The 144179-nt window shown below is 47.3% G+C and overlaps 5 protein-coding genes across 30 annotated transcripts in view; 2 read left to right on the forward strand and 3 right to left on the reverse strand.

The window, feature by feature from the left end:
* Positions 1-325: 325 nt before the first annotated feature.
* On the forward strand, positions 326-25412 carry LOC107307001 (NAD-dependent malic enzyme, mitochondrial). 13 transcript variants are annotated; one of them, XM_085535293.1, is made up of 14 exons: positions 326-445; positions 1599-1760; positions 3109-3212; positions 4232-4341; positions 5093-5190; positions 6431-6544; positions 7664-7778; positions 8827-8969; positions 10022-10124; positions 11752-11822; positions 12414-12512; positions 21430-21655; positions 22286-24004; positions 24290-25412. In XM_085535293.1, exons 1-12 carry the CDS (start codon positions 326-328, stop codon positions 21577-21579), a joined length of 1389 nt encoding a protein of 462 aa, XP_085391419.1. In that variant the 3' UTR covers positions 21580-21655; positions 22286-24004; positions 24290-25412. The 13 variants fall into 13 exon arrangements, with proteins under 13 accessions (XP_085391419.1, XP_085391418.1, XP_085391420.1 ...); XM_085535292.1 differs by having other exon boundaries at positions 22286-23574; positions 23606-25412; XM_085535294.1 differs by having other exon boundaries at positions 22286-23553; positions 23606-25412.
* LOC146751191 (uncharacterized) lies at positions 5153-26035 on the reverse strand. The gene is made up of 2 exons (XM_085535304.1): positions 25700-26035; positions 5153-6273 (listed from the first exon to the last, which is right to left on the reverse strand). Exon 2 carries the CDS (start codon positions 5876-5878, stop codon positions 5153-5155), a length of 726 nt encoding a protein of 241 aa, XP_085391430.1. The 5' UTR covers positions 5879-6273; positions 25700-26035.
* A 2025-nt stretch (positions 26036-28060) lies between these two features.
* LOC107306999 (SMAD family member 4) lies at positions 28061-69105 on the forward strand. Of its 10 annotated transcripts, none has more exons than XM_085535305.1 (11): positions 28061-28544; positions 37047-37076; positions 39980-40174; positions 41438-41518; positions 42476-42601; positions 47900-47986; positions 50765-50815; positions 51488-51671; positions 58142-58310; positions 61657-61795; positions 68779-69105. In XM_085535305.1, exons 1-11 carry the CDS (start codon positions 28130-28132, stop codon positions 68988-68990), a joined length of 1689 nt encoding a protein of 562 aa, XP_085391431.1. In that variant the 5' UTR covers positions 28061-28129; the 3' UTR covers positions 68991-69105. The 10 variants fall into 10 exon arrangements, 9 of the variants coding, with proteins under 9 accessions (XP_085391431.1, XP_085391437.1, XP_085391436.1 ...); XM_085535311.1 differs by lacking the exon at positions 68779-69105 and adding an exon at positions 66497-66597; XM_085535310.1 differs by lacking the exon at positions 68779-69105 and adding an exon at positions 64085-64219.
* A 15675-nt stretch (positions 69106-84780) lies between these two features.
* On the reverse strand, positions 84781-114690 carry LOC107307002 (methyl-CpG-binding domain protein 2-like). Of its 5 annotated transcripts, XM_085535316.1 has the most exons (6): positions 114461-114690; positions 99218-99377; positions 96500-96637; positions 92945-93035; positions 87250-87427; positions 84781-84979 (listed from the first exon to the last, which is right to left on the reverse strand). In XM_085535316.1, the coding sequence occupies exons 1-6, from the start codon at positions 114571-114573 to the stop codon at positions 84880-84882; spliced, it is 780 nt and encodes a 259-aa protein (XP_085391442.1). In that variant the 5' UTR covers positions 114574-114690; the 3' UTR covers positions 84781-84879. The 5 variants fall into 5 exon arrangements, 4 of the variants coding, with proteins under 4 accessions (XP_085391442.1, XP_085391443.1, XP_085391444.1 ...); XR_014941800.1 differs by lacking the exon at positions 92945-93035; XM_085535317.1 differs by lacking the exon at positions 96500-96637.
* Positions 114691-136469: 21779 nt separating this feature from the next.
* The window catches only part of LOC146751192 (transcription factor 4-like), a gene marked incomplete at both ends in the record, with an annotated part of 89733 nt that continues 82023 nt past the window's right edge, over positions 136470-144179 (reverse strand). Inside the window, 3 exons of the mRNA XM_085535290.1 lie at positions 136470-136546; positions 139423-139652; positions 143711-143912. Of these exons, the coding sequence (XP_085391416.1) occupies positions 136470-136546; positions 139423-139652; positions 143711-143912 (509 nt within the window). The remainder of the gene's footprint in view (positions 136547-139422; positions 139653-143710; positions 143913-144179) is intronic.

Here is a 144179-nt window from a genome sequence, read left to right on the forward strand (position 1 = left end):
AATACCATTAGTGGCCACTAGGTGGCGCTACATAATGGAATCCAATGGGAGTCTATGGGGCTCCATTGAATCCTATGGAGCTCTATGGGATCCTATGGGGTCTTATAGGGTTTTTATGGGGTTTAATGGGGTCTTATAGGGTCCTATGGGGTCTTATGGGGTCTATGGGGTTCTATGGGGCTCTATGGGGTCTTATTAGGGTCCTATGGGGTTCTATGGGGTCCTATTGTGGTCTATGGGGCTCTGTGGGGGTGTCTATGGGGTGTATGGGGTCCTATGGGGTCTTATGGGGTCCTATAGGGTCCTATGGGGTCTATGGGGTCCTATGGGGTCTTATGGGGTCTTATGGGGCCCTATTGTTTCCTATAGGGGCCTGTTCATTTCCATCTCGGATCGGGGTCACATCAGATCCATCGTGGACAACTGGCCCGAGAACGACGTCAAGGTGACCCCATAAACCCCATAGAACCCCATAGAGACCCCATAAGACCCTATAAGACCCTATAGAACCCCATAGGACCCCATAAGACCCTATAGAACCCCATAAGACCCCATAGGACCCCATAAGACCCCATAGACCCCCATAGAGACCCATAGAGCCCTATAGAACTCCATAAGACCCTATAGGATTCTATTGGACCCCATAGGACCCCATAGACCCCCATTAAACCCTATTAAACCCTATAAGACCCCATAAGACCCCATAGAACCCCATAAGACCCCATAGAGACCCTATAAAACCCCATAAGACCCCATAGAACCCCATTAAACCCTATAAGACCCTATAAAACCCCATAAGACCCCATAGGATCCCATAGAGCCCCATAGACTCCCATTATAACCTGCTATAGCGCCACCTAGTGGCCGCTAATGGTATTGCAGCCCCCATAGGAATCAATAGGACCCTATAAGACCCCATAGAGACCCCATAAGGCTCTATAGGACCCTATAAGAACCCATAAGACCCCATAGAACCCCATAGGATCCTATTGACCCTATTAAACCCCATAAGTCCCTATAAGACCCCATAGGACCCCATAAGACCCCATTGACCCCATAAGACCCCATAAGACCCCATAGGACCCCATAGAACCCTATAGGATCCCATAGACCTTATAGGACCCCATAGACCCCATAGGACCCTATAGAACCCTATAGGACCCCACAGAACCCCATAGGACCCCATAGAACCCCATAAGACCCCATAGGATCCCATAGAGCTCCATAGGATCCAATGGAGCCCCATAGACTCCCATTGGATTCCATTATATAGCGCCCCCTAGTGGCCGCTAATGGTATTGCAGCCCCCATAGGAATCAATAGAGCCCCATAGGAATCAATGGCTCCCATAGACTCCCATTATAATCTGCTATAGCGCCACCTAGTGGCCGCTAATGGTATTGCAGCCCCCATAGGAATCAATAGGACCCTATAAGACCCCATAAGACCCTATAGGACTCTATAAGACCCCATAAGACCCCATAAGGCCCTATAAGGCTCTATAGGACCCTATAAGACCCTATAAGACCCCATAAGACCCCATAGGACCCCATAGGACCCCATAGGACCCCATTGACCCTATTAATCCCCTATTGCAGGCCGTGGTGGTGACAGACGGCGAGCGGATCCTGGGTTTGGGGGATTTGGGGGTTTATGGGATGGGGATCCCTGTAGGGAAACTGTGCCTCTATACGGCCTGCGCCGGGATCCAGCCCCATAAGTGCCTGCCCGTGTGCATCGATGTGGGGACGGATAATACGGTAAGACCCTATAAGACCCCATAGACCCCATAAGACCCCATAAGACCCTATAGGACCCCATAGAACCCCATAGGACCCTATAGGATCCCATAGAACCCAATAGGACCCCATAAGACCCTATAGACCCTATAGGACCCCATAGACCCCATAGAACCCTATAGGACACTATAGACCCCATAAGACCCTATACGATCCCATAAGACCCTATAGACCCTATAGAATCCCATAGACCCCGTAGAACCCCATAAGACCCTATAAGACCCGATAGACCCCATAAAACCCTATAGGACCCCATAAGACCCTATAGACCCTATAAGACCCTATAAGACCCTATAGACCCTATAAGACCCCATAGACCCCATAGAACCCAATAGGACCCTATAAGATCCCATAGACCCTATAAGACCCCATAAGACCCATAAGACCCCATAGAACCCCATAAGACCCCATAGAATCCTATAGGACCCTATAAGATCCCATACGACCCCATAAGACCCCATAGAATCCTATAGGACCCTATAAGACCCCGTAGAACCCATAGAACCCCATAAGATCCTATAGAACCCCATAGACCCCATAAGACCCCATAGAACCCTATATGACCCCATAAGACCCTATAAGACCCGTAGAACCACATAGACCCCCATAGGACCCTATAAGACCCTATAAGACCCCATAGACCCCATAAGACCCCATAGAGCCCCATAGACTCCCATTATAACCTGCTATAGCGCCACCTAGTGGCAGCTGATGGTATTGCAGCCCCCATAGGACCCCATAGAGCCCTATAAGACCCTATAGACCCCATAAGACCCCATAGAACCCCATAGAGACCCCATAGGACCCTATAAGACCCTATAAGACCCCATAGACCCCATAAGACCCCATAGGACTCTATAGGACCCCATAAGACCCCATAGACCCCATAGGACCCCATATAAACCCTATATCTCACCCCATAGACCCTATAGGACCCCATAAGACCCCATTAAACCCCATAGAGCCCCATAGACTCCCATTATAACCTGTTATAGCGCCACCTAGTGGCCACTAATGGTATTGCAGCCCCCATAGGACCCAATAGAGCCCTATAGGATCCCATAGAACCCTATAGGACCCCATAGACCCCATAGAGACCCCATAAGACCCTATAAAACCCCATAAGACCCCATAGACCCCATAGGACTCCATAGACCCCATAGAGACCCCATAGGACCCCATAAGACCCCATAGAGACCCCATAAGACCCCATAGAGACCCCATTAAACCCCATAGGACCCCATAGAAACCCCATAGAGCCCCATAGAGACCCCATAGGACCCTATAAACCCTATATCTCGCCCCATAGACCCTATTAAAGGACCCCTTCTATATGGGGCTGTACCAGCGTCGGGATCGAACGGCGGCCTACGACGAACTGATCGACGAGTTCATGGAGGCCATCACCGACAGGTAAAACCCCATAGAAACCCCATAGAAACCCCATAAAAACCCCATAAAATCCCATAAAAACCCTATAAGACCCTATAGGATCCCATAGGATTCAATGGAGCCCCATAGACTCCCATTGCATTCCATTATATAGCGCCACCTAGTGGCCACTAATGGTATTGCAGCCCCATAGGATATAATGGGACCCCATAGGAATCAATGGAGCCCTATAGGACCCCATAGACTCCCATTATAACCCTATAGGACCCTATAGGACCCCATAGACCCTATAGAGACCCCATAAGACCCCATAGAGACCCTATAGGACCCCATAGACCCCATAGGACCCCATAGACCCCCATAGAGACCCCATTAAACCCTATAGAGACCCCATAGATCCCCATAGGATCCCATAGGATCCCATAGAGACCCCATAGGACCCCATAAGACCCCATAAGACTCCATTAAATTCCATAGGATCCCATAGATCCCCCATGAAACCCCATAGGACACCCATAGAGACCCCATTAAACCCTATAGAGACCCCATAGAGCCCCATAGGATCCCATAGGATCCCATAAGACCCCATTAAACCCTATAGAGACCCCATAAAACCCCATAGGACCCCATAAGACCCTATAGGACCCCGTAGAACCCCATAGAGACCCCATAGGACCCCATAAGACCCTATAGGACCCCATAGGACCCAATAGGATCCCATAAAACCCCATCAAAACCCATAAAACCCCATAAAACCCCATAAAACCCCATAAAAACCCTATAAAAACCCCATAAAAACCCTATAAGACCCCATAGGATTCTATAGGATCCCATAGGATTCAATGGAGCCCCATAGGAATCAATGGCTCCCATAGACTCCCATTATAACCTGTTATAGTGCCACCTAGTGGCCGCTAATGGTATTGCAGCCCCCATAGACCCCAATAGAACCCTATAGGACCCCATAAGACCCTATAGGACCCCATAAAACCCCATAAAACCCCCCAGCCCCACATCTATGGGTCCTGCCCCATATCTAGGTACGGCCAGAACACCCTGATCCAATTCGAGGACTTTGGGAACCACAACGCCTTCCGCTTCCTAAGGAAATATAGGGAGAGATACTGCATCTTCAATGACGACATCCAAGGTGGGTCCTCCTGTGGGGCTGGGGTCCTCCAATGGGGCTCTATGGGTCTTCCTATGGGGTTTAATGGGGGTCAATGGGGTTCTATTGGGCTCTATGGGGCTCTATGGAGTCCTATGGGGTTCTATGGGGTCTATGGGGTCCTATGGGGGGCTGGGGTCCTTCAAGGTGGGGCTGGGGTCCTCCAGTGGGGCTGGGGTCCTCCAATGGGGCTCTATGGGTCTTCCTATGAGGGTTAATGGGGGTCAATGGGGTTCTATTGGGCTCTATGGGGCTCTATGGGGTCCTATGGGGTTCTATGGGGATCTATGGGGCTCTATGGGGTCCTATTGGGTTCTGTTGGGGTCTATGGGGTCCTATGGGGCCCTATGAGGGGTCTATGGGTCCATAGGCCCCCATAGACCCTCACAGAACCACATACAGCCCCATAGAACCCCATAGAGCCCCATAGACCCCCATAGAGCCCCATAGACTCCCATAGGACCCCATAGACCCCAATAGAACCCAATAGGACCCCATAGAGCCCCATAGACCCCAATAGACACCCCATAGAGCCCCCCATAGAGCCCCATAGAGCCTCATAGACCCCTATAGACCCCCATAGGACCCCATAGATCCTCCATAGACCCATATAGACCCCCATAGACACCCCATAGACCCTATATAACCCCATAGACCCCATAGGACCCCCTAGACCTCCAAGTTACCATAGAGTCCTGCGAGCGTCCGCCATCTTGGAACTCTATGATCCCAGGTACGGCGGCCGTGGCCTTGGCCGGTCTCTTGGCGGCCCAGAAGACGACGGGGAAACCCATCACGGACCATAGAGTTCTCTTCTTAGGGGCCGGAGAGGTAAGTCCTCCAACATGGCCGCCGGGTCCTCCAATATGGCCGCCGGTCCTCCAATATGGCTGCCGGTCCTACAATATGGCCGCCGGTAATCCAAGATGGCCGCCATGTCCTCCAATATGGCCGCCGGGGATCCAAGATGGCCGTCAGGGATCCAAGATGGCCGCCGGAGATCCAAGATGGCTGCCGGGGATCCAATATGGCCGCCAGGGATCCAAGATGGCTGCCGGGGATCCAATATGGCCGCCGGTCCTCCAACATGGTCTCCGGTCCTCCAATATGGCCGCCAGGGATCCAATATGGCTGCCGGGAATCCAACATGGCTGCCAGGAATCCAAGATGGCCGCCAGTGATCCAATATGGCCGCCATGGCATCCAAGATGGCCGCCAGGAATCCAAGATGGCCGCCGGTCCTCCAACATGGCCGCCGGTCCTCCAATATGGCCGCCGGGGATCCAAGATGGCTGCCAGGAATCCAAGATGGCGGCTCTTGGCATCCAATATGGCCATCATGGCATCCAAGATGGCTGCCAGGAATCCAAGATGGCCGCCAGGAATCCAAGATGGCTGCCAGGGATCCAATATGGCTGCCATGGCATCCAATATGGCCGCTGGGGTTCCAATATGGCTGCCGGGGATCCAAGATGGCCGCCAGGAATCCAAGATGGCCACCGGTCCTCCAGGGCACCATAGAGTCCTCCTAGAGGGGGCTAGAGTGTCTCTATGGGCCTCTATAGGCCTCCAAGATGGCCACCGGGAATCCAACATGGCTGCCAGTGATCCAAGATGGCCGCCGGGAATCCAAGATGGCCGCCGGTCCTCCAGGGCACCATAGAGTCCTCTTGGAGGGGGACAGAATGTCTCAATGGGGGTCTATAGGCCTCCAAGATGGCCGCCGGGGATCCAAGATGGCCGCCGGGGATCCAAGATGGCTGCCGGGGATCCAAGATGGCCGCCGGTCCTCCAGGGCACCATAGAGTCCTCCTAGAGGGGGATAGAGTGTCTCTATAGGCCTTTATAGGCCTCAAAGATGGCTGCCGGGAATCCAAGATGGCCACCGGTCCTCCAGGGCACCATAGAGTCCTCCTAGAGGGGGATAAAGTGTCTCTATTAGAATCCAAGATGGCCGCCGGGCAACCAAGATGGCCGCCGGGGATCCAAGATGGCCGCCGGGGATCCAAGATGGCCGCCGGTCCTCCAGGGCACCATAGAGTTGGTGCTAGAGTGTCTCTCTCTCTTCTAGGCCGCTCTAGGCATCGCCAACCTGATAGTGATGGCCATGGAGGAGAATGGGATGACCATAGAGACGGCCAGGAAGAGGATCTGGATGTACGACAAGCACGGCCTGGTCTTCCAGGTCAGTCCTCCAGTGGGGCTGGGGGCCTCCTATGGGGCTCTATGGGGTTCTATGGGGTCCTATTGGGCTCTATGGGGCTCTATGGGGTCTTATTGGGTTCTATGTGGCTCTATGGGGCTCCAATGGGGGTCAATGGGGTTCTATGGGGCTCTATAGGGTTCTATGGGGCTCTATGCGGGTCTATTGGGGTCTATGGGGTCCTATTGGGCTCTATGGGGCTTTATGGGGTCGTATTGGGTTCTATGGGGCTCTATGGGGCACTATGGGGTCCTATTGGGTTCTATGGGGCTCTATGGGGGTCTATGGGGCTCTATGGGGGTCTATGGGGTCCTATGGGGCTCTATGGGGTCCTATTGGACTCTATGGGGCACTATGGGGCTCTATGGGGTCCTATTGGGCTCTATGGGGGTCTATGGGGTTCTATGGGGCTCTATGGGGTCCTATTGGGTTCTATTGGGGTCTATGGTGTTCTATTGGGTACTATGGGGCTCTATGGGGTTCTATGGGGCTCCTATGGGGCTCTATGGGGTTCTATGGGGTCCTATTGGGGTCTATTGGGGTCTATGGGGTCCTATGGGGGTCTATGGGGCTTTATGGGGGTCTATGGGGTTCTATTGGGTCCTATGGGGCTCTATGGGGTTCTATGGGATCCTATTGGGTTCTATGGGGTCCTATGGGGGTCTATGGGGTCCTATTGGGGTCTATGGGGCTCTATGGGGTCCTATGGGGCTCTATGGGGGTCTATGGGGTCCTATGGGGCTCTATGGGGTCCTATTGGGGTCTATGGGGTTCTGTGGGGTCCTATGGGGTTCTATTGGGTTCTATTGGGGTCTATGGGGTCCTATTGGGCTCTATGGGGCTCTATGGGGTCTTATTGGGTTCTATGGGGCTCTATGGGGTTCTATGGGGTCCTATTGGGTTCTATTGGGGTCTATGGGGCTCTATGGGGCCTCCAATGACCATAGAGTCCTCCCAACAACCATAGAGTCCTCCAACAACCATAGAGTCCTCATCCAGGCCTCAAGTCCTCCACTAGGCCTCGAGTCCTCCAACCAGGCCTCAAGTCCTCCAAGCAGGCCTCGAGTCCTCCCGGCTACCATAGAGTCTCCCCGTTTGCAGGGTAGAGAGGCCCAAGTGGACATCAACCAAGAGCCCTTCGCCCACCAGGCCCCGGCCTCCATCCCCCAGAGCTTCGAAGAGGCCGTCGCCATGTTGAAGCCGACGGCCATTATAGGTCAGTGGGGCTGGGCTGGTTATGGGGCTGGTTATGGGGCTGGAGGATCCTATAGGGCCTATGAGGCCTAGTTAGGCTCTATGAGGCCTAGCTGGGGCCTAGTTAGGGCCTATGAGGCCTAGTGAGGCCTAGTTGGGGCCTATGGGGCCTAGTTGAGGCCTATGAGGCCTAGTTGGGGCCTAGTTGGGGCCTAGTGAGGCCTGTGAGGCCTAGTTGAGGCCTATGAGGCCTAGTTGGGGCCTATGAGGCCTAGTTGAGGCCTAGTTAGGCATTATGAGGTTATAGGCCTGGCTATGGGGCTGGTTATGGGGCTGGTTATGGGGCTGGGGGTCTTTATTAGGGTCCTATAGGGCTCTATGGGGCTTAGTTGGGGCCTAGTTGAGGCCTATGAGGCCTAGTTGGGGCCTATGAGGCCTAGTTGGGGCCTAGTTGGGGCCTAGTGAGGCCTGTGAGGCCTAGTTGAGGCCTATGGGGCCTAGTTGGGGCCTAGTTAGGCATTATGAGGTTATGGGGCTGGCTATGGGGCTGGTTATGGGGCTGGTTATGGGGCTGGGGGTCTTTATTAGGGTCCTATAGGGCTCTATGGGGCCTAGTTAAGGCCTATGGGGCCTAGTTGAGGCCTATGGGGCCTAGTTGGGGCCTATGGGGCCTAGTTGGAGCCTAGTTAGGGCCTATGAGACCTAGTTGGGGTCTATGGGGCCTAGTTAGGTCTTATGAGGTTATGGGGCTGGCTATGGGGCTGGTTATGGGGCTGGGGGTCTTTATTAGGGTCCTATAGGGCTCTATGGGGCCTAGTTGGGGCCTAATTAGGGCCTATAGGACTCTATGGGGCCTAGTTAGGCCCTATGAGGCCTAGTTGGGGCCTATGAGGCCTAGTTGAGGCCTATGGGGCCTAGTTGAGGCCTAGTTGAGGCCTAGTTAGGCCTATGAAGCCTAACTAGGCCCTATGCCTCCTTTCCTCCTCCCCCATTGGCTAACGAACCCTCCTTCCTCCTCCCCCATTGGCTGCCCGTCCTCCTTCCTCCCCTCTCATTGGTGGATCCTCCAGGCGTGGCGGGAGCCGGCCGTCTCTTCAACCAATCGGTGCTGCGCAAGATGGCCGCCATCAACGAGCGACCAATCATCTTCGCCCTCAGCAACCCCACAGCCAAGGCCGAGTGTACGGCCCAGGAGGCCTACACTATAACTGAGGTATATAGGGGACCCTATAAGGACCCTATAGGCCCTATAGGGGGCCCTATAGGGGGCCCTATAGACCCTATAGGGGTCCTATAGACCCTATAGGGTCCCTATGTGGCCCTATAGACCCTATAGGGTCTCTATATGGCCCTATATCCCCTATATCCCCTATAGGATCCCTATACGGCCCTATAGACCCTATAGGATCCCCTATATCCCCTATAGACCCTATAGGATCCCATATATCCCCTATAGGATCCCATATATCCCCTATAGGACCCCTATACCGCCCTATAGACCCTATAGGGTCCCATATATGGCCCTATAGACCCTATACGACCCTATATCCCCTATAGGATCCCCTATATCCCTTATAGGGTCCCATACATGGCCCTATAGACCCTATACGACCCTATAGACCCTATAGGATCCCATATGTCCCCTATAGGACCCCTATATCCCCTATATCCCCTATAGGATCCCATATATCCCCTATAGACCCTATAGGATCCCCTATATCCCCTATACGGCCCTATAGACCCCATAGGATCCCCTATATCCCCTATAGGACCCCCATACGGCCCTATATCCCCTATAGGGTCTCATATATGGCCCTATAGACCCTATACGACCATATATCCCTTATAGGATCCCCTATATCCCCTATAGGATCCCCTATATCCCCTATAGAACCCCTATACGGCCCTATAGACCCTATAGGACCCCCATACGACCCTACAGACCCTATAGGATCCCATATATGGCCCTATATCCCCTATATCCCCTATAGAATCCCATATATCCCCTATAGGATCTCCTATATCCGCTATAGACCCTATAGAACCCCCATACGGCCCTATAGACCCCATAGGATCCCCTATATCCCCTATAGGATCCCATATACGACCCTATAGGACCCCTATATCCCCTATAGAACCCCTATACGGCCCTATAGACCCTATAGAACCCCCATACGGCCCTATAGACCCTATAGGACCCCCATACGACCCCATAGACCCTATACGACCCTATAGACCCTATAGGATCCCCTATATCCCTTATAGGGTCGCTGCCTGTTCGCCAGCGGGAGCCCGTTCGATCCCGTGACCCTAAAAGACGGTCGGACCTATAGGGCCGGGCAAGGGAACAACGCCTATATCTTCCCAGGTAACCCTATAGGGCCCTATAGGGTCTTATGGGGTCTTATGGGGTCTTATGGGGTCTTATGGGGTCTAATAGGATCCCATGGGGTCCTATGAAGTCCTATGGGGTCTTATGGGATCTATGGGGTCCTATGGCGTCTTATGGGGTCTTACGGGGTCTCTATGGGGTCCTATGGGGTCTCTATGGGGTCTTATGGGATCCTATGGGGTCTTATCGGGTCTTATAGGGTCTCTATGGCGTCTTATGGGGTTTAATGGGGTTTTATGGGGTCTTATGGGGTCCTATAGGGTCTCTATAGGGTCTTATGGGGTCTTATGGGGTCTTATGGGATCCTATGGGGTCCTATGATGTCCTATGGGGTCTTATGGAATCTATGGGGTCTTATGGGGTCCTACGGGGTCTTATGGGATCTATGGGCTCTTATGGGGTCTATTGGGGTCTCTATGGGGTCTTATGGGGTTTTATGGGGTCCTATGGGGTTCTATGGGGTCTTATGGGGTCTCTATGGGGTTCTATGGGGTCCTATGGGGTTTAATGGGGTTGTATGGGGTCTCTATGGGGTCTTATGGGGTCCTATGGGGTCTCTATGGGGTCTATGGGGTCTCTATGGGGTTCTATGCGGTCTATGGGGTCTATGGGGTCTTATGGGGTCCTATGGGGTCTTATGGGGTCTTATGGGGTCTATGGGGTCCTCTGATGTCCTATGGGATCCTATAGGGTCCTATGGGGGTCTATGGGGTCTCTATGGGGTTCTATGGCGTCCTATGGGGTCTTATGGGGTTTAATGGGGTTTAATGGGGTCTTATGGGGTTCTATGGGGTCTCTATGGGGTTTAATGGGGTCTTATGGGGTCTTATGGGGTCTCTATAGGGTCCTATGGCGTCTTATGGGGTCTCTATGGGTCTTATGGGGTCTTATGGGGTTCTATGGAATCAATAGGGCCCTATAGGGTTTTATGGGGTCTCTATGGGGTCTCTATGGGGTCTTATGGGGTCCTATGAAGTCCTATGGGGTCTTACTGGGTCTTATGGGGTCTCTATGGGGTCTATGGGGTCTTATGGGGTCGCTATGGGGTCTTATGGGGTCTCTATGGGGTCTTATGGGGTCTCTATGGGGTCTTATGGGGTCCTATGGGGTCTTATGGGGTCTCTATGGGGTTTAATGGGGTCCTATGGGGTCTTATGGGGTTCTATGGGATCCTATGGGGTCTTATGGGATCTTACGGCGTCTCTATGGGGTCTTATGGGGTCCTATGGGGTCTTATGGGGTCCTATGGGGTCTTATGGGGTCTCTATGGGGTTTTATGGGGTCTTATGGGGTCTTATGGGGTCCTATGGGGTCTTATAGGGTCTTATGGGGTCTTATGGGGTTCTATGGCATCTATGGGGTCTTATGGGGTCTATGGGGTCCTATGATGTCCTATGGGATCCTATGGGGTCTCTATGGGATCCTATAGGGTCTTATAGGGTCTCTATGGGGTCTTATGGGGTCCTATGGGGTCTTATGGGGTCTATGGGGTCTTATGGGGTTCTATGGGGTCCTATGGGGTCTTATGGGATCCTATAGGGTCCTATGGGGTCCTATGGGGCTCTATGGGGTTCTATGGGGTCTCTATGGGGTCCCGTTATAGGGGTGGCGCTGGCCGTCATCTTGAGCAGCGTCAGACACATCAGCGACCGGGTCTTCCTTGAGGCCGCCAAGGTGAGATCTATGGGGCTCTATGGGGTCCTATGGGTCTCTATGGGGTGTCTATGGGGTCTATGGGGCTCTATGGGGTTCTATGGGGCTCTATGGGGTGTCTATGGGGTCTATGGGGCTCTATGGGATCCTATGGGGTTCTATGGGGTTCTATGGGGTCCTATGGGGTCTCTATGGGGTCTATGGGGCTCTATGGGGCGCTATGGGGTCCTATGGGGTCCTATAGGGATCTATCCGTCTCTATGCTTCCCTATGGGTCTCTATGGGGTGTCTATGGGATCCTATGGGGTCTATGGGGTCTATGGGGTCTTACGGGGTGTCTATGGGGTGTCTATGGGGTCTATGGGGTGTCTATGGGGTCCTATGGGGCGCTATGGGATCCTATGGGGTTTAATGGGGTCTTATGGGGTCCTATGGGGTCTATGGGGTCTCTATGGGGTCTATGGGGTCCTATGGAGTCCTATGGGGGTCTATGGGGTTTTATGGGGTCCTATGGGGTTTCTATGGGGTCTATGGGGTTTCTATGGGGCTCTATGGGGTCCTATGGGTTCCTATGGGGTCTCTATGGGGTTTAATGGCGCTCTCACCCCATAGGCTCTGTCGGATCAGCTCAGCCAATCGGATTTGGAGCAGGGCCGCCTCTATCCGCCATTGGCCAACATCCGCGAGGTCTCCATCTCCATCGCCGTCAAGGTGCGACCCAATAGAAACCCCATAGACCCCTATAGAACCCTATAGAACCATATAGGATCCTATATAACCCTATAGACCCTATAGAACCCCATTGGACCCTATAGACCCTATAGAACCCTATAGAACCCTATAGAGCCCCATTGGGCCCTATAGAACCCTATATAACCCTGTAGGCCCTATAGAAACCCCATTGGACCCTATAGACCCTATAGAACCCCAGTGACCCCTATAGAACCCTATAGAACCCCATTGGATCCTATAGAACCCTATTAAGTCCTATAGACCCCTATAGACCCCTATATAATCCTATAGACCCTATAGAACCCTATAGACCCTATAGGATTCCATAGAACCCTATATAACCCTATAGAACCCCATTGGGCCCTATAGACCCTATAGAACCCTGTAGGCCCTATAGAACCCCATTGGGCCCTATAGAACCCCAGTGACCCCTATAGAACCCTATAGAACCCCATTGGATCCTATAGAACCCTATTAAGTCCTATAGACCCCCATTGACCCCTATGTAACTCTATAGACCCCTATAGACCCCTATGTAATCCTATAGACCCCCATTGGGCCCTATAGAACCCAATAGGATCCTATAGAACCCTATAGAACCCCATTGGACTCTATAGAACCCTGTAGGCCCTATAGAACCCTATAGACCCTATAGAACCCCATTGGGCCCTATAGAACCCTATAGACCCTATAGAACCCTATAGGATCCTATAGAACCCCACTGGACCCTATAGACACTAATAGACCCTATAGAACCCTATAGAACCCTATAGGATCCTATATAACCCTATAGACCCCTATATAACCCTATAGATCCTATAGAACTCTATAGACCCCTATATAATCCTATAGACCCCTATATAACCCTATGGACCCTATAGAACCCCATTGGACCCTATAGAACCCTATTGAGCCCTATAGAACCCTATAGAACCTATAGAACCCCATTGGACCCTATAGACCCTATAGAACCCTATAGACCCAATAGAACCCTATAGAACCCTATAGAACCTATAGAAACCCATTGGGCCCTATATAACCCTATTGGGTCCTATAGACCCTATAGACCCTATAGAACCCTATAGACCCCATAAAACCCTATAGAACCCTATAGAACCCTATAGGATCCTATATAACCCTATAAACCCTATAGAACCCTATAGAACCCCATTGGATCCTATAGAACCCTATTGAGCCCTATAGAACCCTATAGACCCTATAGACCCCATAGACCCCCATTGATCCCTATGTAACCCTATATAACCCTATAGACCCCCATTGGGCCCTATAGAACCCTATAGACCCTATATAACCCTATAGACCCCATAAAACCCTATAGACCCCTATAGACCCCTATATAACCCTATAGACCCCTATGTAATCCTATAGACCCCCATTGACCCCCATAGAACCCTATAGACCCTATATAACCTCAAAGACCCCATAGGCCCCCATATCCCCCCACAGAAACCCTATAGACCCCCATATACCCCATATAACCCTATACGACCCCATATAACCCCATATAACCCTATACGACCCCATATCCCCCCTATACCTTCCTATATCCCCCCATATACCCCCATATAACCCCATATACCCCCCATATAACCCTATTATCCCCTATAAAACCCCATAATCCTATAAATCCCCTATAAAACCCCATATAACCCTATAAATCCCCTATCCATCCCCCTATATCCTCCCATAGACCCCATATAACCCCATGGAAACCCAATATACTCCCTATATAACCCCATATCCCCCCATAGAACCCCATAGAAACCCCATAGGACCCCATAAGACCCCATAGAGCCCCATAGGATCCCATAGACTCCCATTATAACCTGCTATAGCGCCCCCTAGTGGCCGCTAATGGTATTGCAGCCCCCATAGGAATCAATAGGACCCTATAAGACACCATAAGACCCCATAAGACCCTATAGAAACCCCATAGAACCCCATAGAACCCCATAAGACCCCATAGGACCCCATAAGACCCCATAGAAACCCTATTGACCCTATAAATCCCCTATATAGGTAATGGAGTTCCTATACGCCCACAAGATGGCCTTCCATTACCCCGAACCCATAGACCCCATAGAACCCCATATAACCCCATAGGACCCCATAGAACCCCATATAACCCCATAGAACCCTATAGGACCCCATAGACCCGATAGGACCCCATAAGACCCCATAGGATCCCATAGAGCCCCATAGACTCCCATTATAACCTGCTATAGCGCCACCTAGTGGCCGCTAATGGTATTGCAGCCCCCATAGGACCCCATAGGACCCTATAAAACCCCATAAGACCCCATAGAACTCCATAGAACCCCATAGGACCCCATAGAGACCCCATAAGACCCTATAGACCCCATAAAAACCCCATATAACCCTATAAATCCCCTATATAGGTAATGGAGTTCCTATACGCCCACAAGATGGCCTTCCATTACCCCATATACCCCATAGACCCCATAGAACCCCATAGGACCCCATAAGACCCCATAGAACCCCATAGGACCCCATAAGACCCCATAAGACCCTATAGGACCCCATAGAACCCCATAAGACCCCATAGAACCCCATAAGACCCCATAGACTCCCATTATAACCCTATAGGATCCCATAGGACCCCATAAGACCCCATAGAACCACATAGGACCCCATAGAGCCCCATAGACCCTATAGACACCCCATAAGACCCTATAGAAACCCCATAGAACCCCATAGAACCCCCATAAGACCCCATAAAACCCCATAAAACCCTATAGGACCCCATAGAACCCCATAAGACCCCATAAAACCCCATAAGACCCTATAGGACCCCATAGAACCCCATAGGACCCCATAGGACCCCATAGGGCCCCATAAGACCCTATAGGATCCTATAGGACCCCATAGAGCCTCATAAGACCCCATAAGACCCCATAAGACCCCATAGGATCCCATAGACCCCATAAGACCCTATAGGACCCCATAAGACCCTATAAGACCCCAAAGACCCTATAAGACCCTATAGGACCCCATATATCCCCCCATATCTCCCCATAGACACACCATAGAACCCCATAGGACCCTATAGGATCCCATAGACCCCATATAACCCCATAGAAACCCCATATCCCCCCATATAACCCCATAGAAACCCCATATACACCCCATATAACCCCATAGCCCCCTATCTAACCCCATAGACCCCATATAACCACATAGAAACCTCATATTCCCCCATATACCCCCCATATAACCCCATATACCCCCCATAGAAACCCTATATAACCCTATGTACCCCTATATCCCCCATATAACCCCATATAGCCCCTATCTAACCCCATAGAAACCCTATAACCCCATAGAAACCCCATATCCCCTATATCTCCTAATAGACCCCATATACCTCCCATATAACCCCATATAACCCCCATATAACCCCATAGATCCCATATAACCCCATATACCCCATAAGAACCCTATAGAAACCCTATTAATCCTATAGACCCTATAAATCCCCTATAAATCCCCTATCTAGGTAATGGAGTTCCTGTACGCCCACAAGATGGCCTTCCATTACCCCGAACCCATACACCCCCATAGAACCCCATATAACCCCATAAGACCCCATAGAACCCCATAAGACCCCATAGAACCCCATAAGACCCCATAGGACCCCATAGGACCCCATAAGACCCCATAGAGCCCCATAAGACCCCATAGGACCCCATAAGACCCCATTAAACCTCATAGGATCCAATGGAGCCCCATAGACTCCCCTTGGATTCCATTATATAGCGCCCCCTAGTGGCCGCTAATGGTATTGCAGCCCCCATAGGAATCAATAGAGCCCCCATAAGACCCCATAAGACCCTATAGGACCCCATAGAAACCCATAGCCACCCCATAGAGCCCCATAACCACCCCATAGGACCCCATAGGACCCCATAGGACCCTATATAACCCCATATAATCCTATTGACCCTATATAGGTGATGGAGTTCCTATACGCCCACAAGATGGCCTTCCATTACCCCGAACCCATAGACCCCATAGAACCCCATATAACCCCATAGAACCCCATAGGACCCCATAAGACCCTATAAGACCCCATAGGACCCCATAAGATCCCATAGAGCCCCATAGACTCCCATTATAACCTGTTATAGCGCCACCTAGTGGCCGCTAATGGTATTGCAGCCCCCATAGGACCCAATAGAGCCCTATAGAACCCCATAAGACCCCATAAGACCCCATAGAGACCCCATAGAGCCCCATAGGACCCCATAAGACCCTATAGACCCTATAAATCCCCTATAAATCCCCTATATAGGTAATGGAGTTCCTGTACGCCCACAAGATGGCCTTCCATTACCCCATATATCCCCCTATACCACCCCATAGACCCCATAGAGCCCCATAGAAACCCCATAGGACCCCATAAGACCTTATAGAAACCACATAAGACCCTATAGGACCCCATAAGACCCCATAGGACCCCATAGAACCCCATAAGACCCCATAGGATCCCATAGACTCCCATTATAATCTGCTATAGCGCCACCTAGTGGCCACTAATGGTATTGCAGCCCCCATAGGAATCAATGGCTCCCATAGACTCCCATTATAGCGCCCCCTAGTGGCCACTAATGGTATTGCAGCCCCCATAGGAATGAATAGGACCCTATAAGACCCCATAAGACCCCATAGAAACCCTATAGACCCTATAAATCCCCTCCAAATCCCCTATATAGGTAATGGAGTTCCTATACGCCCACAAGATGGCCTTCCATTACCCCGAACCCATAGACCCCATATAACCCCATAGAAACCCCATAGAACCCCATAGGACCCTATAGGACCCCATAAGACCCCATAGAACCCCATAGGACCCCATAAGACCCCATAGAACCCCATATAACCCCATAAGACCCCATAGGATCCCATAGAGCCCCATAGACTCCCATTATAATCTGCTATAGCGCCCCCTAGTGGCCGCTAATGGTATTGCAGCCCCCATAGAACCCCATAGGACCCCATAAGACCCTATAGAAACCCCATAGGACCCCATAGGACCCTATAGAACCCCATAAGACCCCATAAGACCCCATAGAAACCCTATAGACCCTATAAATTCCCTATAAATCCCCTATCTAGGTAATGGAGTTCCTATACGCCCACAAGATGGCCTTCCATTACCCCGAACCCATAGACACCCATAAGACCCCATAAGACCCCATAAGACCTCATAGAGCCCCATAGGATCCCATAGAACCCCATAGAACCCCATAAGACCCCATAGACTCCCATTATAACCCTATAGGATCCCATAGGACCCCGTAAGACCCCATAGAACCACATAGGACCCCATAGAGCCCCATAGACCCTATAGACACCCCATAGACCCCCATAGAACCCCATAAGACCCTATAGGACCCCATAAGACCCCATAGACCCCATAGACTCCCATTATAACCCTATAGGACCCCATAGAACCCCATAAGACCCCATATGACCCCATAAGACCCTATAGGACCGCATAAGACCCCATAGGACCCTATAGGATCACATAAGACCCCATAGACACCCCATAAGACCCTATAGAACCCCATTAAACCCTATAGGATCCCATAAGACCCCATAGGACCCTATAGGATCATATAAGACCCCATAAGACCCCATAAGACCCTATAGGACCTCATAGACCCCATAGAGGCCCATAGAAACCCCATAAGACCCTATAGGATCCCATAGACCCCATATAACCCTATAGAAACCCCACACGCCCCTATAGGATCCCGTAGGACCACATAAGACCCCATAGAACCCCATAGAACCCCATAGACTCCCATTATAACCCTATAGGACCCCATAGACCCTATAAGACCCTATAGGATCCCATATAACCCTATATAACCCCATATAATCCTATTGACCCTATATAGGTAATGGAGTTCCTATACGCCCACAAGATGGCCTTCCATTACCCCGAACCCATAGACCCCATATAACCCCATAGAAACCCCATAGAAACCCCATAGGACCCCATTAGACCCTATAGGACCCCATAAGACCCCATAAGACCCCATAGGACCCCATAGAGCCCCATAGACTCCCATTATAATCTGCTATAGCGCCACCTAGTGGCAGCTGAGGGTATTGCAGCCCCCATAGGAATCAATGGCTCCCATAGACTCCCATTATAGCGCCCCCTAGTGGTCGTTAATGGTACTGCAGCCCCCATAGGAATCAATAGGACCCTATAAGACCCCATAAGACCCCATAGAAACCCTATAGACCCTATAAATCCCCTATAAATCCCCTATAAATCCCCTATCTAGGTAATGGAGTTCCTATACGCCCACAAGATGGCCTTCCATTACCCCATATACCCCATAGACCCCCATAGAAACCCCATAGGACCCCATATAACCCCATTAAACCCCATAAGACCCCATAGGACCCCATAGAACCCCACAGACCCCATTAAATTCTATAGGACGCCATAAGACCCCATAAGACCCTATAGGATCCCATAGAGCCCCATAGACTCCCATTATAATCTGCTCTAGCGCCCCCTAGTGGCCGCTAATGGTATTGCAGCCCCCATAGGAATCAATGGCTCCCATAGGAATCAATGGCTCCCATAGGAATCAATGGCTCCCATAGACTCCCATTATAGCGCCCCCTAGTGGCCACTAATGGTATTGCAGCCCCCATAGGAATCAATAGGACCCTATAAGACCCCATAAGACCCCATAAGACCCCATAGAGACCCCATAGACCCTATAAATCCCCTATAAATCCCCTATATAGGTAATGGAGTTCCTATACGCCCACAAGATGGCCTTCCATTACCCCATATACCCCATATACCCCATAGAAACCCCATAAGACCCCATAGACCCCATATAACCCCATAAGACCCTATAAGACCCCATAGACTCCCATTATAACCCTATAGGATCCCATAGAACCCCATAAGACCCCATAGACTCCCATTATAACCCTATAGGATCCCATAGGACCCCATAGAGCCCCATAGGACCCCATAAGACCCCATAGGAACCCATAGACCCCATATATCCCCCCATAGAACCCCATAGAACCCCATAGGACCCCATAGGACCCCATAAGATCCCATAAGACCCCATAGGATCCAATAGAGCCCCATAGACTCCCATTATAATCTGCTATAGCGCCACCTAGTGGCCGCTAATGGTATTGCAGCCCCCATAGGAATGAATAGGACCCTATAAGACCCTATAAGACCCCATAAGACCCCATAAGACCCAATAGGACCCCATAAGACCCCATAGAAACCCTATTGACCCTATAAATCCCCTATGTAGGTACTGGAGTTCCTATACGCCCACAAGATGGCCTTCCATTACCCCATAGGACCCCATAGACCCCCATAAGACCCCATAAGACCCCATAGACCCCCATAGAACCCCATAAGACCCTATAGGAATCTATAGGATCCCATAGACCCCATAGAGCCCCATAAAACCCCATAAACCCCATAGGACCCCATAAGACCCCATAGGACCCCATAGAGCCCCATAGACACCCATTATAACCTGCTATAGCGCCACCTAGTGGCCGCTAATGGTATTGCAGCCCCCATAGGAATCAATGGCTCCCATAGACTCCCATTATAGCGCCCCCTAGTGGCCACTAATGGTATTGCAGCCCCCATAGGACCCCATAGAGACCCCATAGGACCCCATAGAACCCCATAGAACCCCATAAGACCCTATAGGATCCCATAAGACCCCATAGAACCCTATAAGACCCCATAAGACCCCATAAAAACCCCATATGACCCTATAAATCCCCTATCTAGGTAATGGAGTTCCTCTACGCCCACAAGATGGCCTTCCATTACCCCGAACCCATAGACACCATAGAACCCCATAAGACCCCATAAGACCCCATAGACCCCCATAGAACCCCAAAAGACCCCATAGGATCCCATAGGACCCCATAAGACCCCATAGAACCCCATAAGACCCTATAGGACCCCATAAGACCCCATATAGCCCCATAGGATCCCATAGAGCCCCATAGACTCCAATTATAACCTGCTATAGCGCCCCCTAGTGGCCGCTAATGGTATTGCAGCCCCCATAGGACCCAATAGAGCCCCATAGGAATCAATGGCTCCCATAGACTCCCATTATAGCGCCCCCTAGTGGCAGTTAATGGTATTGCAGCCCCCATAGGAATGAATAGGACCCTATAAGACCCCATAAGACCCTATAAGACCCCATAAGACCCCATAAAAACCCTATAAATCCCCTATAAATCCCCTATAAATCCCCTATGTAGGTAATGGAGTTCCTATACGCCCACAAGATGGCCTTCCATTACCCCATATACCCCCATATAACCCCATAGAACCCCATAGACCCCATAGGACCCCATAGGACCCCATAAGACCCCATAAGACCCCATAAGACACCATAGGAGCCCATAAGACCCCATAAGACCCCATAACACCCCATAGACCTCATAGACTCCCATTATAACCCTATAGGATCCCATAGGACCCCATAAGACCCCATAGGAATCTATAGGACCCCATAAGACCCCATAGAACCCCATAAGACCCTATAGGACCCCATAAGACCCTATAAGACCCCATAGGATCCCATAGAGCTCCATAGGATCCAATGGAGCCCCATAGACTCCCATTGGATTCCATTATATCAATGGAATCAATGGCTCCCATAGGAATCAATGGCTCCCATAGACTCCCATTATAATCTGCTATAGCGCCCCCTAGTGGCCACTAATGGTATTGCAGCCCCCATAGGAATCAATAGGACCCTATAAGACCCTATAAGACCCCATAAAAACCCTATAAATCCCCTATAAATCCCCTATGTAGGTAATGGAGTTCCTCTACGCCCACAAGATGGCCTTCCATTACCCCGAACCCATAGACAAGGAATCCTATGTGAGATCCAAGGTGTGGAGCAGCCAATACGAGTCCTTCATCCCCGACGTCTACGATTGGCCGAGCCCAAAACCCCATTAACGGCCCTATAGAATCTATAGGGTCAATACCCGCTTATAGGGTCGGGCCTGGTTATAGGGTCGGGTTATAGGGTCTGGTTATAGGGTCGGGTTATAGGGTCGGGTTATAGGGTCGGGTTATAGGGTCGGGTCTGGTTATAGGGTCGGGTTATAGGGTCTGGTTATAGGGTCAATACCCGCTTATAGGGTCGGGTCTGGTTATAGGGTCTGGTTATAGGGTCGGGTTATAGGGTCGGGTCTGGTTATAGGGTCTGGTTATAGGGTCTGGTTATAGGGTCGGGTTATAGGGTCGGGTTATAGGGTCGGGTCTGGTTATAGGGTCGGGTCGGGTTATAGGGTCGGGTTATAGGGTCGGGTCTGGTTATAGGGTCTGGTTATAGGGTCGGGTCTGGTTATAGGGTCTGGTTATAGGGTCTGGTTATAGGGTCGGGTTATAGGGTCTGGTTATAGGGTCTGGTTATAGGGTCGGGTTATAGGGTCTGGTTATAGGGTCTGGTTATAGGGTCGGGTCTGGTTATAGGGTCAATGCTGGTTATAGGGTCGGGTCGGGTTATAGGGTCGGGTCTGGTTATAGGGTCGGGTTATAGGGTCGGGTTATGGGGTCGGGTTATAGGGTCTGGTTATAGGGTCGGGTTATAGGGTCGGGTCTGGTTATAGGGTCTGGTTATAGGGTCGGGTTATAGGGTCGGGTCTGGTTATAGGGTCAGGTTATAGGGTCGGGTCTGGTTATAGGGTCGGGTTATAGGGTCGGGTTATAGGGTCGGGTTATAGGGTCGGGTTATAGGGTCGGGTTATAGGGTCGGGTCTGGTTATAGGGTCGGGTTATAGGGTCGGGTTATAGGGTCTGGTTATAGGGTCTGGTTATAGGGTCGGGTTATAGGGTCGGGTTATAGGGTCGGGTTATAGGGTCGGGTTATAGGGTCGGGTTATAGGGTCGGGTCTGGTTATAGGGTCTGGTTATAGGGTCTGGTTATAGGGTCGGGTTATAGGGTCAATAGGGTCAATACCCGCTTATAGGGTCGGGTCTGGTTATAGGGTCGGGTTATAGGGTCGGGTTATAGGGTCAATAGGGTCAATACCCGCTTATAGGGTCGGGTCTGGTTATAGGGTCTGGTTATAGGGTCAATAGGGTCAATACCCGCTTATAGGGTCGGGTCTGGTTATAGGGTCGGGTTATAGGGTCGGGTTATAGGGTCTGGTTATAGGGTCTGGTTATAGGGTCGGGTTATAGGGTCTGGTTATAGGGTCGGGTTATAGGGTCAATAGGGTCAATACCCGCTTATAGGGTCGGGTCTGGTTATAGGGTCGGGTTATAGGGTCGGGTTATAGGGTCAATAGGGTCAATACCCGCTTATAGGGTCGGGTCTGGTTATAGGGTCTGGTTATAGGGTCGGGTTATAGGGTCAATAGGGTCAATACCCGCTTATAGGGTCGGGTCTGGTTATAGGGTCGGGTTATAGGGTCAATAGGGTCAATAGGGTCAATACCCGCTTATAGGGTCGGGTCTGGTTATAGGGTCGGGTTATAGGGTCGGGTTATAGGGTCTGGTTATAGGGTCTGGTTATAGGGTCGGGTTATAGGGTCGGGTTATAGGGTCTGGTTATAGGGTCTGGTTATAGGGTCTGGTTATAGGGTCGGGTTATAGGGTCTGGTTATAGGGTCGGGTTATAGGGTCGGGTTATAGGGTCGGGTCTGGTTATAGGGTCGGGTTATAGGGTCGGGTCTGGTTATAGGGTCGGGTTATAGGGTCTGGTTATAGGGTCTGGTTATAGGGTCTGGTTATAGGGTCTGGTTATAGGGTCGGGTTATGGGGTCGGGTCTGGTTATAGGGTCGGGTCTGGTTATAGGGTCGGGTTATAGGGTCTGGTTATAGGGTCGGGTTATAGGGTCGGGTTATAGGGTCGGGTTATAGGGTCGGGTTATAGGGTCTGGTTATAGGGTCGGGTCTGGTTATAGGGTCTGGTTATAGGGTCTGGTTATAGGGTCTGGTTATAGGGTCGGGTTATAGGGTCGGGTTATAGGGTCAGGTCTGGTTATAGGGTCGGGTTATAGGGTCTGGTTATAGGGTCGGGTTATAGGGTCGGGTTATAGGGTCTGGTTATAGGGTCTGGTTATAGGGTCGGGTTATAGGGTCGGGTTATAGGGTCGGGTCTGGTTATAGGGTCGGGTTATAGGGTCGGGTTATAGGGTCGGGTCTGGTTATAGGGTCTGGTTATAGGGTCGGGTTATAGGGTCGGGTTATAGGGTCTGGTTATAGGGTCGGGTTATAGGGTCTGGTTATAGGGTCGGGTCTGGTTATAGGGTCGGGTTATAGGGTCGGGTCTGGTTATAGGGTCGGGTCTGGTTATAGGGCCGGGTCTGGTTATAGGGTCGGGTCTGGTTATAGGGTCTGGTTATAGGGTCTGGTTATAGGGTCTGGTTATAGGGTCGGGTTATAGGGTCGGGTCTGGTTATAGGGTCTGGTTATAGGGTCGGGTTATAGGGTCGGGTTATAGGGTCGGGTTATAGGGTCAGGTTATAGGGTCGGGTTATAGGGTCGGGTTATAGGGTCGGGTTATAGGGTCGGGTTATAGGGTCGGGTTATAGGGTCGGGTCTGGTTATAGGGTCGGGTTATAGGGTCAGGTCTGGTTATAGGGTCTGGTTATAGGGTCGGGTTATAGGGTCGGGTTATAGGGTCGGGTCTGGTTATAGGGTCGGGTTATAGGGTCAGGTCTGGTTATAGGGTCTGGTTATAGGGTCTGGTTATAGGGTCAGGTTATAGGGTCGGGTTATAGGGTCTGGTTATAGGGTCGGGTTATAGGGTCTGGTTATAGGGTCGGGTTATAGGGTCGGGTTATAGGGTCTGGTTATAGGGTCGGGTTATAGGGTCGGGTTATAGGGTCGGGTTATAGGGTCGGGTCTGGTTATAGGGTCGGGTTATAGGGTCGGGTTATAGGGTCTGGTTATAGGGTCGGGTTATAGGGTCGGGTTATAGGGTCGGGTCGGGTTATAGGGTCGGGTCTGGTTATAGGGTCTGGTTATAGGGTCGGGTTATAGGGTCGGGCCTAGTTATAGGGTCAGGCCTGGTTTGGGGCCTACTTCCGGGTTTTTAGGCCTCACTTCCGGTTTTAGGCCTCACTTCCTGTTTTAGGCCTCACTTCCTGTTTTAGGCCTCACTTCCGGTTTTAGGCCTCACTTCCTGTTTTAGGCCTCACTTCCGGGTTTTTAGGCCTCACTTCCTGTTTTAGGCCTCACTTCCGGGTTTTTAGGCCTCACTTCCTGTTTTAGGCCCCACATCCGGTTTTCCCCACTTCCGGTTGTCCCCACTTCCTGTTTCCCCCCACATCCGGGTTTTTTTGCCCTACTTCCGGGTTTTTGGCCCTATTTCCGGGTTTTTTGGCCCACTTCCGGGTTTTTCTCCTACTTCCGGGTATTTACACTCCACTTCCGGGTTTATTACCCCACTTCCGGGTTTTTTGCCACTATTTCCGGTATTTCTGCCCCACTTCCGGGTTTCTCCCCCTACTTCCGGGTTTAATTGCACTACTTCCGGCTTCTTTGGGCCTACTTCCGGCTTTAAACCCCCCCACTTCCGGGTTTCACTCCACTTCCGGTTCCTCTAGCAACACTCCGTCCTCACTTCCGGGTTTTAACCCCACTTCCGGTTCGATTTGCACTACTTCCGCCCTTCCTCAACCACTTCCGGGTTCTCAACCCCACTTCCGGTCAGTTTGACCTTACTTCCGGGTTTATACCCCACTTCCGGTCTTATTAACCCCCCTTTTAATTCCCGTGCGGGCGGCGACGACAACCAAAAAAATAAACCAATAAAAAAAAAATAACGAAAAAAAAAACCCGCCCGCCCGACTCGTTTTTTTCACCCCGAACCACATTGACGCCCCAAATCCCCGGATGTTCCCCCAACCCGGAAGTGACAGCAACAAAATGGCGGCGCCGCGAAGACCCGGATGTTCCCTCAACCCGGAAGTGACAAGAAACAAAATGGCGGCGCCGCGAAGAGCCGCATGTCGCGCATGCGCACTAGTTATTTCGCATTATTCCGTCGTTTTAAGGCCTAGAAACACCGGACAAAGCCCGTCCGCCATCTTGGCCCTTCCCGGTTGATGACGTCACGTCTTACCGTGTCTCCGCGACGCCTCAAGACCCGGATGTAGCTTAGGCCGCTCCCCGTTGTGCGCACGCAACATGGAGGCGGCTCTTAAGGCCGCGCCGCGAGTGCCCGGATGTTGCGCATGCGCACATCCAAACCCGGAAGTGCCTCCCAGATACCCGGATGTAACTCAAACCCGGAAGTCCCTCCAGATGCCCGGATGTACTGCGGGTTCCCAACCCGGAAGTCCCCGGATGTAACTCAAACCCGGAAGTCCCTCAAACCCAGAAGTCCCTTGTAAGTCCCCGGATGTAACTCAAACCCGGAAGTCCCTGCAAGTCCCCGGATGTACTGCGGGTTCCCAAACCCGGAAGTCCCCTCTAAGTCCCCGTATGTCACTCAAACCCGGAAGTCCCTCCAAGTACCCGGATGTCCCTCAAACCCGGAAGTCCCTCCAAGTCCCCGGATGTACTGCGGGTTCCCAACCCGGAAGTCCCCGGATGTAACTCAAACCCGGAAGTCCCTCCAAGTCCCCGTATGTCACTCAAACCCGGAAGTCCCTCCCAGATCCCCGGATGTACTGCGGGTTCCCAAACCCGGAAGTCCCCTCTAAGTACCCGTATGTAACTCATGCTGACTCCCAAACCCGGAAGTCCCTCTTAAGTCCCCGGATGTCCCTCAAACCCGGAAGTCCCTCCAAGTCCCCGGATGTACTGCGGGTTCCCAACCCGGAAGTCCCCGGATGTAACTCAAACCCGGAAGTCCCTCAAACCCAGAAGTCCCTTGTAAGTCCCCGGATGTACTGCGGGTTCCCAAACCCGGAAGTCCCCTCTAAGTCCCCGTATGTAACTCAAACCCGGAAGTCCCTCTAAGTCCCCGGATGTAACTCAAACCCGGAAGTCCCTTGTAAGTCCCCGTATGTAACTCAAACCCGGAAGTCCCTCCAAGTCCCCGGATGTAACTCAAACCCGGAAGTCCCTCCCAGATCCCCGGATGTTCTGCGGGTTCCCAACCCGGAAGTCCCCGGATGTAACTCAAACCCGGAAGTCCCTCCAAGTCCCCGGATGTACTGCGGGTTCCCAACCCGGAAGTCCCCGGATGTAACTCAAACCCGGAAGTCCCTCCCAGATCCCCGGATGTACTGCGGGTTCCCAACCCGGAAGTCCCCGGATGTAACTCAAACCCGGAAGTCCCTCAAACCCAGAAGTCCCTTGTAAGTCCCCGTATGTAACTCAAACCCGGAAGTCCCTCCCAGATCCCCGGATGTACTGCGGGTTCCCAAACCCGGAAGTCCCCTCTAAGTCCCCGTATGTAATTCAAACCCGGAAGTCCCTCCAAGTCCCCGGATGTACTGCGGGTTCCCAACCCGAAAGCCCCCTCTAAGTACCCGTATGTAACTCAAACCCGGAAGTCCCTCTAAGTCCCCGTATGTAACTCAAACCCGAAAGCCCCCTCTAAGTACCCGTATGTAACTCAAACCCGGAAGTCCCTGCAAGTCCCCGGATGTACTGCAGGCGTCCAACCCGGAAGTCCCCTCTAAGTCCCCGGATGTACTGCGGGTTCCCAAACCCGGAAGTCCCCTCTAAGTCCCCGTATGTAACTCAAACCCGGAAGTCCCTCCCAGATCCCCGGATGTACTGCGGGTTCCCAACCCGGAAGTCCCCGGATGTAACTCAAACCCGGATGTAACTCAAACTCGGAAGTCCCTCAAACCCGGAAGTCCCTCCAAGTCCCCGGATGTAACTCAAACCCGGAAGTCCCTCCAAATCCCCGGATGTAACTCAAACCCGGAAGTCCCTCTAAGTACCCGGATGTAACTCAAACCCGGAAGTCCCTCCCAGATCCCCGGATGTACTGCGGGTTCCCAACCCGGAAGTCCCCGGATGTAACTCAAACCCGGAAGTCCCTCTAAGTCCCCGGATGCAACTCAAACCCGGAAGTCCCTCCCAGATCCCCGGATGTACTGCGGGTTCCCAAACCCGGAAGTCCCCTCTAAGTGCCCGGATGTAACTCAAACCCGGAAGTCCCTCCCAGATCCCCGGATGTACTGCGGGTTCCCAACCCGGAAGTCCCCGGATGTAACTCAAACCCTGAAGTCCCTCCAAGTCCCCGGATGTAACTCAAACCCGGATGTCCCTCAAACCCGGAAGTCCCTCCCAAATCCCCGGATGTACTGCGGGTTCCCAAACCCGGAAGTCCCCTCTAAGTCCCCGTATGTAACTCAAACCCGGAAGTCCCTCCCAGATCCCCGGATGTACTGCGGGTTCCCAAACCCGGAAGTCCCCTCTAAGTCCCCGGATGTAACTCAAACCCGGAAGTCCCTCAAACCCGGAAGTCCCTCCCAGATCCCCGGATGTACTGCGGGTTCCCAACCCGGAACCCCCCCTAAGTACCCGGATGTGCTGCGTCCCTCCATCTTAGCGGCCTCCATCGGGCTCTCCATCGCTCCCGGTGTCCGCCATGTCCATCTCCACCCCCCCCAGCAGCAACGACGCTTGTCTGAGCATCGTCCACAGCTTAATGTGCCACAGGCAGGGCGGAGAGAGCGAGACCTTCGCCAAACGAGCCATCGAGAGCCTCGTTAAGAAGCTGAAGGAGAAGAAAGACGAGCTGGATTCTCTCATCGCCGCCATTACGACCAACGGGGCTCACCCGAGTAAATGCGTGACCATACAACGTACATTAGACGGGAGGCTGCAAGTGGCCGGGAGAAAAGGGTTCCCACATGTGATATACGCCAGGTTATGGAGGTGGCCCGACCTGCATAAGAATGAGTTGAAGCACGTCAAGTATTGTCAGTACGCGTTTGATCTGAAGTGCGATAGTGTGTGTGTCAACCCGTATCATTATGAGAGGGTCGTGTCGCCCGGAATAGGTGAGTACAATGGGGTCCTATGGGGTCCTATTGGTTCCTATGGGGTCCTATGGGGTCTATGGGGTTGAAGCACGTCAAGTATTGTCAGTACGCGTTTGATTTGAAGTGCGATAGTGTGTGTGTCAACCCGTATCATTACGAGAGGGTGGTGTCGCCTGGGATCGGTGAGTATTGAGATACGGAATTTACGTAAGGAACTACGGGGTTTATAATGGGGGGAGTTACGCAATTTGCGTAAGGGAGGCCATAGGAAATAATGGGGGGAGTTACGCAAATTGCGTAAGGGAGGGCTACGGACTTTGCGTAAGGAGCGTGGTTTATAATGGGGAGGGATACGGAGTTTGCGTAAGTGAGGGCTATGAATAGGGAGTTGGAGTAAGGGAGGTTACGCAATTTGCGTAAGGGTGTATGGGGTTAAATGGGGGAGTGGTTACGCAATTTGCGTAAGGGTGTATAGGGTTAATGGGGGGGAGTTACGCAAATTGCGTAAGGGGGTTATATGGGGTCCTATTGAGTTCTATGGGGTCCTATTGAGTTCTATGGGGTCCTATTGGGTTCTATGGGGTCCTATTGAGTTCTATGGGGTCCTATAGGATCCTATGGGGTCCTATTGAGTTCTATGGGGTTCTATGGGGTCTATGGGGTCTATGGGGTTCTATTGGGGTCCTATTGGATCCTATGGGGTTCTATGGGGTCCTATTGGTTTCTATGGGGTCCTATGGGGTCCTATTAGATCCTATAGGGTCCTATTGGGTTCTATGGGGTCCTATTGAGTTCTATGGGGTTCTATGGGGTCCTATTGAGTTCTATGGGGTCCTATTAGAACCTATAGGGTCCTATTGAGTTCTATGGGGTCCTATTGAGTTCTATGGGGTCCTATTGATTCCTATGGAGCCCCATTGGTTCCTATTGGGTCGTATGGACTCTATGGGGTTCTATGGGGTCCTATGGGGTCCTATTGATTCCTATGGGATCCTATGGGGTCTATGGGGTCCTATGGGGTTGAAGCACGTCAAGTATTGTCAGTACGCGTTTGATCTCAAGTGTGACAGTGTGTGTGTCAACCCGTATCATTATGAGAGGGTGGTGTCGCCTGGAATAGGTGAGTAGAATTACGTAATTTGCGTAAGGGAGGCCATAGGAAATAATGGGGGGAGTTACGCAATTTGCGTAACGGACTATGGTGGTTAATGGGGGTGGAGATACGTAAATTGCGTAAGGGAGGCCATAGGAAATAATGGGGGAGATACGGAGTTTGCGTAAGGGGAGTTACGGAGTTTGCGTAAGGAGCGCGGTTTATAATGGGAGAGAGTTACGCAGTTTGCGTAAGGGCGGCGGGAGAATAAGGGGAGTTACGTACATTGCGTAAGGGACTGTGGAGCCAATGGGAGGAGTTACGTAAATTGCGTAAGTGTGGTACGTAGTTTCCGTAAGGGAGTAGGGGGTTTATAATGGGTCCTATGGGACTCTATTGGATCCTATTGAGTTCTATGGGGTCCTATTGGTTTCTATGGAGTCCTATTGAGTTCTATGGGGTCCTATAGGGATCCTATGGGGTCCTATTGGGATCCTATGGGGTTCTATGGGGTCCTATTGACTTCTATGGGGTTCTATTGGGACCTATTGGGGTCTATGGGGTCCTATTGAGTTCTATGGGGTCCTATAGGGTCCTATTAGATCCTATGGGTTCTATGGAGTCCTATTGGGTTCTATGGGGTCCTATTGAGTTCTATGAGGTCCTATAGGGTCCTATTGAGTTCTATGGGGTCCCATTGAGTTCTATGGGGTCCTATTAGATCCTATGGGGTCCTATTGAGTTCTATGGGGTCCTATTGAGTCCTATGGGGGTGTATGGGGTCCTATAGGGTCCTATTGATTCCTATGGGGTCCTATTGATTCCTATGGGGTCCTATGGGATCCTATGGGGTCCTATGGGGTCCTATTGGGTTCTATGGGGTCCTATTGAGTTCTATGGAGTCCTATTGGTTTCTATGGGGTCCTATTAGATCCTATGGGGTCCTATGGGGTCGTATTGGGGTCCTATTGAGTCCTATTGGGTCCTATGGGGATGTATTGGGGTCCTATTAGATCCTATGGGGTCCTATTGAGTCCTATTAGGTTCTTATTGGGGTCCTATTGAGGCCTATGGGGTCCTATTGGGTTCTATGGGGTCCTATGGGGTCCTATTGATTCCTATGGGGTCCTATAGAGTCCTATTGGGATCCTATTAGATCCTATGGGGTCCTATAGAGTCCCATTGATTCCTATGGGGTCCTATTAGATCCTATAGGGTCCTATAGAGTCCTATTGATTCCTATGGGGTCCTATGGAGTCCCATTGCATCCTATGGGGTCCTATGGGGTCTATGGGGTTGAAGCACGTCAAGTATTGTCAGTACGCGTTTGATCTCAAGTGTGACAGTGTGTGTGTCAACCCGTATCATTATGAGAGGGTGGTGTCGCCTGGAATAGGTGAGTACAATGGGGTCCTATGGGGTCCTATGGGGTCCTATGGGGTCTTATGGGGTCCTATGGGGTCCTATGGGGCTCTATGGGGTCCTATGGGGTCCTATAGGGTCTTATTGGGGTCCTATGGGGTCCTATGGGGTCTTATTGGGGTCCTATGGGGTCCTATGGGTTCCTATTGGGGTCTATGGGGTCCTATTGGGGTCCTATGGGGTCCTACAGGGTCCTATGATTAAATGGGGGGAGATACGCAAATTGCGTAAGGGAGGCCATAGGAAATAATGGGGGGAGTTACGCAATTTGCGTAAGTGAGGGCTCAGGTTACGCAATTGGCGTAAGGGAGTACGCGGTTTATAATGGGGGGGAGATACGGAGCTTGCGTAAGTGGGAGTCGGGTTACGCAATTGGCGTAAGGGACTATGGGGGTTAATGGGGGGGAGTTACGCAAATTGCGTAAGGGGGTTCTATGGGGTCCTATTGAGTTCTATGGGGTCCTATGGGGCTCTATGGGGTTCTATTGGGTCCTATTGAGTTCTATGGGGTTCTATGGGGTCCTATTGGTTTCTATGGGGTCCTATGGGGTCCTATTGGAGTCTATGGGGCTCTATGGGGTCCTATGGGGTCCTATTAGATCCTATAGGGTCCTATTGGGTCCTATGGGGTCCTATTGGTTTCTATGGGGTTCTATGGGGTCCTGTTGAGTTCTATGGGGTCCTATTAGATCCTATGGGGTCCTATTGAGTTCTATGGGGTCCTATTAGATCCTATGGGGTCCTATTAGATCCTATAGGGTCCTATTGATTCCTATGGGGTCCTATTGGGTCCTATAGGGTCCTATTGAGTTCTATGGGGTCCTATTGAGTTCTATGGGGTCCTATTGGTTTCTATGGGGTTCTATGGGGTCCTATTGAGTTCTATGGGGTCCTATTAGATCCTATGGGGTCCTATTGAGTTCTATGGGGTCCTATTAGATCCTATGGGGTCCTATTAGATCCTATAGGGTCCTATTGATTCCTATGGGGTCCTATTGGGTCCTATAGGGTCCTATTGAGTTCTATGGGGTCCTATAGGATCCTATGGGGTCCTATTGAGTTCTATGGGATCCTATTGAGTCCTATGGGGACCTATTAGATCCTATGGGGTCCTATTGGGGTCCTATGGGGTCTTATTGGTTTCTATGGGGTCCTATTGAGTTCTATGGGGTCCTATTGAGTTCTATGGGGTCCTATTGAGTTCTATGGGGTCCTATTGATTCCTATGGAGCCCCATTGGTTCCTATTGGGTCCTATGGACTCTATGGGGTTCTATGGGGTCCTATTGATTCCTATGGGGTCCTATTGGATCCTATGGGGTTGAAGCACGTCAAGTATTGTCAGTACGCGTTTGATCTCAAGTGTGACAGTGTGTGTGTCAACCCGTATCATTATGAGAGGGTGGTGTCGCCCGGAATAGGTGAGTAAAATTACGTAATTTGCGTAAGGGAGGCCATAGGAAGTAATGGGGGAGACTTACGCAATTTGCGTAAGGGACTATGGGGCCAATGGGAGGAGTTACGCAGTTTGCGTAAGGGCGGGGGGTTCGATAATGGGAGTTACGGAGGTTGCGTAAGGGAAGTTACGCAATTTGCGTAAGGGTGTATGGGGTTAAATGGGGGGGAGTTACGCAAACTGCGTAAGGGGGTTCTATGGGGTCTTATTGGGTCCTATTGGTTTCTATGGGGTCTTATTGGGGTGTATGGGGTCCTATTGATTCCTATGGGGTCCTATTGATTCCTATGGGGTCCTATTGGTTTCTATGAGGTCGTATTGGGGTCTTATAGGGGTCCTATTGGGTCCTATTGAGTTCTATGGGGTCCTATTAGACCCTATGGGGTCCCATTGGTTTCTATGGAGTCCTATTGAGTTCTATGGGGTCTTATTGAGTTCTATGGGGTCCTATTGGGTTCTATGGTGTCCTATTGAGTTCTATGGGGTCCTATTGAGTTCTATGGGGTCCCATTGGTTTCTATGGGGTCCTATTAGATCCTATGGGGTCCTATGGGGTCCTATTGGGGTCCTATGGGGTCCTATTGAGTTCTATGGGGTCCTATGATTAAATGGGGGGAGATACGGAAATTGCGTAAGGGAGGCCATAGGAAATAATGGGGGAGACTTACGCAATTTGCGTAAGGGACTATGGTGGTTAATGGGGGGGAGATACGTAAATTGCGTAAGGGAGGCCATAGGAAATAATGGGGGGAATTACGCAATTTGCGTAAGTGAGGGCTCAGGTTACGCAGTTTGCGTAAGGGAGTGCGGTAGTTATAATGGGGGGGAGATACGGAGCTTGCGTAAGTGGGAGTCGGGTTACGCAATTGACGTAAGGGACTATGGTGGTTAATGGGGGGGGGAGTTACGCAAATTGCGTAAGGGGGTTCTATGGGGTCCTATTGGTTTCTATGGGGTCCTATGGGGTCCTATTGGGTTCTATGGGGTCCTATTGAGTTCTATGGGGTCCTATTGGTTCCTATTGGTTTCTATGGGGTCTTATGGGGTCTATAGGGTTCTATTGGGTCCTATTGAGTTCTATGGGGTCCTATTGGGGTCTATGGGGTCCTATTGGGGTCCTATGGGGTCTTATGGGGTCCTATTGAGTTCTATGGGGTCCTATTGGGGTCTATGGGGTCCTATTGAGTTCTATGGGGTCCTACGGGGTCCTATTGGTTTCTATGGGGTCCTATTGGTTTCTATAGGGTTCTATTGGGTCCTATTGAGTTCTATGGGGTCCTATTAGGGTGTTATTGGGATCCTATGGGGTCCTATGGGGTCCCATTGGTTTCTATGGGGTCCTATAGGATCCTATGGGGTCCTATGGGGTCCTATTGATTCCTATGGGGTCCTATTGAGTTCTATGGGGTCCTATTGATTTCTATGGGGTCCTATTGATTCCTATGGGGTCCTATAGAGTCCTATTGGGATCCTATTAGATCCTATGGGGTCCTATTGAGTCCTATGGGGTCCTATGGGGTCTATGGGGTTGAAGCACGTCAAGTATTGTCAGTACGCGTTTGATCTCAAGTGTGACAGTGTGTGTGTCAACCCGTATCATTGGGGTCCCATTGGGTCCTATGGGGTCCTATGGGGTCCTATTGGGTCCTATGGGGTCTATGGGGTCTTATGGGGTCCTATGGGGTCTATGGGGTCCTATAGGGTTCTATGGGGTCCTATGGGGTCGTATTGGGGTCCTATGGGGTCCTACAGGGTCCTATGATTAAATGGGGGGAGATACGGAAATTGCGTAAGGGAGGCCATAGGAAATAATGGGGGGAGTTACGTAAATTGCGTAAGTGAATAGGGCTTTATAATGGGAGGAGATACGGAGTTTGCGTAAGTGAGGGCTCAGGTTACGCAATTTGCGTAAGGGAGTACGGGGTTTATAATGGGTCCTATGGGACTCTATTGGTTCCTATGGGGTCCTATTGGTTTCTATGGGGTCCTATGGGGTCCTATTGGGTCCTATGGGGTCCTATTGAGTTCTATGGAGTCCTATTGATTCCTATGGGGCTCTATAGAGTCCTATTGGATCCTATGGGGTCCTATTGAGTTCTATGGGGTCTTATAGGTTCCTATAGGATCCTATGGGGTCCTATGGGGTCGTATTGGGGTCCTGTGGGGTCCTATAGGATCCTATAGGGTCCTATTGAGTTCTATATGGTCCTATTGAGTTCTATAGGGTCCTATTGAGTTCTATGGGGTCCTATTGAGTTATATGGGGTCCTATTGAGTTCTATGGAGTCCCATTGGGTCCTATGGGGTCCTATTGAGTTCTATGGGGTCCTATTGATTCCTATGGGGTCCTATTGAGTCCTATTGGGATCCTATTAGATCCTATGGGGTCCTATTGATTCCTATGGGGTCCTATTGATTCCTATGGGGTCCTATGGGGTCCTATGGGGTCCTATTGAGTTCTATGGGGTCCTATTGGATTCTATGGGGTTCTATGGGGCCTATGGGGATCCTATTGGTTTCTATGGGGTCTTATTGGGGTGTATGGGGTCCTATTAGATCCTATGGGGTCCTATTGTTTTCTGTGAGGTCCTATAGGGTCCTATTGAGTTCTATGGGGTCCTATTGGTTTCTATGGAGTCCTATTGAGTTCTACGGGGTCCTATTAGATCCTATGGGGTCCTATAGGGTCCTATGGGGTCTTATTGGGGTCCTATGGGGTCGTATTGGGGTCCTATGGGGTCCTATAGGGTCCTATGGGGTCTTATTGGGGTCCTATGGGTTCTTATTGGGGTCCTATGGGGTCCTATTGGGTCCTACAGGGTCCTATGATTAAATGGGGGGAGATACGGAAATTGCGTAAGGGAGGCCATAGGAAATAATGGGGGGAGTTACGCAATTTGCGTAAGTCCGGTACGGAGTTTGCGTAAGGAGCGGGGTTTATAATGGGGGGAGATACGGAGCTTGCGTAAGTGAGGGATGGGAATACGGAGTTAGCGTAAGTGGGAGTCGGGTTACGCAATTTGCGTAAGGGAAGTTACACAGTTTGCGTAAGGGGTTTATAATGGGTCCTATGGGGTCCTATTGAGTTCTATGGGGTCCTATGGGGTCCTATTGGTTCCTATCGGGTCCCATTGAATCCTATGGGGGTCTATGGGGTCCTACAGAGTCCTATGGGGTCCTATTGGGGTCCTATGGAGTCTTATTGGGGTTCTATTCGGGCCTATGGGCTCTTATTAGATCCTTTGGGGTCCTATTAGATCCTATAGGGTCCTATTAAGTTCTATGGAGTCCCATTGGGTCCTATGGGGTCCTATTAGATCCTATGGGGTCCTATTGAGTTCTATGGGGTCCTATTAGGGTGTTATTGGGATCCTATGGGGTCCTATGGGGTCCTATTGGTTCCTATGGGATCCTATTGAGTTCTATGGGGTCCTATTTGGGTCTTATTGGGATCCTATGGGGTCCTATTGGGGCTTATGGGGCTCTATGGGGTCTTATGGGGTCCTATTGAGTTCTATGCGGTCCTATTGAGTTCTATGGGGTCCTATTGGTTTCTATGGGGTCCTATTGAGTTCTATGCGGTCCTATTGAGTTCTATGGGGTCCTATTGGTTTCTATGGGGTCCTATTGAGTTCTATGGGGTCCTATTGAGTTCTATGGGGTCCTATTGGTTTCTATGGGGTCCTATTAGATCCTATGGGGTCCTATTGAGTTCTATGGGGTCCTATTAGATCCTATAGGGTCCTATTGGGTCCTATTGATTCCTATTGGTTCCTATTGAGTTCTATGGGGTCCTATTGATTCCTATGGGGTCCTATTGAGTTCTATGGGGTCCTATTGATTCCTATTGGTTCCTATTGGGTCCTATAGGGTCCTATTGGGTCCTGTAGGGGTCCTATTGGATTCTATGGGGTCCTATTGAGTTCTATGGGATCCTATAGGGTCCTATGGGATCCTATTGAGTTCTATGGGGTCCTATTAGATCCTATAGAGTCCTATTAGATCCTATTAGATCCTATTGGGGTCCTATTGGGGTCCTATTGGGTCCTATAGGGTCCTATTAGATCCTATGGGGTCCTATAGGGTCCTATGGGGTCCTATTGAGTTCTATGGGGTCCTATAGGATCCTATGGGGTCTTATTGGGGTCCTATTGGTTCCTATGGGGTCCTATGGGGTCCTATTGAGTTCTATGGGGTCCTATTGGGTCCTATTGAGTCCTATGGGGTCCTATAGAGTCCTATTGATTCCTATAGGATCCTATTGGGGTCCTATGGGGTCTTATGGGGTCTTAGGGGGTCTATGGGGTCCTATAGGGTCCTATGGGGTCCTGTTAGATCCTATGGGGTCCTATTAGATCCTATGGGGTCTATCTGGTCCTATGGGGTCCTATTAGATCCTATGGGGTCCTATGGGGTCCTATGGGGTTCTATGGGGTCCTATTGAGTCCTATGGGGTCCTATGGGGTCCTATAGGATCCTATAGGGTCCTATGGGGTCTATGGGGTCCTATAGGGTCCCATAACTAACCCTATTAATCCCATTCCTTCCAGATCTATCGGGCCTGACCCTACAGAGCAACGGTGAGTTATAGGGGAAACAATGGGGTTTTTTGGGGTCAGAAATGGGGTTTTTGGGTCATTTTGGGGTGAAAAATGGGGTTTTCGGGGTCGGAAATGGGGTTTTTGGGTCCTATAGGGTCCTATGGGGTCCTATGGGGTCCTATTGGGGTCTATGGGGTCCTATTGAGTTCTATGGGGTCGTATTGGGGTCCTATGGGGTCCTATAGGATCCTATGGGGTCCCATTGGTTTCTATGGGGTCCTATGGGGTCCTATTGGGTCCTATTAGATCCTATGGGGTCCTATAGAGTTATATGGGGCCCTATAGAGTTCTATGGGGTCCTATTAGATCCTATGGGGTCCTATAGGGTCCTATTGATTCCTATGGGGTCCCATTGGTTTCTATGGGGTCATTTTGGGGTCAGAAATGGGGTTTTTGGGGTCAGAAATGGGGTTTTGGGTCCTATAGGGTCCTATGGGGTCCTATGGGGTCTTATTGGGGTCCTATTGGGGTCTATGGTGTCCTATTGAGTTCTATGGGGTCCTATGGGGTCCTATAGGATCCTATGGGGTCTTATTGGGTCCTATTAGATCCTATGGGGTCCTATTAGATCCTATGGGGTCCTATTGATTCCTATGGGGACCTATAGGGTCCTATGGGGTCCTATGGGGTCTTATTGGGGTCCTATTGGGGTCTATGGGGTCCTATTGAGTTCTATGGGGTCCTGTGGGGTCGTATTGGGGTCCTATGGGGTCCTATAGGATCCTATGGGGTCCTATTAGATACTATGGGGTCCTATTGAGTCCTATGGGGTTCTATTAGATCCTATGGGGTCCTATTGAGTTCTATGGGGTTATATGGGGTCTGTGGGGTCCTATGGGATTCTATGGGGTCCTATTGGGTCCTATTAGATCCTATGGGGTCCCATTGGTTTCTATGGGGTCATTTTGGGGTCGGAAATGGGGTTTTTGGGGTCAGAAATGGGGTTTTTGGGGTCAGAAATGGGGTTTTTGGGTCCTATGGGGTCCTATGGGGTCTTATTGGGGTCCTATTGAGTTCTATGGGGTCCTGTGGGGTCGTATTGGGGTCCTATGGGGTCCTATAGGGTCCTATGGGGTCCTATGGGGTCTTATTGGGGTCCTATTGGGGTCTATGGGGTCCTATTGAGTTCTATGGGGTCCTATGGGGTCGTATTGGGGTCCTATGGGGTCCTATAGGATCCTATGGGGTCCTATTAGATCCTATGGGGTCCTATTGATTCCTATGGGGTCCTATAGGGTCCTATTGGGTCCTATTAGATCCTGTGGGGTCCTATTGATTCCTATGGGGTCCTATAGGGTCCTATTGGGTCCTATTAGATCCTATGGGGTCCTATAGAGTTCTATGGGGTCCTATAGAGTTCTATGGGGTCCTATAGGATCCTATGGGGTCCTATTAGATCCTATGGGGTCCTATTGATTCCTATGGGGTCCTATGGGGTCCTATTGATTCCTATGGGGTCCTATGGGGTCCTATAGGGTCCTATTGGGTCCTATAGGATCCTATGGGGTCCTATAGAGTTCTATGGGGTCCTATAGGATCCTATGGGGTCCTATGGAGTCCTATTGAGTTCTATGGGGTCCTATTGAGTTCTATGGGGTCCCATTGGTTTCTATGGGGTCATTTTGGGTCTAAAAATGTCATTTTTGGATCATTTTGGGTCATTTTTGGGTCATTTTGGGTCTAAAACCACCATTTTTGGGGCTAAAAATGCCATTTTTGGGTCATTTTTGGGTCATTTTGGGTCTAAAACCACCATTTTTGGGGTCAAAACCACCATTTTTGGGTCATTTTGGGTCATTTTTGGGTCATTTTGGGTCTAAATATGTCATTTTTGGGGCCAAAACCACCATTTTTGGGTCATTTTGGGTCTAAAAATGCCATTTTTGGGGTCAAACCCACCATTTTAGGGTCATTTTGGGTCATTTTTGGGTCTTTTTGGGTCATTTGGGGTCATTTTTGGGTCATTTTGGGGCCAAAAATGCCATTTTTGGGTCATTTTGGGTCTAAAAATGGCATTTTTGGGGTCAAAACCACCATTTTTGGGTCTAAAACTCTCATTTTTGGGTCATTTTGGGGCTAAAAAACGTCATTTTGGGGCTAAAAATGCCATTTTTGGGGTCAAAACCATCATTTTTGGGTCATTCTGAGGCCAAAAATGGCATTTTTGGTGTCAAAACCCACCATTTTTGGGCCAAAACTCACCATTTTTGGGTCATTTTGGGTCATTTTAGGTCTAAAAATGTCATTTTTGGGGTCAAAACCACTATTTTTGGGTCTAAAAATCCATTTTTGGGTCATTTTGGGCCATTTTTGGGTCATTTAGGGGCCAAAAATGTCATTTTTGGTGTCAAAACCCACCATTTTGGGCCCAAAACTCACCATTTTTGGGTCATTTTGGGTCTAAAAATGCCATTTTTGGGCCATTTTGGGTCATTTTTGGGTCATTTTGGGGCCAAAAATGCCATTTTTGGGGTCAAAACCACCATTTTTGGGTCATTTTGGGTCTAAATCTGCCATTTTTGGGTCGTTTTGGGTCATTTTGGGGTCATTTTGGGTCATTTTAGGGTCATTTTGGGTCTAAAAATCCCATTTTTGGGGTAAAAACCACCATTTTTGGGTCTAAAAATGCCATTTTTGGGTCTAAAACTATCATTTTTGGGTCATTTTGGGTCATTTTTGGGTCATTTTGGGCCTAAAACCACCATTTTTGGGGCCAAAAATGCCATTTTTGGGTCATTCTGAGGCCAAAAATGTCATTTTTGGGGTCAAAAATGCCATTTTTTGCCTCATTTTGGGTCATTTTTGGGCTAAAAACCTACCTTTTTGGCTCCATCCTTTCAATCTTCACTTTATCATCCTTTTCTCCCCTTTATAATCCCGAGCCCCGTCCAGTTTATTAGTGAAGGACGAATACGTGAGCGACTACGACGGCCAACAGGCCCCCATAGGATCCAACGAGGCTCATTCGCTTCAGACCATCCAACACCCGGCTCAAGGTCGGGCTCCAAGCGAGGCCTACAACCAACAGACGGAGCCTGGAACGTCCAGCTTCACTTCCATCCCTGTGGCGTCTACCAGTGAGTCCAAGATGGCCGCCGACCCTATAAGATAGTGATACAGCCATAATCCCATTGATAATCCCATTAATAGGGCCATAGTCCCATTGATAATCCCATAATCCCATAAATAATCCCATAATCCCATCAGAAATCCCATTAATCCCATTGATAATCCCATAGTCCCAGTAATAATCCCATTAATAGGGCCATAATCCCATTAATAGGGTCATAATCCCATTAATAGGGTCATAATCCCATTAATACCATCAGTAAGGCAATTAATAGGGTCATAATCCCATTAATAGGGCCATAATCCCATTAATAGGGTCATAATCCCATTAATCCCATTGATAATCCCATAATCCCATTAATAATCCCATTAATAGGGCCATAATCCCATTAATAGGGTCATAATCCCATTAATAGGGCCATAATCCCATTGAGAATCCCATTAATAGGGCCATAATCCCATAAATCCCATTGAGAATCCCATTAATAGGGCCATAATCCCATTAATAGGGTCATAATCCCATTAATTTAATCCATAATCCCATTAATAGGGCCATAATCCCATCGATAATCCCATAATCCCATTGATAATCCCATTAATAGGGCCATAATCCCATTAATAGGGTCATAATCCCATTAATCCCATTGATAATCACATAATCCCATTAATAATCCCATTGATAATCCCATAATCCCATTGATAATCCCGTTAATAGGGTCATAATCCCATTAGTAGGGCCATAATCCCATTAATAGGGCCATAATCCCATTAATAGGGCCATAATCCCATTAATCCCATTGATAAACCCATAATCCCATTGATAATCCCATTAATAGGGTCATAATCCCATTAATAGGGTCATAATCCCATTAATCCCATTGATAATCCCGTTAATAATCCCATAAATAGGGCCATAATCCCATTAATAGGGCCATAATCCCATTAATAGGGCCATAATCCCATTAATAGGGCCATAATCCCATTAATAGGGCCGTAATCCCATTAATAGGGCCATAATCCCATTAATAGGGTCATAATCCCATTAATAGTGTCTTAATCCCATTAATAATCCCATAATCCTATTGATAATCCCATTAATAGGGCCATAATCCCATTAATAGGGTCATAATCCCATCAATAATCCCATTAATAGGGCCATAATCCCGTTAATAGGGTCATAATCCCATTAATAGGGCCATAATCCCATTAATAGGGCCATAATCCCATTAATAATCCCATTAATAATCCCATAATCCAACACCCGGCTCAAGGTCGGGCTCCAAGCGAGGCCTACAACCAACAGACGGAGCCTGGAACGTCCAGCTTCACTTCCATCCCTGTGGCGTCTACCAGTGAGTCCAAGATGGCCGCCGGCCTATGGATAAGGCCATAATCCCATTGAGAATCCCATAATCCCATTAATAATCCCGTTAATAGGGTCATAATCCCATTAATAGGGCCATAATCCCATTAATAATCCCATAAATCCCATTAATAATCCCATTAATAGGGCCATAATCCCATTAATAGGGTCATAATCCCATTAATAGGGTCATAATCCCATTAATAATCCCATTAATACCATTGATAATCCCATTAATAGGGCCATAATCCCATTAATAGGGCCATAATCCCATTAATAGGGCCATAATCCCATCAATAATCCCATAATCCCATTGATAATCCCATTAAAAGGGTCATAATCCCATTAATAGGGCCATAATCCCATTAATAGGGCCATAATCCCGTTAATAGGGCCATAATCCCATTAATAGGGTCATAATCCCATTAATAGGGTCATAATCCCATTAATAATCCCATTAATAGGGCCATAATCCCATTAATAGGGTCATAATCCCATTAATAATCCCATTAATAGGGCCATAATCCCATTAATAGGGCCATAACCCCATTAATAACCCCATTAATAACCCCATTAATAATCCAAGATGGCCGCCCTTCGGCCCAGTCCTCCAATCCAAGATGGCCGCCCTTCGGCCCAGTCCTCCAATCCATGATGGCCGCCCTTCCGCCCAGTCCTCCAATCCAAGATGGCCGCCCTTCCGCCCAGTCCTCCAATCCAAGATGGCCGCCCTTAGTCCCCAGTCCTCCAATCCAAGATGGCCGCCCTTCCGCCCAGTCCTCCAATCCAAGATGGCCGCCCAGTCCTCCAATCCAAGATGGCCGCCCAGTCCTCCAATCCAACATGGCCGCCCCAGAGCGTCCCCTTTATCCCCCACTCTATGATCCAAGATGGCCGCCCCAGCTCGTCCCCTCTATCCCCCTCTCTATGACCTTTAATCCTCCAGGCCAACCTCCGACTGTTCTGCCCGGCAACCACGGCGATTCTCTCCTCCCATTGGCTCCCGGAGCTCAGGCGGCGGCTGCGGCGGCTCAAAATGGCTTCAGTGCTCAACCTGCAACCTACCACCACGGTGAGTCTATGGGGTCACCCCATAAAGCTTATAGGGCCGCCCTATAAAGCACATATAGGATCCCATATAGGACCCCATAACCCCTATAGGACCCCATATACCCCATATAGGACCCAATATCCCATATAGGACCCCATATACCCCATATACCCCATATAGGACCCCATATACCCCATATAGGACCCCATATATGACCCTATATCCCATATAGGATCCCCTATATCTTATTAGGGTCCCCATTGGAGTCCATATACCCCATATAGGATCCCATATACCCCATATAGGACCCCATACCCCATATAGGATCCCATATAGGACCCCATACCCCATATAGGATCCCATATACCCCATATAGGACCCCATATCCCCTATAGGATCCCATATAGGACCCCATATAAGACCCCATATAGGACCCCATACCCCATATAGGACCCCATATACCCCATATACCCCATATATGACCCTATATCCCCTATAGGATCCCCTATATCCCCTATAGGACCCTATATCCCCTATAGGACCCCATATCTCATATAGGACCCCATATACCCCATATAAGACCCCATACCCCATATAGGACCCCATATACCCCATATATGGCCATATATCCCATATAGGACCCCATATAACCCCTATAGGACCCCATACCCCATATAGGACCCCATATAACCCCTATAGGACCCCATACCCCATATAGGACCCCATACCCCATATAGGACCCCATATCCCATATAGGACCCTATATCCCCTATAGGATCCCCTATATCCCCTATATCCCCTATAGGACCCCATATCCCATATAGGACCCCATATACCCCATGTAGGACCCCATATAGGACCCCATATACCCCATATAGGACCCCATATACCCCATATAGGACCCCATATACCCCATATAGGACCCTATATCCCATATAGGACCCCGTATACCCCATATAGGACCCGATACCCCATATATCCCTTATAGGACCCCATATATGACCCTATATCCCCTATAGGACCCCATATACCCCATATATGACCCCATATACCCCATATATGACCCTATATCCCCTATAGGATCCCCCATACCCCATATATGACCCCATACCCCATATACCCCATATAGGACCCCATACCCCATATAGGACCCCATACCCCATATATGACCCCATACCCCATATAGGACCCCATATAGGACCCCATATACCCCATATATGACCCCATATACCCCATATAGGATCCCATATACCCCATATATGACCCTATAGGACCCCATATACCCCATATAAGACCCCATATACCCCATATATGACTCTATATCCCCTATAGGATCCCCTATATCCCCTATAGGATCCCATATACCCCATATAGGACCCCATACCCCATATAGGACCCCATACCCCATATATGACCCCATATACCCCATATAGGACCCAATATCCCATATAGGATCCCATATATGACCCTATATCCCCTATAGGATCCCTTATACCCCATATATCCCCTATAGGATCCCCTATATCCCCTATAGGACCCCATATAGGATCCCATACCCTATATAGGACCCTATATACCCCCTATAAGACCCCATATCCCATATATGACCCTATAGGATCCCATACCCCATATAGGACCCCATATACCCCATATAGGACCCCATATACCCCATACCCCATATAGGATCCCATATAGGATCCCATATACCCCATATAAGACCCCATATACCCCATATAGGACCCCATATCCCATATAGGACCCCATATATCTCCTATAGGATCCCCTATATCCCATATACCCCCTATAGGATCCCCTATATCCCCTATATCCCCTATAGGACCCCATATAGGACCCCATACCCCATATATGACCCTATATCCCATATAGGACCCCATATACCCCATATACCCCATATAGGATCCCATACCCCATATAGGATCCCATATACCCCATATAGGACCCCATATAGGACCCCATATACCCCATATAGGACCCCATATACCCCATATATGACCCCATATACCCCATATATGACCCTATATCCCCTATAGGACCCCATATACCCCATATAGGATCCCATATACCCCATATAGGACCCCATATACCCCATATAAGACCCCATATACCCCATATAGGACCCCATATAGGACCCCATACCCCATATAGGATCCCATATAGGACCCCATACCCCATATAGGACCCCATATACCCCATATAGGACCCCATATAGGACCCCATACCCCATATAGGACCCCATATACCCCATATAGGATCCCATATAGGACCCCATACCCCATATAGGACCCCATATACCCCATATAGGACCCCATATACCCCATATAGGACCCCATATACCCCATATAGGATCCCATATACCCCATATACCCCATATAGGACCCCATATAAGACCCCATATCCCATATAGGACCCCATATAGGACCCCATATAGGACCCCATATACCCCATATAGGATCCCATATAGGACCCCATACCCCATATAGGACCTCATAGCCCATATAGGACCCCATATAGGACCCCATATACCCCATATAGGACTCCATATACCCCATATAGGACCCTATATCCTCTATAGGATCCCCTATATCCCCTATAGGACCCCATATATGACCCTATATCCCCTATAGGATCTCCTATATCCCATATAGGATCCCATATAGGACCCCATATACCCCATATAGGACCCCATATACCCCATATAGGATCCCCTATATCCTCTATAGGATCCCCTATATCCCATATAGGACCCGATATACCCCCTATATAGGACCCCATACCCCATATAGGACCCCATATACCCCATATATGACTCTATATCCCATATATGACCCCATATCCCATATAGGACCCCATATAGGACCCCATACCCTATATAGGATCCCATATACCCCATATAGGATCCCATAACCCCATATAGGATCCCATATACCCCATATAGGACCCCATATACCCCATATAGGATCCCATATAGGACCCCATACCCCATATAGGATCCCATATAGGACCCCATACCCCATATAGGACCCCATATACCCCATATAGGACCCCATATACCCCATATATCCCATATAGGACCCCATATATGACGCTATATCCCCTATAGGATCCCATATAGGACCCCATATACCCCATATACCCCATATATGACCCTATACCCCATATAGGACCCCATATCCCATATAGGACTCCATATACCCCATACATGACCCTATATCCCCTATAGGACCCCATATCCCCTATAGGATCCCATATAGGACCCTATACCCCATATAGGACCCCATATACCCCATATAGGACCCCCTATACCCCATATAGGACCCCATACCCCCTATATGACCCCATATACCCCATATAAGACCCCATACCCCATATAGGACCCCATATACCCCATATAGGACCCCATATATGACCCTATATCCCCTATACGACCCCATATACCCCATATATGACCCCATATACCCCCTATAAGATCCCATATACCCCATATAGGATCCCATATAGGATCCCATATACCCCATATAGGACCTCATATCCCCTATAGGATCCCCTATATCCCCTATAGGATCCCCTATATCCCCTATAGGACCCCATATCCCATATAGGACCCCATATACCCCATATAGGATCCCATATACCCCATATATGACCCTATATACCCCATATAGGACCCCATATACCCCATATAGGACCCCATATACCCCATATAGGACCCCATACCCCATATAGGACCCCATATACCCCATATAGGACCCCATATACCCCATATATGACCCCATACCCCATATAGGACCCCATACCCCATATATGACCCTATATCCCCTATAGGATCCCCTATATCCCATATAGGACCCCATATACCCCATATAGGACCCCATACCCCATATAGGACCCCATATACCCCATATAAGACCCCATACCCCATATATGATCTCATATAGGACCCCATATACCCCATATATGACCCTATATCCTATATAGGATCCCCTATATCCCCTATAAGACCCCATAACCCCATATATGACCCCATATACCCCATATAGGACCCCATATAGGACCCCATACCCCATATAGGACCCCATATCCCCTATAGGATCCCATATAGGACCCCATACCCCATATAGGACCCCATACCCCATATACCCCATATAGGACCCCATATACCCCATATACCCCATATAGGACCCCATATACCCCATATACCCCATATAGGACCCCATATACCCCATATATGATCCTATAGGATCCCATATATCCCCTATAGGATCCTATATCCCCTATAGGATCCCCTATATCCCATATAGGACCCCATACCCCATATATGACCCTATAGGATCCCATATACCCCATATAAGACCCCATATACCCCATATAAGACCCCATATCCCATATAGGACCCCATATACCCCATATAGGACCCCATATACCCCATATAGGACCCCATATACCCCATATAAGACCCCATATACCCCATATATGACCCCATATACCCCATATATGACCCCATATACCCCATAGGATCCCCTATATCCCCTATAGGACCCCATATATGACCCCATATCCCATATAGGACCCCATATAGGACCCCATATACCCTATATACCCCATATATGTCCCTATATCCCATATAGGACCCTATATATGACCCTATATCCCCTATAGGACCCCATATACCCCATATAAGACCCCATACCCCATATATGACCCTATAGGATCCCCTATATCCCCTATAGGACCCCATATCCCCTATAGGACCCCATATAAGACCCCATACCCCATATAGGACCCCATATACCCCATATCTCCCATATAGGACCCCATATATGACCCTATATCCCCTATAGGACCCCATATACCCCATATACCCCATATATGACCCTATATCCCCTATAGGATCCCATATACCCCATATATGACCCCATACCCCATATAGGATCCCATATACCCCATATACCCCATATAGGATCCCCTATATCCCCTATAGGACCCCATATACCCCATATAGGACCCCATATCCCATATAGGACCCCATATATGACCCTATATACCCCATATAGGACCCCATACCCCATATAGGACCCCATATAGGACCCCGTATACCCTATAGGACCCCATATATGACCCTATATCCCCTATAGGACCCCATATACCCCATATAGGACCCTATAGGACCCCATATATCCCCTATATGACCCCATACCCCATATAGGACCCCATATATGACCCTATATCCCCTATAGGATCCTATATGACCCTATATGACCCTATAGGATCCCCTATAGGATGCCCTATATCCCATTGCAGGCAATGGCTCGTGGAGCGGCGCAGCGCGGACCCCGTACCCACAGCATCACAACGGGCACCTCCAGCACCACCCGCCCCTGCACTACTGTGAGTATGGGGCTATGGGGGATCCTATAGGGGATCCTATAGGGGATATGGGATCCTATAGGGTATATGGGGTATATAGGATCCTATATGGGGTATGGGGTCTTATATGGGGTATATGGGGTCATATATGGGATCCTATATGGGGTATATGGGATATATGGGATCCTATAGGGGATATGGGGTCATATATGGGATCCTATAGGGGATATATGGGGTATATGGGGTCTTATATGGGGTATATGGGATCCTATATGGGATCCTATAGGGGATATATGGGGTATATGGGGTCCTATATGGGGTATATGGGGTCCTATAGGGGATATGGGGTCATATATGGGGTCATATATGGGTTATGGGGTCCTATATGGGGTATATGGGATCCTATAGGGGATATGGGGCCCTATAGGGGGTATATGGGGTCCTATATGGGGTATGGGGTCCTATATGGGATCCTATATGGGGATATATGGGGATATATTGGGTCCTATAGGGGATATATGGGGTATATGGGGTCTTATATGGGGTATATGGGGTCCTATATGGGGTATATGGGATATATGGGATCCTATAGGGGGTATATGGGGTCCCAATGGGATATATGGACTCCAATGGGGACCCTAATGGGATATAGGGGATCCTATACAGCACCCTATGGGGCACCCTATAGGGGATCCTATATAGGGTCATATATGGGATATATGGGGTCATATATGGGGTATATGGGGTCATATATGGGGTATATGGGGTCCTATATGGGGTATGGGGTCCTATATGGGGTATATGGGGTCATATATGGGGTATATGGGGTATATGGGGTCCTATATGGGGCTATGGGGCACGCTATGGGGCACCCTATAGGGGATCCTATATAGGGTCGTATATGGGATCCTATAGGGGATATATGGGGTATATGGGGTATATGGGGTCCTATAGGGGGTATATGGGGTCCTATATGGGGTATGGGGTCCTATATGGGGTATATGGGGTCCTATATGGGGTATGGAAGCCTATGGGGCACCCTATAGGGCACGCTATGGGGCACGCTATGGGGCACCCTATATGGGGTCATATATGGGGTATATGGGGTCATATAGGGGGTATATGGGGTCATATATGGGGTATGGGGTCCTATATGGGGTATATGGGGTCCTATATGGGGCTATGGGGCACGCTATGGGGCACGCTATGGGGCACCCTATATAGGGTCATATATGGGGTATATGGGGTCATATATGGGGTATGGGGTCTTATATGGGGTATATGGGATCCTATAGGGGATATATGGGGTATATGGGATCCTATAGGGGATATAGGGGATCCTATAGGGGATATGGGGTCCTATAGGGGATATAGGGGATCCTATAGGGGATATAGGGGATCCTATAGGGGATCCTATAGGGGATATGGGGTCATATATGGGGTATATGGGATCCTATATGGGGTATGGGGTCCTATATGGGATCCTATATGGGGTATGGGATCCTATAGGGGATATGGGGGATCCTATAGGGGATATGGGATATATGGGATCCTATATGGGGTATATGGGGGCCTATATGGGATCCTATAGGGGATATAGGGGATCCTATAGGGTATATGGGATCCTATAGGGGGTATATGGGGTATATGGGGTCCTATATGGGGTATATGGGATCCTATATGGGGTCATATATGGGGTATGGGGTTCTATAGGGGATATATGGGGTTCTATAGGGGATATATGGGGTATATGGGGTCATATATGGGGTATATGGGGTATTGGGTCCTATATGGGATATATGGGGTCCTATATGGGGTATATGGGGTCCTATATGGGATCCTATATGGGGTATGGGGTCTTATATGGGGTATGGGGTCCTATATGGGGTCCTGTATGGGATATGGGGTCCTATATGGGGTATATGGGGTCATATATGGGGTCATATATGGGGTCATATATGGGGTATGGGGTCCTATATGGGATCCTATATGGGGTATATGGGGTCCTATAGGGGATATAGGGGATCCTATAGGGGGTATATGGGATCCTATAGGGTATATGGGGTCATATATGGGATCCTATAGGGGATATGGGGTTCTATATGGGGTATATGGGATCCTATATGGGGTATATGGGGTCCTATATGGGGTATGGGGTCCTATATGGGATCCTGTAGGGGATATGGGGTCATATATGGGATATATGGGGTATATGGGATCCTATATGGGGTATATGGGATATATGGGGTTCTATAGGGGATATATGGGGTATATGGGATCCTATAGGGGATATATGGGGATATATGGGGATATATGGGATCCTATAGGGGATATATGGGATCCTATATGGGGTATATGGGGTCCTATGTGGGGTATGGGGTCCTATATGGGATCCTATATGGGGTATGGGGTCCTATATGGGATCCTATAAGGGATATGGGGTTCTGTACGGGATATATGGGGTATATGGGATCCTATATGGGGTATATGGGGTCCTATATGGGATATGGGATCCTATATGAATGAATGAATGGGAACTAATGAATGGGAACCTAAAGTGAATGAATGAATGGGAACTAAAGTGGAGTGAATGGATGGGAACCTAAAGTGGATGAATGAATGGGAACCTATAGTGAATGAATGAATGAATGAATGAATGGGAACTTATGAATGGGAACCTAAAGTGGAGTGAATGGATGGGAACCTAAAGTGGAGTGAATGAATGGGAACTTATGAATGGGAACTAAACAATGTTATGAATGAACGGCGGCCATCTTGTTTTCCCACGCCTCTCTCTAGGGCCCGTTCATAACGAACTGAGCTTCCAACCTCCCATCTCCAACCACCCCGGTGAGTCCAGGTCAATGGCTCCCATAGGAATCAATGGGACCCCATAGGAATCAATGGGACCCCATAGGAATCAATGGGGCCCCATAGGAATCAATGGCTCCCATAGGAATCAATGGGACCCCATAGGAATCAATGGCTCCCATAGGAATCAATGGCTCCCATAGGAATCAATGGCTCCCATAGACTCCCATTATAACCTGCTATAGCGCAGGTCTATAGAGGGTCCTGGAAGGGATATAGTGAGCCTATATGGGGTCATTGGGGTCTATAGAGACCCCATAGAGCCCCATTAGACCCCCATAGGACCCCATAGGATCCTATAGGACCCCATAGACCCCCATTAGACCCCATAGGACCCCATAGACCCCCATTAGACCCCATAGGACCCCATAGACCCCCATTAAACCCCGTAAGACCCCATTAAACCCCATAGGATCCCATAGGATTCCATTGGCTTCCATAGAGCCCCATAGGAATCAATGGCTCCCATAGACTCCCATTATAATCTGCTATAGCGCCCCCTAGTGGCCGCTAATGGTATTGCAGCCCCCATAGGAATCAATGGGACCCCATAGGAATCAATGGCTCCCATAGACTCCCATTATAATCTGCTATAGCGCAGGTCTATTAGGGTCCTGGCAGGGGTATAGTGAAGCCGTATCTTTATTATAGCCCCGGAATACTGGTGTTCTATCGCCTACTTCGAGATGGACGTTCAGGTGGGGGAGACCTTTAAGGTCCCGTCCAGTTGCCCCGTGGTGACGGTCGATGGTTACGTGGATCCGTCGGGGGGGGATCGGTTCTGTCTGGGCCAGCTGTCCAACGTGCACCGCACCGAGGCCATCGAGAGAGCAAGGTGAGACCCCATAGACCCCATAGAGACCCTATAAGACCCTATAGACCCCATAGAGACCCTATAAGACCCCATAGAACCCCATAGAGCTCCATAGGATCCAATGGAGCTCCATAGACTCCCATTGGATTCCATTATATAGCGCCACCTAGTGGCCGCTAATGGTATTGCAGCCCCCATAGGAATCAATGGCTCCCACAGACTCCCATTATAATCTGCTATAGCGCCACCTAGTGGCCACTAATGGTATTGCAGCCCCCATAGGAATCAATGGGACCCTATAAGACCCCATAGGACCCCATGAGACCCTATAAGACCCTATAAGACCCCATAAGATCCCATAAGACCCCATAGACCCCATAAGACTCCATTAGACACCATATACCCCATAAGACCCCATTAGACACCATAGGACCCCATATACCCCATAGAGACCCCATAAGACCCCATATACCCTGTAGGACCTATAGGGAACACATAGACCCCATAGGACCCCATAAGACCCCATAGGACCCCTTAGAACCTATAGGGAACACATAGACCCCATATACCTCATAGGACCCCATAACACCCTATAAGACCCCATATACCCCATAAGACTCCATTAGACACCATAGGACCCCATAAGACCCCATAAGACCTCATAGGACCTATAGGGAACACATAGACCCCATATACCCCATAGGACCCCATAAGACCCCATAAGAACCCATAGGACCCCATATAACCCATAAGACCCCATTAGACACCATAGGATCCCATAAGACCCCCATAGACCCCATAAAACCCTATATACTCCATAGGACCCCATAAGAGTCCATAAGACCCCATAAGAGTCCATAAGACCCCATAGGATGCCATATAACCCATAAGACCTCATAGGACCCCATAGGATCCCATATACCCCATAAGACCCCATAAGACCCCATTAGACTTCATAGGACCTATAGGGAACACATAGACCCCATATACCCCGTAGGACCCCATAGGATCCCATATAACCCATAAGACCCCATAGGACCCCATATACCCCATAGACCCCATAAGAACCCATAGGACCCCGTATACCCCATATAACCCCATAGGACCCCATAGGATCCCATAAACCCCATAAGACCCCATAAGACCCCATAAGACCCCATTAGACCCTGTAAGACCCCATTAGACACCATAGGCCCCATACAACCCCATATCCGTCGGGGGGGGATCGGTTCTGTCTGGGTCAGCTGTCCAACGTGCACCGCACCGAGGCCATCGAGAGAGCAAGGTGAGACACTATAGATCCCATAGAACCCCATAGAACCCCATAGAACCTATAGGGAACACATAGACCCCATAGGATCCCATATACCCCATAGGACCCTATAGAGACCCTATAGGATCCCATAGGACCCCATTAGATGCCATAGGACCCCATAAAACATATAGGACCCCATAAGACCCCATAGGACCCCATATACCCCATAAGACCCCATAGGACCTATAGGGAACACATAGACCCCATATACCCCATAGGACCCCATAGAACCCCATTAGACCCCATAGAGATCCCATAGGACCCCATATACCCCATAGAGACCCTATAAGACCCTATATACCCCATAAGACTCCATTAGACACCATAGGACCCCATATACCCCATAGGACCCCATAAGACCCCATATAACCCATAAGACCCCATAGAACCCCATAGAGCTCCATAGGACACCATAAGACCCTATAGACCCCATACGACCCCATATACCCCATAGGACCCCATAAGACCCCATTAGACACCATATACCCCATATAACCCATAAGACCCCATAGAGACCCTAGAAGACCCCATATACCCCATAAGACCCCATAGAGACCCCATATACCCCATATACCCCATAGGATCCCATAGAGACCCCATAGGATCCCATAGAGACCCTATAAGACCCCATATACCCCATAGGACCCCATTAGACACCATAGGACCCCATATACCCCATATAACCCATATAACCCCATAAGACCCCATATCTCCCATAGGACCCAGTAAGAACCCATTAGACCCCATAGGATCCCATATACCCCATAGGACCCCATAAGACACCACAGGACCCCATATAACCCCATAGGACCCCGTAGGACCCTATAAGACCCTATATAACCCATAGGACCCCATATAACCCATAGGACCCCATATACCCCATAAGACCCCATAGGACACCATAAGATCCCATAAGACCCCATAAGACACCATAGGACCCCATAGATCCCATAGGACCCCATAGGACCCCATAAGACCCCATAAGACCTCATAAGACCCCATAGAGACCCTATAAGACCCCATATACACCATAAGAACCCATAGGACCCCATAGGACCCCATAAGACCCCATTAGACCCCATAGGGCCCCATATACCCCATATCCGTCGGGGGGGGATCGGTTCTGTCTGGGCCAGCTGTCCAACGTGCACCGCACCGAGGCCATCGAGAGAGCAAGGTGAGCACCCCATAAACCCTATATAACCCCATAGAGATCCTATAGGACCCTATAAGACCCTATAGGACCCCATAGAACCCATAGGAAACCATAGACCCCCATAGGATCCCATAGGACCCCATAGGACCCCATAGGACCCCATAAGACCCCATAGGACCCCATTAGACACCATAAGATACCATATAACCCATAGGATCCCATAAGACCCCATAGGACCCCATAGAACCCATAGGAAACCATAGACCCCCATAGGAACCCATAGGACCTCATAAGACCCCATAGGACCCCATATAACCCATAAGACCCCATTAGACACCATAGGACCTATAGGACCTCATAGAACCCCATAAGACCCCATAGGACCCCATATACCCCATAAGACTCCATTAGACACCATAGGACCCTATAGACCCCATACGACCCCATATGACCCCATAAGACCCCATATGACCCCATAGGACCCCATAAGACCCCATAGGACCCCATAGAGCTCCATAGGACCCCATATAACCCATAAGACCCCATAGGACACCATATACCCCATAGGACCCCATAGGATCCCATAGAGCCCGATAGACCCCATTAGACCCCATAGGATCCCATAGGATTCCATTGGCTTCCATAGGACCCCATAGAACCCCATAGGATCCCATATACCCCATAAGACCCTATAGAGTCCCCATATACCGCATAAGAACCCATAAGACCCCATAGGATCCCAGAGACCCCATATAACCCATAGAACCCCATAAGACCCCATTGAGATCCCATATACCCCATAGAACCCCATACGATCCCATATGCACCATAGGATCCTATATATCCCATAAGACCCCATAGAATGTCCATATATGCCATAGAACCCCATAGGACCCCATAGACCCCATAGAGATCCCATACACCCCATAAAACCCTATATACTCCATAGGACCCCATATACCCCATAAGACCCCATATCTCCCATAGGACCCATTATATAGCGCCCCCTAGTGGCCGCTAATGGTATTGCAGCCCCCATAGGAATCAATGGCTCCCATTGGAATCAATGGCTCCCATAGACTCCCATTATAGCGCCACCTAGTGGCCGCTAATGGTATTGCAGCCCCCATAGGAATCAATGGGACCCTATAAGACCCCATAGGACCCCATGAGACCCTATAAGACCCTATATACCCCATAGGATCCCATATACACCATAGGACGCCATATACCCCATATAACCCCATTAGACTCCATTAGACCCCATAGGACCCCATAGAATCCCATAGTACCCCATATAACCCATAGGACCCCATAGGATCCCATATACCCCATATGCCCTATAAGACCCCATAGGACCCCATAGGATCCCATATACCCCATAAGACCCCATAGGATCCTATAGAGACCCCATAGTACCCCATTAGACACCATAGGACCCCATATACACCATAGAATACCATATACCCCATATGACCCCACAGAGACCCTATAGGATCCCATATAACCTATAAGACCCCATTAGACACCATAGGACCTATAGGACCCCATACACCCCATACAACCCCATAGAGACCCCATATACTCCATAGGACCCTATATACCCCATAAGACCCATAGGACCCCATAGGATCCCATATAACCCATAGGATCCCATATACCCCATAAGACCCCATAGGACCCCATAGAACCCCATAAGACCCCATAAGAACCCATAAGACCCCATAGAACCTCCATATACACCATAGGACTCCATATAACCCATAAGACCCCATAGGACCCTATAAGACCCCATATAACCCATAGGACCCCATTAGACACCATAGGATCCCATAGGACCCCATAGACCCCATAGGACCCCATTAGACACCATAGGACCCCATAGAACCCCGTATAGCCCATAGGACCCCATAAGAACCCATAGGACCCCATAGAATCCCATAGTACCCCATATAACCCATAGGACCCCATAGGATCCCATATACCCCATAGGACCCCATAGGACCCCATAGAGACCCCATAGGATCCCATATAACCCATAAGACTCCATTAGACACCATAGGACCCAATAGGACCCCATATAACCCATAAGACCCCATCGGACCCTATAAGACCCCATATAACCCATAGGACCCCATATACCCCATAGGACCCCATAGACCCCATAGGACCCCATAAGACCCCATAGTACCCCATTAGACACCATAGACCCCATATACCCCATATCCGTCGGGGGGGGATCGGTTCTGTCTGGGCCAGCTGTCCAACGTGCACCGCACCGAGGCCATCGAGAGAGCAAGGTGAGAGACTATAGACCCCATAGGATCCCATAGAGACCCCATTAAACCCCATAGGACCCCATAGGACCCCATAGGATCCCATATACCCTATAAGACCCCATTAGACACCATATACCCCATAGAGACCCCATATACCCCATAGAACCTATACGGAACACATATGCCCCATAGGACCCCATAAGACCCCATAGGACCCCATAGGACCCCATATACCCCACAGGACCCCATAAGACACCATAGGACCCCATAGATCCCATAGGACCCCATTAGACCCCATAGGATCCCATAGGGCCCCATATACCCCATATCCGTTGGGGGGGGATCGGTTCTGTCTGGGTCAGCTGGCCAACGTGCACCGCACCGAGGCCATCGAGAGAGCAAGGTGAGAGACTATAGACCCTATAAGACCCTATAGACCCCATAGAGACCCTATAAGACCCCATAGGACCCCATAGAACCCATAGGAAACCATAGACCCCCATAAGACCCCATTAGACCCCATAAGACACCATAGGACCCCATGAGACCCTATAGGACCCTATAAGACCCCATATACCCCACAGGATCCCATATACCCCATAAGACCCCATATACACCATAGGACCCCATTAGACCCCATAAGACCCCATAGGACCCCATTAGACACCATAGGACCTATAGGACCCCATAAGACCCCATAAGACCCTATATACCACATAGGACCCCATAGACCCCATAAGACCCCATATACCCCAGAAGACCCTATATACCCCATAGGATCCCATAGAGACCCTATAAGACCCTATATAACCCATAGGACCCCATAGGATCCCATATACTCCATAGGACCCCATAGGACCCCATAAGACACCATAGGATCCCATAGACCCCATAAGACCCCATAGGATCCCATAAGACCCCATAGGATCCCATATACACCATAGGATCCCATATATCCCATAAGACCCCATAGGACCCCATAAGACCCCATAAAACCCTATATAGCCCATATAACCCCATAGGACCCCATAAGACACCATAGGGCCCCATACAACCCCATAGGACCCATAAGACCCCATAGAGATCCCATATACCCCATAAGACCCCATTAGACCCCATATACCCCATAAGACCCCATATACTCCATAAGACCCCATAGGAACCCATAGGAACCCATAAGACCACATAAGATCCCATAAGACCCCATAGGACCCCATATACTCCATAGGACCCCATTGAGATCCCATAAAACCTATAGGACCCCATATACCCCATAGGACTCCATAAGATCCCATAGACCCCATAAGACCCCAATAGGAACCCATAAGACCCCATAGGACTCCATAGACCCCATTAAACCCCATAGGATCCCATAGGATTCCATAGAGCTCAATAGGACCCCATTAAACCCCATAGGATCCCATTGGATTCCATTATATAGCGCCACCTAGTGGCCGCTAATGGTATTGCAGCCCCCATAGGAATCAATAGAGCCCCATAGGAATCAATGGCTCCCATAGACTCCCATTATAACCTGCTATAGCGCCCCCTAGTGGCCGCTAATGGTATTGCAGCCCCCATAGGAATCAATGGCTCCCATAGACTCCCATTATAGCGCCCCCTAGTGGCCACTAATGGTATTGCAGCCCCCATAGGAATGAATAGGACCCTATAAGACCCCATAAGACCCCATAAAACCCCATAAAACCCTACAAAAACCCTATAAAATCCCCTATAACAGGTTGCACATCGGGAAGGGGGTTCAGCTGGAGTGTAAAGGGGAAGGGGACGTGTGGGTCAGGTGCCTGAGCGACCACGCCGTGTTCGTGCAAAGCTATTACCTGGATAGGGAAGCTGGAAGGGCGCCGGGGGACGCCGTGCATAAGATCTACCCTAGTGCTTATATTAAGGTGAGTTATGGGGTTATATGGGGTTTTATATGGGGTTTTATGGGGTTATGGGGTTTTATGGGGTATATGGGGTCTCTATGGGGTCTTATGGGGTCCTATGCGGTCTTATGGGGTCTCTATGGGGTCCTATGGGAGGTATGGGGGGGTATGGGGTCTCTATGGGGTCCTATGGGGGGCATAGGGGGGATATGGGGTCTTATAGGGTCTCTATGGCGGATATGGGGTCCTATGGGGTCTTATGGGGTTATATGGGGTCCTATGGGGGGTATAAGGGTCCTATGGGGTCTAATGGGTTTCTATGGGGTCCTATGGGGGATATGGGGTCTCTATGGGGTCTAATGGGGGGTATATGGGGTCTCTATGGGGTCTAATGGGGGGTATATGGGGTCTCTATGGGGTACTATGGGGATCCTAGGGGGTCTAATGGGGTTCTATGGGAGTCCTATGGGGGATATGGGGTCCTATGGGGAATATGGGGTTTCTATGGGGTCCTATGGGGTCTTATGGGGATCCTATGGGGTCCTATGGGTTATGTGGGGTCTCTATGGGGTCTAATGGGAGGTATATGGGATCCTATGGGGTCTTATGGGGTCCTATGGGGTCTTATGGGGTTCTATGGGGAATATGGGGTCTCTATGGGGTCCTATGGGGTCTTATGGGGTCTAATGGGGTATATGGGGTCTAATAGGTTTCTATGGGGTCTTATGGGGTTATATGGGGTCTAATGGGTTTCTATGGGGTCTTATGGGGTCTAATGGGGGGTTTATGGGGTTCTATGGGGTCCTATGGGGTCTCTATGGGGTCTTATGGGGTCCTATGGGGGGGACGCCGTGCATAAGATCTACCCTAGTGCTTATATTAAGGTGAGTTATGGGGTTTTCTATAGGGTTTTTATGGGGTTATGGGGTTTCTATAGGGTTATATGGGGTTATGGGGTTGTATAGGGGGATAATGGGGTCCTATGGGGTCTCTATGGGGTCCTATAGGGGGGTATATGGGGGGGTATGAGGGGGATATGGGGTCCTATGGGGTCTCTATGGGGTCTTATGGGGCGTATAGGGGGGGTATGGGGTCTCTATGGGGTCTAATGGGGTCCTATGGGGGATATGGGGTCTTATGGGGTCTTATAGGGTCCTATGGGGGATATGGGATTCTATGGGGTCTAATGGGGTCCTATAGGGTCTTATGGGGTCTATATGGGGGATATGGGGTCTAATGGGGTCTCTATGGGATCCTATGGGGTCTTATGGGGTCCTATGGGGTCTAATGGGTTTCTATGGGATCCTATGGGGTCTTATATAACCCTATATAACCCCATATAACCCCATATAGGTGTTTGACTTACGGCAGTGCCATAGGCACATGCAGGCCTATGGGGTCTTATGGGGTCTTTATGGGATCCTATGGGGTCTAATGGGTCTCTATGGGGTCTTATGGGGTCCTATGGGTTATATGGGGTCCTATGGGATCCTATGGGGTCTTATGGGGTCTTATGGGGTTCTATGGGGTGTAATGGGGTCCTATGGGTCTTATGGGGTCTCTATGGGGTCTAATGGGGTTCTATGGGGTCTTATGGGATCCTATTGCGGTATATGGGGTCCTATGGGATCCTATTGCGGTATATGGGGTCCTTATGGGGGTCTACGGGGTCTTATGGGGTCCTATGGGGTCTAATGGGGTCCTATGGGGGATATGGGGTCTAATGGGGTCTTATGGGGTCCTATGGGGTCTTATGGAGGATATGGGGTCTAATGGGTTTCTATGGGGTCTTATGGGGTCCTATGGGGTCTTATGGGGTCTTATGGGGTCTCTATGGGGTCTAATGGGGTCCTATGGGATCCTATTGCGGTATATGAGGTCTTATGGGGGATATGGGGTCTCTATGGGGTCTTATGGGTTCCTATTGGGGTCTATGGGGTCTTATGGGTTTCTATGGGGATCCTATGGGGTCTTTATGGGGGATATGGGGTCCTATGTGGTCTAATGGGGTCCTTTGGGGTCCTATGGGGTCTTATGGGGTCTTATGGGGTTCTATGGGGTCCTATGGGGTCTTATGGGATCCTATGGGGTCTTATGGGGTCTTATGGGGTTCTATGGGGTCCTATGGGGTCTTAGGGGTCTTATGGGATCCTATGGGGTCTTATGGGATCCTATGGGGTCTTATGGGGATCCTATGGGGTCCTATGGGGTCTAATGGGGGTCCTATGGGGGGTATGGGGTCTTATGGGTTTCTATGGGGTCTTATGGGGTCTTAGGGGTCTTATGGGGTCCTATGGGGTCTAATGGGTTTCTATGGGGTTATATGGGGTCTAATGGGGTCTAATGGGATCCTATGGGGTCTAATGGGTTTCTATGGGATCTTATGGGGTCCTATGGGGTCTATATGGGGGGTATATGGGATCCGATCCCATATAAATCCCATATAACCCTATATAAATCCCATATATCCTATATAGGTGTTTGACTTACGGCAGTGCCATAGGCAGATGCAGGGATATGGGGTCTTATGGGTTCCTATGGGGTCTTATGGGTTCCTATGGGGTCTTATGGGGTTATATGGGGTCTATGGGATCCTATGGGGTCTTATGGGGTCTTATGGGGTTCTATGGGGTGTAATGGGGTCCTATGGGGTCTCTATGTGGTCCTATGGGGTCTTATGGGGTCCTATGGGGTCTAATGGGGTCCTATGGGGTCTTATGGGATCCTATGGGGTCTAATGGGTCTCTATGGGGTCTTATGGGGTCTTATGGGTTTCTATGGGGTCTTTATGGGGTCCTATAGGGGGGTATATGGGGGGGTATGGGGGTCCTATGGGGGTATGGGGGGGATATGGGGTCCTATGGGGTCTTATGGGGTTCTATGGGGTTCTATGGGGTCTTATGGGGTCCTATGGGGTCTTATGGGGTCTAATGGGTTTCTATGGGGTCTTATGGGGTCCTATGGGGTTCTATGGGGGTCCTATGGGGTTCTATGGGGGATATGGGGTTCTATGGGGGATATGGGGTCTTATGGGGTCCTATGGGGTCTCTATGGGGTCTAATGGGTTTCTATGGGATCCTATGGGGTCCTATGGGGTCTAATGGGGGGTATATGGGATCCTATGGGGTTTTATGGGGTCCTATGGGGTCTAATGGGTTTCTATGGGATCCTATGGGGTCTAATGGGGTCTCTATGGGGTAATATGGGGTCTAATGGGTTTCTATGGGATCCTATGGGGTCTTATGGGGTCCTATGGGGTCTTATGGGATCCTATGGGGTCTTATGGGGTCTAATGGGGTCTCTATTGGGGTCTATGGGTTATATGGGGTCCTATGGGGTCTTATATAACCCTATATATCCTATATAGGTGTTTGACTTACGGCAGTGCCATAGGCAGATGCAGCAGCAGGCCGCCACTGCTCAGGCTGCGGCTGCGGCTCAGGCTGCGGCTGTAGCCGGGAACATTCCGGGTCCAGGCTCCGTGGGTGGCATCGCACCGGCTATTAGTGAGTAATTAACGCTAATTAATATGCATGAGGGGTTCATTAGGGACCACATTGGGTCCTATTGGCTTCTATTGGTTCCCATTGGTTCCTATTGGTTCCTATTGGTTCCTATTGGCTCCTATTGGTTCCTATTGGGTCCCATTGGTTCCTATTGGGTTCCATTGGTTCCTATTGGTTCCTATTGATTCCTATTGGGTTCCATTGGTTCCTATTGGGTTCCATTGGTTCCTATTGGGTCCCATTGGTTCCTATTGGGTTCCATTGGTTCCTATTGGCTTCTATTGGTTCCTATTGGGTTCCATTGGTTCCTATTGGGTCCCATTGGTTCCTATTGGGTTCCATTGGTTCCTATTGGGTTCCATTGGTTCCTATTGGGTCCCATTGGTTCCTATTGGGTTCCATTGGTTCCTATTGGCTTCTATTGGTTCCTATTGGGTCCCATTGGTTCCTATTGGGTCCCATTGGTTCCTATTGGGTTCCATTGGTTCCTATTGGCTTCTATTGGTTCCTATTGGGTTCCATTGGTTCCTATTGGGTTCCATTGGGTTCCATTGGTTCCTATTGGTTTCCATTGGCACCTATTGGCCCCTGTTGACTCCCATTGGTTCCCATATCCCCCATAGGACCCCATAGAAACCCCATTAGACCCCATATCCCCCATAGAAACCCCATAGAACCCCATATCCCCCATAGAACCCCATATAACCCCATAGGACCCCATTAGACCCCATATCCCCCATATGACCCCATATCCCCCCATAGAAACCCCATATCCCCCCATGTCCCCCATAGAAATCCCATAGGACCCCATAAGACCCCATATCCCCCAATAAGACCCCACAGAGACCCCATATACCCCATAGGACCCCATAAGAACCCATAAGACCCTATAGAAACCCATTAGACCCCATAGCCCCCATAGCACCCCACAGAGACCCCATAAGAACCCATAAAACCCTATAGAAACCCATTAGACCCCATATCCCCCCATAGGACCCCATAAGACCCCATAAGACGCTATAGAAACCCAGTAGACCCCATATCTCCCATAGGACCCCACAGAGACCCCATAAGGCCCCATAGGAATCAATAGGATCCCATCAGACCCTATAAGATCCCATTAGACCCCATATCCCCCATAGGACCCCATATCCCCCATAAGACCACATAAGACCCCATATCCCCCATAGGACCCCACAGAGACCCCATAAGAACCCATAAGACCCCATATTCCCCATAAGACCCCATAGGACCCCATATACCCCATAGAAACCCCATAAAGCCCCCAAAAAACCCTTAGGACCCCATATCTCCCATAAGACCCCATAAGATCCCATAACCCCCATAAGACCCCATAGACACCCATTAGTCCCCATAGGACTTCATAAGACCCTATAGAAACCCATTAGACCCCATAGGACCCCCATATACCCCAATAGGACCCCCACAGAGACCCCATAGGACCGCTATATCCCCAATAGGACCCCATATCCCCCATAAGACCCCATAGAAACCCCATAGGACCCAATATCTCCCATACGACCCCATAGGACCCCATATCCCCCATAAGACCCCATAGGACCCCATATCTCCCCATATCCACCATAGGACCCCATAAGACCCCATAGAGACCTCATATTCCCCATAAGACCCCATAGGACCCCATATCCCCCATAAAACCCCATAGAGACCCCGTATGACCCTATATCCCCCATAGGACCCCATATCCCCCATAGAAACTCCATTAGACCCCATATCCCCCATAGAGACCCCATATACCCCCATAGGACCCTATATCCCAGATAGGACCCCATATCCCCCATAAGAGCCCATATCCCCCATAGGACCCCATATCTCCCATAGGATCCCATAGAAACCCCATAGAAATCCATTAGACCCCATAAGACCCCATATACCCCCATAAGACCCCATAAGACCCCATAGGACCCCATATCCCCCCTAGGATCCTAATAGGGCCCCATATCCCCAAATAAGACCCCATATCCCCCTCATATCCCCCAATAGGACCCTGCTAAACCCCATATCCCCCATAGGACCCCATAAGACCCCATATACCCCCATAGGACCCCATATACCCCCATAAGACCCCATATCCCCCATACGACCCCATAGGGACCCCATATCTCCCCATATCCCCCCATAGGACCCCATATCCCCCAATAGGACTCCACAGAGACCCCATAGGACCCCATACCCCCCATTAGACCCCCATAAGACCCTATAGGACCCCATAGAAACCCTATAACCCCATAACCTCTCACCCTATAGGCCTGTCAGCAGCGGCTGGCATTGGCGTTGACGACCTTCGGCGGCTGTGCATCACCCATTAGTCCCCATAGAAACCCCATATACCCCATATCCCCCATAAGACCCCATAGGACCCCATAGAGACCCCATGTCCCCCATATGACCCCATAGGACCCCATAAGAACCCATAAGACCCTATAGAAACCCGCTAGACTGCATAGGACCCCATATCCCCCATAAGAACCCATTAGTCCCCATAGAGACCCCATAAGACCCCATATCCCCCATAGGACCCCATAGGACCCCATAAGACCCCATATACCCCATAGAAACCCCATATCCCCCATAGGACCGCCATAGAGACCCCATATCCCACATAGGATCCCATAAGATGCCATATCCCCCCATATTCCCCCATACGACCCCATAGGACCCCATACGACCCCATAAGGACCCCACAGAGACCCCATAAGACCCCATATCCCCCATAAAAACCCATTAGACCCCATAGGACTCCATTAGTTCCCATTAGACCCCATAGGACCCCATATAGCCCATTAGACCCTATAGAGACCCCATATACCCCATAAGACCCTATAGAAACCCATTAGACCTCCATATCCCCCATACGACCCCATAAGATCCCATATCCCCCCATAAGACCCCATATGACCCTATATCTCCCATTAGACCCCACAGAGACCCCATATACCCCCATACGACCCCATATACTCCACTAGGACCCCGTTAGACCCCATATCCCCCATAGGACCCCATATCCCCCCATAGAGACCCCATAGGAACCCATATCCCCCATAAGACCCCATAGGACCCCATAGAAACCCCATATACCCCCATAGGACCCCATATCCCTCCACAGAAACCCCATAGGACCCCATATCCCCCATAAGACCCCATAAGGACCCCAGAGAGACCCCATAGGACCCCATATCCCCCTATATCCCCCCTAGGATCCCATAGAGACCCCATACGACCCCATTAGACCCCATATCCCCCCTAGGATCCCAATAGGACCCCATATCCCCCCATAGGACCCCATATCGCCCATAGAGACCCCATAGGACCCCCATATCCCAATAGGACTCCACAGAGACCCCATAGGACCCCATTAAACCTTATAGAAACCCATAGGACCATATAAGACCCCATATCCCCCATAGAGACCCCATAAGACCCCATATCCCCCATAGGACCCCATACGACCCCATATCCCCCCATAAGACCCCATAGGACCCCCATATCCCCCATACGACCCCATTAGACCCCATATAGCCCATTAGACCCTATAGAAACCCATAGGACCATATAAGACCCCATATCCCCTATAAAAACCCTATAACCCCATAACTCCTTACCCTATAGGCCTGTCAGCAGCGGCTGGCATTGGCGTTGTCGACCTTCGGCGGCTGTGCATCACCCATTAGTCCCCCCGTATCCCCCATAGAAACCCCATAGGATCCCATAAGACCCCATATCCCCCATAGGACCCCAAATCCCCCATACGACCCCATAAGGACCCCATATCCCACATAGAAACACCATATCCCCCATAGAAACCCCATAGGACCCCCGTATCCCCCATAAGACCCCATAGAGACCCCATATACCCCCATAGGACCCCATAAGACCCCATAGAGACCCCATATCCCCCATAGGACCCCATAAGACCCCATATCCTCCATAAGGACCCACAGGACCCCATAAGACCCTATAGAAACCCCATAGAGACCCCATAGGACTCTATATCTCCCCATATCCCCCCATAGGACCCCATATCCCCCAATAGGACCCTGCTAAACCCCATATACCCCCATATCCCCCATAGAAACCCCATAAGAACCCATAAGACCCCATTAGACCCCTTAGGACTTCATAAGACCCCATAAGACCCCATAGGACCCCATATGGCCCACATGAACCCCATAGGACCCCATAAGACCCCATATACCCCCATAGAAACCCCATAGGACCCCATTAGACCCCATATACCCCATAGGACCCCATAGAAAGCCCATATGCCCCACAGGACCCCATAAGGACCGCACAGAGACCCCATATTCCCCATAGGACCCCATATCCCCCCATATCCCCCATTAGACCCCATATCTCCCATAGGACCGCCATAGAGACCCCATATCCCACATAGGACCCCATAAGACCCCATATCCCCCCATATCCCCCATACGACCCCATAAGACCCCATAAGGACCCCACAGAGACCCCATAAGACCCCATATCCCCCATAGGACCCCATATCCCCCCATAGGACTCCATAGAGACCCCATATCCCCCATTAGACCCCCACAGAGACCCCATAGGACCCCATTAAACCTTATAGAAACCCATAGGACCATATAAGACCCCATAAGACCCCATAGAAACCCTATAACCCCATAACCTCTCACCCCACAGGCCTGTCAGCAGCGGCTGGCATTGGCGTAGACGACCTTCGGCGCCTGTGCATCACCCATTAGTCCCCATAGGACCCCACAGGACCCCATATCCCCCCATGTCCCCCATAAGACCCTATACAAACCCATTAGACCCCATAGGACCCTCATATCCCCCATAGGACCCCCATAAGACCCTGTATCCCCCCATATGCCCCCATACGACCCCATAAGAACCCATAAAACCCTATAGAAACCCATTAGACCCCATAAGACCCCATATCCCCCATTAGACCCCCATAGGACCCTATATCCCCAATAGGATCCCATATAGCCCATTAGACCCTATAGAGACCCCATATACCCCATTAGACCCTATAGAAACCCCATATTCCCTATAAGACCCCATAAGAACCCCATAAGACCCCATATCCCCCATAGGACCACCAAATCCCCAATAGGAACCCATATGACCCCATACGACCCTATATCCCCACATGACCCCATAGAGACCCCATAAGAACCCATATGACCCTATAGGACCCCATAAGACCCCATATCCCCCATAGGACCCCATATACCCCCATAGGACCCCCATAAGACCCCATATCCTCCACATCAACCCCATAGGACCCCATAGAACCCCCATATCCCCCATATGACTCCATATTCCCCATAGGACCCCACAGAAACCCATAAGACCCCATATACCCCCATAGGACCCCATATCCCCCATATACCCCCATATCCTCCCACAGAGACCCCATAGGACCTTGTATCTCCCATAGGACCCCAATAGGACCCCATAAGACCCTATAGAAACCCCATAACCCCCATAGAGATCCCATATACCTCCATAAGACCCCATAAGACCCCATATACCCTCATATACCCCCATAAGACCCTATAGGACCCCATATCCCCCCTAGGATCCTAATAGGGCCCCATATCCCCAAATAAGACCCCATGGGACCCCATAAGACCCCATAGGACCCCATATCCCCCATTAGACCCCCATAAAACCCCATAAGACCCTATAAAAACCCCATAACACTATGTGTCCTTACCCTATAGGCCTGTCAGCAGCTGCTGGCATTGGCGTTGATGACCTGCGGCGCCTGTGCATCACCCATTAGTCCCCATAGAAACCCCATAGGACCCTATAAGACCCCATAGGACCCCATATACCCCAATAGGACCCCATAGAGACCCCATAGGACCCCATAAGAACCCATAAGACCCTAGAGAAACCTACTAGACCCCATAGAGACCCATATCCCCCATAGAGACCCATATCCCCCATAAGGACCCCATAGAACCCCATAAGACCCTATAGGATCCCATAAGGACCCCATAAGACCCCATATAGCCCATTAGTCCCCATTAGACCCCATAAGGACCCCAGAGAGACCCCATAGGACCCCATATCCCCCCATATCCCCCCTAGGATCCCATAGAGACCCCATACGACCCCATTAGACCCCATAGAGACCCCATATCCCCCATAGGACCCCATACGACCCCATATCCCCCATAGGACCCCATATACCCCCATGTTCCCCACAGAGACCCCATATCCCCCCATAGGACCCTGCTAAACCCCATATTCCCCCCATAGGACCCCATATCCCCCATACGACCCCATTAGACCCCATATCCCCCATTAGACCCCATAAGACCCTATAGAAACCCTATAACCCTATAACCCCATAACCTCTCACCCTATAGGCCTGTCCGCTGCGGCTGGCATTGGCGTAGACGACCTTCGCCGCCTGTGCATCACCCATTAGTCCCCATAGAAACCCCATAGGACCCCGTATCCCCCATAGGACCCCATAAGACTCTATAAGGACCCCACAGAGACCCCATAGGACCCCATAGAGACCCCATATACCCCATACGACTCCATAGAAACCCCATAGAAATCCATACAACCCCATATCCCCATAAGAACCCATTAGACCCCATAGGACCCCATAGAGACCCCATATCTCCCCATATCCCCCCATAGGACCCCATAGAGACCCCATACGACCCCATATAGACCCCATATCCCCCCATATACCCCATATACCCCCGTAGTACCCCACAGAGACCCCATAACCTTCATATACCCCATTAGACCCCCATATCCGCCATAGGACCCCATAGGACCCCATATCCCCCATATAACCCAATAGGACCCTCATGTCCCCTATATATCCCAATAGGACCCCATATACCCTAATAGAAACCCATTAGACCCCATATCCCCCATAGAAACCCTATAAAAACCCCATAACACTATGTGTCCTTACCCTATAGGCCTGTCAGCAGCGGCTGGCATTGGCGTAGACGACCTCCGTCGCCTGTGCATCCTGCGCATGAGCTTCGTGAAGGGCTGGGGCCCCGACTACCCGCGGCAGAGCATCAAGGAGACGCCGTGTTGGATCGAGATCCACCTGCACCGCGCCCTGCAGCTCCTGGACGAGGTGCTGCACACCATGCCCATCAACGACCCACAGCCCTTGGATTAACCCTATAGATACATACATAAATCCCCTATTAGATCCTTCTCTTCTATATAGGGTTTCTGGTTGTCTTTAGATGATATATGGGGTGGGATGGGGGCAATAAAGTGCTTTGGGTTCATGATGTGGCTGCTGGCTCCTTTGTGTTGCGGCCTATTGGGGTTAGAATCCAGTTAATCCCATTAAAAACCCATTAATCCTATTAAAAACCCCATAGGACCCCGTATCCCCCATAGGACCCCATAAGACCCCATAGAACCCACAAGACCCCATAAGACCCTATAGAAATCCATTAGACCCCATAGGACCCCGTATCCCCCATAAGACCCCATAAGACCCCATATACCCCATAAGACCCCATAGAAACCCATTAGACCCCATATACCCCATAGGACCCCATAAGACCCTATAGAAACCCATTAGACCCCATAGGACCCCATATCCCCCATAGGAACCCATTAGACCCCATAGGACCCCATATACACCATATCCCCCATAGAGACCCCATAGAACCCATAAGACCCCATATACCCCAATAGGACCTCATAGGACCCCATACCTCCCATAGGACACCATATCCCCCATAGGACCCCATAAGATCCTATAGAAACCCATTAGACCCCATAGGAACCCATTAGACCCCATATACCCCATAAGACCCTATAGAAACCCATTAGATCCCATAGGATCCCATATCCCCCATAGGACTTCATAAGACCCTATAGAAACCCATTAGACCCCATAGGAACCAATAGGACCCCATAGGACCCCATATCCTCCATAGGACCCCATAAGACCCTATAGAAACCCATTAGACCCCATAGGACCCCATATCCCCCATAGAAACCCATCAGACCCCATAGGACCCCATAAGACCCCATAGGATCCCATGAGACCCCATAGAGGAGACGCCGTGTTGGATCGAGATCCACCTGCACCGCGCCCTGCAGCTCCTGGACGAGGTGCTGCACACCATGCCCATCAACGACCCACAGCCCTTGGATTAACCCTATAGGGATCCATATAGACATAAATCCCCTATTAGATCCTTCTATCTTCTATATAGGGTTTCAGGTTGTCTTTATGATGATATGGGGTGGGATGGGGGCAATAAAGTGCTTTGGGTTCATGATGTGGTTGTTGGCTCCTTTGTGTTGCGGCCTGTTGGGGTTAGAATCCGGTTAATCCTATTAAAAACCCCATAAGACCCCATAAGAACCCATAGGACTCCATATCCCCCATAAGACCCCATAAGATCCTATAGAAACCCATTAGACCCCATATACCCCATAGCCCCCATAAGACCCCATAAGACCCTATAGAAACCTATTAGACCCCATAGAAACCCATTAGACCCCATATACTCCATAAGACCCTATAGAAACCCATAAGACCCCATATACCCCATAAGACCCTATAGAAACCCATTAGACCCCATAGGACCCCATATACCCCATAGGACCCCATAAGACCCTATAGAAACCCATTAGACCCCATAGGACCCCATTAGACCCCATAGGACCCCATATCCCCCATAGGACTTCATAAGACCCCATAGGACCCCATAAGACCCCATAGTAACCCATAAGACCCCATAGGACCCCATAAGACCCTATAGAAACCCATTAGACCCCATAAGACCCCATAGAACCCATAAGACCCTATAGAAACCCATTAGACCCCTTATACCCCATAAGACCCCATAGAAACCCATTAGACCCCATATACCCCATAAGACCCTATAGAAACCCATTAGACCCCATAAGACCCCATATACCCCATAGGGCCCCATAAGACACCATAGAAACCCATTAGACCCCATAGAAACCAATAGGACCCCATAGGACTCCATATACCCCATAAGACCTCATAAGACCCCATAGGACCCTATAGAAACTCATTAGACCCCATATACCCCATAAGACCCCATAGGACCCCATAAGACCCTATAGAAACCCATTAGACCCCATATACCCCATAAGACCCTATAGAAACCCATTAGACCCCATAGGATCCCATATCCCCCATAAGATCCCATAGAAACCCATTAGACCCCATAGGACCCCATATCCCCGATAGGACCCCATAAGATCCTACAGAAACCCATTAGACCCCATAAGACCCCATATCCCCCATAGGACCCCATAGAAACCCATTAGACCCCATAAGACCCCATATCCCACATAGGACCCCATAAGACCCTATAGAAACCCATTAGTCCCCATAGGACCCCATACCCCCCACAGGACTTCATAAGATCCTATAGAAACCCACTAGACCCCATAGGATCCCATATACCCCATAAGATCCCATAGAAACCCATTAGACCCCATAGGACCCCATAAGACCCTATAGAAACCCATTAGACCCCATAGGACCCCATATCCCACATAAGACCCCATAAGACCCTATAGAAACCCATTAGACCCCATAGGATCCCATATCCCCCATAGGAACCCCATAGGACCCCATATAGCCCATTAGGATCCCATAGGACCCCATATCCCCCATAGAAACCCATCAGACCCCATAGGACCCCATGAGACCCCATAGGATCCCATGAGACCCCATAGAGGAGACGCCGTGTTGGATCGAGATCCACCTGCACCGCGCCCTGCAGCTCCTGGACGAGGTGCTGCACACCATGCCCATCAACGACCCGCAGCCCTTGGATTAACCCTATAGGGATAGATACATAAATCCCCTATTAGATCCTTCTCTTCTATATAGGGTTTCGGGTTGTCTTTAGATGATATATGGGGTGGGATGGGGGCAATAAAGTGCTTTGGGTTCATGATGTGGCTGCTGGCTCCTTTGTATTGCGACCTATAGGGGAGAATTGGGGTTAGAAGCCGGTTAATCCTATTAAAAACCCCATAAGACCCAATAAGACCCCATAAGACCCTATAGAAACCCATTAGACCCCATAGGACCCCATAGCCCCCATAAGACCCTATAGAAACCTATTAGACCCCATATACCCCATAGGACCCCATAAGACCCCATATACCCCCATAAGACCCCATTAGACCCCATAGAAACCCATAAGAGCTCATATCCCCCATAGGACCCCATAGAAACCCATTAGACCCTATAGAAACCCATTAGACCCCATATACCCCATAAGACCCTATAGAAACCCATTAGAACCCATAGAACCCGCAAGACCCTATAGAAACCCATTAGACCCCATATACCCCATAAGACCCTATAGAAACCCATTAGTCCCCATAGGACCCCATATCCCCCATAGCATCCCATAGGACCCCATAAGGCCCCATATACCCCAATAGGATCCCATATACCCCATAAGATCCCATAGGACCCCATATCCCCCATAGGACCCCATATACCCCTATAGGATCCCATATCCCCCATAAGACCCCATATCCCCCATAGAAAACCATTAGACCCCATAGGACCCCATATCCCCCATATCCCCAATAGGACCCCATATCCCCCATAGAAACCCATAGAAACCCCATATCCCCCATAGGATCCCATATCCCCCATAGGACCCCATATACTCCAATAGGATCCCATTAGACCCCATAAGACCCCATATCGCCCATAGGACCCCATATCCCCCATGTACCCCCATTAGACCCCATAGAGACCCCATAGGACCCTATATCCCCCATAGAGACCCCATAGGATCCCATCAGACCCCATAGGATCCCATCAGACCCCATAGGATCCCATGAGACCCCATAGAGGAGACTCCTGGACGAGGTGCTGCACACCATGCCCATCAACGACCCACAGCCCTTGGATTAACCCTATAGGGATATAGACATAAATCCCCTATTAGATCCTTCTATCTTCTATATAGGGTTTCTGGTTGTCTTTAGATGATATATGGGGTGGGATGGGGCAATAAAGTGCTTTGGGTTCATGATGTGGCTGCTGGCTCCTTTGTGTTGCGGCCTACACACACAGACCCCATAAGACCCCATAAGACCCCATAGGAACCCATAGGACCCATAAGACCCCATAGAAACCCATTAGACCCCATAGGACCCCATATACCCCATAGGACTTCATAAGACCCCATAGAACCCATAAGACCCTATAGAAACCCATTAGTCCCCATAGGACCCCATACCCCCTATAGGACCCCATAATACCCTATAGAAACCCATTAGACCCCATATACCCCATAAGACCCTATAGAAACCCATTAGACCCCATAAGACCCCATATCCCCCATAAGAACCCATTAGACCCCATAGAACCCATAAGACCCTATAGAAACCCATTAGACCCCATATACCCCATAAGACCCTATAGAAACCCATTAGACCCCATAAGACCCCATATCCCCCATAAGAACCCATTAGACCCCATAGAACCCATAAGACCCTATAGAAACCCATTAGACCCCATATACCCCATAAGAACCTATAGAAACCCATTAGATCCCATAGAACCCATTAGACCCCATAAGACCCCATATCCCACATAAGACCCCATAAGACCCTATAGAAACCCATTAGACCCCATATACCCCATAAGACCCTATAGAAACCCATTAGACTCCATAGGATCCCATATCCCCCATAAGACCACATATGACCCTATATACCCCATTATGATCCCATAGGACCCCATATCCCCCATAGGACCCCATATCTCCCATAGAAACCCATAGAGACCCCATTAGACCCCATATACCCCATAAGACCCCATAGAAACCCATTAGTCCCCATAGGACCCCATATCCCCCATAGAAACCCATAGAGACCCCATATCCCCCATAGGACCCCATATCCCCCATGTACCCCCATTAGACCCCATAGAGACCCCATAGGACCCTATATCCCCCATAGAGACCCCATAGGATCCCATGAGACCCCATAGGATCCCATCAGACCCCATAGGATCCCATGAGACCCCATAGGATCCCATCAGACCCCATAGGATCCCATGAGACCCCATAGAGGAGACTCCTGGACGAGGTGCTGCACACCATGCCCATCAACGACCCACAGCCCTTGGATTAACCCTATAGGTATATATATACCCTATTAGATCCTACTTGGTTCTTCTTCTCTTCTATTTAGGGTCTTTAGATGATATATGGGGTGGGATGGGGGCAATAAAGTGCTTTGGGTTCATGATGTGGTTGTTGGCTCCTTTGTGTTGCGGCCTATTGGGGTTAGAATCCAGTTAACCCTATTAAAAACCCATTAATCCTATTAAAAACCCCATAGGACCCCATAGAACCCATAAGACCCCATATCCCCCATAGGACCCCATAAGACCCTATAGAATCAATAAGACCCTATAGAAACCCATTAGACCCCATATACCCCATAAGACCCTATAGAAACCCATTAGACCCCATAGGACCCCATATCTCCCATAGGACCCCATAAGACCCTATAGAAACCCATTAGACCCCATAGAAACCCATTAGACCCCATATACCCCATAAGACCCTATAGAAACCCATTAGACCCCATAAGACCCCATATCCCCCATAAGACCCTATAGAAACCCATTAGACCCCATAGGACCCCATAAGACCCTACAGAAACCCATTAGACCCCATAGGAACCCATAGGACCCCATATACCCCATAAGACCCCATAGAAACCCCATAGGACCCCATAGGATCCCATATGCCCCATAAGACTCTATAGAAACCCATTAGACCCCATAGGACTCCATATCCCCCATAGAAACCCATTAGACCCCATAAGACCCCATATCCCCCATAGGACCCCATAAGACCCCATATACCCCATAAGACCCTATAGAAAGCCATTAGACCCCATAGAACCCCATAAGACCCTATAGAAACCCATTAGACCCCATAAGACCCTATAGAAACCCATTAGACCCCATATACCCCATAAGACCCTATAGAAACCCATAAGACCCCATAGAACCCATAGGACCCCATATCCCCCATAGGACTTCATAAGACCCTATAGAAACCCATTAGACCCCATATACCCCATAAGACCCCATAGTACCCCATTAGACCCTATAGAAACCCATTAGACCCCATAAGACCCCATATCCCCCATAGGACCCCATATACCCCCATATACCCCAATAGGATCTCATATACCCCATACGACCCCATATCCCCCATAGGACTTCATAAGACCCCATAAAAACCCATTAGACCCCATAGAAACCCATTAGACCCCATAGGACCCCATATAGCCCATTAGGATCCCATAGGACCCCATATCCCCCATAGGACCCCATATAGCCCATTAGGATCCCATAGGATCCCATATACCCCATAGGACCCCATATACTCCAATAGGATCCCATTAGACCCCATAGGACCCCATATCCCCCATAGGATCCCATAGAACCCCATATCCCCCATAGAAACCCATAGAGACTCCATTAGACCCCATATCCCCCATAAGACCCTATAGAAACCCATTAGACCCCATAGGATCCCATTAGACCCCATATACCCCATAACACCCTATAGAAACCCATAGGACCCCATATCCCCCATAGGACTTCATAAGACCACATAGAAACCCATCAGACCCTATAGAAACCCATTAGACCCCATAGGACCCCATATCCCCTATAGAAACCCATTAGACCCCATAGAACCCATATACCCCATAGGACCCCATAAGACCCTATAGAAACCCATTAGATCCCATAGGATCCCATATCCCCCATAAGACCCTATAGAAACCCATTAGACCTCATAAGACCCCATATCCCCCATAGGACCCTATAGAAACCCATTAGACCCCATAAGACCCCATATCCCCCATAGGACCCCATAAGACCCCATATCCCCCATAAGATCCCATAGAAACCCATTAGACCCCATATACCCCATAAGACCCTATAGAAACCCATTAGACCCCATAGGACCCCATATACCCCATATACCCCATAGGACCTCATAAGACCCTATAGAAACCCATTAGACCCCATAGGACCCCATATACCCCATAGGACCCCATATACACCCATATACCCCAATATGATCCCATATCCCCCATAGGACCCCATATCCCCCATAGGACCCCATATCCCCCATAGGACCCCATATCCCCCATAGGACCCCATAAGACCCTATAGAAACCCATTAGACCCCATAGGACCCCATATACCCCATTAGGACCCCATATCCCCCATAGAGACCCCATTAGATCCCATAGGACCCCATATCCTCCATAGAAACCCCATAGGACCCCATATCTCCCATAGAAACACCATAGGACCCCATATCTCCTATAGAAACCCCATAGGATCCCATAAGACCCCATAGAAACCCATTAACCCATTAATCCCATTGATAATCCCATTAATTCCATTAAAAACCCATTAATCCCATTAATAATCCCATAATCCCATTAATAATCCCATAAATAACCACACCGACACCATTATTCCATTAATAACGTCTTTATTCCATCAATAATCCCATAAATCCATCAATAATCCCATTAATAATCCCATAATCCCATTAATAACCCCATTAATCCCATTAATAACCCCATAATTCCATTAATAAGACCATAATCCCATTAATAACCCCATTAATCAACCAATAACCCCATTAATCCCGTTAATAATCCAACAATCCCATTAATAATCCCATTAATAACCCCATAATCCCATTAATAACCCCATTAAACCCATTAATAATCCCATTAATCCCATTAATAACCTCATAATCTCATTAATCCTATTGATGCCATTGATAATCCCAAATTCCCATTAAAAAACCCCAAAATCCCATAAAAAACCCCAAAATCCCATAAAAAACCCAAAAATCCCATTAAAAAACCCCAAAATCCCATTAAAAAACCCCAAAATCCCATAAAAAACCCCAAAATCCCATTAAAATACCCCAAAATCCCATTAAAAACCCCAAAATCCCATTAAAAACCCCCAAAATCCCATTAAAAAACCCCAAAATCCCATAAAAAACCCCAAAATCCCATTAAAATACCCCAAAATCCCATAAAATACCCCAAAATCCCATAAAAAACCCCAAAATCCCATAAAAAACCCCAAAATCCCATTAAAAACCCCAAAATCCCATAAAAAACCCCAAAAAACCCCAAAAATCCCATAAAAATACCCAAAAATCCCATAAAAAACCCCAAAAAACCCCAAAATCCCATAAAAACCACAAAATCCCATAAAAAACCCCAAAAAACCCCAAAAATCCAATAAAAAACCCCAAAAATCCCATAAATAACCCCAAAAAACCCCAAAATCCCATAAAAAACCCCAAAAAACCCCAAAAATCCCATAAAAAACCCCAAAAATCCCCAAAAATCCCATAAAAAACCCCAAAAAACCCCAAAAATCCCATAAAAAACCCCAAAAATCCCATAAAAAACCCCAAAAAACCCCAAAAATCCCATAAAAAACCCCAAAATCCCATAAAAAACCCAAAAAACCCCAAAATCCCATAAAAAAATCCCAAAATCCCATAAAAAAACCCAAAAAACCCCTAAAATCCCATAAAAAACCCCAAAAATCCCATAAAAAACCCCAAAATCCCATAAAAAACCCCAAAAAACCCCAAAAATCCCATAAAAAAACCCAAATCCCATAAAAAACCCCAAAATCCCATAAAAAACCCCAAAAAAACCCAAAAATCCCATTAAAATAACCCAAAATCCCATAAAAAACCCCAAAAAACCCCAAAAATCCCATAAAAAACCCCAAAATCCCATAAAAAAACCCCAAAAACCACAAAAATCCCATAAAAAACCCCAAAATCCATTAAAAACCCCAAAATCCCATTAAAAACCCCAAAATCCCATAAAAAACCCCAAAATCCCATAAAAAACCCCAAAAAACCCCAAAATCCCATTAAAAAACCCCAAAACCATAAAAAACCCCAAAATCCCATTAAAAACCCCAAAATCCCATTAAAATACCCCAAAATCCCATTAAAAATCCCAAAATCCCATAAATACCCCAAAATCCCATAAAAAACCCCAAAAAAACGCCAAAATCCCATAAAAAAACCCAAAATCCCATAAAAAACCCCAAAAAACCCCAAAAATCCCATAAAAAACCCAAAAAACCCCAAAATCCCATTAAAAACCCCAAAATCCCCATTAAAATACCCCAAAATCCCATTAAAAATCCCAAAATCCCATTAAAAACACCCAAAATCCCATAAAAAAACCCCAAAAAAACCCAAAAATCCCATAAAAAACCCCAAAATCCCATAAAAAACCCAAAAAACCCCAAAAATCCCATAAAAAACCCCAAAAAACCCCAAAATCCCATAAAAAACCCCCAAAATCCCATTAAAAAACCCCAAAAACCCCAAAAATACCATAAAAAACCCCAAAAAACCCAAAAATCCCATAAAAAACCCCAAAATCCCATTAAAATACCCCAAAATCCCATAAAAAACCCCAAAATCCCATTAAAAACCCCAAAATCCATAAAAATACCCCAAAATCCCATTAAAAACCCCAAAATCCCATTAAAAACCCCAAAATCCCTTAAAAACCCCAAAATCCCATTAAAAACCCCAAATCCCATTAAAATACCCCAAAATCCCATTAAAATACCCAAAATCCCATTAAAAACCCCAAAAACCCCAAAATCCCATAAAAATACACCAAAATCCCATTAAAAAACACCAAAATCCCATAAAATACCCCAAATCCCATTAAAATACCCCATAATCCCATTAAAATACCCCAAAATCCCATTAAAAAACCCCAAAATTCCATTAAAATACCCCAAAATCCCATAAAAAACCCCAAAAAACCCCAAAAATCCCATAAAAAACCCCAAAATCCCATTAAAAACCCCAAAAAACCCCAAAATCCCATTTAAAAAACCCAAAAATCCCATAAAAAACCCCAAAATCCCATTAAAAACCCCAAAAAAACCCCAAATATTCCCATAAAAAACACCAAAAAACCCATAAAAAACCCCAAAATCCCATAAAAAAACCCAAAATCCCATAAAAAACCCCAAAAAAACCCAAAATCCCATTAAAATACCCCAAAATCCCATAAAAAACCCCAAAAAACCCCAAAAATTCCCATAAAAACCCTAAAAACCCCAAAAATCCCATAAAAAAACCCCAAAATCCCATTAAATACCCCAAAATCCCATTAAAAAACCCCAAAATCCCATAAAATACCCCAAAAAAACCCCAAAAATCCCATAAAAAACCCCAAAAATCCCCAAAATCCCATAAAAAACCCCAAAAAACCCCCAAAATCCCATAAAAATACCACAAAATCCCATAAAAAACCCCAAAATCCCAATAAAAAACCCCAAAAAAACCCCAAAATCCCATAAAAAACCCCCAAAATCCCATAAAAACCCCAAAATCCCATAAAAAACCCCAAAAATCCCATAAAATCCCAATAAAAAACCCCAAAAAACCCCAAAATCCCATAAAAAACCCCAAAAAACCCAAAATCCCATAAAAAACCCCAAAAATCCCAAAATCCCACTAAAATACCCCAAAATCCCATAAAATTCCCTAAAATCCCATAAAAAACCCCAAAAAACATCAAAATTCCCATAAAAAACCCCAAAAAAGCCCAAAAATCCCATAAAAAACCCCAAAAAACCCCAAAATCCCATAAAAAACCCCAAAAATCCCATAAAAAACCCAAAAATCCCATAAAAAACCCCAAAAAACCCAAAAATCCAATAAAAAACCCCAGAAAACCCCAAAAATCCCATAAAAAACCCCCAAAATCCCATTAAAAACCCCAAAAACCCTAAAAATCCCATAAAAAACCCCAAAATCCCATAAAAACCCCAAAAAACCCCAAAAATCCCATAAAAAACCCAAAAAAAACCCCAAAAATCCCATAAAAAACCCCCAAAAACCCCAAAATCCCATAAAAAACCCCAAAAAACCCCAAAAAACCCCAAAAAACCCCAAAAAACCCCAAAAAACCCATAAAAAACCCCAAAAATCCCATAAAAAACCCCAAAAAACCCCAAATATCCCATAAAAACCCCAAAATCCCATAAAAACCCCAAAAAAACCCCAAAATCCCATAAAAAAACCCCAAAAATACCCAAAAATCCCATAAAAAACCCCAAAAAACCCCAAAAATCCCATTAAAAACCCCAAAATCCCATAAAAATACACAAAAATCCCATAAAAAACCCCAAAAACCCCAAAAATCCCATAAAAAACCCCAAAATCCCATAAAAAAAACCAAAAAAACCCCAAAATCCCATAAAAAACCCCAAAAAACCCCAAAATCCCATAAAAAACCCCAAAAATCCCATAAAAAACCCCAAAAAACCCCAAAAATCCCATAAAAAACCCCAAAAATCGCCATTTTTATTCATATTTTAACCAAAAATCGCCATTTTTACCTCAGGATTTACCTCGACGCCGCCATTTTGTCCTCAGTTTTCACCGCTATTTTTATTCATATTTTAACCCAAAATTAACATTTTTAGTCATATTTTGCCCAAAAATCGCTATTTTCGGCCCAAAATCGCTATTTTTACCTCAATTTTGACCAAAAATCGCTATTTTTCACCCATTTTTGACCAAAAATCGCCATTTTTACCTCAGGATTTCGCTCCGTGCCGCCATTTTGTCCTCAGATTTCACCGCTATTTTTATTCATATTTTAACCCAAAATTAACATTTTTAGTCATATTTTGCCCAAAAATCGCTATTTTTGACCCAAAAATCGCTATTTTTATTCATATTTTAACCAAAAATCGCTATTTTTCACCCATTTTTGACCAAAAATCGCCATTTTTACCTCATAAATCCACCAAAAACCGACATTTTACCTCATAAATCCACCAAAAACCGACATTTTACCTCATATTTCCACAAAAAAACCGCTATTTTTACCTATTTTTGACCAAAAATCGCCATTTTTACCTCATAAATCCACCAAAAACCGACATTTTACCTCATAAAACCACTAAAAATCGACATTTTACCTCATAAATCCACCAAAAATCGCTATTTTACCTCATAAATCCCCAAAAAATCGACATTTTACCTCATAAATCCATCAAAAATCCCCATTTTACCTCATATTTCCACCAAAAATCGCTATTTTACCTCATAAATCCCCAAAAAATCGTTATTTTACCTCATAAATCCACTAAAAAACCCATTTTTACCACATATTTCAACTAAAAACCGACATTTTACTTCATATTTTGACCAAAAATCGCTATTTTACCTCATAAATCCACTAAAAACCCCCATTTTACCTCATAAATCCACCAAAAAAACCGCTATTTTACCTCATAAATCGACAAAAATCGACATTTTACCTCATAAATCCATCAAAAATCGCTATTTTACCTCATAAATCCATAAAAAACCGACATTTTACCTCATATTTCCACCAAAAACCCCCATTTTACCTCATATTTCAACCAAAAATCGCTATTTTACCTCATAAATCCATCAAAAATCGACATTTTACCTCATAAATCCACAAAAAACCGACATTTTACCTCATAAATCCACAAAAAAACCGATATTTTACCTCATAAATCGACAAAAAACCGACATTTTACCTCATAAATCCACCAAAAATCGCTATTTTACCTCATATTTCCACAAAAAACCGCTATTTTTACCTATTTTTGACCAAAAATCGCCATTTTTACCACATATTTCCATCAAAAATCGACATTTTACCTCATAAATCCACAAAAAAAACCCTATTTTTACCTATTTTTCACCAAAAATCGCCATTTTTACCTCATATTTCCATCAAAAACCGACATTTTACCACATATTTCCACTAAAAACCCCCATTTTACCTCATAATTCCCCCCCAAAACTCCCATTTTACCACATATTACCACAAAAAATCGCCATTTTACCTCATAAATCCAACAAAAATCGACATTTTACCTCATAAATCCACCAAAAATCGCCATTTTACCTCATATATCCACAAAAAATCGACATTTTACCTCATATTTCCACTAAAAACCCCCATTTTACCTCATATTTCCACCAAAATCCTCGATTTTGCCACATATTTCCCCCCAAAACCCCCATTTTACCACCAAAAATCGCCATTTTCCCCCTATTTATCGCCATTTCTCTCACTCTGAGGCCGTAGAGCCGCTTTTCTCCTCCTCCCTCCGACGTCTCCACACTGAACCGCGAGCGCGGCCGCTTCCCGCCGCCATTTATACCCACTTCCGGTTGCCTTCGGCTCCCTTCGGCTATTTCCGGCAGGCCACTTCCGGTCCGTTCGGAACACCCGATGGGAGGGGGCGACTTCCGGTTTCTTCCCCACTGAGGGGGAAGACAAGATGGCGGCACTTCCGGTCGCTCCGGATCGGCTCCTGGGGACAAAATGGCGGCACTTCCGGTTATTTCCTCTATCATCCGGGTATTTCGTGATATATCGAGCTATTTTCGCTCCATTTTCAGCATTTTCGGGGTAATTTCAACTAATTTCGCCTATTTTGTCCTATTTTAGCTCCATTTTGACCATTTTTGGGGTAATTTCAACTAATTTCGCCTATTTTTTGCTATTTTTCCCCATTCTAAGCAATTCTGGGTGAATTAGAAGCGATTTCGGGGCTCTTTTAAAGCACTTACGATCAGATCGGAAAACATCGGCAACCTTCGGCTCTTTCCGGCAACTTCCGGTCACTTCGGCTATTTCCGGAGTCGTTCGGGATCAGATCGAGCCACTTCCGGTCTATTCGGGGCACTTCCGGTGTCTTCGGCTCTTTCCGGAAGCATTCGGGTTCAGATCGAGCCACTTCCGGTCTATTCGGGATCAGCTCGGGTCACTTCCGGTGTCTTCGGCTCTTTCCGGAAGCATTCGGGTTCATATCGAGCTACTTCCGGTCTATTCGGAACACATCGGGGCACTTCCGGTATCTTCGGCTATTTCCGGATCCACTCGGGTCCAGATCGACCCACTTCCGGTCTATTCGGGTCACTTCCGGTATCTTCGGGTATTTCCGGATTCACTCCGCTTCATATCCGGCCACTTCCGGTCGGCTCGGCAACTTCCGGTCCCTTCGTATATCTTCGGGTCTCTTCGGAACCGTTCGGTGCCTCCCATTGATTTCAATGGGCTCCCATTGATTCCTATGGGATCTATTGGGCTCTATGGGATCTATGGGGCCCTATGGGATCTATGGGGCCCTATGGGATCTATGGGGCCCTATGGGATCTATGGGGCAGCCCTATAGGATCTATGGGGCCCTATGGGATCTATGGGGCAGCCCTATGGGATCTATGGGGCCCTATGGGATCTATGGGGCAGCCCTATGGGATCTATGGGGCAGCCCTATGGGATCTATGGGGCAGCCCTATGGGATCTATGGGGCAGCCCTATGGGATCTATGGGGCCCTATGGGATCTATGGGGCAGCCCTATGGGATCTATGGGGCCCTATGGGATCTATGGGGCCCTATGGGATCTATGGGGCAGCCCTATGGGATCTATGGGGCAGCCCTATGGGATCTATGGGGCCCTATGGGATCTATGGGGCAGCCCTATGGGATCTATGGGGCCCTATGGGATCTATGGGGCCCTATGTGATCTATGGGGCCCTATGGGATCTATGGGGCCCTATGGGATCTATGGGGCAGCCCTATGGGATCTATGGGGCCCTATGGGATCTATGGGGCAGCCCTATGGGATCTATGGGGCCCTATGGGATCTATGGGGCCCTATGGGATCTATGGGGCAGCCCTATGGGATCTATGGGGCAGCCCTATGGGATCTATGGGGCCCTATGGGATCTATGGGGCTCTATGGGATCTATGGGGCAGCCCTATGGGATCTATGGGGCCCTATGGGATCTATGGGGCAGCCCTATGGGATCTATGGGGCCCTATGGGATCTATGGGGCAGCCCTATGGGATCTATGGGGCAGCCCTATTGGATCTATGGGGCCCTATGGGATCTATGGGGCACTATGGGATCTATGGGGCAGCCCTATGGGATCTATGGGGCAGCCCTATGGGATCTATGGGGCCCTATGGGATCTATGGGGCAGCCCTATGGGATCTATGGGGCAGCCCTATGGGATCTATGGGGCCGCCCTATGGGATCTATGGGGCCCTATGGGATCTATGGGGCTCTATGGGATCTATGGGGCAGCCCTATGGGATCTATGGGGCAGCCCTATGGGATCTATGGGGCCCTATGGGATCTATGGGGCAGCCCTATGGGATCTATGGGGCAGCCCTATGGGATCTATGGGGCCCTATGGGATCTATGGGGCAGCCCTATGGGATCTATGGGGCCCAGTGGGATCTATGGGGCCCTATGGGATCTATGGGGCAGCCCTATGGGATCTATGGGGCCCTATGGGATCTATGGGGCCCTATGGGATCTATGGGGCCCTATGGGATCTATGGGGCGGCCCTATGGGATCTATGGGGCAGCCCTATGGGATCTATGGGGCCCTATGGGATCTATGGGGCCCTATAGGATCTATGGGGCAGCCCTATGGGATCTATGGGGCCCTATGGGATCTATGGGGCCCTATGGGATCTATGGGGCCCTATGGGATCTATGGGGCAGCCCTATGGGATCTATGGGGCCCTATGGGATCTATGGGGCCCTATGGGATCTATGGGGCCCTATGGGATCTATGGGGCAGCCCTATGGGATCTATGGGGCCCTATGGGATCTATGGGGCCCTATGGGATCTATGGGGCCCTATGGGATCTATGGGGCCTATGACCCCATAAGTGACCTCTGACCCCCATATGACCCTTGACCCCCACGTGACCCTTGACCCCACGTGACCCTTGACCCCCACGTGACCCTTGACCCCCACGTGACCTTTGACCCCAATGACACACACACGCGGCGGCCATTTTGCCCCTTTATCCCCTCAGCAAAGTGCACTTCGACCTCCGACCTCCGACCTCCGACCTTTGACCTTTGACCTCAAGGTCGAGAGGTCAAAGGTCACTCATCCTCGTGACCTTTTGACCCCGTCGCCGGCTCGTTGGCCAATAGAGCTTCCTCCAGTTTCTTCCGCACCCGCCGCACTCGTTCCTCTTGTTTCCTATGGGATTGAATGGGGTTTTATGGGGTTTTATGGGGTCAAAATGGATGGGATGGGAAAGGTAAAGGGTTTATTTAATGGGGGAAGAGGGGAGGAAATAGATAATACCAAAATTGAGTGATTTTAACCCAAAATGATGGAGAAAAGAAGTGAATTTAGCAAAAAAATGGCATTAAAAATTGCGTTTAGATGCCATTGAAAATTGGGTTAAAAAAGGGTGATTTTAGTTAAAATTAATATAAAGATTGGAAATGAAAAGGGTTTATTTAACAAGGGAAGAGGAATTGAAATAGAAAACCCCAAAATTGGGTAATTTTAACCCAAAATCTTGGAGAAAAAGATGAAATTTAGGAAAAAAATGACATTAAAAATCGCTATTCAAAATTGGGGTAAAAAAGGGTGATTTTGGTTCAAAATTGAATGGGATAGGAAAGGTAAAAGGTTTATTTAATAGGAGAGAGGGAAGGAAATAGATAATACCAAAATTGGGGGATTTTAACCCAAAATGAGGGAGAAAAAGATAAAATTTAGCAAAAAAAATGACATTAAAAATCGCTATTCAAAATTGGGGTAAAGAAGGGTGATTTTGGTTAAAAACTGAATGGGATTGGAAAGGTAAAATGTTTATTTAATAGGGGAAGAGGAAGTGAAACAGAAAACCCCAAAATTGGGTGATTTTAACCCAAAATGGCCAAGAAAAAAATCAAATTTACCAAAAAACACCGTATTAAAGGGGAAAATTAACAAAAAAAGCCATAAATTTTGGGTTAAAAAAGGCAGATTTTGGTCAATTTTGGGTTGAAATGAGGCTTTACCTGATGTCATCGTCGGTGACCAGGAAAGCCTTACAAATGCCTTACAAATTTACCCAAAAATGGCATTAAAAACTGCATTGAAACACTATTCAAAATTGGGTTAAAAAAGGGCAATTTTGGTTAAAAATACGACTGTATCTTCAAACAAAAAATGGTATTTTTAGTAGGGGAAGAGGAAATGAAAGAGAAAACCCCAAAATTGGGTGATTTTAACCCAAAATGGCCGAGAGAAAAAGGGAAATTACCTTAAAATGGCATTAAAAATGGTGTTGAAACGCTATTGGAAAATGGGTGAAAAAAAGGTGATTTTGGTTAAAATATGGATGGGATCAGAAAGGTGAAAGGTTTATTTAATAGGGGAAGAGGAGACGAAATAGATAATACCAAATTTGGGTGATTTTAACCCAAAATGATGGAGAAAAAAAGTGAATTTAGCAAAAAAATGGCATTAAAAATTGCGTTTAGATGCCATTGAAAATTGGGTTTAAAAAGGGTGATTTAGTTAAAATCAATGGAAAGATTGGAAAGGAAAAGGGTTTAGTTAATGGAGGAAGAGGAAATGAAACAAAAAACCCCAAAATTGGGTGATTTTAACCCAAAATGGCCGAGAGAAACATGGAATTTACCTTAAAATGGCATTAAAAATTGCATTCAAACGCTATTCAAAATTGGGTTAAAAAAAGGCAATTTTGGTTAAAAACTGGATGGGATTGGAAAGGTAAAGGGTTTATTTAATAGGGGAGGAGGAGTTGAAAGAGAAAACCCCAAAATTGGGTGATTTTAACCCAAAATGGCCGAGAGAAAAATCAAATTTACCAAAAAACACCGTATTAAAGGGGAAAATTAACAAAAAAGACCATAAATTTTGGGTTAAAAAAGGCCAATTTTGGTCAATTTTGGGTCGAAATGAAGCTTTACCTGATGTCATCGTCGGTGACCAGGAAAGCCTTACAAAGGCCTTACAAACCCACCCAAAACTGGCATTAAAAATTGCGTTCAAACACTATTGGAAAATGGGTTAAAAAAGGGCGATTTTGGTTAAAAATGAGACTGAATCTTCAAACAAAAAAGGGTATTTTTAGTAGGGGAAGAGGAAATGAAACAGATAACCCCAAAATTAGGGAATTTTAACCCAAAATGGCCGAGAGAAAAATGGAATTTACCTTAAAATGGCATTAAAAATGGTGTTGAAACGCGATTTGAAAATGGGTGAAAAAAAGGTGATTTTGGTTAAAAACTGGATGGGATGGGAAAGGTAAATGGTTTATTTAATAGGGGAAGAGTAATTGAAATAGATAATATGAAAATTGGGTGATTTTAACCCAAAATGGCTGAGAGAAAAAGCAAATTTACCAAAAACCACCGTATTAAAGGGGAAAATAAACAAAAAACATCAAAAATTTTGGGTTAAAAAAGGCCGATTTTGGTCAATTTTGGGTTGAAATGAGGCTTTACCTGATGTCGTCGTCGGTGACCAGGAAAGCCTTACAAAGGGGTTGAGATGAATTAAGCCAGACGGATGGATTCTTCTCGGCCGCGCTCGAAATCTGCCCGGTAACGGGAACCGAACCGACATGGAGGGCGCTGGCTACGGCTGATAGTAACGTCACGTCATCAGGAACCGGGCCTAAAGCTGAGGGGTTTTGGGGTGAAAAAAGGCAATTTTGGGTCAAAATTATTATACTACCATATAAAGGAGATTTTAAGGAATTTTTGGGATTTTTTTGGGATTTTTTGGGGCATTTTTTAGGGTATTTTTAAGGGGTTTTTTCCACCTCGATTTTGGGGATTTTTAGTGAGATTTTTGCCCAAATTTGGGGTTTTTTGACCCAATTTTGGGGGGTTTTGACCCATTTTGGATAATTTGGGAATTATGGAATTTTTAGTGATTTTTTGGGATTTTTTCAGATTTTTTTAATATTTTTTATGATTTTTTTTTTAATTTCCTGGGGTATTTTTCGGGATTTTTTGTAATTTTGCCCATTTTTGGGGTTTTTTGACCCAAATTTGGGGTTTTTTAACCAATTTTGGGTATTTTGGGATATTGCAGATTTTTAGTGATTTTTTGGGATTTTTTGGCATTTTTTTGGGATTTTTTTGGGATTTTTTTTTATTTTTTTGAGTATTTTTTGAGGGTTTTTTACGATATTTTACAATTTTACCCAATTTTGGGGTTTTTTGACCCAAATTTAGGGTTTTTTCACCCATTTTGAATATTTGGGGATTTATGGGATTTTTAGGGATTTTTTGGGACTTTTTAGGATTTTTTAGGATTTTTTTGGGATTTTTTTACGATTTTTTTGAGGATTTTTAACGATATTTTGCAATTTTACCCAATTTTGGGGTTTTTTGACCCAAAATTGAGGTTCTTTAACCCATTTTTGGGACATTTTGGGGTATTTTAACTAATATGGGATTTATGGGATTTTTTGGGATTTTTTTGAGTATTTTTTCGGATTTTTTTACGATTTTTTTGAGGATTTTTTTCGATATTCTGCAATTTTACCCAATTTTTGAGTTTTTTGACCCAAATTTGGGGTTTTTAACCAATTTTGGGTATTTTGGGATATTGCAGATATTTAGTGATTTTTTGGGATTTTTTGGGATTTTTTGGGATTTTTTGGGGATTTTTTTTGATTTTTTAAAGGATTTTTTGAGGATTTTTAACGATATTTTGCAATTTTACCCAATTTTTGGGTTTTTTTGACCCAAATTTGGGGTTTTTTGACCCATTTTGAATATTTGGGAATTTATGGGATTTTTAGTGATTTTTTGGCATTTTTTTCAAATTTTTTTAGGATTTTTTTGGATTTTTTTGAGTATTTTTTGAGGATTTTTTACGATATTTTGCAATTTTACCCAATTTTTGGGTTTTTTGACCCAAATTTGGGGTTTTTTGTCCCATTTTGAATATTTGGGGATTTATGGGATTTTTTGTGATTTTTTGGGATTTTTTAGGATTTTTTGGGGATTTTTTAGGGTATTTTTTAGGGTATTTTTAAGGGTTTTTTGTAGAGCGAATTTATGGGATTTTTGACCCAATTTTGGGGTTTTTTGACCCAAAATTGAGGTTTTTTAACCCATTTTTGGGACATTTTGGGGTATTTTAACTAATATGGGATTTATGGGATTTTTTGGGATTTTTTAGGATTTTTTTGGGATTTTTTTACGATTTTTTTGAGGATTTTTAACGATATTTTGCAATTTTACCCAATTTTTGGGGTTTTTGACCCAAATTTGTGGGTTTTTAACCAATTTTTGGTATTTTGGGATACTGGTAATTTTTAGGGATTTTTGGGGATTTTTTAGGATTTTTTTAGGATTTTTTGGGGTATTTTTTGGGGTATTTTAGGAGGTTTTCATTGGCGCTGGCTACGGCCGATAGTAACGTCACGTCATCAGGAACCGGGCCTAAAGCTGAGGGTTTTTGGGGTAAAAAAAGGCAATTTTGGGTCAATTCAATATTATAGGTTTATAGAGGAGACCCTAAGGAATTTTTGGGATTTTTTTGGGATTTTTTGGGGTATTTTTTGGGGTATTTTTAAGGGTTTTTTTGCAACGACGTTTCATGCCAAATTTTGGGTAATTTTGACCCAAAATTGGGGTTTTTTGACCCAAATTTGGGGTTTTTTGACCCATTTTGGATAATTTTGGGATTTAGGGATTTTTACTGATTTTTTGTGATTTTTTGGGATTTTTTAGGATTTTTTTAGGATTTTTTGGGGATTTTTTAAGGATATTTTGAGGATTTTTTACGATATTTTGCAATTTTTCCCAATTTTTGGGGTTTTTTGACCCAAATTTGGGGATTTTTGACCCATTTTGGGTATTTTGGGATATTGGGGATTTTTAGGGATTTTTTGGGATTTTTTGGGATTTTTTGGGATTTTTTTTAGGTTTATTGATTCCTATGGGGTTTCTATGGGGTCTTATGGGGTCCTATAGGGTTTTATAGGGTCCTATGGGGTCTTATGGGGTCTTATAGGGTCTATGGGGTCTCTATGGGGTCTCTATGGGGTCTCTATGGGGTTCTATGGGGTCTATGGGGTCCTATGGGGTCTCTATGGGGTTCTATGGGGTCTCTATGGGTTCTAATACGGTCTTATGGGATCCTATGGGGTCTTATGGGGTCTTATGTGGTCCTATGGGGTCTATGGGGTCCTATGGGGTCTATGGGGTCTCTATGGGGTCCTATGGGGTCTTATGGGGTCCTATGGGTCTCTATGGGGTCTATGGGGTCCTATGGGGTTCTATGGGGTCCTATGGGGTCTATGGGGTCTCTATGGGGTTTCTATGGGGTCTATGGGGTCCTATAGGGTCTTATAGGGTCCTATGGGGTCTTATGGGGTCCTATAGGGTCTTATGGGGTTTTATAGGGTCTCTATGGGGTCTCTATGGGCTTCTATGGGGTCTCTATGGGGTCTAATACGGTCTTATGGGATCCTATGGGGTCTCTATGGGGTCCTATGGCGCTCTATGGGGTCTCTATGGGATCCTATGGGGTCTATGGGGCACTATGGGATCCTATGGGGTTTAATGGGGTCTTATAGGGTCCTATGGGGTCCTATGGGGTCTCTATGGGGTCTATGGGGTCCTATGGGGTTTCTATGGGGTCTATGGGATCTATGGGGTCTCTATGGGGTCTCTATGGGGTCTATGGGGTCTCTATGGGGTCTCTATGGGGTCTATGGGGTCCTATAGGGTCTTATAGGGTCCTATGGGGTCTTATGGGGTCTTATAGGGTCTTATGGGGTTTTATAGGGTCTCTATGGGGTCTATGGGGTCCTATGGGGTCCTATGGGGTCTATGGGGTCTCTATGGGTTCTAATACGGTCTTATGGGATCCTATGGGGTCTTATGGGGTCTTATAGGGTCTATGGGATCTCTATGGGGTCTCTATGGGGTCTATGGGATCTATGGGGTTTCTATGGGATCTATGGGGTTTCTATGGCGTCTATGGGGTCTCTATGGGGTCTCTATGGGGTCTATGGGATCTATGGGATCTATGGGGTCTCTATGGGGTCTATGGGGTCTATGGGGTTTCTATGGGGTCCTATAGGGTCTCTATGGGGTCTATGGGGTCCTATGGGGTCTCTATGGGGTCTATGGGGCTCTATGGGGTTTCTATGGGGTCTCTATGGGTCTCTATGGGGTCTATGGGATCCTATGGGGGTCTATGGGGTCTATGGGGCTCTATATGGGTCTGTGGGGTTTTATGGGGTCTTATGTGGTCCAATGGGGCTCTATGGGGTCTCTATGGGGTCCTATGGGGTCTATGGGGCGCTATGGGATCCTATGGGGTTTAATGGGGTCTTATAGGGTCTATGGGGTCTCTATGGGGTCTCTATAAGGTCTATGGGGTCTTATAGGGTCCTATGGGGTCTTATGGGGTCCTATAGGGTCTTATGGGGTTTTATAGGGTCTCTATGGGGTCCTATGGGGTCTATGGGGTCCTATGGGGTTTCTATGGGGTCTATGGGGTCTTATGGGGTTTCTATGGGGTTCTATGGGGTCTCTATGGGGTCTCTATGGGGTCCTATGGGGTTTAATGGGGTCTTATGGGGTCCTATGGGGTCTTATGGGGTCCTATGGGGTCTCTATGGGGTTTTATAGGGTCTCTATGGGGTTCTATGGGGTCTCTATGGGTTCTAATACGGTCTTATGGGATCCTATGGGGTCTTATGGGGTCCTATGGGGCTCTATGGGGTCTCTATGGGGTCTATGGGATCTATGGGGTTTCTATGGGGTTCTATGGGGTCGTATGGGGTCCTATAAGGTCTCTATGGGGTCTATGGGGTCCTATGGGGTCCTATGGGGCTCTATGGGGTCCTATGGGGTCCTATGGAGTCTCTATGGGGTCTATGGGATCTATGGGGTTTCTATGGGGTCTATGGGGTTATATGGGGTCTCTATGGGGTCCTATGGGGTCTCTATGGGGTCCTATGGGGTCTATGGGGTCCTATGGAGTCTATGGGGTCTATGGGGTCCTATGGGGTCCTATGGGGCTCTATGGGGTCTATGGCGTCCTATGGGGTTCTATGGGGTCTATGGGGTCCTATGGGGTCTATGGGGTTTATGGGGTCCTATGGAGTCTATGGGGCGAGATATAGGGTCTGTATGGGATCCTATAGGGTTCTATGGGGTCCTATGGGGTCTCTATGGGGTCCTATGGGGTCTCTATGGGGTCTATGGGATCCTATGGGGGTCCTATGGGGTCTATGGGGCGCTATGGGATCCTATGGGGTTTAATGGGGTCTTATAGGGTCTATGGGGTCTCTATGGGGTCTATGGGGTCTATGGGGTTTCTATGGGGTCCTATGGGGTCCTATGGGGTCCTATGGGGTCTCTATGGGGTCTATGGGATCTATGGGGTCTCTATGGGGTCTATGGGGTCCTATGGGGTTCTATGAGGTTTCTATGGGGTCTATGGGGTCTCTATGGGGTCTTACGGGGTCCTATGGGGCGCTATGGGGTCCTATAGGGTCTTATAGGGTCCTATGGGGTCTTATGGGGTCTTATAGGGTCTTATGGGGTCTCTATGGGGTTTCTATGGGGCTCTATGGGGTCTATGGGGTTTCTATGGGCTCTATGGGGTCTCTATGGGGTCTATGGGGTCTCTATGGGGTCTATGGGGTCCTATGGGGTCTCTATGGGGTCTCTATGGGGTCTATGGGGTCTATGGGGTCTCTATGGGGTCTATAGGGTCTATGGGGTCTCTATGTGGTTCTATGGGGTCCTATGGGGCTCTATGGGGTCTCTATGGGGTCTATGGGGTCCTATGGGGCTCTATGGGGTCCTATGGGGTCTATGGGGTCTATGGGGTCTCTATGGGGTCTATGGGGTCCTATGGGGTTTCTATGGGGTCCTATGGGGTCGTATGGGGTCCTATGGGGTCCTATGGGGTCTCTATGGGGTTTCTATGGGGTCTATGGGGTTTCTATGGGGTCCTATGGGGTCTCTATGGGGTTTCTATGGGGTCTATGGGATCTATGGGGTTTCTATGGGGTCTCTATGGGGTCTCTATGGGGTCCTATGGGGTCCTATGGGGTCTCTATGGGGTCTATGGGATCTATGGGGTTTCTATGGGGTCTATGGGGCCCTATGGGGTCTCTATGGGGTTTCTATGGGGTTCTATGGGGTCCAAGCTCACCTTGCAGCCCTTTGGGCAGCTCCATTGCTTTCAATATCTCCTGCCCCACGTCGGACGCGCTCAGACCTCGAAGCCTCTTCTCCCAGAACAGCTGGGGGGGTTCATTTGCATCTCATTAATATTCATCAGCCTCATTAATATTCATAAGCCCCATTAATATTCGTCAGCCCCCACCCCACCCCTCCGTATCCCCTCCATTAGCTTCAATGGGGGCCCAATAGGCCTCAATGGGCTCATTAATTATGCATTCACTCATTAGCATACTCATTAATATTCATAGACTCATTAATATTCATTAAGTCCCACCCAACCCCCACCCCATCCCTCCATCAACCTCCATTGGGTTCAATGGGGGCCCATAGACTAACATAGAGCTCATTAATTATGCATTCACTCATATACATACTCATTAATATTCACAAGCTCATTAATATTCAGTAGACCCCGCCCCCCTCCATCCTATTGGTTCCTATTGGTTTCTATTGCTTCCATTGACTTCAATGGGCGCCCATAGAGTAACAAGGGGCTCATTAATTATGCATTCACTCATTAGCATATTCATAGCCTCATTAATATTCAACAACCCCGACCCCACTCCTTCCCATTGGTTTCTATTGCTTCCATTGACTTCAATAGGGGCCCATAGACTTACATGGTGCTCATTAATTATGCATTCACTCATTAGCATATTCATAAGCTCATCCCCATTCCCTATAGATCCCTATGTGTTACTAGCCCCCATAGACTTACATAGGGCTCATTAATTATGCATTCATTCATTAGCTCCGCCCACATTCCCATATATGGGCATCAAGCCCCGCCCCATTGCCCATAATAAGGGCCCCATTGGGTGCGGACTCATGAATATTCATATAGTCATGAATATTCAGCGGGTCCTATTGATTCCTATGGGGTTCTATGGGGTCTTATAGGGTCCCATTGATTCCTATGGGGGCTGCAATACCATTAGCGGCCACTAGGGGGCGCTATATAATGGAATCCAATGGGACTCTATGGGGCTCCATTGGATCCTATGGAGCTCTATGGGATCCTATGGGGTCTTATAGGGTTTTTATGGGGTCTTATAGGGTCTTATAGGGTTTATGGGGTCTTATAGGGTCTTATGGGGTCCTACTGATTCCTATGGGGTCTTATGGGATCCTATGGGATCCTATTGCTTCCTATGGGGTCTTATAGGGTCTTATGGGGTCTTATAGGATCTTATAGGGTCTTATGGGGTCTTATGGGGTCTTATAGGATCTTATAGGGTCTTATGGGGTCTTATAGGATCTTATGGGGTCCTATTGATTCCTATGGGGTCTTATGGGGTCTATGGGGTCTTATTAGGTCTTATAGGGTTCTATAGGGTCTTATAGGGTCTTATAGGGTTCTATGGGGTCTTATGGGGTCCTATAGGATCTTATAGGGTCTTATAGGGTCTTATAGGGTCTTATGGGGTCTTATGGGGTCTTATGGGGTCTTATGGGGTCCTATTGATTCCTATTGATTCCTATGGGGTCTTATGGGGTCTTATAGGGTCTTATAGGGTCTTATGGGGTCCTATTGATTCCTATGGGGTCTTATAAGGTCTTATGGGTTCTTATAGGGTCTTATGGGTTCTATGGGGCTTTATAGGGTCTTATGGGGTTCTATGGGGTCTAATGGGTTCTATGGGGTCTTATGGGATCCTATTGATTCCTATGGGGTCTTATGGGGTCCTATAGGGTCTTATAGGGTCTTATGGGGTTCTATGGGGTCCTATGGGGTCCTATGGGTTCCCATTGGGTCCTATTGATTCCTATGGGGTCCTATGGGGTCTTATGGGGTCTTATGGGGTCCTATTGATTCCTATGGGGTCTTATAGGGTCTTATGGGGTCTTATAGGGTCTTATGGGGTCTTATGGGTTCTATGGGGTCTTATGGAGTCCTATTGATTCCAATGGGGTCCAATAGGATCCTATGGGATCTTATAGGGTCTTATGGGGTCTTATAGGATCTTATAGGGTCTTATGGGTCTTATAGGGTCTTATGGGGTCCTATTGATTCCTATGGGGTCTTATAGGGTCTTATGGGGTTCTATGGGGTCCTATGAGGTCCTATTGATTCCTATGGGGTCTTATGAGGTCCTATGGGGTCTTATGGGATCCTATGGGGTCTTATGGGGTCTTATGGGGTCTTATAGGATCCTATAGGGTCTTATAGGGTCTATGGGGTCCTATTGGATCCTATGGGGTCCTATTGATTCCTATGGGGTCTTATGGGGTCCTATTGATTCCTATGGGGTCCTATGGGGTCCTATTGATTCCAATGGGGTCCTATTGATTCCAATGGGGTCCAATAGGATCCTATAGGATCTTATAGGATCCTATAGGGTCTTATAGGGTTTTCTTACCTGTCGGGGTTGGTCGGCCAGTCGTTGCGGGTTATGGGGTCCTATTGCTTCCTATGGGGTCTTATAGGGTCTAATGGGGTCCTATGGGGTCTTATGGGGTCTTATAGGGTCTTATGGGGTCCTATTGATTCCTATGGGGTCCTATTGATTCCTATGGGGTCTTATAGGGTCTTATGGGTCCTATGGGGTCCTATTGATTCCTATGGGGTCCTACGGGGTCCTATTGATTCCCATTGGATCCTATGGAGTCCTATTGATTCCAATGGGTTCTATAGGGTCTTATAGGGTCTTATAGGGTCTTATGGGGTCTTTTGGGGTCTATGGGATCTTATGGGATCCTATGGGGTCTTATGGGGTCCTATTGATTCCTATGGGGTCTTATGGGGTCCTATTGATTCCAATGGGGTCCCATAGGGCCTATAGGATCTTATAGGGTCTTATAGGGTCTTATGGGTTCTATGGGGTCTTATGGGGTCCTATTGATTCCTATGGGGTCTATGGGGTCTTATGGGGTCCTATTGATTCCTATGGGGTCCTACTGATTCCTATGGGGTCCTATTGATTCCAATGGGGTCCTATTGATTCCTATGGGGTCCTATTGATTCCAATGGGGTCCTATTGATTCCTATAGGGCCTATAGGGTCTTATAGGGTCTTATAGGGTCTTATAGGGTTTTCTTACCTGTCGGGGTTGCTCGGCCAGTCGTTGCGGGTTATGGGGTCTTATGGGGTCCTATTGATTCCTATGGGGTCTTATGGGGACTTATAGGGTCCTATTGATTCCTATGGGTTCTATAGGGTCTTATAGGGTTCTATGGGGTCCTATTGATTCCAATGGGGTCCTATAGGGTCTTATAGGGTCCTATGGGGTCTTATAGGGTCTTATGGGGTCTATGGGGTCTTATAGGATCTTATAGGGTCTTATGGGGTCCTATTGATTCCTATGGGGTCTTATGGGGTCTATGGGGTCCTATAGATTCCAATGGGGTCTAATGGGGTCCTATAGGGTCTAATGGGATCTAATAGGGTCTATGGGGTCTTATAGGGTCTTATAGGGTCTTATGGGGTCCTATGGGGTCTTATGGGGTCTTATGGGATCTTATGGGGTCTTATGGGTTCTATAGGGCCTATGGGATCCTATAGGGTCTTATAGGGTTTTCTTACCTGTCGGGGTTGCTCGGCCAGTCGTTGCGGGTCGGCCCTGACCTTGTTATCGGGGTGGTTGGTGACTTTGGTGACGGGTTGTTTGAAGATGGACGCGGTCTGACGGATGGGAAGAGCCGTATTGAGGTCGGGTTTACCCTATAAAAGAAACCCTATAAGGTTAAATAGGGGATTGGGGTCTTATAGGGTCTTATAGGGTCCTATTGATTCCTATGGGGGCTGCAATACCATTAGCGGCCACTAGGGGGCGCTATAATGGGAGTCTATGGGAGCCATTGATTCCTATGGGGGCTGCAATACCATTAGCGGCCACTAGGGGGCGCTAGAGCAGATTATAATGGGAGTCTATGGCAGCCATTGATTCCTATGGAGTCCCATTATATCCTATGGGGGCTGCAATACCATTAGTGGCCACTAGGGGGCACTATATAATGGAATCCAATGGAACTCTATGGGATCCTATGGGGTCCAATGGGGTCCTATGGGGTCTATGGGGTTCTATGGGGTCTTATGGGGTCCTATAGGGTCTTATGGGGTTTTATAGGGTCTCTATGGGGTCTATGGGTTCCTATGGGGTCTCTATGGGGTTCTATGGGGTCTCTATGGGGCTCTATGGGGTCTTATAGGGTCCTATGGGATCTTATAGGGTCCTATGGGGTCTCTATGGGGTCTATGGGGCCCTATGGGGTCTCTATGGGGTCCTATGGGGTTTAATGGGATCCTATGGGGTCTCTATGGGGTCTTATGGGGTTTAATGGGGTCCTATGGGGTTCTATGGGGTCTTATAGGGTCTCTATGGGGTCTTATGGGGTCCCATATAAGGACGCGGTCTGACGGATGGGAAGAGCCGTATTGAGGTCGGGTTTACCCTAGAAGAGAAACCCTATAAGGTTAAATAGGGGATTGAGCCCATAAAAGACCCGGATCCTATAAGAAACCCCATAGAAATCCCATAGAAGGACCCAAATCCCATAGAAGGACCCAAATCCTATAAGAAACCCCATAGAAATCGAGAAATCCTATAAGAAACCCCATAGAAATCGAGAAATCCTATAAGAAATCCCATATAGGATCGACCCTATAGGGTCTTATGGGGTCCTATTGATTCCTATGGGGGCTGCAATACCATTAGCGGCCACTAGGGGGCGCTATAGCAGATTATAATGGGAGTCTATGGGAGCCATTGATTCCTATGGGGCTCTATTGATTCCTATGGGGGATGCAATACCATTAGCGGCCACTAGGGGGCGCTATATAATGGAATCCAATGGAACTCTATGGGATCCTATGGGGTCTAATGGGGTCCTATGGGATCCTATGGGGCTCTATGGTTCTCTATGGGGTCCTATAGGATCCTATGGGGTCTTATAGGGTCCTATGGGGTCTCTATGGGGTCTATGGGGTCCTATGGGGTCTCTATGGGGTCCTATGGGATCCTATGGGGTCTATGGGGTTCTATGGGATCTTATGGGATCCTATGGGGTTTAATGTGGTCTATGGGGTCTCTATGGGGTCTTATGGGGTCTCTATGGGGTCCTATAGGGTCCTATGGGTTCCTATTGGGGTCTATTGGTTCCTATTGGGCTTTATGGGGGTCCTATGGGGTCTAATAGGGTCTTATGGGGTCCTATAGGGTCTTATGGGGTTTAATGGGGTCCTATGGGGTTCTATGGGGTCTTATAGGGTCTCTATGGGGTCCTATGGGGTCTTATGGGTTCTATGGGGTCCTATTGATTCCTATGGGGTCTTATGGGGTTCTATGGGGTCTTATACGATCCTATTGGTTCCTATGGGGTCTTATAGGGTCTTATTGGGTTCTATGGGGTCTATGGGTTCTATGGGGTCTTATAGGGTCCTATGGGGTCTATAGGGTTCTATGGGGTCTATAGGGTTCTATGGGGTCTTATGGGGTCCTATGGGGTCTTATGGGGTCCTATAGGGTCCTATAGGGTCTTATGGGATCCTATGGGGTCTTATATGGTCTTATGGGGTCTTATGGGATCCTATGGGGTCTTATGGGATCTTATGGGGTCTTATAGGGTCTTATGGGATCCTATGGGGTTTATAGGGTCTTATAGGGTCCTATGGGGTCCTATTGTTTCCTATGGGTTCTATGGGGTCTTATAGGGTCTTATGGGGTCCTATGGGGTCTTATAGGATCCTATTGGTTCCTATGGGGTCTTATGGGGTCCTATGGGGTCTTATGGGTTCTATGGGGTCCTATTGGTTTCTATGGGGTCTTATAGGGTCCTATGGGGTCTTATGGGTTCTATGGGGTCCTATTGTTTCCTATGGGTTCTATGGGGTCTTATAGGGTCTAATGGGGTCTTATAGGGTCTTATGGGGTCTATGGGGTCTTATGGGGATCTTATGGGGTCCTATTGTTTCCTATGGGTTCTATGGGGTCTTATAGGGTCTATGGGGTCCTATAGGGTCTTATGGGTTTCTATGGGATCCTATAGAGTCTTGTGGGTCCTATGGGGTCCTATGGGTTCTATGGGGTCTTATGGGGTCTTATGGGGTCCTATGGGGTCTTATGGGTTCTATGGGGTCCTATTGTTTCCTATGGGGTCTTATAGGGTCTTATGGGGTCCTATTGTTTCCTATGGGTTCTATGGGGTCTTATAGGGTCTTATGGGATCCTATGGGGTCTTATGGGGTCTTATGGGGTCTTATAGGGTCTAATGGGATCCTATAGTATCTTATAGGGCCGCTCACCTTATTGGCTTGCATGGCGTCTCCCCTTAACCTCTGTTTATTCTTCTGTAATTTGGACGGCATCATTTTCCCCGTGCGGAAATCGAAACAACTCAAATCGACGGCGTTACCGAGATAACGAGCGAGTTGAGGTTTACTCCGGAACTTCTTCCCTGTAGGGCTGAAGGTGTTAAAAGGGTCAAAAACCCTATAAAAACCCTATAAAAAACCCTATAACCGAGGTAGGCCTCAACGCATCAAAGTAGGCCTCAAAAGTGCCTTTTTTAGCCCAAAAATCGGCTTTTTTGACCCAAAAATGCCCCATTTTGGACCCTAAATGTGTTTATGGGGTGGAGAGAAGCCTAAAAATCCTAAATGTGACCCTAAAACCCTATAAAATCCTATAAAAACCCTATAAGAAACCCTATAAGTGAAGTAGGCCTCAATACAGGAGAGTAGGCCTCAAAAGTGCCTATTTTAGCCCCAAAATTAGCTTTTTTTACCTTAAAATACCCCATTTTGACCCCATGTAGGAATATAGAGTACATTAGACCCTATAAGACCCAATTCTGACCCTAAAACCCTATAAAACCCTATAAAAACCCTATAAGAAACCCTATAAGTGAAGTAGGCCTCAATACAGGAGACTAGGCCTCAAAAGTGCCTTTTTTAGCCCCAAAATTGGATTTTTTTACCCTAAAATAACCCCATTTTGACCCTAAATAGGAATATAGGGTACATTAGACTCTATTAGACCCAAATCTGACCCTAAAACCCTATAAAACCCTATAAAAACCCTATAAAAAAACCTATAAGTGAAGTAGGCCTCAATACAGGAGACTAGGCCTCAATACAGGAGACTAGGCCTCAAAAGTGCCTTTTTTAGCCCAAAAACCAGCTTTTTTTGCCCAAAAATAACCCATTTTGACCCTAAATATGAAATATAGGGTGGACTAAACCCTATAAGGCACAATTCGGACCCTAAAACCCTATAAAACCCTATAAAAACCCTATAAAAATCCCTATAAGTGAAGTAGGCCTCAATACGGGAAAGTAGGCCTCAAAAGTGCCTTTTTTAGCCCCAAAATCGGCTTTTTTGGCCCAAAAATAGCCCATTTTGACACTAAATATGAAATATAGGGTGGACTAAACCCTATAAGGCACAATTCGGACCCTAAAACCCTATAAAACCCTATAAAAACCCTATAAAAAACCCTATAAGTGATGTAGGCCTCAACGCAGGAAAGTAGGCCTCAAAAGTGCCTTTTTTAGCCCCAAAATTGGCTTTTTTCTCCCTAAAATTACCCATTTTGACCCTAAATATCAAATATAGGATGGACTAAACCCTATAAGGCACAATTCTGACCCTAAAACCCTATAAAACCCTATAAAAATCCTATAAAAAACCCTATAAGTGAAGTAGGCCTCAATACAGGAGACTAGGCCTCAAAAGTGCCTTTTTTAGCCCCAAAATCGGCTTTTTTGGCCCTAAAATCACCCATTTAGACCCTAAATATGAATATGGGATGGAGAAGATCCCATAAGACTTGAATGTGAACAAAAAATCCTATAAAATGACCCCAAAAACCCTATAAGAAACCCTATAAGTGAAGTAGGCCTCAACACAGGAGACTAGGCCTCAAAAGTGCCTTTTTTAGCCCCAAAATTGGCCTTTTTCACCCTAAAATACCCCAATTTAACCCCATGTAAGTATATAGGGTGGACTAAACCCTAAAAACCCTAAATGTGACCCAAAAATCCTATAAAATGACCCTAAAAACCCTATAAGAAACCCTATAAGTGAAGTAGGCCTCAATACAGGAGACTAGGCCTCAAAAGTGCCATTTTTAGCCCCAAAATTGGCTTTTTTTACCCTAAAATTACCCCTTTTGACACTAAATATGAATATAGGGTACAGTAGACCCTATAAGACCCAATTCTGACCCTAAAACCCGATAAAACCCTAAAAAATCCTATAAAAACCCTATAAGAAACCCTATAAGTGAAGTAGGCCTCAATACAGGAGACTAGGCCTCAATACAGGAGAGTAGGCCTCAAAAGTGCCTTTTTTAGCCCTAAAATTGATGTTTTTTAGCCCAAAATACCCCATTTTGACCCCATGTAGGAATATAGAGTACATTAGACCCTATAAGACCCGAATCTGACCCTAAAACCCTATAAAACCCTATAAAAACCCTATAAAAAACCCTATAAGTGAAGTAGGCCTCAACACAGGAAAGTAGGCCTCAAAAGTGCCTTTTTTAGCCCCAAAATCGGCTTTTTTCGCCCTAAAATCACCCATTTTGACCCTAAATATGAAATATAGGCTGGACTAAACCCTATAAGACCCAATTCTGACCCTAAAATCCTATAAAACGACCCCAAAAACCCTATAAGAAACCCTATAAGTGAGGTAGGCCTCAATACAGGAGACTAGGCCTCAATACAGGAGAGTAGGCCTCAAAAGTGCCTATTTTAGCCCCAAAATTGGCTTTTTTCACCTTAAAATAACCCATTTTGACCCTAAATATGAAATATAGGGTGGACTAAACCCTATAAGGCACAATTCTGACCCTAAAACCCTATAAAACCCTATAAAAACCCTATAAGAAACCCTATAAGTGAAGTAGGCCTCAATACAGGAGACTAGGCCTCAATACAGGAGAGTAGGCCTCAAAAGTGCCCTTTTTCGCCCTAAAATTGATGTTTTTTAGCCCAAAATGTCCCATTTTGACCCTAAATATGAAATATAGGGTGGATTAGACCCTATAAGACTCAATTCTGACCCTAAAACCCTATAAAAACCCTATAAAAAACCCTAGAAGTGAAGTAGGCCTCAATACAGGAGACTAGGCCTCAATACAAGAGACTAGGCCTCAAAAGTGCCATTTTTAGCCCAAAAATCGGCTTTTTTCACCCCAAAATAACCCTTTTTGAACCTAAATATGAAATATAGGGTGGACTAAACCCTATAAGGCACAATTCGGACCCTAAAACCCTATAAAACCCTATAAAAACCCTATAAACAACCCTATAAGTGAAGTAGGCCTCAATACGGGAAAGTAGGCCTCAAAAGTGCCTTTTTTAGCCCAAAAACCAGCTTTTTTTGCCCAAAAATAGCCCATTTAGACCCTAAATATGAATATGGGGTGGAAAAGATCCTATAAGACCCAATTCTGACCCTAAAACCCTATAAAAACCCTATAAAAAACCCTATAAGTAAAGTAGGCCTCAATACAGGAGACTAGGCCTCAAAAGTGCCTTTTTTAGCCCCAAAATTGGCTTTTTTGGCCCAAAATTACCTTTTTTGACACTAAATATGAATATGGGATGGAGAAGATCCCATAAGACTTGAATATGAACAAAAAATCCTATAAAATGACCCCAAAAACCCTATAAAAAACCCTATAACCGAGGTAGGCCTCAATACGGGAAAGTAGGCCTCAAAAGTGCCATTTTTAGCCCCAAAATCGGCTTTTTTGGCCCTAAAATCACCCATTTAGACCTTAAATATGAATATGGGGTGGAAAAGATCCTATAAGACCCAATTCTGACCCTAAAACCCTATAAAATGACCCCAAAAACCCTATAAAAAACCCTATAAGTGAAGTAGGCCTCAATACAGGAGACTAGGCCTCAATACAGGAGAGTAGGCCTCAAAAGTGCCTTTTTTAGCCCTAAAATTGATGTTTTTTAGCCCAAAATGTCCCATTTTGACCCTAAACATGAAATATAGGGTGGACTAAACCCTATAAGGCACAATTCTGACCCAAAAACCCTATAAAATGACCCTAAAAACCCTATAAGAAACCCTATAAGTGAAGTAGGCCTCAATACGGGAAAGTAGGCCTCAAAAGTGCCTTTTTTAGCCCCAAAATTGGCTTTTTTTTGCCCAAAAATAACCCATTTTGACCCTAAATATGAAATATAGGGTGGACTAAACCCTATAAGGCACAATTCTGACCCTAAAACCCTATAAAACCCTATAAAAACCCTATAAGAAACCCTATAAGTGAAGTAGGCCTCAATACAGGAGACTAGGCCTCAATACAGGAGAGTAGGCCTCAAAAGTGCCTTTTTTAGCCCAAAAATCGGCTTTTTTCGCCCTAAAATTACCTTTTTTGACCCTAAATATGAATATGGGGTGGAAAAGATCCTATAAGACCCAATTCTGACCCTACAACCCTATAAAACCCTATAAAAACCCTATAAAAAACCCTATAAGTGAAGTAGGCCTCAATACAGGAGACTAGGCCTCAAATGTGACATTTTTAGCCTCAAAATTGGCTTTTTTCACCCTAAAATACCCCAATTTAACCCCATGTAAGTATATAGGGTGGACTAAACCCTAAAAACCCTAAATGTGACCCAAAAATCCTATAAAATGACCCCAAAAACCCTATAAAAACCCTATAAGTGAAGTAGGCCTCAATACTGGAAAGTAGGCCTCAAATTGGTTGTTTCTGGCCCTAAAATTGGCTTTTTTTGGCCCAAAATACCACATTTGAACCCCACATAACAGTATGGGAGGCATTAAATCCTATAAGTCCTACAAGTGACCCTAAAATCCTATACAACCCTATAAAAACCCTATAAGAAACCCTATAAGTGAAGTAGGCCTCAATACGGGAAAGTAGGCCTCAATACGGGAAAGTAGGCCTCAAATCGGTTGTTTTTGGCCCTAAAATCGGCTTTTTTTACCCTAAAATAACCCATTTTGACCCTAAATATGAAATATAGGGTGGACTAAACCCTATAAGGCCCAATTCTGACCCTAAAACCCTATAAAACCCTATAAAAACCCTATAAGAAACCCTATAAGTGATGTAGGCCTCAATACAGGAGACTAGGCCTCAATACAGGAGACTAGGCCTCAAAAGTGCCTTTTTTACCCAAAAAACAGCTTTTTTGGCCCTAAAATCACCCATTTAGACCCTAAATATGAAATATAGGGAGGACTAAACCCTATAAGGCACAATTCTGACCCTAAAACCCTATAAAACCCTATAAAAACCCTATAAGAAACCCTATAAGTGATGTAGGCCTCAATACAGGAGACTAGGCCTCAAAAGTGCCTTTTTTAGCCCTAAAATTGGCTTTTTTTACCCTAAAATCACCCATTTTGACCCTAAATATGAAATATAGGGTGGACTAAACCCTATAAGGCACAATTCTGACCCTAAAACCCTCTAAAACCCTATAAAAACCCTATAAGAAACCCTATAAGTGAAGTAGGCCTCAATACAGGAGACTAGGCCTCAATACAGGAGAACAGGCCTCAAAAGTGCCTTTTTTAGCCCAAAAACCAGCTTTTTTGACCCAAAAATGCCCCATTTTGACCCTAAATATGAAATATAGGGTGGATTAGACCCTATAAGACCCAATTCGGACCCTAAAACCCTATAAAATCCTATAAAAACCCTATAAGAAACCCTATAAGTGAAGTAGGCCTCAATACAGGAGACTAGGCCTCAAAAGTGCCTTTTTTAGCCCTAAAATTGATGTTTTTTAGCCCAAAATGTCCCATTTTGACCCTAAATATGAAATATAGGGTGGTCTAAGCCCTATAAGACCCAATTCTGACCGTAAAACCCTATAAAACCCTATAAAAACCCTATAAAAAACCCTATAAGTGATGTAGGCCTCAATACAGGAGACTAGGCCTCAATACAGGAGACTAGGCCTCAAAAGTACCTATTTTAGCCCCAAAATTGGCTTTTTTCGCCCTAAAATAACCCATTTTGACCCTAAATATGAATATGGGGTAGACTAGACCCTATATGACCCAATTCTGACCCTAAAATCCTACAAAACCCTATAAAATACCCTATAAGAAACCCTATAAGTGAAGTAGGCCTCAATACAGGAGACTAGGCCTCAAAAGTGCCTTTTTTACCCAAAAAACAGCTTTTTTTGCCCAAAAATACCCAATTTTGAACCTAAATATGAAATATAGGGTGGACTAAACCCTATAAGACCCAATTCTGACCCTAAAACCCTATAAAATCCTATAAAAACCCTATAAGAAACCCTATAAGTGAAGTAGGCCTCAATACAGGAGACTAGGCCTCAATACAGGAGAGTAGGCCTCAAAAGTGCCTTTTTTAGCCCCAAAATTGGCTTTTTTTGCCCTAAAATCACCCATTTTGACCCTAAATATGAAATATGGGGTGGACTAAACCCTATAAGGCCCAAATCTGACCCTAAAACCCTATAAAATGACCCCAAAAAGCCCATTTTTGACCCCGAGATCCCCTTTGTTTCTCTTCCGTTCCCTCCCGTTGACCCCATAGAGCCCCATAGAGACCCCATAGAGCCCAATGGGACCCCATAGAGCCCCATAGACACCCCATAGAGCCCCATAGAGACCCATAGAGACCCCATAGAGACCCATAGGACCCCATAGAGCCCCATAGACACCCCATAGGACCCCATAGGACCCCATAGACACCCCATAGGACACCATAGACCCCATAGAACCCTATAGGACCCCATAGAACCCTATAGGACCCCATAGAGCCCCATAGGACCCCATAGAGCCCCACAGACCCCCATAGGACCCCATAGAACCCAATGGGACCCCATATAACCCCATAGAGCCCCATAGATCCCCATAGAGACCCATAGGACCCCATAGAGCCCCATAGAGACCCCATAGGACCGCATAGGACCCCACAGAGCCCCATAGAGACCCCATAGGACCCCATAGGATCCAATGGGACTCCATAGTAACTAATGGGACCCTATAGAGCTCCATAGAGCCCCATAGGACCCTATAGAGACCCATAGGACGCCATAGGATCCAATGGGACCCCATAGGAACTAATGGGACCCCATAGACCCCATAGAGCCCCACAGAGACCCCATAGGACCGCATAGGACCCCACAGAGCCCCATAGACAACCCATAGGATCCAATGGGATTCCATAGGAACTAATGGGACCCCATAGGACCCCATAGACCCCCATAGGACCCCATAGAGCCCCATAGACCCCACAGGACCCCATATAACCCCATAGGAACCCATAGGACCCCATAGGACCCTATAAGACCCCATTAAAGAAGCCAGGACTCAAATGTCGCCATAGAAACACATTGTAATGGGGGGGAGGGGGGCGGACAGCCCCGAACGGAGCCGAATTGAGCCGAACGGAGCCGAGTGGAGCCGAATGGAGCCGAAGAGACCCGGAAAGACCCGAAGCGACCCGGCCCCGACACGAGCGGACCCGAATGGCTCCGAAGCGACCCGAAGCGACCCCAAGGAACCCGAATGGAGCCGAGCGGAGCCGAACGGAGCCGAATGGAGCCGAATGGAACCGAATGAAACCGAATGGAGCCGGAGCCACCCAAAGCGACCCACAGAGGACCCGAATGCACCCGAACGTCTCCGAAGCGACCCGAACATCTCCGGAAAGAGCCGAACTCACCCGACCGACCCGAACCGAACCCAAATGGACCCTATAGGACCCTATAGAACCCTATAAAACCCTATAGGACCCCATAGAACCCTATAGGACCCTATAGAACCCTATAAGACCCCATAGAACCCTATAGGACCCCACTGAACCCTATAAGACCTCATAGAACCCTATAGGACCCTATAGAACCCTATAGGACCCTATAAGACCCTATAGAACCCTATAAGACCCCATAGAGACTCCATAGGACCCCATAGAGACCCCATAGGACCCCATTAAACCCCATAGGACCCCATATAACCGCATAGAGCCCCATAGACACCCCATAGGACCCCATAGACCCCCACAGAGACCCCATAGGACCCCATAGGACCCTATAGGACCCCATAAGACCCCATAGAGCCCATAGGACCCCATATAACCCCATAGACCCCCATAGGACCCCATAGAGACCCATAGAGCCCCATAGAACCCTATAGGACCCCATAGAACCCTATAGGACCCTATAGGACCCCATAGACCCCCATAGAGACCCCATAGGACCCCATAGAACCCTATAAGACCCCATAGACCCCATAAGACCCCATAAGACCCCATAAGACCCCCATAGGACCCCATAGAGACCCATAGACCCCCCACAGGACCCCATAGGACCCCATAGAGCCCCATAGGACCCCATAGAGACCCATAGACACCCCATAGGACCCCATAGGACCCCATAGACCCCCATAGGACCCCATAGAGCCCTATAGGACCCCATAGGACCCCATAGAGACCCATAGGACCCCATAGAGACCCCATAGACCCCCATAGAGACCCCATAGGACCCCATAGAGCCCCATAGAGACCCCATATAACCCCATAGAGCCCCATAGAACCCAATGGGACGCCATAGAGCCCCACAGAGCCCCATAAGACCCTATAGAGCCCCATAGGACCCCATAAGACCCCATAGGAATCAATAGGACCCTATAAGACCCTATAGAACCCCATAGGACCCCATAGGAATCAATAGGACCCTATAAGACCCTATAGACCCCATAAGACCCCATATGACCCCATAAGACCCCATAAGACCCTATAGAACCCCATAGGACCCCATAAGACCCCATAGGAATCAACAGGACCCCATAGAGACCCCATAGAGACCCATAGGACCGCATAGAACCCTATAGGACCCTATAGGACCCCATAGAACCCTATAAGACCCCATAGAACCCCATAGGAATCAATAGGACCCTATAAGACCCTATAGACCCCATAAGACCCCATATGACCCCATAGGACCCCATAAGACCCTATAGAACCCCATAGGACCCCATAGACCCCATAGAGCCCCATAGACCCCCATAGGACCCCATAGAGACCCCATAGGACCCCATAAGACCCTATAGAACCCCATAGGACCCCATAGGACCCCATAGAGCCCATAGGACCCCATATAACCCCATAGAGCCCCATAGGGCTCCATAGAGAGCCCATAGGACCCCATAAGACCCCATAAGACCCTATAGAGACCCCATAAGACCCCATAAGACCCCATAGGAATCAATAGGACCCTATAAGACCCCATAAGACCCCATAGGAATCAACAGGACACTATAAGACCCCATAGGACCCCATAGGACCCCATAGGAATCAATAGGACCCTATAAGACCCCATAAGACCCCATAGGAATCAATAGGACCCCATAGGAATCAATAGGACCCTATAAGACCCCATAAGACCCCATAGGAATCAATAGGACCCCATAGGAATCAATAGGATCCTATAAGTCCCCATAGGAGCCCATAGGACCCTATAGACCCCATAAGACCCCATAGGAATCAATAGGACCCCATAAGACCCCATAGAGACCCCATAAGACCCCATAAGACCCCATAGGAATCAATAGGACCCTATAAGACCCCATAAGACCCCATAGGAATCAATAGGACCCTATAGAACCCTATAGGACCCCATAGAACTCTATACAACCCGAAAAGAGCCGAAAAGACCCGAAAGTAGCCGAACTTTTCCGAAGTTTTCCGAAGTTTTCCGATCGTTTCCGAAGCGAGCCGAACCCGCCCCCATAGGACCCAATAGGACCCCATAGACCCCCATAGAACTCTATAGAACCCGAAAAGACCCGAACGTTTCCGAACATTTCCGAACGTTTCCGAAAATACCCGAACGTTTCCGAACCGAGCCGAAGCCGCCCCCATAGGACCCCATAGGACCCCATAGAACTCTATATAGCCGAAATAACCCGAAAAGAGCCGAAAACACCCGAACGTTTCCGAAAATACCCGAACGTTTCCGAAGCGAGCCGAACCCGCCCCCATAGGACCCCATAGACCCCCATAGAACTCTATAGAACCCGAAAAGAGCCGAAGTTTTCCGATCATCTCCGAAGATCTCCGGAAATAGCCGAACGTTTCCGAACCGAGCCGAACCCGCCCCCATAGGACTCCATAGGACCCCATAGGACCCCATAGAACCCTATAGGATCCCATAGAACCCTATAAGACCCTATAGAACCCTATAGGACCCCATAGGACCCTATAAGACCCCATAGGACCCCATAGGGCCCCATAGACCCCCCAGAGGACCCCATAAGACCCCATAGAACCCCATAGGACCCCATAGAACCCCATAGAACCCCATAGGACCCCATAGAACCCAATGGGACTCCATAGGACCCCATAGAGACCACAGGACCCCGTAGAGCCCCATAGAGCCCCATAGGACCCCATAGAGACCCCATAGAGACCCCATAAACCCCATAGAGCCCCATAGAACCCAATGGGACGCCATAGAGCCCCACAGAGCCCCATAAGACCCTATAGAACCCCATAGGACCCCATAAGACCCTATAGGAATCAATAGGACCCCATAGGACCCTATAGGACCCCATAGAACCCTATAAGACCCCATAGAACCCTATAGGACCCCATAGGACCCCATAGAGACCCATAGGACCCCATAGAGACCCCATAGGACCCCATAGGACCCCATAGACCCCCATAGGACCCCATAGACCCCCATAGGACCCCATAGAATCCTATAGGACCCCATAGAACCCTATAAGACCCCACAGAACCCTATAAGACCCTATAGACCCCCATAGACCCACATAGAGACCCCATATAACCCCATAGAGCCCCATAGACACCCCATAAGACCCCATAGGACCCCATAAGAATCAATAGGACCCCATAGAGACCCCATAGAGACCCATAGGACCCCATAGGACCCCATAAGACCCCATAAGACCCTATAGAACCCCATAGGACCCCATAAGACCCTATAGGAATCAATAGGACCCTATAAGACCCTATAGACCCCATAGGATCCCATAGGAATCAATAGGACCCTATAGAACCCTATAGGACCCCATAGGACCCCATAAGACCCCATAGGAATCAATAGGACCCCATAGAGACCCCATAGAGACCCATAGACACCCCATAGGACCCCATATAACCCCATAGAGCCCCATAGACACCCCATAGGACCCCATAGAGCCCCATAGAGCCCTATAGGACCCCATAGAGACCCCATAGAGACCCATAGGACCCCATAGAGACCCCATAGAGACCCCATATAACCCCACAGACCCCCCATAGGACCCCATGGAGCCCCATAGAGACCCCATAGGACCCCATAGGACCCCACAGAACCCCATAAGACCCCATAAGACCCTATAGAACCCCATAGGACCCCATAGGAATCAATAGGACCCTATAAGACCCTATAGACCCCATAAGACCCCATATGACCCCATAGACCCCATAGGACCCCATAGGAATCAATAGGACCCCATAGACCCCATAAGACCCCATAAGACCCCATAGAGACCCATAGAGCCCCATAGACCCCTATAGGACCCCATAGAGCCCCATAGGACCCCATAGAGCCCCATAGACCCCTATAGGACCCCATAGAGACCCATAGGACCCCACAGAGCCCCATAGAGCCCCATAGGACCCCATAGAGACCCCATAGAGACCCATAGACCCCCCACAGAGCCCCATAGCACCCCATAGAGACCCCATAGAGACCCATAGAGCCCCATAGGACCCTATAGGACCCCATAGGACCCCATAGACACCCCATAGACCCCCATAGGGACCCATAGGACCCCATAGATCCCTATAGAACCCCATAGAACCCTATAGGACCCCATAGACCCCCATAGAACTCTATAGGACCCGAAAAGAGCCGAAAAGACCCGAAAAGACCCGAAGTTTTCCGAAGTTTTCCGATCCGAGCCGAACCGGCCCCCATAGGACCCTATAGGACCCCATAGAGCCCCATAGAGCCCCATAGGACCCTATAGAGACCCTATGGACCCCATAGACCCCCATAGAGACCCCATATAACCCCATAGACCCCCATAGGATCCCATAGGATCCCATAGAGACCCCATAGAGACCCATAGGACCCCATATAACCCCATAGACCCCCCATAGGACCCCATAGACCCCCCATAGGACCCCACAGACCCCCATAGGACCCCATAGGACCCCATAGAGCCCCATAGACACCCCATAGGACCCCACAGAGCCCCATAGAGCCCTATAGGACCCCATAGACCCCCCATAGGACCCCATAGACCCCCATAGAGACCCCATAGAGACCCCATATAACCCCATAGACCCCCATAGGATCCCATAGACCCCATAGAGCCCCATAGCTGCCATATAGTGACCCAGAGGGCCCCATAGGACCCCATAGAGCCCTATAGGACCCCATAGGACCCCATTAAACCCCACAGACCCCCACAGAGCCCCATAGGGCTCCATAGGACCCCATAGAGACCCCATAGACCCCCATAGGACCCCATAGAGCCCCATAGGACCCCATAGAACCCCATAGACACCCCATAGGACCCCATAGAGACCCCATAGGACCCCATAGAGACCCATAGGACCCCATAGGACCCTACAGAACCCCATAGGACCCCATAGGAATCAATAGGACCCCATAGGACCCTATAAGTCCCCATAGAACCCTATAGGACCCCATAGGACCCCATAGAACTCTATAGAACCCGAAATAACCCGAAAAGAGCCGAAAAAACCCGAACAAACCCGAACTTTTCCGATCGTTTCCGAAAATACCCGAACGTTTCCGAACCGAGCCGAACCGGCCCCCATAAGACCCCATAGACCCCCATAGACCCCATAGACCCTTATAGAACCCGAAAAGACCCGAAAGTAGCCGAACATTTCCGAAGTTTTCCGAAGTTTTCCGAAGTCTTCCGAAGCGAGCCGAACCCGCCCCCATAGGACCCCATAGGACCCCATAGAACTCTATACAACCCGAAAAGAGCCGAAGTTTTCCGATCATCTCCGAAGATCTCCGGAAATAGCCGAACGTTTCCGAACCGAGCCGAACCCGCCCCCATAGGACCCCATAGGACCCCATAGGACCCCATAGACCCCATAGGACCCCATAGGAATCAATAGGACCCCATAGAGACCCATAGATCCCCATAGAGACCCCATATAACCCCACAGAGCCCCATAGGACCCCATAGAGCCCGATAGAGACCCCATAGGACCCCATAGACCCCATAGGACCCCATAGAGACTCCATAGGACCCCATAGAGACCCCATAGGACCCCATTAAACCCCATAGGACCCCATATAACCCCATAGAGCCCCATAGGACCCCATAGAGACCCCATAGAGACCCCATAGGACCCCATAGAGCCCCATAGGACCCCATATAACCCCATAGACCCCCCATAGGACCCCATAGACCCCCATAGGACCCCATAGAGCCCTATAGGACCCCATAGAGACCCCATAGAGACCCATAGGACCCCCTATAGACCCATAGGACCCCATAGGACCCCATAACCCCCCATAGAGCCCCATAGAGCACCATAGGACCCCATAGAGCCCCATAGACCCCATAGGCCCCCATAGAGCCCCATAGGACCCCATAGAGCCCCACAGATCCCCATAGGAATCAATAGGACCCTATAAGACCCTATAGACCCCATAAGACCCCATAGGACCCCATAAGACCCCATATGACCCCATAGGACCCCATAGGAATCAATAGGACCCCATAGAGACCCCATAGAGACCCATAGGACCCCATAGAGCCCCATAGAGCCCTATAGGACCCCATAAGACCCCATAAGACCCTATAGAACCCCATAGAGCCCCATAGACCCCCATAGGACCCCATAGAGACCCATAGAGCCCCATAGGACCCTATAGGACCCCATTAAACCCCATAGGACCCCATAGAGCCCCATAGGACCCCATAGGACCCCATAGAGCCCCATAGGATCCCATAGACCCCATAGAGCCCCATAGCTGCCATATAGTGACCCAGAGGGCCCCATAGGACCCCATAGGACCCCACAGGACCCCATAGGACCCCATAGGACCCCATAGACCCCATAGGACCCCATAGACCCCATAGGACCCCATAGAGCCCCATAGGATCCAATGGGGCTCCATAGTAACTAATGGGACCCCATAGAGCTCCATAGAGCCCCATAGGACCCCATAGGACCCTATAGGACCCTATAGGACCCTATAGGACCCCATAGAGCCCCATAGAGACCCCATAGAGCCCCATATAACCCCATAGAGACCCCATAGGACCCCATTAAACCCCATAGGACCCCATAGAGCCCCATAGAGCCCCATAGGACCCCATAGAGCCCCATAGGACCCCATAGACACCCCATAGACCCCCCATAGGACCCTATAGAACCCCATAAGACCCTATAGAGCCCTATAGGACCCCATAGAGACCCCATAGAGCCCTATAGGACCCTATAAGACCCTATAGACCCCATAAGACCCCATAGGACCCCATAGGAACCCATAAGACCCTATAGAACCCCATAGGACCCCATAAGACCCTATAGGAATCAATAGGACCCTATAAGACCCGATAGACCCCATAGGATCCCATAGGAATCAATAGGACCCTATAAGACCCTATAGACCCCATAAGACCCCATATGACCCCATAGGACCCCATAAGACCCTATAGAACCCCATAGGACCCCATAGGAATCAATAGGACCCCATAGAGACACCATAGAGACCCATAGGACCCCATAGAGACCCATAGAGCCCCATAGATCCCATAGAGCCCCATAGGACCCCATAGGACCCCATAGGACCCCATAGAGCCCCATAGGACCCCATAGAGACACCATAGAGACCCATAGGACCCCATAGAGACACCATAGAGACCCATAGAGCCCCATAGAGCCCTATAGGACCCCATAGAGACCCATAGGAATCAATAGGACCCCATAGGACCCCATAGAGACCCCATAGGACCCCATTAAACCCCATAGGACCCCATAGAGCCCCATAGAGCCCCACAGGACCCTATAAGACCCCATAGACCCCCAAAGAGACCCATAGGACCCCATAGAGCCCCACAGATCCCCATAGGAATCAATAGGACCCTATAAGACCCTATAGACCCCATAAGACCCCATAAGACCCTATAGAACCCCATAGGATCCCATAGGAATCAATAGGACCCCATAGGACTCTATAGAACCCGAAAAGACCCGAAAAGAGCCGAACTTTTCCGAAGTTTTCCGATGATTTCCGAAGCGAGCCGAACCGGCCCCCATAGGACCCCATAGGACCCCATAGAAACCAATCGGACCCGAAAAGAGCCGAAAAGAGCCGAAAAGACCCGAAGTTTTCCGAAGTTTTCCGAACCGGATCCCATAGGACCCCATAGACCCCCATAGACCCTTATAGAACTCTACAGAACCCGAACATCTCCGAACATTTCCGATCGTTTCCGATCGTTTCCGAACGTTTCCGATCGTTTCCGAAGCCGCCCGAAGCCGCCCCCGTTACCTGAAGTAATAGACGTCGCTTTTCCCGGCGCTCAGCCCCGATTTCCGTATCACTTCCTCTTTCTTCCACCCAGCCGGTAAAGCCGGACAATCCACCCGTCCTTGTTTCTCCATCTCCGGTAAATAACCGAAAATAGCCGAAAAAAGCCGAAAAAAGCCGAAGTTCGGCCGCTCTACGGAGCCGGTTCGGCGTCTTGACGAGCCTCCCGATGGGCCTTCCGGTTTACTTCCGGGTTGGTGGCGTCACTTCCGGTTCGCTTCGGGTATCTTCGGAAGTATTCGGAAGCGCTCGGGTCTTTGTGATGCGACTTCCGGTTTACTTCCGGGTTTGAAGGAGCTCGACTTCGGATCCGTTCGGAAGCGCTCGGGTGTTTTCGGAGGGACTTCCGGTTTACTTCCGGGTTTGAAGGAGCTCGACTTCGGATCCGTTCGGAAGCGCTCGGGTGTTTTCGGAAACACTCGGAGCCCCATAGGATTGAATGGAGGCCCATAGAACCCAATAGGACCCCATAGGACCCCATAAGACCCCATAGAGACCCCATAAGACCCCATAGGAATCAATAGGACCCCATAAGACCCCATAGAACCCCATAGGACCCTAAAGACCCCATAGGACCCCATAGGAATCAGTAGGACCCCATAAGACCCCATAGGACCCCATAAGACCCTATAGAGACCCCATAAGACCCCATAAGACCCCATAGGACCCCATAGGAATCAATAGGACCCCATAAGACCCCATAAAACCCTATAAGACCCCATAGACCCCATAAGACCCCATAGACACCCCATAGACCCCATAGGACCCCATAGGACCCCATAGACCCCATAAGACCCCATAGACACCCCATAGACCCCATAGGACCCCATAGAGACCCCATAGAACCCCATAAGACCCCATAGAACCCCATAGGACCCCATAAGAGCCATAGACCCCATAAGACCCCATAGGAATCAATAGGACCCTATAAGACCCCATAGAGACCCCATAAGACCCCATAGACCCCATAGAGAGCCCATAGGACCCCATAGACCCCATAGGAATGAATAGGACCCCATAAGACCCCATAAGACCCCATAAAACCCTATAAGACCCCATAGGACCCCATAAGACCCCATAGAACCCCATAGAACCCCATAGGACCCCATAAAACCCTATAAGACCCCATAGGACTTCATAGAGACCCCATAGGACCCCATAAGACCCCATAGAACCCCATAAGACCCCATAGAACCCCATAGGACCCCATAAGAGCCATAGACCCCATAAGACCCCATAGGAATCAATAGGACCCCATAGAGACCCCATAAGACCCCATAAGACCCCATAGGAATCAATAGGACTTCATAGAGACCCCATAGAGACCCCATAGGACCCCATAGAGACCCCATAGAACCCCATAGGACCCCATAAGACCCCATAAGACCCCATAGGACCCCATAGGACCCCATAAGACCCCATAGAGACCCCATAGACCCCATAGGACCCCATTAACCCCATAGAACCCCATAGGACCCCATAAGACCCCATAGAAACCCATAGAGACCCTATAGGACCCCATAGAACCCCATAAGACCCCATAGAACCCCATAGAGACCCATAGAGCCCCATAGAGACCCTATAAAACCCCATAAGACCCTATAAGACCCCATAAGACCCTATAGGACCCCATAAAACCCTATAAGACCCCATAGACACCCCATAGACCCCATAGGACCCCATAGAGACCCCATAGACCCCATAGAACCCCATAAAACCCTATAAGACCCCATAGGACTTCATAGAGACCCCATAGGACCCCATAAGACCCCATAGGACCCTATAAGACCCCATAGAACCCCATAGGACCCCATAGGACCCCATAAGAGCCATAGACCCCATAAGACCCCATAGGAATCAATAGGACCCCATAAGACCCTATAAGACCCCATAGGAATCAATAGGACCCTATAAGACCCCATAAGACCCCATAGGAATCAATAGGACCCCATAGGAATCAATAGGACCCCATAAGACCCCATAGGACCCCATAGGAATCAATAGGACCCTATAAGACCCCATAAGACCCCATAGGAATCAATAGGACCCCATAAGAACCCATAAGACCCCATAGGAATCAGTAGGACCCCATAGGAATCAATAGGATCCTATAAGTCCCCATAGGAGCCCATAGGACCCCATAGGACCCCATAAGACCCCATAGGAATCAATAGGACCCTATAAGACCCCATAAGACCCCATAGGAATCAATAGGACCCCATAGGAATCAATAGGATCCTATAAGTCCCCATAGGAGCCCATAGGACCCTATAGACCCCATAGGACCCCATAGGAATCAATAGGACCCTATAAGACCCCATAGACCCCTATAGAACCCCATAGACCCCATAAAACCCTATAGGACCCCATAGACCCCATAGAACCCCATAGAAACCCCATAGAACCCCATAGAGACCCATAGAGCCCCATAGGACCCCATAGGACCCCATAAGACCCCATAGGAATCAATAGGACCCCATAAGACCCCATAAGACCCCATAGGACCCCATAGGAATCAATAGGACCCCATAGGAATCAATAGGACCCCATAAGACCCCATAAGAGCCATAGACCCCATAAGACCCCATAGAGACCCTATAAAACCCCATAAGACCCTATAAGACCCCATAAGACCCTATAGGACCCCATAGACCCCATAAGACCCCATAGACCCTATAAGACCCCATACCACCCCATAGGACCCCATAGAGACCCCATAAGACCCAATAGGACCCCATAGGACTCTATAGAACCCCATAGACCCCATAAAACCCTATAAGACCCCATAGAACCCCATAGACACCCCATAGACCCCATAGGACCCCATAGAGACCCCATAGAGCCCCATAGAGACCCTATAAAACCCCATAAGACCCTATAAGACCCCATAGACCCCATAGAGAGCCCATAAGACCCCATAGGAATCAATAGGACCCCATAAGACCCCATAGACCCCATAAGACCCTATAGGACCCCATAAGACCCCATAGACACCCCATAGACCCCATAGGACCCCATAGACCCCATAGAGACCCCATAGGACCCCATAGGACACCATAAGAGCCATAGACCCCATAAGACCCCATAGGAATCAATAGGACCCCATAAGACCCTATAAGACCCCATACCACCCCATAGGACTCCATAGAGACCCCATAGAGACCCCATAGACCCCTATAGAACCCCATAGACCCCATAGAGACCCCATAAGACCCTGGGTTTATATGGGGTCCTATGGGGTCTAATGGGGTCCTATTGATTCCTATGGGGTCTTATGGGGTCCTATTGGGTTTAATGGGATCCCATTGGGTTCTATGGGATCCTATTGTTTCCTATGGGGTCTTATGGGGTCTTATGGGGTCCTATGGGGTCTTACGGGGTTTTATGGGGTCTTATGGGGTCCTATTGGTTCCTATGGGGTCCTATGGGGTCTTATGGGGTCTATAGGGTCTTATAGGGTCCTATTGATTCCTATGGGATCTTATGGGGTCTATGGGGTCTTATGGGGTCCTATTGATTCCTATGGGGTCCTATGGGTTCTATAGGGTCTTATGGGGTCCTATGGGGTCTTATGGGGTCTATAGGGTCTTATAGGGTCCTATTGATTCCTATGGGATCTTATGGGGTCCTATGGGGTCTTATGGGGTCCTATTGATTCCTATGGGGTCCTACGGGGTTCTATGGGGTCTTATGGGCTTCTATGGGGTCTTATAGGGTCCTATTGATTCCTATGGGGTCTAAGGGGGTTATATTCATTCCTATGGGGTCTTATGGGGTCTTATGGGGTCCTATGGGGTCTTACGGGGTTTTATGGGGTCTTATGGGGTCCTATTGGTTCCTATGGGGTCCTATGGGGTCTTATGGGGTCTATAGGGTCTTATAGGGTCCTATTGATTCCTATGGGATCTTATGGGGTCTATGGGGTCTTATAGGGTCCTATTGATTCCTATGGGGCCCTATGGGGTCTTATGGGGTTCTATGGGGTCTTATGGGGTCTTATGGGGTCCTATGGGGTCCTATGGGGTCTCTATGGGGTCTTATGGGGTCTTATAGGGTCCTATTGATTACTATGGGGTCTTATGGGGTCTAATGGGGTCTATGGGGTCCTACTGATTCCTATGGGGTCCTATGGGTTCTATAGGGTCTTATAGGGTCCTATTGATTCCTATGGGGTCCTATGGGATTCTATGGGGTCTTATGGAGTCTATGGGGTCCTATGGGCTCTATGGGGTCTTATAGGGTCTTATTGATTCCTATGGGGTCTCTATGGGGTCCTATGGGCTCTTATGGGGTCTTATAGGGTCCTATGGGGTCTCTATGGGGTCCTATGGGGTCCTATGGGGTTCTATGGGGTCTTATGGGGTCCTATTGATTCCTATGGGGTCCTATGGGGTCTTATGGGGTTCTATAGGGTCCTATGGGGTCCTATGGGGTCTTATAGGGTCTTATGGGGTCTTATGGGGTCCTATGGGGTCTTATGGGGTCCTATGGGGTCTTATAGGTTCCTATTGATTCCTATGGGGTCCTATGGGGTCTTATGGGGTTCTATGGGGTCTTATGGGGTCCTATGGGGTCTTATAGGGTCCTATGGGGTCCTATGGGCTTCTATGGGGTCTTGTAGGGTCCTATTGATTCCTATGGGGTCCTATGGGGTCTTATGGGGTCCTATTGATTCCTATGGGGTCCTATAGGGTCTTATGGGGTCTATGGGGTCCTATGGGGTCTTATACGGACTTATGGGCTCCTATGGGGTCTTATGGGGTCTTATAGGGTCTTATTGATTCCTATGGGGTCTTATGGGGTCTTATGGGGTCTTATAGGGTCCTACTGATTCCTATGGGGTCCTATGGGATCTTATGGGGTCCTATTGGGTTTAATAGGATCCCATTGGGTTCTATGGGGTCCTATTGATTCCTATGGGGTCCTATGGGGTGTATAGGGTCCTATGGCCTTCTATGGGGTCTTATAGGGTCCTATTGATTCCTATGGGGTTCTATGGGGTCCTATGGGGTCTATGTGGTCCTATGGGGTCTTATGGGATCTTATAGGGTTCTATGGGGTCTATGGGGTTCTATTGATTCCTATGGGATCTATTGATTCCTATGGGGTCTTATGGGGTCCTATGGGGTCTATGGGGTCTTATAGGGTCCTATTGATTCCTATGGGGTCTTATGGGGTCTATAGGGTCTTATAGGGTCCTATTGATTCCTATGGGGTCCTATAGGGTCTTATAGGGTCCCCCCCCCCCCCATATACCCCATAACCCCCCCAATAACACCAGACCCCGTCGCTCTTCCGCCATCTTTATTCTCATCCAACCGCGTCCATCATCTCCCCCCTCCCCCCCCCCATTAATTAATTAACCCCATTAATTAACCCACCCCTTAATTAACCCCTTAATTAACCCCTTAATTAACCCCCCCCCCCCCCCCCCCCCATTAAACCCCATTGGAACGAAGGAAGAACGAGACGCCGACCAATCGGGCTCCGGCTTCGTTAACGCGTGCGCATTAATTAACATTAATTAACATTAATTAACACCCCCCCCCCCCCCCCCCCGTTCCCACTCACTTTTAGGCCCCATTTTGGGGCCAATTCGACCCTTTTTGGGTCATTTTTGTTTTTATTCTTTATTTTTTTTGCCTTTTTTTGCCTTTTTTTGGCCTTTTTTTGCTTTTTTTGTGGTTTTTTAGCCATTTTTGCCCATTTTTGACCCATTTTTGCCCATTTTTGCCCATTTTTGACCCATTTTTGCCCCATTTTGGCCCCAAAAACCCCATAAATTACCCCAAAAAAGGCCCCAAAATAGGCCTCAAAATAGGCCTCAAAAACCCTAAAAATACCCCAAAAAAGACCCAAATTAACCCAAAAAGACCCAAATTCAGCCCAAAATTGATCCCTAAAGACCCCATAAAGACCCCATTAAAAAACCCCGTTAAAATAGCCCCAAAAACCCCATAAATAACCCCAAAAAGGCCTCAGAAAAAGGCCTTAAATAGGCCTCAAAATAGGCCTCAAAAACACCCTAAAAACCCCAAAAATTAACCCAAAAAAGACCCAAATTAACCCAAAAAGACCCAAATTCACCCCAAAATTGATCCCTAAAGACCCCATAGAGACCCCATTAAAAAACCCCATTGAAATAGCCCCAAAAACCCCATAAATAACCCCAAAAAAGGCCCTAAAAAGGCCTCAGAAAAGGCCTATAAATAGGCCTCAAAATAGGTCTCAAAAACACCCAAAAATACCCCAAAAAAGACCCAAATTAACCCAAAAAGACCCAAATTCACCCCAAAATCGACCCCAAATACCCATTAAAGACCCCATAAGGACCCCATAAAAAACCCCATTGAAATAGCCCCAAAAACCCCATAAATAACCCCAAAAAAGGCCCCAAAATAGGCCTCAGAAAAGGCCTCAAAGTAGGCCTTGAAATAGGCCTCAAAACACCCAAAAAACCCTAAAAATACCCCAAAAAAGACCCAAAAAGCCCCAAATTCACCCCAAAATCGACCCTAAAACCCCATTAAAGACACCATAAGGACCCCATTAAAAAACCCCATTAAAATAGCCCCAAAAACCCCATAAATAACCCCAAAAAGGCCCCAAAAAATGCCTCAGAAAAGGCCTCAAAGTAGGCCTTGAAGTAGGCCTCAAAAACACCCAAAAAACCCTAAAAATACCCCAAAAAAGACCCAAAAAGGCCCAAATTCACCCCAAAATCGACCCTAAAATCCCATTAAAGACCCTATAAGGACCCCATAAAAAAACCCCATTGAAAACCCCATTAAAACCCCATAAATAACCCCAAAAAAGGCCTCAGAAAAGGCCTCAAAGTAGGCCCTGAAATAGGCCTCAAAAACACCCAAAAAACCCTAAAAATACCCCAAAAAAGACCCAAAAAGCCCCAAATTCACCCCAAAATTGACCCCTAAAGACCCCATAGGGAACCCATTAAAAAACCCCATTAAAATAGCCCCAAAAACCCCATAAATCACCCCAAAAAGGCCCCAAAAAAGGCCTCAAAGTAGGCCTTGAAATAGGCCTCAAAAACACCCTAAAAACCCCAAAAATTAACCCAAAAAAGACCCAAAAAGCCCCAAATTCACCCCAAAATCGACCCCAAAGACCCATTAAAGACCCCATAAGGACCCCATTAAAAAACCCCATTAAAAACCCCATTAAAACCCCATAAATAACCCCAAAAAGGCCCTAAAAAGGCCTCAGAAAAGGCCTATAAATAGGCCTCAAAATAGGCCTCAAAAACCCCAAAAATACCCCAAAAAAGACCCAAAAAGCCCCAAATTCACCCCAAAATCGACCCCAAAAACCCATTAAAGACCCCATAAGGACCCCATTAAAAAACCCCATTGAAAACCCCATTAAAACCCCATAAATAACCCCAAAAAGGCCCCAAAAAGGCCTCAGAAAAGGCCTCAAAGTAGGCCTCAAAATAGGCCTCAAAAACACCCAAAAACCCTAAAAATACCCCAAAAAAGACCCAAATTAACCCAAAAAGACCCAAATTCACCCCAAAATTGATCCCTAAAGACCCCATAGAGACCCCATTAAAAACCCCATTGAAATAGCCCCAAAACCCCATAAATAACCCCAAAAAGGCCCCAAAAAAGGCCTCAGAAAAGGCCTCAAAGTAGGCCTAAAAAAGGCCCTAAAAACCCCAAAAATACCCCAAAAAAGACCCAAAAAGACCCAAAAAGACCCAAATTCACCCCAAAATTGATCCCTAAAGACCCCATAAGGATCCCATTAAAAAACCCCATTGAAATAGCCCCAAAAACCCCATAAATAACCCCAAAAAGGCCTCAGAAAAAGGCCTTAAATAGGCCTCAAAACAGGCCTCAAAAACACCCTAAAAACCCTAAAAATACCCCAAAAAAGACCCAAAAAACCCCAAATTCACCCCAAAATCGACCCCAAAGACCCATTAAAGACCCCATAAGGACCCCATAAAAAACCCCATTAAAATAGCCCCAAAAACCCCATAAATAACCCCAAAAAGGCCTCAGAAAAGGCCTCAAAGTAGGCCCTGAAATAGGCCTCAAAAACACCCAAAAAACCCTAAAAATACCCCAAAAAAGACCCAAAAAGCCCCAAATTCACCCCAAAATTGACCCTAAAACCCCATTAAAGACCCCATAAGGACCCCATTAAAAAACCCCATTGAAATAGCCCCAAAAACCCCATAAATAACCCCAAAATGGCCCCAAAAAGGCCTCAAATTAGGACTCAAAGTAGGCCTTGAAATAGGCCTCAAAAAGGCCCTAAAAACCCCAAAAAATACCCCAAAAAAGACCCAAAAAGCCCCAAATTCACCCTAAAATTGACCCTAAAACCCCATTAAAGACCCTATAAGGACCCCATAAAAAGCCCCGTTAAAATAACCCCAAAAACCCCATAAATAACCCCAAAAAGGCCCCAAAATAGGCCTCAAAACAGGCCTCAAAAAGGCCCTAAAAACCCCAAAAATTAACACAAAAAAGCCCCAAAAAGCCCCAAATTCACCCCAAAATTGACCCCAAAGACCCCATAAAGACCCTATAAGGACCCCATTAAAAAACCCCATTGAAATAGCCCCAAAAACCCCATAAATAACCCCAAAAAGGCCCCAAAATAGGACTCAGAAAAGGCCTCAAAGTAGGCCTTGAAATAGGCCTCAAAAACACCCTAAAAACCCTAAAAATACCCCAAAAAAGACCCAAAAAGCCCCAAATTCACCCCAAAATCGACCCTAAAACCCCATTAAAGACCCCATAAGGACCCCATTAAAAAACCCCATTAAAATGGCCCCAAAAACCCCATAAATAACCCCAAAAAGGCCTCAGAAAAGGCCTCAAATTAGGCCTCAAAGTAGGCCCTGAAATAGGCCTCAAAAAGGCCCTAAAAACCCCAAAAATACCCCAAAAAAGACCCAAAAAACCCCAAATTCACCCCAAAATCGACCCTAAAACCCCATTAAAGACCCCATAAGGACCCCATAAAAAACCCGGTTAAAATAGCCCCAAAAACCCCATAAATAACCCCAAAAAGGCCCCAAAATAGGCCTCAGAATAGGCCTCAAAGTAGGCCTTGAAATAGGCCTCAAGAACACCCAAAAAACCCTAAAAATACCCCAAAAAAGACCCAAAAAACCCCAAATTCACCCCAAAATCGACCCTAAAATCCCATTAAAGACCCCATAAGGACCCCATTAAAAAACCCCATTGAAATGGCCCCAAAAACCCCATAAATAACCCCAAAAAGGCCCCAAAAAGGCCTCAAAGTAGGCCTTGAAATAGGCCTCAAAAACACCCAAAAAACCCTAAAAATACCCCAAAAAAGACCCAAAAAGCCCCAAATTCACCCCAAAATTGACCCCAAAGACCCATTAAAGACCCCATAAGGACCCCATTAAAAAACCCCATTAAAATAGCCCCAAAAACCCCATAAATAACCCCAAAAAGGCCTCAGAAAAGGCCTCAAAACAGGCCCTAAAATGGCCCTAAAAACCCCAAAATTACTCCAAAAAAGCCCCAAAAAGCCCCAAATTCACCCCAAAATCGACCCCAAAGACCCATTAAAGACCCCATAAGGACCCCATTAAAAAACCCCATTGAAAACCCCATTAAAACCCCATAAATAACCCCAAAAAGGCCCCAAAAAAGGCCTCAAAACAGGCCCTAAAATGGCCATAAAAACCCACAAAAATACCCCAAAAAAGACCCAAAAAGCCCCAAATTCACCCTAAAATCGACCCCAAAGACCCATTAAAGACCCCATAAGGACCCCATTAAAAAACCCCATTAAAATAGCCCCAAAAACCCCATAAATAACCCCAAAAAGGCCTCAGAAAAGGCCTCAAAATAGGCCTCAAAATAGGCCTCAAAAACCCCAAAAATACCCCAAAAAAGACCCAAAAAAGACCCAAAAAACCCCAAATTCACCCCAAAATCGACCCCAAAGACCCATTAAAGACCCCATAAGGACCCCATTAAAAAACCCCATTGAAATAGCCCCAAAAACCCCATAAATAACCCCAAAATAGGCCTCAGAAAAGGCCTCAAAGTAGGCCCTGAAATAGGCCTCAAAAACACCCTAAAAACCCCAAAAAATAACCCAAAAAAGACCCAAAAAGACCCAAATTCACCCTAAAATCGACCCTAAAACCCCATTAAAGACCCCATAAGGACCCCATTAAAAAACCCCATTGAAATGGCCCCAAAAACCCCATAAATAACCCCAAAAAGGCCCCAATAAAGGCCTCAGAAAAGGCCTCAAAGTAGGCCCTGAAATAGGCCTCAAAAACACCCTAAAAACCCCAAAAATACCCCAAAAAAGACCCAAAAAGCCCCAAATTCACCCCAAAATTGACCCCAAAAACCCCATAAAGACCCCATAAGGACCCCATAAAAAACCCCGTTAAAATAGCCCCAAAAACCCCATAAATAACCCCAAAAAGGCCTCAGAAAAGGCCTCAAAGTAGGCCCTGAAATAGGCCTCAAAAACACCCAAAAAACCCTAAAAATACCCCAAAAAAGACCCAAAAAGACCCAAAATCGACCCCAAAGACCCATTAAAGACCCTATAGGGACCTCATAAAAAACCCCATTAAAATAGCCCCAAAAACCCCATAAATAACCCCAAAAAGGCCCTAAAAAAGGCCTCAATAAAGGCCTCAAAGTAGGCCCTGAAATAGGCCTCAAAAACACCCAAAAAACCCTAAAAATACCCCAAAAAAGACCCAAAAAGCCCCAAATTCACCCCAAAATCGACCCTAAAACCCCATTAAAGACCCCATAAGGACCCCATTTAAAAACCCCATTGAAAACCCCATTAAAACCCCATAAATAACCCCAAAAAGGCCCCAAAATAGGCCTCAAAACAGGCCTCAAAATAGGCCTTGAAATAGGCCTCAAAAACCCCAAAAATACCCCAAAAAAGACCCAAAAAGCCCCAAATTCACCCCAAAATCGACCCCAAAGACCCATTAAAGACCCCATATGGACCCCATTAAAAACCCCATTAAAATAGCCCCAAAAACCCCATAAATAACCCCAAAAAGGCCCCAAAAAGGCCTCAAAGTAGGCCTTGAAGTAGGCCTCAAAACACCCAAAAAACCCTAAAAATACGCCAAAAAAGACCCAAAAAGCCCCAAATTCACCCCAAAATCGACCCCAAAGACCCATTAAAGACCCCATAAGGACCCCATAAAAAACCCCGTTAAAATAGCCCCAAAAACCCCATAAATAACCCCAAAAAGGCCCTAAAAAGGCCTGAGTAAAGGCCTCAAAGTAGGCCTCAAAATAGGCCTCAAAAACCCCAAAAATACCCCCAAAATTACCCCAAATTCACCCAAAAAGACCCAAATTCACCCCAAAATTGACCCCAAAAGCCCCATAAAGACCCTATAAGGACCCCATAAAAAACCCCGTTAAAATAGCCCCAAAAACCCCATAAATAACCCCAAAAAGGCCTCAGAAAAGGCCTCAAAGTAGGCCCTGAAATAGGCCTTAAAGACACCCAAAAAGCCCTAAAAATACCCCAAAAAAGACCCAAAAAGCCCCAAATTCACCCCAAAATTGACCCCTAAAGACCCCATAGAGACCCCATTAAAAAACCCCATTAAAATAGCCCCAAAAACCCCATAAATAACCCCAAAAAGGCCCCCAAAAGGCCTCAGAAAAGGCCTCAAAGTAGGCCTCAAAATAGGCCTCAAAAACCCCAAAAATACCCCAAAAAAGACCCAAAAAGCCCCAAATTCACCCCAAAATCGACCCCAAAGACCCATTAAAGACCCCATAAGGACCCCATTAAAAAACCCCATTCAAATAGCCCCAAAAACCCCATAAATCACCCCAAAAAGGCCTCAGAAAAGGCCTCAAAGTAGGCCCTGAAATAGGCCTCAAAAACACCCAAAAAACCCTAAAAATACCCCAAAAAAGACCCAAAAAGCCCCAAATTCAACCCAAAATCGACCCTAAAACCCCATTAAAGACCCCATTAAAAAACCCCATTGAAATAGCCCCAAAAACCCCATAAATAACCCCAAAAAGGCCTCAGAAAAGGCCTCAAAATAGGCCTCAAAAAGGCCCTAAAAACCCCAAAAAATACCCCAAAAAAGACCCAAAAAGCCCCAAATTCACCCCCAAATCGACCCTAAAGACCCATTAAAGACCCCATAAGGACCCCATTAAAAAACCCCGTTAAAATAGCCCCAAAAACCCCATAAATAACCCCAAAAAGGCCTCAGAAAAGGCCTCAAAACAGGCCCTAAAATGACCCTAAAAACCCCAAAAAATACCCCAAAAAAGACCCAAAAAGCCCCAAATTCACCCCAAAATCGACCCTAAAACCCCATTAAAGACCCCATAAGGACCCCATTAAAAAACCCCATTCAAATGGTCCCAAAAACCCCATAAATAACCCCAAAAAAGGCCCCAAAATAGGCCTCAAAGTAGGCCTCAAAATAGGCCTCAAAAACCCCAAAAATACCCCAAAAATTACCCCAAATTAACCCAAAAAGACCCAAATTCACCCCAAAATTGATCCCTAAAGACCCCATAGAGACCCCATTAAAAAACCCCATTAAAATAGCCCCAAAAACCCCATAAATAACCCCAAAAAGGCCCTAAAAAGGCCTCAGAAAAGGCCTATAAATAGGCCTCAAAATAGGCCTCAAAAACGCCCAAAAAACCCTAAAAATACCCCAAAAAAGACCCAAAAAGACCCAAAAGGACCCAAATTCACCCCAAAATTGATCCCTAAAGACCCCATAGAGACCCCATTAAAAAACCCCATTCAAATAGCCCCAAAAACCCCATAAATAACCCCAAAAAGGCCTCAGAAAAGGCCTCAAAGTAGGCCCTGAAATAGGCCTCAAAAACACCCAAAAAACCCTAAAAATACCCCAAAAAAGACCCAAAAAGCCCCAAATTCACCCCAAAATTGATCCCTAAAGACCCCATAGGGAACCCATTAAAAAACCCCGTTAAAATGGCCCCAAAACCCCCATAAATAACCCCAAAAAGGCCCCAAAATAGGCCTCAGAAAAGGCCTCAAAGTAGGCCTCAAAATAGGCCTCAAAAACCCCAAAAATATCCCAAAAAAGACCCAAAAAGACCCAAAAAGACCCAAATTCACCCCAAAATTGACCCCAAAAGCCCCATAAAGACCCCATAAGGACCCCATTAAAAAACCCCATTAAAATAGCCCCAAAAACCCCATAAATAACCCCAAAAAGGCCCTAAAAAGGCCTCAAAACAGGCCTCAGAGTAGGCCTCAAAATAGGCCTCAAAAACACCCTAAAAACCCTAAAAATACCCCAAAAAAGACCCAAAAAGACCCAAAAAGACCCAAATTCACCCCAAAATTGATCCCTAAAGACCCCATAAAGACCCCATTAAAAAACCCCATTCAAATAACCCCCAAAACCCCATAAATAACCCCAAAAAGGCCCTAAAAAGGCCTCAGAAAAGGCCTCAAAGTAGGCCTCAAAACAGGCCTCAAAAAGGCCCTAAAAACCCCCAAAAATACCCCAAAAAAGACCCAAAAAGCCCCAAATTCACCCCAAAATCGACCCTAAAGACCCATTAAAGACCCCATAAGGACCCCATTAAAAAACCCCATTGAAATGGCCCCAAAAACCCCATAAATAACCCCAAAAAGGCCTCAGAAAAGGCCTCAAAATAGGCCTCGAAAACACCCAAAAAACCCTAAAAATACCCCAAAAAAGACCCAAAAAGCCCCAAATTCACCCCAAAATTGACCCCAAAAACTTATTAAAGACCCCATAAGGATCCCATTAAAAAACCCCATTGAAAACCCCATTAAAACCCCATAAATAACCCCAAAAAAGGCCTCAAAAAAGGCCTCAAAACAGGCCCTAAAATGGCCCTAAAAACCCCAAAAATTACCCCAAAAAAGACCCAAAAAGCCCCAAATTCACCCCAAAATCGACCCCAAAGACCCATTAAAGACCCCATAAGGACCCCATTAAAAAACCCCATTCAAATAGCCCCAAAAACCCCATAAATAACCCCAAAAAGGCCCCAAAAAAGGCCTCAAAACAGGCCCTAAAAAGGCCCTAAAAACCCCAAAAAATACCCCAAAAAAGACCCAAAAAGCCCCAAATTCACCCCAAAATCGACCCCAAAGACCCATTAAAGACCCCATAAGGACCCCATTAAAAACCCCATTAAAATAGCCCCAAAAATCCCATAAATAACCCCAAAAAGGGCCTCAGAAAAGGCCTCAAAGTAGGCCCTGAAATAGGCCTCAAAAATACACAAAAAACCCTAAAAATACCCCAAAAAAGACCCAAAAAGCCCCAAATTCACCCCAAAATCGACCCTAAAGACCCATTAAAGACCCCATAAGGACCCCATTAAAAAACCCCATTGAAAAACCCATTAAAACCCCATAAATAACCCCAAAAAGGCCCCAAAAAGGCCTCAGAAAAGGCCTCAAAACAGGCCTCAAAAAGGCCCTAAAAACCCCAAAAAATGCCCCAAAAAAGACCCAAAAAGCCCCAAATTCACCCCAAAATCGACCCTAAAACCCCATTAAAGACCCCATAAGGACCCCATTAAAAAACCCCATTGAAAACCCCATTAAAACCCCATAAATAACCCCAAAAAGGCCCCAAAAAGGCCTCAGAAAAGGCCTCAAAGTAGGCCCTGAAATAGGCCTCAAAATCACCCAAAAACCCCTAAAAATACCCCAAAAAAGACCCAAAAAACCCCAAATTCACCCCAAAATCGACCCCCAAAACCCCATAAAGACCCCATAGAGTCCCCATTAAAAAACCCCATTGAAAACCCCATTAAAACCCCATTAAAACCCCATTAAAACCCCATGAAACAGGCCCTATATTCCCCCCTATGGGCCGATCCCCATTGACTCCAATGTAGCGGCGCTAACGAAGCGGCTTCGTTAATGAGGAGCCTAATTAGCATAAACCTAATTAGCATGGCGAGCCTGATTAGCATACACCTCATTAATATTCAATTATCCACCCACATTAAGTAATATGGCTTCTTAATTAACACCATGACGGACATAGGAGTGTTTCGCCTATGCTAATTTATGCAAATGAGGGCTTCATCATTATATATATGCTAATTAAGGGATCCCTGTATGCAAATGTATGCAAATGAGGGTGATCCGGGCTGCCATCTTGATCTAGAGCTCATTAGTTAGTCAAGACCCCATTAAGGCCTATTGGATTCCCACTAACTAATGGGATCACTGTATGCTAATCTATGCAAATGAGCCCTCTATGCTAATTTATGCAAATGAGGACCAGCTGCTAAGCCAACCTGTGCCACCATCTTGTTCTCGAGCTCCATTTAGGCCTATGAGATCCAATGGGATCCTTCTATTCTAATTTATGCAAATGAGCCCTAATTTATGCAGGTGATCCCTGTATGCTAATTTATGCAAATGAGGCAGAGATTGAAGCCAATCAGGGCCCCCATTTTGCTCCTTACCTAATTAATATTCAATTGAGGCCTCATTGTCAATGAACCAATGGGATCCCTCTACGCTAATCTATGCAAACGAGCCATGTATGCTAATTCATGCAAATTAGAATCATAATTTATGCAAATGAGGACCTGCTTAGTGCCTTGGAAACCGCCATCTTGCTTCTTACCTAATTAATATTCAATTAAGGCCTCATGTCGACGAACCAATGGGATCCCTGGGTGCAAATGTATGCAAACCTATGCAAATTTATGCAAATGACCCTCATTAAGGCCTCCTTCGTTAGCGCCGCCCCCCAACCCCATATACAGAATCAAAGTGCTCGTTATAAGGCTCGTTAAGACCCCCCCCCCCCATAGTAATGAATGACCCCCTTAATTAAACCTTAATTAGCCCGACTCATTAGCATACTCATTAGCATATTCATTAACATAATTAAGAACAGGAAGGGGAAAGAAAGGCACCGCGGTTCCGGGATTAAAGAAAAGGGGAACAGAAATGAAGCGAGAAATAAGAAGAAATCCCCACCGGCTCCGATTAATTAGTCGTTAATTCATTAATTAAGTCGCTCATGAATATTCATTAACCCTTAATTAACCCCCCCCCCCCCCCTCCCCCTTATCCCTCTTATCCCCATTGAGTTGAATGGGAGGGGGCGGGGCTACGCTAAGCCACGCCCCCTCCCATTATAGTCTATGGGGGCCCTTGGCCACGCCCACTTCTCCTTATATGGGCATGGGCTACGCTAAGCCACGCCCCCTCCTATTATAGTCTATGGGGGCTCTTGGCCACGCCCCCTCCCATTATAGTCTATGGGGGCTCTTGGCCACGCCCCCTCCCATTATAGTCTATGGGGGCTCTTGGCCACGCCCCCTCCCATTATAGTCTATGGGGGCTCTTGGCCACGCCCATATTTCCTTATATGGAGTCCTTAACCCCGCCCCCTTTTCCATATATGGGCAGGGCTCCTTTAGCCACGCCCACGTTGCCTTATATGGAGCGTCTAATCTGCATATATGTGGGCGGGGCTTCCTTATAAGACACTATATCCCCTATAAGACACTATATGGGATTAGCTCCGCCCCCTTTACCATATATGGGCGTGATTTGCATAGCTCCGCCCCCATTCCATATATGGCGCGCCCTTGGCCACGCCCCCTTTCCATATATGGGCATAGCCCCGCCCCCACCTCCATATATGGGTGTGACCTCCATAGCCCCGCCCCCTTTGTCCATATATGGGTGTGTCCTCTTTAACCCCGCCCCTTTATGCAAATGAAGGGGCGTGGCATTGTCAAGCCCCGCCCCCACCCCCATTAACCGCCATTGAGGCCTCATTAGCACGTGATTGTATATTCATGAGCCTGATTTGCATAGCCCCGCCCCCTTTCTAGGTCCCCTATTGAGTGCTAATGAGGCCTGGATTAATGGATTAATTAATTAATGGCCGGTCATTAATTAATTAATCATTAATTAATTAATTAATTAATTAAGGGGGGGGCGATCCGACGTCGGTATGGACCTGGAAAGGGAAAAGAAGTTAATTAGGGTTAATAATTAATTAATAATTAATTAATAATTAATTAATAATTAATTAATAATCGATTAATAATCCTAATAGTTAATTAATGGCCCCAATAGTTAATTAATAGCCTTATTAATTCATTATTAGCCGTATTAATTAATTATTAGCCCCCAATAATGGCATTAATAGCCCTAATAATGAATTAATAGCCCTAATAATTAATTAATAATTAATTAATAATTAATTAATAGTCCTAATAATTAATTAATAACCCTAATAATTAATTAATAGCCTTATTAATTCATTATTAGCCGTATTAATTAATTATTAGTCCCTAATAATGGCATTAATAGCCCTAATAATCAATTAATAGCCCTAATAATTAATTAATAATTAATTAATAGTCCTAATAATGAATTAATAATCCTAATAGTTAATTAATAGCCTTATTAATTCATTATTAGCCGTATTAATTAGTTATTAGTCCTAATAATGGCAATAATAGCCCTAATAATGAATTAATAGCCCTAATAATTAATTAATAATTAATTAATAGCTGTAATAGTGAATTGATAGCCCTAATAATGGCCCTAATAATTAATTAATAGCCCTAATAATTAATTGATAGCCCTATTAATTAATTAATTGCCGTAATAATTAATTAATAGCCCTAATAATGAATTAATAGCCCTAATAATGGCCCTAATAATTAATTAATAGCCCTAATAATCAATTAATAATTAATTAATAATTAATTAATAGCCCTAATAATGGCATTAATAGCCCTAATAATTAATTAATAGCCCTAATAATTAATTAATAGCCCTAATAATGGCATTAATAGCCCATATAACCCCATATAACCCCATATAACCCCATATAACCCCATAGAACCCCATATAACCCCATATAACCCCATTAAACCCCATTAATAACCCTATTAGTCCCTAATAATCCCTATTAATCCCTATTAATCCCCATTAATAACCCTATTAGTGCCTAATAATCCCTATTAATCCCTATTAATCCCTATTAATAACCCTATTAGTGCCTAATAATCCCCATTAATCTCTATTAATCCCTATTAATAACCCTATTAGTGCCTAATAATCCCTATTAATCCCTATTAATCCCTAATAAATCCCCATTAAACCCCATTAAACCCCTATTAATCCCTATTAATCCCTAATAAACCCCTATTAATCCCTAATAAATCCCTATTAATCCCCATTAAACCCCATTAAACCCCTATTAATCCCTAATAAATCCCTATTAATCCCCTATTAACCCCTATTAATCCCTATTAATCCCTAATAAACCCCTATTAATCCCTATTAATCCCTATTAAATCCCTATTAATCCCCATTAAACCCCTATTAACCCACTAATAACCCTATTAATCCCCTATTAACCCCCTAATAACCCCATTAAACCCCATTAAACCCCTATTAATTCCTAATAATCCCCTATTAATCCCTATTAATCCCCATTAAAACCCCATTAAACCCCATTAATCCCTATTAATCCCTATTAATCCCTATTAATCCCTAATAAATCCCTATTAATCCCCTATTAACCCACTAATAACCCCATTATACCCCATTATACCCCCATATACCCCCATATAACCCCCATTAAACCCCATTAAACCCCATTAAACCCCTATTAATCCCTATTAATCCCTAATAAATCCCTATTAATCCCCTATTAATCCCCTATTAACCCACTAATAACCCCCATATAACCCCATATAACCCCATTATACCCCATTAAACCCCATTAAACCCCATTAAACCCCTATTAATCCCTAATAAATCCCTATTAATCCCTATTAATCCCTATTAATCCCCTATTAACCCCCTAATAACCCCATTAAACCCCATTAAATCCCCTAATAATCCACTAATAACCCTATTAATCCCTATTAATCCCTATTAATCCCCTATTAATCCCCTATTAACCCACTAATAACCCCTAATAACCCCTATTAGTGCCTAATAATCCCTATTAATAACCCTATTAGTGCCTAATAATCCCTATTAATCCCTATTAATCCCCTATTAATCCCTATTAATCCCCATTAAACCCCCTAATAACCCCTAATAACCCACTAATAACCCTATTAGTCCCTAATAAACCCCTATTAATCCCTATTAATCCCCTATTAACCTACTAATAACCCCTAATAACCCCATTAAACCCCCATTAAACCCCATAATAACCCCTAATAACCCACTAATAACCCTATTAGTGCCTAATAATCCCTATTAAATCCCTATTAATCCCTAATAAACCCCATTAAACCCCCCCAAGACCCCTAATAACCCACTAATAATCCTATTAATCCCTATTAATCCCTAATAAATCCCTATTAATCCCTATTAATCCCTAATAAATCCCTATTAATCCCCTATTAACCCACTAATAACCCCCATATAACCCCATATAACCCCATATAACCCCATATAACCCCATATAACCCCATATAACCCCATATAACCCCATTAATAACCCTATTAATCCCTAATAAATCCCCATTAAACCCCATATAACCCCCATATAACCCCCATATACCCCCATATAACCCCATATAACCCCCATATAACCCCCATATAACCCCATATAACCCCATATAACCCCATAGAACCCCATATAACCCCATATAACCCCCATATAACCCCATAGAACCCCATATAACCCCATATAACCCCCATATAACCCCATATAACCCCATATAACCCCATATAACCCCATAGAACCCCATTAACCCCATATAACCCCATATAACCCCATATAACCCCATATAACCCCATATAACCCCATATAACCCCATATAACCCCCATATAACCCCATATAACCCCATATAACCCCCATATAACCCCATATAACCCCATATAACCCCATATAACCCCATAGAACCCCATAGAACCCCATATAACCCCATATAACCCCATAGAACCCCATATAACCCCATAGAACCCCATATAACCCCATATAACCCCATATAACCCCCATATAACCCCATATACCCCCCATATAACCCCATATAACCCCATATAACCCCATATAACCCCATATAACCCCATATAACCCCATATAACCCCATATAACCCCATATAACCCCATATAACCCCATATCCCCCCATATAACCCCATAGAACCCCATAGAACCCCATAGAACCCCATAGAACCCCATAGAACCCCATTAATAACCCTATTAGTGCCTAATAATCCCTATTAATCCCTATTAATCCCTATTAATCCCCTATTAATCCCTATTAATCCCTATTAATCCCTAATAAACCCCTATTAATCCCTATTAAACCCCATTAAACCCCATTAAACCCCATTAAACCCCTATTAATCCCTAATAAACCCCATTAAACCCCCCCAAGACCCCTAATAACCCACTAATAACCCTATTAATCCCTATTAATCCCTAATAAACCCCATTAAACCCCCATTAAACCCACTAATAACCCCTAATAACCCCTATTAAACCCTATTAATCCCTAATAAACCCCTATTAATCCCTATTAATCCCCTATTAATCCCCTATTAACCCACTAATAATCCCCATATAACCCCATTAAACCCCATTAAATCCCCTAATAACCCACTAATAACCCTATTAATCCCTATTAATCCCTATTAATCCCTATTAAACCCCATTATACCCCTATTAATCTTTATTAATCCCCTATTAATCCCTATTAATCCCCTATTAACCCACTAATAACCCCTAATAACCCCTATTAATCCCTAATAAACCCCTATTAATCCCTATTAATCCCACTAATAACCCCTAATAACCCCTATTAATCCCTATTAATCCCTAATAAATCCCCATTAAACCCCTATTAACCCCCATATAACCCCCATATAACCCCATATAACCCCATATAACCCCATATAACCCCATTAAACCCCCTAATAACCCCTATTAACCCCCATTAATCCCTATTAATCCCTAATAAATCCCTATTAATCCCCTATTAACCCACTAATAACCCCCATATAACCCCATTATACCCCATTATACCCTAATAAAACCCTATTAATCCCTATTAATCGCTAATAAATCCCTATTAATCCCCATTAAATCCCTATTAATCCCCTATTAATCCCCTATTAACCCACTAATAACCCCATTAAACCCCCATTAAACCCCATTATACCCTAATAAAGCCCTATTAATTCCTATTAATCCCTAATAAATCGCTATTAATCCCTAATAAATCCCTATTAATCCCCATTAAACCCCCATTAAACCCCATTAATCCCTAATAAATCCCTATTAATCCCCATTAATCCCACTAATAACCCCTAATAACCCCTATTAATCCCTATTAATCCCTATTAATCCCTATTAATCCCCTATTAATCCCTATTAAACCCCCTAATAACCCCTAATAACCCCTATTAATCCCTAATAAACCCCATTATACCCCCTAATAACCCCTAATAACCCACTAATAACCCTATTAAACCCCATTATACCCCTATTAATCCCTATTAATCCCTAATAAACCCCTATTAATCCCCCATTCAACCCCATTAAACCCCATTAAACCCCATTAAACCCCCATATCCCCCCATTATACCCCCATATAACCCCATATAACCCCCATATAACCCCATTAAACCCCCATTAACCCCCATTAAACCCCCTAATAACCCCCATATAACCCCATTATACCCCATTATACCCCCATATAACCCCATATAACCCCATATAACCCCATATACCCCCATAGAACCCCATATAACCCCCATATAACCCCATATAACCCCATATAACCCCATATAACCCCATATAACCCACCTCAGACCCTATTAATGGGGGGGGTCACATCTGCCCCATATGAGCCCCCCCGTCCCCCATGGCCGGATGGGAAGCGGCCAAAGCCAAAGCTGGGGGGGGGGGTGGGGGGGGGTGGGGGGGGGGGTGGGGGTCGCCTCCCCCCCCTCCCCCCCCCCCCCCCCACTTTCTCTTCCTCCCGACGCTTCAAACAAGCCGCCTTCGGGTTCAGGTTGCGCTCTGCAAAGCAAACGGGGAGATGCATGAGCACTTTGCATTGCAAGACCCCTTTGCATTGCAATGCAACCCCAAAGACTTTTGCATTGCAATCCCCTCCCCTTTTGCATTGCATTGCAAGACCCCTTTGCATTGCAACCCGAATTTGCATTGCAACCCCATGCACTTTTGCATTGCAAGACCCAATTGCATTGCAACCCCAAACCCTCTTGCATTGCAATACTTCGTTCCATTGCATTGCAACCCCATCCACTTTTGCATTGCAATCCTCAATTGCATTGCATGACCCCTTTGCAGTGCAGTGCAACCCACCTTTGCATTGCAACCCCCTCCCCTTTTGCATTGCATTGCAAGACCCCTTTGCATTGCATTGCAAGACCCCTTTGCATTGCAACCCCAAACCCTTTTGCATTGCATTGCAATACCCAATTGCATTGCATTGCAACCCACCTTTGCGTTGCAATCCCCTCCCCTTTTGCATTGCAAGACCCCTTTGAATTGCAACCCCCAGTTGCATTGCATTGCATTGCAAAACCCTTCTGCATTGCATTGCAACCCGCTTTTGCATTGCAACCCCCAATTGCATTGCATTGCATTGCAAACCCCAATTGCATTGCAACCCCAAACCCTTTTGCATTGCAATGCAATCCTTTGTTGCATTGCATTGCAAGACCCCTTTACATTGCAATCCCCAATTGCATTGCATTGCAATCCTTCATTGCACTGCATTGCAAGACCCCTTTGCATTGCATTGCAAGACCCCTTTGCATTGCAACCCCAAACCATTTTGCATTGCATTGCAACCCCCTTTTGCATTGCAAGTCCCAATTGCATTGCATTGCAATCCTCAATTGCATTGCATTGCAAGACCCCTTTGCATTGCAAAACCCAATTGCATTGCAGCCCCCCTCTCTTTTGCATTGCAATCCCCAATTGCATTGCAACCCCCAGTTGCATTGCATTGCATTGCAAAACCCTTTTGCATTGCAACCTGCCCCCCTTTTGCATTGCATTGCAATCCTTTGTTGCATTGCAACCCCCTTTTGCATTGCAAACCCCCCTCACCTCTGACTTGCTGCTCCAAGCTGAGGATGACGGCCACGGCCTGATGCAAGATGCATTGCAACCCCCAATTGCATTGCAATAGACCTTTGCATTGCAAAACCCATTGCAACTCCCCCCTTTTGCATTGCATTGCATTGCAACCGCCTTTTGCATTGCAAAACCCAATTGCATTGCAAGACCCCTTTGCATTGCAAACCCCATTTGCTTTGCATTACAACCCCCTTTTGCATTGCATTGCAATCCTCATTTGCATTGTAATCCCCATTCACATTGCAAGACCCAATTGCATTGCATTGCAATCCTCTTTTGCATTGCAACCTGCCCCGCTTTTGCATTGCATTGCAATCCTCCATTGCATTGCAACCCCATAAACTTTTGCATTGCAAGATTCAATTGCATTGCAAAACCCAATTGCATTGTAAGGCCTTTTGCATTACAACCCTTTGTTGCATCGCAACCCCCTCTTGCAATGCAAAACCCAATTGCATTGCAATCCCCATTCGCATTGCAAAACCCAATTGCAACCCCCCCTTTTGCATTGCAATTTTTTGTTGTATTGCAATCCTCAATTGCATTGCATTGCAAGACCCCTTTGCATTGTATTGCAACCCACCTTTGCATTGCAATCCCCTCCCCTTTTGCATTGCAATCCCCTCCCCTATTGCATTGCAAGACCCCTTTGCATTGCAAGACCCCTTTGCATTGCAAGACACAATTGCATTGCAAAACCCAATTGCATTGCATTGCAACCCCAAACACTTTTGCATTGCAAGACCCAAATGCATTGCAACCCCAAAGCCTTTTGCATTGCAACCCCATGCACTTTTGCATTGCAATCCTCAATTGCATTGCAATGCAATCCTTTGTTGCACTGCATTGCAAGACCCAATTGCATTGCATTGCAATCCTTCATTGCATTGCATTGCAACCCCCTCCCCTATTGCATTGCAAGACCCAATTGCATTGCAACCCTAATATGCTTTGCATTGCAAGACCCAAGTGCATTGCATTGCAACCCACCTTTGCATTGCAACCCCAAACCCTGTTGCATTGCAAGACCCAATTCCATTGCATTGCAATGCAATCCCCTTTTGCATTGCAAGACCCATTTGCATTACAACCCCAAACCCTTTTGCATTGCAAGACCCAATTGCATTGCATTGCATTACCCTTTTGCATTGCAATGCAACCACCAATTGCATTGCATTGCAAGACCCCTTTGCATTGCAACCCCCAGTTGTATTGCATTGCATTGCAAGACCCCTTTGCATTGCATTGCAATCCTTTGTTGCATTGCAATGCTCTCCCCTTTGGCATTGCAATCCTTCATTGCATTGCAACCCCCAACTGCAATGCATTGCACCCCACCTTTGCTTTCCATTGCAACCCCCTTTTGCATTGCAACCTGCCCCGCTTTTGCATTGCATTGCAACCCCCTCCCCTTTTGCATTGCAAGACTTAATTGCATTGCTTTGCATTGCAACCCCCAATTGCATTGCAAGACCCAATTGCATTGCATTGCAACCTACCTTTGCATTGTAACCCACCTTTGCATTACAACCCCAAACCCTCTTGCATTGCAATACTTCGTTCCATTGCATTGCAAGACCCCCAACTTTTGCATTGCAAGACCCCTTTGCATTGCATTGCAAGACCCAATTGCATTGCATTGCAACCCAGCTTTGCATTGCAACCCCAAAGCCTTTTGCATTGCAATCCGAATTTGCATTGCAACCCCATGCACTTTTGCATTGCAACACACAATTGCATTGCATTGCATTGCAACCCCATTTTGCATTGCAAACCCCCCTCACCTCTGACTTGCTGCTCCAAGCTGAGGATGACGGCCACGGCCTGATGCAGGATGAGCAGCTTGGTTTGCGGTTTGTCGCTCTTCAGATGCAGCTGCACCATCCTGCCCAGCTCCTTGAAGGCCTCGTTGATGTCCCTCACTCTCAGTCTCTCTCTTGCATTGTTGGCCATGCGTCGTTCCTTTTCCCTCTCTGCTTTTTGCTCCGGGGTTAAGTCTTCCTCTTCCGGGTTGCTGTTGGGGTCGCAAAAGCAAACGGCATCAATCTCAGGCTGCTTTTTTTGCAACTTGCAAGCTTGCAGTGCATTGCAATGCAAACCCTGTGCAACTTGCAAGCTTGCAATGCATTGCAATCCCTCTCCTTTGCAACTTGCAAGCATGCATTGCAATGCAAACCCTTTGCAACTTGCAAATGTGTGATGCAATGCATTGCAACCCCCCTCCTTTGCAACTTGCAAGCTTGCAATGCATTGCAACCCCCCTCCTTTGTAACTTGCAAGAGTGTAATGCAATGCAATGCAACCCCTTTGCAATTTGCAAGCTTGCAATGCATTGCAATCCCCCTCCTTTGTAACTTCCAAGTGTGTGATGTATTGCAATGCAACCCCTTTGCAACTTGCAAGCTTGCACTGCAATGCAATGTGACCTCTTTGCAATTTGCAAGTTTGCATTACAATGGGACCCCCCTCCCTTGCAACTTGCAAAAGTGTGATGCAATGCAAACCCTTTGCAACTTGCAAGCTTGCATTGCATTGCGATGCAAACTCTTTGCTATCTGATGCATTGGAATGCAAAGCAACCCCTTTGCAATTTGCAAGTTTGAATTGCAATGCATCCCCTTTGCAAGTGTGTGTTGCATTGCATTCACCCTCCTTTGCAATTTGCAAGCTTGCATTGCAGTGCAAACCCTTTCCAATCTGATGCAATGCAAACCATCCCCTTTCCAATTTGCAAGCATGCAATGCATTGAAATGAGACCCCTTTGCAACTTGCAAGCATGCATCGCAATGGGACCCCCCTCATTTGCAACTTGTGACCTATTTGCAATTTGCAAGCTTGCAATGCATTGCCATGCAAACCCTTTGCTGTGTGATGCATTGCAATGCAACCCTACCCCTTTGCAATTTGCAAGTTTGCAATGCAATGCAAACCCTTTGCAACTTGCAAGCTTGCAATACATTGCGATGCAAACCCTTTGCTGTGTGATGCATTGCAATGCAACCCTACCCCTTTGCAACTTGCAAGCTTGCAATGCATTGCAACCCCCCACCTTTGTAACTTGCAAGTGTGCATTGCACTGCAAACCCTTTGCTATGTGATGTATTGCAATGCAACCCTACCCCTTTGCAACTTGCAACCTTGCATTGCAATGCATCCCATTTGCTGCTTGTATTGCAATGGACCCCCCTCCTTTGGAACTTGCAAGCGTGCAATGCAATGCAAACCACCTGCAATTTGCAGGAATGCAACGCATTGCGATGCAAACCCTTTGCTATGGGATGCATTGCAATGCAAAGCGACCCCTTTGTAACTTGCAAGCGTGCACTGCATTACAAACCCTTTGCAACTTGCAAACGTGTGATGCAATGCACTGCAACCCTTCATTGCAAGCCCCATTTTGCATTCCAACCCCCTTTTGCATTGCAGCCTTTTGCATTGCAACCCTTGTTGCTTTTGTATTGCAACCCCTTTTGCTTTTGCATTGCAAGCCCTGTTGCTTGTGCATTGCACCCCTTCATTGCATTGCAATCCCCATTTCCATTGCAACCTTTTGCATTGCAACACCCTTTTCCACTGCAACCCTCTTTTACAATGCAACCCCCTTCACTTTTGCATTGCAACCCTTCTCTGCATTGCAACCCCCTTTTACACTGCAACCCCCTTCACTTTTGCATTGCAATCCCCATTTCCATTGCAACCCCCTTGGGTTTTGCATTGCAACCCCTGTTCCTTTTGCATTGCAATCCCCATTTGCATTGCCACCCCTCTTTGCATTGCAACGTTTTGCAATGCAAACCCTTTTCCTTTTGCAACCCCCTTTGTTTTTGCATTCCAACCCCCTTTTGCATTGCAACCTTTGGCATTGCAACCCCCCTTTGCATTGCAACATGTATTGCTTTTGCATTGCAACTCCCGTCACATTTGCATTGCAACCCCAATTGCTCTTGCATTGCAACCCCCCTTTGCATTGCAACCTTTTGCATTGCAACCCCCTTTTGCAGTACAAGCCCCACTTTTGCATTGCAACCCCTGTTGCTTTTGCATTCCAACCCCCCTTTTGCACTGCAACCCCCCTTTTACAATGCAACCCCCTTTGCTTTTGCATTACAACCCCCATTTGCATCACAACCTTTTGCATTGCAACTCCCTTTTCCACTGCAACCCCGTTTTGCATTGCAACCCTTCATTGCAAGCCCCACTTTTGCATTGCAACCCCAATTGCTTTTGCATTGCAACCCCCTTTTGCAATGCAAACCCTTTTCCTTTTGCAATCCCCTTTTGCGATGCAACTCCCTTTGCTTTTGCATTGCAATCCTTCATTGCATTTCAACCTTTTGCATTGCAACCCCATTTTGCAATGCAACCCTTGTTGCTTTTGCATTGCACCCCCCTTTTGCATTGCAACCCTTTGCATTGCAATCCCCATTTCCATTGCAACCCCATTTTGCAATGCAACCCCTGTTGCTTTTGAATTGCAATCCCCATTTCTATTACAACCTTTTGCATTGCAACCCCCATTTGCATTGCAACCCTTCATTGCATTGCAACCCCCATTTCCATTGCAACCCCCTTGCTTTTTGCAATGCAACCCCTTTTGCTTTTGCATTGCAATCCCCATTTCTATTACAACCTTTTGCAATGCAACCCCTGTTCCTTTTGCATTGCAATCCCCTTTTGCATTGCCACCCCTCTTTGCATTGCAATGTTTTGCAATGCAAACCCTTTTCCTTTTGCAACCCCGTTTGCTTTTGCACTGCAAACCCCCTTTGCATTGCAACCCTTCATTGCATTGCACCCCCCTTTTCCATTGCACCCCCCTTTTCCATTGCAACCCCTTTTGTTTTTGCATTGCAACCTTTTGCATTGCAACCCCCTTTTCCATTGCAATCCCCATTTTGCATTGCAACCTTTTGCAATGCAACTCCCTTCACTTTTGCATTGCAACCCTTCATTGCAATCCCCTTTTGCATTGCAACCCCCTTTTGCATTGCAACCCTGTTTTGCATTGCAATCCCCATTTCCATTGCAACCCCATTTTGCAATGCAACCCTTGTTGCTTTTGCATTGCAACCCCCATTTCCATTGCAATGTTTTGCAATGCAAACCCTTTTCCTTTTGCAACCCCCTTTTGCAATGCAACCCCATTTTGCAATGCAACCCCAATTGCTTTTGCATTGCAACCCCCTTTTGCATTGCAACCTTTTGCACCCCCCTTTTCCATTGCACCCCCCTTTTCCATTGCAACCCCTTTTGTTTTTGCATTGCAACCTTTTGCATTGCAACCCCCTTTTCCATTGCAATCCCCATTTTGCATTGCAACCTTTTGCAATGCAACTCCCTTCACTTTTGCATTGCAACCCTTCATTGCAATCCCCTTTTGCATTGCAACCCCCTTTTGCATTGCAACCCTGTTTTGCATTGCAATCCCCATTTCCATTGCAACCCCATTTCCATTGCAACCCTTGTTGCTTTTGCAACCCCTGTTGCTTTTGCATTGCAACCCCATTTTGCAATGCAACCCCCTTCACTTTTGCATTGCAACCCCCATTTGCATCACAACCTTTTGCATTGCAATCCCCTTTGCTTTTGCATTCCAACCCCCTTTTGCATTGCAACCTTTTGCATTGCAACCCCCTTCACTTTTGCAATGCAACCCCTTTTGCTTTTGCATTCCAACCCCCTTTTGCATTGCAATCCTTCATTGCATTTCAACCCCTGTCACTTTTGCATTGCAATCCCCATTTCCATCGCAACCGCGTTTGTTTTTGCATTGCAACCCCCTTCACTTTTGCATTGCAACCCCGTTTTGCATTGCAACCTTTTGCATTCTAACCCCCTTTTCCATTGCAACCCCCTTTGTTTTTGCATTACAACCCCCATTTGCATCACAACCTATTGCATTGCAACCCCCTTTTCCATTGCAACCAGTTGCATTGCAACCCCATTTTGCATTGCAATCCCCATTTCCATTGCAACCCCATTTTGCAATGCAACCCCAATTGCTTTTGCATTGCAACCTTTTGCAACCCCCGTTTGCATTGCAACCCCCGTTGCACTTGCAATCTTGTTACCTAGACCTTGACCTCGTAATTGCTTTCAGCTCCTTCTTGTCGTCCTCCGGCTTCTTGTCGTCGCTGCCGTTGTTGCTGCTGCTGCTGTTGCAGCCGCTTTTGGCCTCGTGCAAATGATTCTCGTCGGCGCCGCCTTCATCGTCCGATTTCAGCTCCGAGCTGCCCGACGACACGCTCTGACCTTGCAAACCGGACGCCAGGCCTGCAAGGTGCAATGCAAGGCAATCAGATGCAATGCAATGCAATGCAAAGTGGGTGTAGTGCAATGCACTGCAATGCAATGAGATGCAATGGAAGCTGTGTGCAATTGGATGCATTGAAATGCAATGGGATGGGATGCAATGCAATATAATGGGATGCAATGAGATTCAATGCAATGCAATGCAATGCAAAGTAAGCCACATGCAATGCAATGCAATGAGTTGCAATGCAATGCAATGCAAAGTGGGTGCAATGAGATGCAATGCAT

Source organism: Coturnix japonica, unplaced genomic scaffold (genome assembly GCF_054131305.1).
Source record: "Coturnix japonica strain WE unplaced genomic scaffold, WE-NBRP24 Scf115, whole genome shotgun sequence".
Taxonomy (NCBI): Eukaryota; Metazoa; Chordata; class Aves; order Galliformes; family Phasianidae; genus Coturnix; species Coturnix japonica.

What these genes read in the sequence shown, in the direction of transcription:
- LOC107307001 (XM_085535291.1), top strand. Translation starts at nt 326, where the DNA reads ATGGGGTCTTATGGGGTCTTATGGGGCCCTATTGTTTCCTATAGGGGC. An exon ending in ATGTGGGGACGGATAATACG is followed by an intron (nt 1,761 to 3,108) that starts GTAAGACCCTAT and finishes CTCGCCCCATAG; the next exon opens with ACCCTATTAAAGGACCCCTT. An exon ending in CCATCTCCATCGCCGTCAAG is followed by an intron (nt 12,513 to 21,429) that starts GTGCGACCCAAT and finishes TCCCCTATGTAG; the next exon opens with GTAATGGAGTTCCTCTACGC.
- LOC107307002 (XM_085535316.1), bottom strand. Translation starts at nt 114,573, where the DNA reads ATGGAGAAACAAGGACGGGTGGATTGTCCGGCTTTACCGGCTGGGTGG. An exon ending in GCTGCCCAAAGGGCTGCAAG is followed by an intron (nt 87,428 to 92,944) that starts GTGAGCTTGGAC and finishes AAAACCCCTCAG; the next exon opens with CTTTAGGCCCGGTTCCTGAT. An exon ending in GTCACCGACGACGACATCAG is followed by an intron (nt 84,980 to 87,249) that starts GTAAAGCCTCAT and finishes TCAATCCCATAG; the next exon opens with GAAACAAGAGGAACGAGTGC.
- LOC107306999 (XM_085535305.1), top strand. Translation starts at nt 28,130, where the DNA reads ATGTCCATCTCCACCCCCCCCAGCAGCAACGACGCTTGTCTGAGCATC. An exon ending in CATCCCTGTGGCGTCTACCA is followed by an intron (nt 41,519 to 42,475) that starts GTGAGTCCAAGA and finishes TTAATCCTCCAG; the next exon opens with GCCAACCTCCGACTGTTCTG. An exon ending in CCACCCGCCCCTGCACTACT is followed by an intron (nt 47,987 to 50,764) that starts GTGAGTATGGGG and finishes GCCTCTCTCTAG; the next exon opens with GGCCCGTTCATAACGAACTG.
- LOC146751191 (XM_085535304.1), bottom strand. Translation starts at nt 5,878, where the DNA reads ATGGTGCCCTGGAGGACCGGTGGCCATCTTGGATTCCTGGCGGCCATC.